The sequence below is a fragment of the Rhineura floridana genome, chromosome 3 (assembly GCF_030035675.1).
Source record: "Rhineura floridana isolate rRhiFlo1 chromosome 3, rRhiFlo1.hap2, whole genome shotgun sequence".
NCBI classification, from domain to species: Eukaryota; Metazoa; Chordata; class Lepidosauria; order Squamata; family Rhineuridae; genus Rhineura; species Rhineura floridana.
Genome location: NC_084482.1, coordinates 213156825 through 213301003, shown reverse-complemented (window position 1 = coordinate 213301003; position 144179 = coordinate 213156825). Strand labels below are relative to the sequence as shown.

The 144179-nt window shown below is 44.2% G+C and overlaps 3 long non-coding RNA genes across 3 annotated transcripts; 1 reads left to right on the top strand and 2 right to left on the bottom strand.

The window, feature by feature from the left end:
- Positions 1 to 28711: 28711 nt before the first annotated feature.
- On the bottom strand, positions 28712 to 51912 carry LOC133382438 (uncharacterized). The gene is made up of 2 exons (XR_009761963.1): positions 51743 to 51912; positions 28712 to 29577 (listed from the first exon to the last, which is right to left on the bottom strand). It is a non-coding gene; the product is annotated as an uncharacterized LOC133382438 (long non-coding RNA).
- Positions 51913 to 71349: 19437 nt separating this feature from the next.
- LOC133382437 (uncharacterized) lies at positions 71350 to 94525 on the top strand. The gene is made up of 2 exons (XR_009761962.1): positions 71350 to 71528; positions 93660 to 94525. It is a non-coding gene; the product is annotated as an uncharacterized LOC133382437 (long non-coding RNA).
- A 12130-nt stretch (positions 94526 to 106655) lies between these two features.
- Positions 106656 to 110590, bottom strand: LOC133382436 (uncharacterized). Its single transcript, XR_009761961.1, has 2 exons — positions 110500 to 110590; positions 106656 to 107606 (listed from the first exon to the last, which is right to left on the bottom strand). It is a non-coding gene; the product is annotated as an uncharacterized LOC133382436 (long non-coding RNA).
- Between the last annotated feature and the right edge of the window lie 33589 nt (positions 110591 to 144179).

The following is a 144179-nucleotide window of genomic DNA, read 5'->3' as shown; positions in this document are numbered from 1 at the left end:
CTCCAGGGGCGGACCATCTTAATGGGTCCCCCACCCTTGCAGAGGGGAAAAGCCGCTGTAAGTCTAAACTTCAACAAGCGGTGATCTGTCCATGACAAAGGACAGGACAAAGGATGTAAGACTCCCTACATTCAGATCACCATCTCCATGTCCAGTTGCAAAAATCAGGTCTAGAGTATGCCCTGCCACGTGTGTTGGGCCAGTAGCATATTGGGACAGCCCCATGGTTGTCATGGAAGCCATGAAGTCCTGAGCCACCCCAGATAAGGCGGCCTCGGTGTGGATGTTGACATCCCCCAGCACCAACAGTCTGGGTGATCTCAACAATACAGCCGAGACCACCTCCGTCAGCTCAGTTAGGGAGTCTGTTGGGCAGCGGGGTGGGCGGTACACCAACAGAATCCCCAATCTGTCCCCTTGATCCAACACAAGGTGCAAACACTCCAGACCAGTAGTTGTATGGACATGGTGCTTGGAGAGAGAGATGGAACTCCTATAGACCACAGCAACCCCCCCTCCCCGCCCCTCAGGTCTACCCTGATGCTGAACCAAGTACCCCGGTGGGCACAGCTGGGAGAGACGAATTCCTCCCTGCTCACCCACCCAGGTCTCAGTTATACATGCCAGATCGGCTGCCTCATCCACAATTAAATCGTGGATGAGAGAGATCTTATTATATACCGATCTGGCATATAAGAGCAGCATCTGGAGATCGGAGAGCTGGTTGATAGGGCAACCAACAGACCTGCGGGTGTGTGGAGGACCGGAACACGGCACAGCCGTTAACTGCCTGGACCAAGTTCCCCTCACCTGGCAAGTCCTCCACACAACGTCATATCTCCCTCTACCCGTCACTACATTAATTGGGGCCCCCTCAAATCTTCCCAGTCGGCTTTGGTTCCTCTCTCCCAGGCACATGATACACACTCCCACAGCACACGCTCACACCATACACACCATACACCCCCCACGCCCGCATACAAAAACACTACAAGGTCACTCTTTCATTAGCAGGACCTCGTCGCTGGTGAAATATGTCGAGCCAACTTCCTTAAAAACAGGCAGTGTCAACACCAGCTGCTTCTTGCTCTGTTGACAATGGCCTAGTCGTTGTCCTCTTCCACCAAGTAGGTCGAGAAAGACACAAACAGAATACGGCAGGCGTTGCAAGTCCAGCTGTAGCTCCTGCCCGCAGATCTCAAACATTAAAGCAGCTCGACAAGCACCAACCAGATCGTCTAGGCGCCGAGTCTTGCCAGTCTACGCAAAAACAATGTTGGAAAGTCCAGTGCTAGAGAATAGAGACCCCGTTTCGTTCATCGGTTCACCGATGTGGGCGGCAAACAACTGCCCGAGGTGGAAAGCAGAAAAACAGGAAGCGGGAGTCCTTCTCCCCGTCTGTCAGCTCCCCAAAGGCGGCGCCCAAAACAACAAGGCGCACGAAACGCCCCTGCTTGGCGCCGCTTGGGGCCATGGGGAGGAACAACACCCACACAGTCCAAACTGGGCAAAGAAAAATGCCTCTCCACTGCCTCCAGAACTGTGCCCAAAACCCTCAGAGCCGCGACACCCACCAACAGGGCGGGGGAAACGGGCCGCCGAGCAAAAACCCCCCAGACGGAAAAGTCACGTCGCAAACCAGGCAACAAGGCCCGTGCACCGTCTGACCCAGTCAGACCCAGGTGACACAGGAGGGGCCACCCAAGTCGCCCCACCTGCGACCGAAAGTCACCACAAACGCCGAGGTGTGCTTCTTCGGCAGACATTTATCCGCTGCTTTTGCTAGTTTTACGGAGGTTTTCGCAGAGCTCCCAGCTTAGCGTCTTACTCATTCGCCATCTTGCTTACTTGCTTGACAAAGGAATATAGTTTCCTAAGGTGGGAGGTGGTAACGATTGCAAACCACTTGAAAAAAGAAGAAAACAATGGGAGCTGTTCTTGAGTGCAGGGGTATAGTTGCACAGAGTCTCGGGGATGTGTCTTATACCCCAGCAGGGCCCCTATTTCTCCAGCATCCTATGAGCCAGTCAGCATGAAAGGGGGAGTGAGAACTGATTGGAGCCAAGAAGAGTGGAAGGAGGCGAGTCGGCCACTGAGAATACTCTCTTCAGTAGCTAACACTCTCTCATGCTGATTGGCTCCTAGTTCTAGCCTGTATTTCCTTCCACAAGCCTTTGATTACTGATCAGTGGCATAGCAGGTAAGTTAGGTTGTCTTGTGGCTGTTTGCATCTCCAGCAGTGGAATGTCCCCGTGCTTAAGGCATGCTGGTGTTCAGTAGGCCCAGAGGGTTATGTTCTGTTGGATTAGCCTCACCCTAACATCATGTGTGGCTAGTTTAATACTGCATATAGCTTTTTCTTATTATCCAGGTGTTAGGTGAGCTTCCAATTCTTTGCTCCAATTATGTCTAATTCCATATAAATATGTTTGCATTTTGAGGAATTAGTACCAAATTCCAACAAATACTTAAACAGAACGCCAACACATATTGATCCATTGAAGAGCAGTTTACACTATGCTAGAGAGAATCTCTTTCTAGAAATGGTTATGCCTCAATCCAGTTTCAACAATGACCCTGAGGGGTACCTTGAAATTTAAAGCCTGATTAAATAATTATAAACATTGATTTGGAATTTTAACTTTGAATGTACAAAGTAAGGGCCACATAAGAAGGAAGGAAGCATAAATGGAGAATCTTCCATCTGGGTCATCCGAAAATTGCATCTGCCTTGAGCACACACACACATGGCCAATGTGAGTCTCAACCTGATTGCTCTAAATGACTAAAAGAAACTAAAACTGAATTAAACCACCACAGATAATTGTCATGCAGATAGAGAACATTTATTGTAGGGAGGAAAGGAGTGCATGAAAGCATTTCTAAGGTGAGCAGCTTCAAAAAAGGCAACAAGCCATTTTGTGCAGGAGAGTTTAATGACAGGTAAATTAAAATGACACTAGATAAAGACCTTCTCTGGAAACTGGAAGCATCATCACTTTTGCAGGTCCGAAGAATATTCAGAGATCCATCAAGGGATGACAAGGGGACATGCTCTGCATTCTCTTATCATATCAGTGTTGCAGCAGGTCATTATTTCTTCTGATTGCAATTTGTTTGTTATCATGATGTTATCGTGAGTCTTTCTTTGCTGTAGGTGTATGTCTGTCCTGTTGAGATACACTTCCTTCTTTAGTCTCTCTTTCAAATCCATTCTGCCTCATTCTAATCTGATTTCTTATTCAGGTCCTAATCTGATCAGTTAAATCTGAAGCTCTGGAATGGGAAACATAAAGAATGGCTGCAGCTTTTGTTTCTTTTCACATAAGCGGATAAAACTTGCAGGCATATGAGCAGAGTGGAGTGAGCATGACAACTTTAAAGATGTTCTGTTTTCATGTATTTTAAAGTCTGTTTTTATGATGTTTTAAAGTGTTTTTAGTGCTTTTGCTTGCCACCTTGGGCTCCTACTTGGAGGACGGGTGGGATATAAGTCTACTAATGAATAAAAAATAAATAAATAAATAAAATTTCAAGTATATTACCAGAGTGAATTAATGATGTGAAATTTCAACTAGGATCAAGGGTTTTCCTGGAAGGAATATTTATTCATGTATTTATTTTTTTGAAAAAAAGAGGAAAAGTTTCTATCAATTCCTTCAGGAGTGGATGAAAAGTGCAGGCATGGCCATCCCTACTGAGGTCGTGAAGTCTGCCAAATTTCAGAAATATTGGGGCTTTTCTCATAAGGATAGACTTAAATATTTGGAAAGGGTAAGCAGAAGAAGAAATTACTTTTCCTCCCTTAGTTTGTTTTTAGGCAGTCAGACTAAGAACTGGGGCCATGCGGGAGGTGCCCCAGGGTAAGAAATATATCAAAGTGCAGACAAATAGGTCCAGGGGTTAAGGTGCGGTGCAATTTCACCTTTGTGATAAAGAAACTAGGAATGTCACAGATTGTTCTGTCACATGCTCTTTGCCAAAAGTATCCTCTTGGAAGTAAAACGAGAGCACACTGTGAAATTTACTTGTATGTAATGAAAATCAATAATTGGGAAAGAGTTATGCCATCCCAGTAGGCTAATGCCCCCTCTTAAAACCAGCTGTCATATCCAAAGCTAGGAAGCAAATGCCACCCCTGTCCCTTCAACCAGGGTGAATTTCCCTCCCATGATTAGAGGAGGAAGTCTGCAGAAGTTTCTTCCATCAGGAGGAGCAGGTGAGAACCTCTTTGGACCAGCAGGGAGAATCATACCTGGGCTATTGTTTGAGTTACTGTGCCACCCCACTCACTTCTCCTCTAAGAAGTTCAGAGCCCTGGCCACCCACCCTTGGGCAGCGAGGGTGTTGCAATTTCCTTTTTTAAAAGTAGGAATTGTTGGGGGTGTTCCCCTTGGCCATTGCTGCCTCTCTCTTTTTTTTAGCCTTATGTGATTGTCTCACAGTGGCCAGACTTAGGAGGATAGAAACATGTTTTCTACTGGGCCAGACCCATTGGTGCATCCATACTGAGCACCATCAGCTCTCCAGGAATTCATGCAGGGGTCTGTCCCAGCTCAACCCGGAGATGCCAGGGGTTGAACGTGACACCTTCTGCATGCAGAACAGCTGAGCTACGGCCCATTCCTCATATCTCTCTCCAGATCTCCTCATCGGTCTCAGCTTTGAGGAAGGTCGGGATATAAATCCAATAAATAGATAAAAATGGGGGTCGTGTCAGTGATGTTCTCTTCAGTCAAAGGTATTGGTACAAGGGGAACGCCTCCCTCCCCATGGACAGGGAGCAGGGAGTGTATCCAAGAGTTACTCATATTATAGATGGAAGCAATTCCTGTTGGGTTTAAGCAAGCTTGTATGGCTCCCCCTTTGATAGGGAGATGTTCCCTCTAACCAGTATTGGGGATATCTATATGTTTGCTTACCATGATGTAACTTCCTCAAAGGATGAGGTTATTTACTTCTTCCTCCTCCTTTGTTAGGGGATATTGATCCTTTTTGCATATTCTCCATTAACCTTTAGCAGAGCAGACATTCCTTCCAGGAGCATCCTCACCAATGACTGAAAATGGACTGAGACTACAGATTATTTTCTATGTAAGCTAGAGCCTATGTTGTCTTAAACATATGAAGGTTGTGAGTAAATACTCTTTATTCTTTTTACCAAAGAAGATTGTCTCTGTGACTTTGATTAACTAGCATGCATGGGCCGAAGGTGTGGGACTGGTTTATTTTCATTCCACTGTTGCATACATACTTTGCTAAGAAATAGGACTACATATTGTTCCTCTTTCATTTAAACCAAACAGGTTCTGTGGCCCAAAGTAAACTGAGAATTAAACCTTTCTTCTTCTGCCTGGCATTTTAGCATGTGTTTTTAAATTGTTTTTAAAAATGTGTTTTTAAATTTGCATATTTGTTTTTAATGTTTTTAATTGTAAACTGCCCGGAGTGCTTCAGCTATGGGGCGGTATACAAATGTAATAAATAAATAAATAAATAAATAATAAACGAGATTTTGGGTATTTTTTTTGTATTTTTAGCATGTCTGTTTCCCCCTTTGCTCTGTATCACACGCTAGTTTGATGGTGCTTCCAAGATGGCCATGAGATAAGACGTGCAGAAACGAAGCTCTGTAATTATAGTTGTAAATTTGTTTTAGAAGATTTATAGCACTTAGAATTTTGTTATTTTAAACTCCTCTTAGTTTTAGCGATAGAAGTTTTAGTATATAAACTCTGATTTATGAATTAAACTGTGATTTACGAGGTCCAGGCTGCAGACGGAAATTAAAAAACACTGACCATAAATTAAAGAACTTCCTCCCAACAAAAGCTTTAAGTTTGCTGATATATGCAATTTGGACGTTGAGACAGATTGTAAAGTGAAAGAGAGAGAGAAAGAGTGAAGAGTCAAAATAAGACGCTGTAATCAACTAAAACAAAATGGTTTTAACAAGACAATCTTACAAGGACCGAGGTATTACTCCTATAATAATCACAGACTTACCGAGAGATGTAAAAAATCCAGGAAAGAATAAAAAACAACCAAAAATAACGCAGTATTACAAACAGACAGAAAATGGAAAAGTAACCTATCTGCCCACGGAGGAATCAAAAGGTAATGATTTAAAGGAGACTAGAACACTGGAGAATAAAATAGGAAAAGCTCTCTCACCTCTAATGAGAGATGATATACTACCAAGAGACAGCATAGCCTTTGAGCTCCTAAAGGAGGGTGAACTAAAAAACTTTCTATCTTGTCCAGATGATAATGATTTAAGTTTGGATTTGAATCCAAACATTAGTACAAGTAGCTCTATGCCATCATTAGAAACATCCTATGAGAAAGATGTAACACCTTTAAAAGACATGACTCGGCAATCTTGGAATATAAATCAAGGGCCTGAGCACTGCAAGAACTCGCCTCTGATCGCCTCAACCATCAAGGAGTACGAGAATATGGAACATAAGAATCTCTACCAGAATATAGAGCGAATGCTAACATCACCATGGAATGATACGAATCCCATAGAGATATTATCCACTCCGGATAGACAGACAACTGAGGGAACATGGACATCAGCAGTTACAGCCTCCTTAGCACATATTTCCAAATATGTGGAAGAATCTGTTCCATTACTCACAATACTAACAGAAATTATAACAAAGTTAATGAACACTATAACTAAAACGGAAACAAAGCCAAAAAAACAAACAAATGCCGCTTAAACAATATTGACTGATCCACTTCTAATGAAAAAAGGTAAAACAAAGAGGTCTCGGAAGATATCAAATAATAAAAGAAATAGAAACAACAAAAACTTCAAAGACACCCAACACTCTTCATTAAATTTCAAAAGATTATTTACCCTCTTAGATACTCCACAACAACAACAGATTAAGAAAAAAAAGAGAAGAAAAAGGAAACATAAAAAAGATAAAAACAAAATTGACCAAGAACAAAATTCACTTACAAAGAGTGATTCCTCTGCCCTCTTGAATGGGGAGAGTTTGGAGGAGGATACCGGCGAGAGGGGAGAAGAGCAGAGTGATGAGGATGCAGTGGTGGAACCCATCGAGGACGAGGTCCGTCTGGAGCTTGGTGTTCTACTTGAAGAGGACCTGTACCTGGTGGAGCAGGAATGGAAATTAACTTTGAATGACCATAAATTGGTATTCATAAACTATCCGAAACCAGGAGGTATGCTGACTCCCCATAAACGAAGACTCCATTGTTGGAATATAATAGAAGCTACTAAACCGGGACTAATGAACATAGATAGAATCTTATCAGTCCAATACTTATATTACAACTATAAAAAGGCAAGAGCGATAGTTACCTTCAAGGATCGAGAGGACGTAAAGTTGATATATCATAAAAGATCAATTTTCAGCTATCAAAATATTCAAGTATCGAGACTATTTGAAAATACTGCTCCCCCGAGGAATCTTTATAATTCTCAATTTTTTAGACAAACAGATAGTTACCAAATAATCAAGAATGAACCACAGGTTCCTACAGAAACAGCAAGAAAGGAGTCTTCGGAGAAGACTATAGATGGTCTGCAGGATGCTCCTGATGAAACCGCAACTTTAGATAACTACAGTTCTTCGTCCATTCTACCAGAAGAACGAATGCTTATAACTATATGTAATAGACAAAGCACATCGGAACGTCTGAACATTATTACTAGGCTGAAAATGTTATTAACATCCATTGAAAGAGAAATGGTAGTGACACCAATTAATACTAGCGATGAAGAATTAGGAACAGTGGTGCTAAATCAGAGAATCGTGGCTGACGTTTTAGAAAATAGTTGCGAAGTGAAACCTATTGATCAGTTAAAGATGAATCCTATTGGAATATTGCCCTTAGATACCGGTACTGAAGTGGACCAATATGATAAAAATGATGAGACCCAATGTTTATCCCCATGACAGAGGAAGAACGTTCCCTTAGATAAGCTTAAAATAATATCATGGAATATCGCTGGATGGCTAAATAAGGTAAATGATATAGACCTGAGGCAGTTTTTGATATCCCATGATATTATTCTATTGCAAGAAACTTGGTTACTGGATAAATTATATATGGCCGGATATACTACATTTGAGTTAGAAGCCACCCCCAGCTCCATGGGAGGTTGACCTAAGGGAGGGATAGCCGTATTAGTCTCAACATCGTTAGAAGTTAAAGTAAAACCATTAACCCCCCTTAAAGATCTAGCAATTGCTATTATAATGGAGTTTTCTGATTTTTCATTAATTTTAATTAATGTTTATTTACCTCCGGGTCGTCCTAGGGAAATTATTGTTAATTATTTCAATCTACTAGATAAATATATTGCTGATTTGACGTTACATTATCTATCAGTCCCGATCTTATTAATGGGAGACTTCAATGCGAGATTGGGCTCCTCAGATGAGGCACTATACTCTAAATATTTGCACCAATATTTAGTTCCTGACGATACATTGAATCTCCCTGTGAGAACTTCAAAAGATTCTGGAATAAATTATGCGGGGTTGCTTCTAATGAAATTAACAACTAAGCTGAATTTGATTCTGATGAACGGTCGTTCTCCCAGAGACATGGAGGGAGAGCTTACGTATGTTTCATACTCAGGCACCTCTCTCATAGATCTAAGCTTTATTTCAAGTGAATTATTTTTTTCAATACTAAAATTTATGGTTGTTAGACGTTTGGAAAGTGATCACTTCCCAATTGTATTAGAAATAAACTCCAGAACGAAATCTATCCATTTAACTAAAAGTGCCTTTTCAGATGATAACATCGATATCTACCCGAAAAGAGTGAAATGGATCCCTAGAATAGCAGATCAGATTACCAAGATGCTTAACTCGTCGGAGATATTAATGCTTAAACAAGAGTTAATAACTAGGTCAGAGACGAATGATCCTTTGAATCAATTCGGTAAAATAATGTTGACGTTAACGAGGAATTTGACTAAACACCCAAGAAGTAGTCCGAAATGTAAATTTGCTAAAGTAAAATCCTGGTTCGATCAAGACTGTATACAATTTAAAAAACAACTTTGTGAAATCTATAAAGCATACACTATGTCAGGTCACTCTGAAGATTTACATACATATGTAATAGTTAACAGAAAATATAAACAGCTAATTAAGAAGAAAAAAACGAATAGAAAAGTCAGAAATATGGCAACGTTTATATAATGCTGCCAAATTAAAAAACCCAAATATCTTCTGGAAACTTATTACAGCTTATTGGCCGAGATCACACTCCCATTCTGATTGTAACATCCCGGCAAGGACATGGGAAGAATATTTCACAAAATTATACAGCAGTTCAAAAGAGGAGGGGATATATGAATATGCAATAATGAATGAGCTCCCAAAATGGATCTTAGTATCCGAGGATGAAATACTAGAATTGATTGAGAATCTAAAATCAAATAAAGCTCCTGGCCCAGACAATATCCCCCCTGAGGTATTTAAGAATAATGCTAAATGGTGGGCTCCAGTATTAGCATCACTGTTTTCATATATTGATTCTACAATGATTATACCAGAAGATTGGGGGATGGCGACAGTTGTGCCCATCTTTCAGAAAGGGTTACGAATGGATCCAGAAAATTATCGCCCAATCAGTCTCTTAAATGTAATAAGCAAGCTATATGCGGCACAGCTATTTAACAAACTGACCGCCTGGGTAGAACAAATGGATATATTGATCCCGGAACAAGCAGGTTTTAGACCAAAGAGATCAGTAATGGATCACATATTAGTCTTGCAGCATATTATAGATAAATATGCGCAAAGAAAAGGAGGTTTTTTCTGTGTAGCGTTTATAGACCTAAAGGCAGCATTTGATTCAATATCAAGATCAAGATTGTGGGCGAAATTATACCAGCTGGGAATGGACAGACGTTTGCTAACATTGATACAAGGCCTATATAAAAACACTAAACTAAAAGTAAGATGTAATGTACAAGGCCATTTAACTAACTCAATTACAACTTTAAAAGGTGTAAGACAAGGATGCATTCTATCGCCCATTCTTTTTAATTTATACATCAACAATGTTATCAAAATGCTAGATAAGGACGCTATCCATTCCCCAATGTTAGCCAATGCCCCAAGAAATGCCCTGTTATATGCAGATGATCTAGCTCTTTTGTCAAGGACTCCGATTGGGCTAAAGAAATTGTTAAAAGGTACAGCTCAATATTGCGAGATGGAAGGGTTAGATATAAATTACCAAAAAACCAAGATAATGGTTTTCAGCAAAAAAAAGGGTAAAGCATCAATGGATATTAAATGGAAAGCTAATTGATCAAGTGAACTCATTCAAATATTTGGGATTCACCTTCCAAACTTCAGGTTGCCATAATTACCATATTAAATCAGTTATATTAAATGCAAGGAAAACAGCTAAAACACTGACAACGTTTTACCACACTAATGGAGGCCAATTGATTATACCTGCTATTAAGGTTTTTAGAGCTAAAATAATCTCTCAGTTTACTTATGGCACACAGGTGATGACAAGAGACAAATTCCCAGAGTTAGAGGCAGTATAGACCTCCTTTATACGATCTATTATGGCTATACCACCATGTGTTCCGAATAGTGTAATAAGGTTAGAAATAGGGACACGGTCTATAGAATCAATCATCTGGACACTGAGGATTAACTACTGGTTAAAATTAACCTTAGAACCTCAAGGATTAGCCTCCCATATATTAATAGATAATTTTAAATCTATTTGGAACAACACTATCCTCAATAAACTTCAGTATCTTGGATTTTCTATGCAATCTATAGTACAGATGGGAAGTGAGACCGCTAGAGTAAACATTAAACAACGTATCAGAGATGTTGACTACCAAATCCATTTAGAACAAGCAAGGAAATATAGGCACAATGACAGGTTTTTTATACCAATGTCATATTTGAGCAATCTTAATATATCTAAATATAGGAAAGCATTTACCTGGGTTAGAATGAACGTTCTGCCATCGGCAGTGTTGGAGGGACGATACAATAAGACCCCGTATGCAGAACGTCTATGCCCCTGTGGAAAAAGAGAAATTGAAACGAATGTTCATGTTATACTACACTGCTCTCTGTATGATCATTTAAGATCGCTTTTAATTACACCTCTTTTAGATCACCAAATATTAAACTCAGAATATTCACGAATAAATTATCTCCTATCGGATTATAAGAAAGAAACTACACTTGAGGTAGCAAAATTTATTGCAGCAGCAATATCAATAAGAAGTATATATATTCAGAGATTATAATCGTTGTAATTTCATTTAAATAGAAATAGTTAAGATATTTTAATGTATGAAATTTTAAAGTTGTGAAATTTTATTATAAGTGCTATACATGGAATTGTAAATTAATTTGTTTAAAGTATGTTATGGATCTTTGGGTCGTTAATAAAATTACTACTACTACACTAGTTTTAAAAGAGACTTTCTTACTGCTCTGTCTTCTCTGGGTTGTTTTTTGCAAACCAAGGGCCTGTTCACATGGGAGCTTAACTTCAAAGTAAACACATACTTTTTGCCATCGCGATAGACTAGCTAGATTCACACTCCCCAGCTTCCAATATATTTTTTTTACTTCATTCCTCTTGAAAGGTTAGTATTGCTGTTTCTTTTCTCTGATTGCACACTAATCCTGGAGACCATGGGGGGGCGCAATTGGCAAGGAAAACGTTTCAAGTTTCATGCCCTCCCGACGTGTGTGCACCTTCTGTTTTAACTCAGGCCATTTTGGGGGCGAGAATTGAAATCAGTTTAAAGCCTCAGCACTTCGGCATGCAAGCCACTGGAGCATCGCTGCTGTATGCAGCCGAGAAGTGGATGTGGGCTGGAAGGCTTGAGGGGCAATTTAACGACCTTTGGTGCAACCCGAAATGGGGAATTTGGGGCTGCAAATCCAAAGCAGCCTCAGCCCAGCCTCTAACCTGCAATGTCAACAGAGTGAACTACATTGCAGGGCTATTGTAAGCCACTATTTCCCTCGGCCACACATACATCTAATCAGTCTAAGGGAATGGGCACTGGTATTAGTAGGGATTTAAAAAAAAACTTTGGATGCCTATACATGCGTTCAGCGGCATCACTAGGGTTGGTGTCACCCGGTGCGGTAACTCATGGTGTCACCCCCATGGACCTCCTCCTGTACCAGACCATGCAGAATCCTTAGTAATGTTTTTTGTACTAACGTTACTCGTAAATCGTAATTCCCATATATCACTGAATGTAATGGCAATAGTAGTGACATAAACAACTAGCAAAATTAAAATTACACCTTTAAATTACAATAACATACGCACAGCCCAAATTCTTGCTCTTATCACTAATGGGAGTTAATTATCTTGCATATGCCCATAGTAAATTTTCAGATTCTTTCAGACCCTCAGCAAGTTTCAAGTGGTCTATGTAGAAGGAAAGTTTGGGAACCCCTGGTCTAAGACATCTGCTTATGTCCCTATGCTGCTCTCACCCCTCATTTAGGTGCCTGGGATGCATGCATGTGGACATACCTCCTTACAATTATGGAAAGTGATTCTTAATAAGTCTCCAGACACAAAGTTACATCAGTATTTATCAGTTGTTTAGTAGAAAATTCAGAAGTGCAGAGTCCCTTCATGATAGTTGCAGCCACATACACCCTTTTTTGCTTCTGGATTAAGAATGAGATCTTTGTTAATGTATTCTCTCACAACAACAAACATCTCTAGCAGCCAATCAGCATGTAAGTGGAGAGCGTTAGCAACTGAGAAGAGTCTTCTCAGTGGCTGACTCACCTCCTTTCACTCTGATTGGCTCCAATCAGCAGGAAAGGCAAGGAAGCCTATTAGAAGACTCTTCTCAGTGACTAACACACTTTTCATGCTGACTGTAGGATGCTTGGAGACATAGGGACCCTGCTCCCAAAAAAGCAGAGGGACTAAGATCCCCTGGGCGACTACCCTCCTGGTGCTTATGGACATGACCATAATATATTTTGTAACGTGCAAGTTCCATATTATTTATTAAATGTGTTTAGGATTACACTGATGGCATTCCCAAATATGTACTTTCACACAGACTTTGGTTTTCCATAACACAATGTTTGTCCAAGCCTCCACACTTGGGGGGGCACTACTTGCACACCCCTTCCATAAGCACATCAAAGGTGGATACACACCTGAACCAAGACCCAGACAAAAGGGCACTCAAAACAAAAAGATAATTACAGTGGCTGAGTAGATCTTGTACAGTGGTTATACTGACTGGGCAGCCACTGTCCTTCATATTTTACAAAATACTTTTCCCTATACAAAGATTAAATTTCTGTGTATGAAAAAGTAATATATGAAGTGGTCTCAATAGTGAGAAAAGTAAACAAGTGAACGGTGATCCAAATGTTTTTCATTCTCATGTTATGAAGCTAGCTGCCAGATGATGTATCACCTTCCCTACGCATGCAGCGTAGACTGAAAAAACAGCACCCAAGCCACCATTCAATACATGCACGTGTTCTTTCCAACATGAATCTACAGGTCTCAAAAAGTAATGTGTGACAAAGTCCTCAAACACCTTATAACATGCATCAAACATGGTCTCTTGTTCTACCAGCATGCCTTCACACCATCACTTTGCCAAAACTTAAGGATAGGTAAATTGCTTTTAGGAAGGTTCACAATTATGATTTCCTATTGATTTAATCTAAAAATATTTAAAATCCATAAAAACAGCCAGGGGAAGATATTGGAGAAATATAAAATAAATACAAATAAAAAAGGGGGGAGGTGAAGAGACCTTAAATGTGCTACTCACCATCTCTCAGCCTATCCTCCCCTCAGGATGAAAACAATGGAGAACCATTCATGCAATAAGACACAACGCTTCCACAAAAACCACATTCCGATACCCGTTCCAGTTTTCGTGGATGTTTTGTGTCTTATTGCATGAATCCCATGGAGTCATGTGGGACTGGTGAATTTGGGAGGTCTGGCTGATTGGGAAGTCGCCGTTCCGGGATGTTTTACGTAAAAGCGTATTCTAACCCGGAACGGGTATCGGAATGTGGTTTTTGTGGGAGTTTTGTGTCTTATTGCATGCATCCCATGTAGTCATGTGGGACTGGTGAATTTGGGAGGTCTGGCTCGCTGGGAAGTTGCCGTTCGGGGCTGTTTTATCTAAAAGCGTATTATAACCCGGAATGGGTATCGGAACGTGGTTTTTGTGGGAGTTTTGTGTCTTATTGCATGAATCCCATGTAGTCATGTGGGACTGCTGAATTTCGGAGGTCTGGCTCACTGGGAAATCACCGTTCCAGGCTGTTTCATTCCATTCCGGAGGGCATTTTGGTTGTTAAAGGGTTAATAAAAAGTCTATCGCAATGGTTTTTGTTCCTAAATGTTGTTCTCAAGTGTCTCTAACACATTCCATTGTTTTTGGCATCAATTTCTTTTATAAAGGGCCCCTTCTGGCCTGTTGCGTTCCGGCTTTTACACCGTCCTGTATATAGTTACCCAATGTATGAGATTTTCAGATAAACGGGGGAGGGGACCACCATTTTCTGGCCTTGCAATAAGGTTTTCTAGACACTGCCACAGGTCAACCAAGCACTTCACTGATTGGCTGCAATCCTGAATGGGCGGGGTTAAAGCTACGAAGTGCTATACAGTAGTTTAAAAAAAGATTTAATGGGGGGCTGACGTTTTTATGTATATCTCGAGAACCGGACCACCTAGAAACTTAATTTTTTAAAAAAATTAAAGCTGAGAATCACCCCCCTCTGGTGGTGTCACCTGGTGCAGTCTGCACCCCCGCACCCCCCTAGTGATGCCACTGCCTTGTGGGCTTCTAGTAGCATTAATAAAGCCTTTAATATTGTTAATTGCTTCCCGATCTGAGAAGAGGCTTGGGGGGCAGTGGCTAGTGCAAAACAAACGGCTGTTAATAATGCTGCTGAGAACTTGTTGCCTGTGCTGTAGCTAAAGATGGATGAGGTGTGTGTGAGTGAGACTGAGTGAGTGAGAGACACGGTGTGTGTGAAAGAGACAGTGTGTGAGTCTGTGTGTGAGAGAGAGAGACTGTAAGACGGACACAATGTGTGTGTATGTGTGTGTGTGTGTGAGTGTGTTAGAGAGAGCACAGACAGACTGTGTGAGAGACTGAGTGAGAGTATGTGTAAGAGAGAGACAGTGTGTGTGTGTGTGTGTGTGGCTGAGAAAGAGAAAAGAGAGAGAGAGAGAGCAGAAAGACTGTGTGTGAGAGAGACAGTGTGTGAGAGAGGGGAGGGATTTCTAGGTTCTTCAGAGTCCAAATCTGGGAGGGGGGGGAGGATACAGTAGGTTAAGCTAAGGAAATGTGGCGGCGGAACGAGAGGCGAGGTGAGGCGAGGTGAGGGGGTGGCAGGAGGTGCGGTGGTGGTGGCGGGAAAACAAGAGGTGAGGCAAGGCAAGGTGAGGCGGGGTGAGGTGGCAGGAGGTGTGCGGTGGCAGAATGAGAGGCAAGGTGAGGCAAGGTGAGGCAGGTTCGGGGGTGGCAGGGGGGGAGGATACAGTAGGTTAAGCTAAGGAAATGTGGTGGCAGAACGAGAGGCGAGGTGAGGCGTGGTGAGGGGGTGGCAGGAGGTGTGGTGGCGGTGGCGGGAAAACAAGAGGTGAGGCAAGGCAAGGTGAGGCGGGGTGAGGTGGCAGGAGGTGTGCGGTGGCAGAATGAGAGGCAAGGTGAGGCAAGGTGAGGCAGGGTGGGGGGCAGCAGGAGGGGCGGCAGTGGAACGAGAGGTGAGGTGAGGTGAGGTGAGGAATGGGGGGCAGCAGGAGGTGCAGCAGTGGCAGGGTTGGCAGGGAAACAAGAGGTGAGGTGAGGCGGGGTGAGGTGGCAGGAGGTGTGTGGCAGCAGAATGAGAGGTGAGGTGAGGCAGGGTGGGGGGTGGCAGAAGGTGTGGCAGTGGCAGTGGTGGCCAGGAAACAAGAGGTGAGGCGAGGCAAGGTGGGGTGAGGCGGCAGGAGGTATGTGGCGGTGGAGGCGGAACGAGAGGCAAGGTGAGGCAGGTTGGTGGTGGGGCAGCAGGAGGTGCAGTGGTGGTGGAACAAGAGGCAGTGGAATGAGAGGAGGGGTTGGGGCAGCGGGGGCCAGCAGAACACACTGTGGGAATGGCAGGGGGCACAAGCAGTGGGGGAGCAGCAGGGCACACGAGGAGGACAGCAGGATGCGCGAGAGAGCACACACGCACACCAATCATCGTCACTCACCTCCACAGCTCTTCGCCATTCTGCTGTGCTTTCTCCGTTGTCCTTGCCCTGGCTTTTTCCTTCAGCGTCCATTTTTTCTCTCTCAGATGCTCACGCTCCACGATCCCCTGCCTATTCATCTCTTCCCTCGTGCCTCCTAACACAGATCACGAGGGAAGAGAGAGTCTGCACAGAATTCCTGTGTGAAGCACATGTCTTGTGTCCACCAGTCACAGCCAGGAGCTGAAGACTTCCTCTTGTTCCCACCCCCAAGTAATGTCCAACCTAACGTGGAAACGTTAAAGTCGCAGCTAAAAAGTAGGGAAATTACTAGTTGTTCTATTACTTGCCAAATATAATAGAATTACCCACTCGTTACTTAAAATAGTAATGAATTACAAGTAACTCATTATTTCTATCGAGTTACTTCCAGACTCTGCTTCTGGGTAGATCTGCCATGTCTCATCTAGTCAGCAGAAGGAAAAAGTTGCAGAATAATCGACACCATTTCTTTGTACTGTGTTTTCAGCAAGGCCAAATCTACCCCGCAATGAGAGGAGCAACAGCAACGGTGCCTTGGAGCATGAACAAAGTGCGCCACTTGCTTCACGGCAGGGAGGATGTGGTCACGTCTCCTGGGGCACTATTTGCCAGCCCTCTGCAGGGCAAATCAAGAAGATTTTTATTTATTTATTTTTATTATTTGATTTATATCCCGCCTTTCCTCCCAGCAGGAGCCCAGAGAAACTCACCATAGAGGAAGGTTCCCTTAGGATGCATAGGCCTAGGGTTAAACTACTTCTATTTTGGAAAAAAAATCTTTATGATGACCTGGTAAACTGTCCAAAATAGTGTGCAAGCTTTTGAGTCCACCAGAGCTCTTCATCAGGCTGGATATTAAGCAAAGAGGGGGTTGAGAGAAAAGCTGGCTTGGTATTAAGGCAATGGTGGTCAAACGTTCCTTTTTGTTGCATAGTCTCAGAGGGGGTGTTGCCATGGGGCTTGTCATGAAGAGCAGCTGAGCTTCAAGACTGACCCCCACACACATGTACACGCTACTGCACTGCAAATGGCTTCCTGTTTCCCTCTCCAACTCTCCACCCTTCTAGGCTCTGACATTGGCCTGAGCATGTGCAGAGTGGAAGTCTAGAGTTTGCTTCTTACTAGTGAGGCATGGTTTATACTGACTAAAGGACACCCCCCTGCGAGAAGGGTCCCCTAAATCCCCCGTTCCTTTTTTGTGGGGAGAGGAGAAGCAGTTTGTAATGTCGGCAAGGCCCACAGGCTGCCAACCTGCAGCTCCACGTCTCTCTCTCTCTGTTTGCTTGAAGAAGACTTCCCCAAAACAAAGTCCAGATGCTTTTTGCCTGCAGAGATTTTGGCCCAGGGCCCACGGCTGAGTTTGAAACCCAAGCCAAGCATGAGACAGGCAGAAGCGGCCACTTTCCCCCTGAGACTTGGAGAAAGAGAAGCCAAAAGGGCCACTCCCTCCACAGCTATGGGGAGGCCTTTTTGCCCAGGGGCCGCTATATGCCCTTTGGGAACCTCATGGGCAAAGGAGGGAGTTTATGATGTGGGACCACCTGGATTACCTCTGCCTGCTCCAGCTCCTTGGGCGACCACCACCCCAGCCCAGTGCTGAGTTCTTCTTTCCATGCCAATGCCTGCCCTCCCCCAGGCACAGGCAAGGAGGGGCCTTTCCACAGGAGAGACGCTGACTCTTTCCAGAGATGGATTCCCGCCAAGCCCCTCAGCACCTGAGGCTACGGTTGCCATATTCCAGTTCCACAAATCCTGGCAGGCTAATGTGCATATTATGCAAATTATTTGCTAATTATGCAAATTAAGCATATTAATGGTTGCATTGGTCAGTTTTTTTTGTTTTTGTGCCTAATAACTACCACCAAAAACTGAGAGGTGAGGAATCTTTTTTTAAAAAAAAAACACCTTACATTTTCAGTCTTAAATGCCTAGACTCTAGTTTCCAACAGTATGGAATATATATTTATTAAGAGGATTTCTATCCTGCCCTTCCACAGTTAAAAACAGACCTCATGGCAGGTTACAAACATAATAAGAACAATAAAAACACACAATCAATATAAAAACATAATAAAGCACAAAACAGAAACAAACATAAAACAAGTCAATGCAGCAGTATAAAAATCCAGCGTAAAACAAGAAGCCAGCAAAGCATCAATTAAAAACAATAGTGTGACCGAGAGATTGTCCGTACCGATAACCAGGAAATGTGAAATGAATACACTGCTACAACTTGTAACACAGATGGAAATAAAGATTTGAATATTATCAGTTCAATCAATCATCTTACCTAAAGAGAGTAGTGTGAGCATGTAAGAAGTGTCTTTAGTACATTGTTTCTCACATATCAGATCAGGAAGAGGGGAAATGCAGCCTTCTATGATAAAAGCTGGAACCTGTTGCAGACTTGACTGCTGGAACCCCTTTTTTAAAAAATAAAATAAAAAATGCAGTGAATTTTAGAGACCTGGCAAGTTATCCTAGCATTAGACAGGGCAGCTGTTCTATTCCTATTGGTCTTAAGGGGGAGGGGGAGCCATACCTGTTGATTTTGTTGGAAGTGGGGCAAGAGCAACTCCTGTTTTGTTCTTTTGTTTGTGCTCCAGAAGGAAGATAGAGCTAGGGTCCTCCAGAAGGAAAATAGGCTTGTTTACCTTTACCTGTGATGCTCTGACTGACTTCCTTCTGTCGCTAGACTGTGACGCCTTTAGGGAAGCTTACCTGCCCCTCCTCCTTCCGCCCTTTCCATTCCACTCTTCTCTGGCTGTCTGGGAGAGATGAGACATCCCTTTGTCTCTCTCTCTCCAAGCATGAGGCTAACCCCCGCACCTGGGCATTGCGCCTCCAACTTAGCTAGTTAGTTAGAACTAGGGATGCCTTTTCTATCTACTATGTATTTCTATAAATAAAGTAGCTTTTCTTATTTTACTAAGTCTCCAGTCTCAGTGTTGCTGATGCAGGGTAAAAGGCTGCTTTCTTAGGCAAACGCACACACACGCTGGCACACTCGCATTTCAACATCTGCTGTTCCTCTCTGCTGCTGTGGTGCTGCTTTTAAACGAAATTAAGCCACACAACTACACACAGCGCAACAAGGGTTATGGGCCCAGCAAACTAAGTTGAATGCAAGTAGCAGCTGAAGCGAAAAGTGCTTGTGTGTAATTTAGAAGGGAGACTTTGAGTTAGAAAGAAAAGCGGAACAGAGATAGAAAAGATGGCTGAAGTAACGTGTTCCAAGGCTTGAAAAGGATAACTTCGAACTATGGGATTTAAGGTTCAAAGCGCTCCTGGAAGGAGAAGGGCTGGAAGGAATCCTGACTGAGAGAAAACCCTCGGCTGAGGATGCAAACGCAAGGGCTGCATGGACACGTAAGCACGCAAAAGTAAAAGCTCTTCTTATTTCTGCTCTATCAGACCAAGCTTTGAATGCCTGTACAGGCTGCAGAAGTGTTAAAGAATTTTATGAGAAGCTGCAGGGAGTCTGTACCAAGAAAACAAAGAGCCATATTTTATATGTGTACAAAGAGTTGTTTTCTCTGAAAGAAACTAATGAAAGAGGAAGCCTGAGTAAATACATAGAAAAGTTTTCAGAACTTTTAGCAAGATTGGAAAGATGTGGCAGAGTACTTGATGAAGAATTAAAGAAAGGATTGCTTTTAAGCCCTCTTAATCAGGATCATAAATTAATTTGCTGTGTACTAGAGAGTTCTGAACAAAGCCTGAATCAGATCATGTCGTATTTAAAGGATCAGGACTTGAGGGAAAAGAAGGAAATGCAGGCTGTCTCTGAGCAAGCAAACCTTGCTAGAAGCAGACATGAAAGGGACAAAAGAATTCATCTCTGCCCCAATCCACAAAAGAGTCAAGACAGACAGGATCTGTGCTTCAAGTGTGGCTCTCCAAATCATTTCCAAAGGGATTGCAATAGAGGGCAGACGAGAGCAAAGGCTGACTTTAAACACAGGCCAGCCGAAGTGAGAGATGCCTCCAGGCAAACTTTTAAACAAAGGCAGAGAAAGGCAGAAGAATGTAGCTTCTATGTGCCTCCTGAAGGAAGGGATGATCCTAAAGGCAGATTTTTAATTGACTCAGGATCGACCTCACATGTAATAAATGATAGAAGTCTGTTTATAAGTTTCGATAGTCACAAGCAAAAGATATTGACAGCGTCTGGAGAGGAAATTTTCTCTGAAGGAAGAGGAAATGTCCAGTTATTGTGTAAAGTGCCAGATGGACAGAAATTGGTGGAATTTAAAAGCTGTTTATATCTTCCAAACTTTAGAGACAATCTAATCAGTGTTACCAGGATATTACAATTTGGAGGAGAATTTCATATTAGTGGAGAATTTTGTCATGTTCTAAGTAAAGAAGTAATAGGTTGCACTGCAAAGGTGGAAAATGGACTTTCAGTTCTTGATTGCTTGGAACCTATGCATGCAAATGTGGTCAAGGAAACCAGTGATTCTCAATGGGTTCATCCTTGGCATAGAAGGATGGGTCATGCCAGCTTCACAAGAGTTGCTGCTCTTGAAAAAGAGAATTTGGCAAGAGGCATTAAAATGAGACAGTGCAATTGTACACAGACTTGCGAGTCCTGTATTAAAACTAAAAGTGTGAAGCCAAAATTTCCAAAGAAAAGTGAGAGGAAAACCAAAAGGCCTCTAGAGTTAATTCACACAGATCTTTGTGGGCCAATGAAAGTGCCCTCCCAAGGTGGAAATTTATACATGCTGACCTTTATAGATGACTACTCCAGGTACACTACCATGTATCTGATAAGGGAGAAAAGTCAAGTACTTCAAAAACTGAAGGACTATATTAGGATTGTGTCCCACAAATTTGGCAGAAAGCCACAGATCATAAGATCTGACAATGGAGGGGAGTATGTGTCTAGAGCTATGCAAGACTTTCTCTGCGAGGAAGGCATAGAGCACCAGACTACAGTCGCGTACAACCCAGAGCAGAACGGGGTCTCGGAGAGAATGAACAGGACCCTTGAACAAATGATTCGTTCCCTGTTGGATGATGCACAGTTACCAAAGGAGTACTGGGGAGAAGCTGCAGTTACTGCCATTTACCTGCAGAACCGACTTCCTGCATCTGCAACCAACAAAAAACCATTTGAGCTGTGGCATGACAGGATACCAAGTATGTCACACCTTGTGTATTTGGGTGCAAGGCCTTTGTGCACATCCCAAAGGAAAAGAGATCCAAACTTGACAACACTGCCAGGGAAGTGATTTTTATTGGATATTCTCCAGTGAAAAAGGGATACAGAGTAATAGATCCCCAAACTGGCAAAGTTGAAGTATGCAGAGCTGTCCACTTTGATGAAGGAAAGTGCGCACACCGACCAGAAGGGGCGTCACACCAAACGGATGACAGCGAAAAGGAAGAAGAAGCTGAGTTATTCTTCCACCACAGAAGGTATAACAATATACCTGCAGAGGAAGGTGAGGAGTCTGAGCCAGAAGGGGCAACTGAGCCACAACAGGCAACAGAGCCAGAAGGGGCAGCCACAGCACCAGCACCCAGACACTCTGAGCGCACCAACAGAGGTGCACCACCTGAGAGACTCGCTTACCTTGTGAGAGATGAACTTCCAGAACCAGAGACTTGGAAAGAGATTGATGCCTTACCCAAAGGTGAAGCTGAGAGGTGGAGGCAGCCAGCCAAGGAAGAGCTGGAATCTCTACACCAAAGTAAAACTTTGACACCAACCAAGCTTCCTCAAGGAAGGAAAGCTGCAGGCTACAAGAGGAAATTCAAGAAGAAGCCAAATGCTAAAGAAAAGCCTGCATATGAGTACTGTTACCAAGCCAGATGTGGTGGTAGCTGTGGGATACCTGTGCTGAAGAACCAGCTCGCCAACCAAAAGGGACTGGGAAGCAAGCAAGGATGCAACAGACTCTTGGAGTCAGAAGGGGTGAGTTCACGCACCAAGTACATAGACATGAAGCACTCACCTACCGCAAAGGACTACTCAAGATGGAGTATTGTCCAACAGAAGACATGACTGCAGACGCTCTCACGAAGGCGTTGGGCAAAGTCAGACATTGCAAGCTGCGAGACAAGATGAATCTCATGGGCTGAACCAAACACTCGTTGAGAAGGGGTGTTGGAAGTGGGGCAAGAGCAACTCCTGTTTTGTTCTTTTGTTTGTGCTCCAGAAGGAAGATAGAGTTAGGGTCCTCCAGAAGGAAGATAGGCTTGTTTACCTTTACCTGTGATGCTCTGACTGACTTCCTTCTGTCGCTAGACTGTGACGCCTTTAGGGAAGCTTACCTGCCCCTCCACCTTCCGCCCTTTCCATTCCACTCTTCTCTGGCTGTCCGTGAGAGAGGAGACATCCCTTTGTCTCTGCTCTCTCCAAGCATGAAGCTAACCCCCGCACCTGGGCATTGCGCCTCCAACTTAGATAGTTAGTTAGAACTAGGGATTCCTTTTCTATCTACTATGTATTTCTATAAATAAAGTAGCTTTTCTTATTTTACTAAGTCTCCAGTCTCAGTGATGCTGATGCAGGGTAAAAGGCTGTTTTCTTAGGCAAACGCACGCACACGCTGGCACACTCGCATTTCAACATCTGCTGTTCCTCTCTGCTGCTGTGGTGCTGCTTTTAAATGAAATTAAGCAACACAACTACACACAGCGCAACAGATTTTAAGAGGTGAAAAGTTTACACCTCCCACTGTGTTGAATATGTAGATATTTATATATATATTCTGTGCGTGTGTATGTACTCGAACGCACAGACACACCCATCCATCCCTGGGGAGGAAATGAAGTAGGGTGACCTTTTTGATCTGCCAGTCATTTTGAAGAAGGATATAGATATATATAAATACTTGTTAACCTTTTCTGAATTGCTGAACGCTCTGCTGGGCAGCAGGGTGAATGAGGCTGGACTCGAACGCAACTTAAGCCCCAAATAACAGGGTGTGGGGCAGGGCTGAAAAATGCAAATACTGAACTCTGAGCCTTTTCCACAGAGGTGTTTGCTTTTATATCTTGCATTTGTTCAAAGGAGTGAGCGTTTGGTGGATTCAAACCCCTTTATTCCACCATCCTCCATGATGGCAGGCAGGCACTCCCACTGCATTCCCCACTTAGGACACATACCCTGAGACACAGAGGCAATTGAGACGAAGGCTGCTTCTCCTTGCTGATTCAGCCAGAAAGTCCCTGGAGAAGGGGTGGAGCTGCATGTGTTGATCAAATGAGCATGTGCAATTTTCCAAACTGTTAGATTCTGCATATGCAGCAGTCAGGCAGACTAAAATTCTTGATTTTCGCAGGACAGCTTTAGTGCCACTCATTGGCTAAGCACAATGGAAGACAGAATAGTCTGATTTCTCACAAAATGGGCAGAAAACTGCCTCCATATTTTGCCTTCTGTCTCTAGATCCATGAGGGCTAGAGACTTGCTTTCTGAAAAAAAAAAGAAAGCTGGGAATCTGGGCCATCTAATGGGTTAAGTGGACACAGGGTAGCGTGGCTGGAATCCAGGTAAAACCCAGATAACCAGGCAATATGGCAACCCTACCTGAGGCGACTGCCACACTCTCCCCAAGGACAGGGCCGGCCTGGGCTCCTCTGACTCTGTGGCTTCCTCAGGGATTGAAGAGCCATAGTTGCAGGGCAAACTTGGAGGGTGCCTCTCTGGAGGCCCCTCAGAGGAGGAGATGATGTTGAGAGCAGGGAAGGGGCCTTGTCTTGAAGGCAGGGCCACATCCTGCTGTTAGAACCACTGCAAGGAATCAGTCTCTTTAGGATACGAAAATCCAGCCTGACACTTTTTTAAATGATCAAGGGGATGGAGCGACTCCCTTACAAGGAAAGGTTGCAGCATTTGGGGCTTTTGGAGTTTGGAGAAAAGGCGGGTCAGAGGAGACATGATAGAAGTGTATAAAATGATGCATGGCATTGAGAAAGTGGATAGAGAAAAGTTCTTCTCCCTCTCTCATAATACTAGAACTCGTGGACATTCAAAGAAGCTGAATGTTGGAAGATTCAGGACAGACAAAAGGAAGTACTTCTTTACTCAGTGCATAGTTAAACTATGGAATTTGCTCCCACAAGATGCAGTAATGGCCACCAGCTTGGATGGCTTTAAAAGAAGATTAGACAAATTCATGGAGGACAGGGCTATCAATGGCTACTAGCCATGATGGCTGTGCTCTGCCACCCTAGTCAGAGGCAGCATGCTTCTGAAAACCAGTTGCCGGAAGCCTCAGGAGGGGAGAGTGTTCTTGCACTCGGGTCCTGCTTGCGGGCTTTCCCCAGGCACCTGGTTGGCCACTGTGAGAACAGGATGCTGGACTAGATGGGCCACTGGCCTGATCCAGCAGGCTCTTCTTATGTTCTTATGTTCTTAAAGAATGGGTGCAGCTTTTGTTTCTTTTCACATAAGCGGATAAAACTTGCAGGCATATGACCAGAGTGGAGTGAGCATGACAACTTTAAAGATGTTCTGCTTTCATGTATTTTAAAGTCTGTTTTTATGATGTTTTAAAGTGTTTTTAGTGCTTTTGTTTGCCACCTTGGGCTCCTACTTGGAGGACGGGTGGGACATAAATCTAATAATGAATAAAAAATAAATAAATAAATAAAATTTCAAGTATATTACCAGAGTGAATTAATGATGACAAATTTCAACTAGGATCAAGGGTTTTCTTGGAAGGAATATTTATTCGTGTACTTATTTTTTTGAAAAAAAGAGGAAAAGTTTCTATCAATTCCTTCAGGAGTGGGTGAAAAGTGCAGGCATGGCCATCCCTACTGAGGTCGTGAAGTCTGCCAAATTTCAGAAATATCGGGGCTTTTCTCATAAGGATAGACTTAAATATTTGGAAAGGGAAACCAGAAGAAGAAATTACTTTTCCTCCCTTAGTTTGTTTCTGGGCAGTCAGACTGAGAACTGGGGCCATGCGGGAGGTGCCCCAGGGTAAGAAATATATCAAAGTGCAGACAAATAGGTCCAGGGGTTAAGATGCGGTGCAATTTCACCTTTGTGATAAAGAAACTAGGAATGTCACAGATTGTTCTGTCACATGCTCTTTGCCAAAAGTATCCTCTTGGAAGTAAAACGAGAGCACACTGTGAAATTTACTTGTATGTAATGAAAAACAATAATTGGGAAAGAGTTATGCCATCCCAGTAGGCTAATGCCCCCTCTTAAAACCGGCTGTCATATCCAAAGCTAGGAAGCAAATGCCACCCCTGTCCCTTCAACCAGGGTGAATTTCCCTCCCATGATTAGAGGAGGAAGTCTGCAGAAGTTTCTTCCATCAGGAGGAGCCGGTGAGAAACTCTTTGGACCAGCAGGGAGAATCATACCTGGGCTATTGTTTGGGTTACTGTGCCACCCCACTCACTTCTCCTCTAAGAAGTTCAGAGTCCTGGCCACCCACCCTTGGGCAGCGAGGGTGTTGCAATTTTCTTTTTTAAAAGTAGGAATTGTTGGGGTTGTTCCCCTTGGCCATTGCTGCCTCTCTCTTTTTTTAGCCTTATGTGATTGTCTCATAGTGGCCAGACTTAGGAGGATAGAAACATGTTTTCTACTGGGCCAGACCCATTGGTGCAGCCATACTGAGCACCATCAGCTCTCCAGGAATTCATGCAGGGGTCTCTCCCAGCTCAACCTGGAGATGCCAGGGGTTGAACGTGACACCTTCTGCATGCAGAACAGCTGAGCTACGGACCATTCCTCATATCTCTCTCCAGATCTCCTCATCGCTCCCAGCTTCATGTAGATGTGAAATAGCATCTGAGACAAGATAGTGCCCTGGGGCACCCCAGAAGCTTTTGGGGGGCAAGGGGACCAAGAAAAACTCAGCCAATACTACCTTCTGGGATGCTCATCTCTTGTGCATCAAGCCCAACCTAACTACATATGGGGGGAACAGTAAGAACATGTTTATTGGAAAGAGTTGCTTTTTTAAAAAAAAAATCCCAGCCACATAAGTTTGTGCATATACGTATGCAACAAAGACAACAACACTCCCAGACTCACCAAGGATAGGTCTTCTGACAGTCAAAAGGCAAGCGGAAAGGAGGGGAAGGAGAAGGGCTGTAGCAGCAGATGCACTGTAAGCTGTGCTCATGAGGAAGTCCCAGGTCAAATTCTAACAAACAGTCATCTCATCTTGCTCTTAAAGCCCATCCTCAACAAACTCCTATATGAGGGGAAAGGTCAGAATACCATTGTTCCCCCCACATTAATTAGAAATCATCATGAAAATAATACATTTAAGACGTTCAAACTGTTTACACAAAAAAGAAAGCAAACATTGTGCATTACACCTTGTTTACTGGATAGAGTTTTTTTTTAAAAAAATGGAACAGCTCTCTGTCACCACCATAGTATATACGCGTACATAACAAAAACAGCAAGATCCTCCGTGGCGCAGAGTAGTAAGCGGCGGTAATGCAGTCGAACCTCTGCTCATGGCCGGAGGTCGATTCCAACGGAAGGAGGAAGTCGAATCTCCAGTAAAAGGGGTCGAGGTCCACTCAGCCTTCCATCCATCATTGGTCAGTAAAATGAGTACCCGTCATATGCTGGGGGGTAAAGAAAGGCCGGGGATGGAACTGGCAATCCCACCACATGTATACAGTCTGCCTTGTAAACGTCGCAAGATGTCACCCTAAGAGTCGGAAACGACTCGCACTATAATTGTGGGGACACCTTGACCTTTAACAAAAACAGCAACACTCAAACAGCGTCACTGAACATGACAGATCTGACTTCCAGGTGGGAGGTGAGGAGGAAGGAGAGGGGCTGGAGCGAGAGGGGCATTGTGCCACCCCGGCTGGATGAAGGGTTTGTGTTGCCCTATATGAAACCTTCCTGTGGAGTCCATTTGCACATGAGTGCTGACCCTCAGCCATGCACATGTGAATGTGTATTCCGCCACACAGACACAACATTTCTACTTTCTGAAATTGACCCAAACAGCATTAGCTGAAGGAGTCCTGGAAGTTCAAACCTCTACATATTTGTCTTCTTTGGTGATTATCATCAAATATTTTGTGAGTTCCATGAATCTTATTTGAGGTGGCCTAGGAAACACATCTTTCTTTATACAAAGTTCTGGCTGCCATTGTGTGCAGAGACCTGGTTGTGGGGTTAAGGGGCTGGCCCTGGCAAGGAAGGGGAAGAATCCATGGCTGGTGGTGCCTTGACCTGCAGAAGTGCTGGTGCAGCACCTTCCCAGATCTCCTCCTTGGATCCCCTTCTTTGTGAAATTCACCCACTCCACCCACCCTTGGGGTCCAGCTCCTGCTGAGACTTTATGGGGTCTCCGGTTAACAGGGACAGAAAGGATTTTTTCCTCTCCCATGGGGAGGGTTGTTCTTCCTTTCCCTCAGTGAACAGCTAGAACTATCACACATTGCTTATAATTTTTCACAACTTTTGGAAGGGGCGGAAATGGCATTGGACAGGAGAATTAACATCACCTTGGAGGGAAGTTCATAGTATGGGCTTCTCTTGGTGACCCGATCTGAAGCCAACTAACCTCAGTTGATAGCGTGGCTCCAGATGCCTGGAAAGCACCAGACTGGATCCATTTTACTCTTGCCAACTGCCCGGGTTTCCTCAATAGTCATTCTGAGGCAGTTGTCAATCAACAGGCAGGTGGTTTGAGGAGACTTCGACCCTATCTCCACGGCCATGCCAACACCAATTAGTTGTGGTATTTATTAAGGTTGCATCCTGTTTCCACCCACAACTGTCTTTGGTTCCGCTATTTCCCAAACCTGCCCCCCAGAGGGCAGCACAAGGCGGATACCCCACAAACACTTTGGCAACCACAATGCGCCTTGGGACACATGACGTTCCATTTGATGAATCTTATATTCTTTGTGTGGGATCCCTAGGTGCAGAATGTTCCAGATGAAACTGAAAGTGTTTTTAATGTTTTGTGTGTGTTTTAAAAGTTGTGTATTTGTTCTTATTGTTTTTAATTGCTGTAAACTGCCCAGAGAGCCTTAGCTATGGGACTGTATATGAATGCAAGCAAGCAAGCAAGCAATAATGGAACACAATGTCAAAGCACATTCATCCATTGAGGATCAGCTTAGAGAATGCTAGAGGGAATCTCTTGCTAGAAATGGTGATGCCTCAATCCAATTTCAGCAACAATCCTGAGAGGTACCTTGACATTGAGGGGAAATAGTTGGACTAAGCTCAGCTCTGGTCGTAATATCTGAGGAAGGAGAGTTCAACCCAGATGTTTAATCCTTTTGAAAAGGGTGCTGGAATTGAACTTTGAGACCTTACTCAAACAGGGACCAATCACTGAGACTTTACCCTTTTAGTGTTGATAGCTCTATCTTTCCTAAAATCACTTCTATCTTGAGCAATCCTCACCCAACCGGAATCTAAACCTGATTGCCCCGAAGGAGTAAAACATAAGAGGACCACAACAGATCGTTTTGATGCAGATAGATGAGGTTTATTGTAGGGGAAAGAGGAGTGCAGGGAAGCCTTTCCATGTTGAGCAGCTTCAGAAAGGTGAACAATACATTTTGTGCAGAAGAGTGAAATGACAGATGAATGAGGAGTAAAATGAGACAAGGCATAAGTACACAGAGAATGACAGCTTCTCAGGAAAATGGAAGCATCATAAATCTTGCAGACCTGAGGAATATTCAGAGATACATCAAAGAATGAGCAGTGAATTTGGGATCCCTTGAATTTTGGTCAGAATGCCTTCAGGTTGGCTTGAAAGAAAGGAAGCAAAAAACTCCATATCGAAGAGAGTTGGAGGGAAACCTGAGAGGTGCTTTGAGCAGGCAGGTGTAGGTATGAGTGACAGATGTGATGATCCAGTCTGCTCTTGTTTATCTGGATGGAGAGGCTCAACATTTCTGGCACCAAAACCCATACAATCATCACCTGTGAATCTATTTTGTGCAATTCGGGTACCGTTCTGTTCCATTCCTGTGATGATCATGTTCCCATTCAATGAAGGGGTGATCTTGTTCCGGGATTGTAAAGAAATGAGCATGGTTGCATCAGTGGTGGCAAATGAATTTCAGACCAAAGTTGAGGAAAGCTAAAACCTGAGGACCCTCCATATCTCTGCTCCGGTTTGTTGCTCAGGAGAAATGGGGATGTGCCAACTTCCAAAATTGTTATGGGGACTCGACCAGACAGGAGAGGATTCAGGTATGGTCCAGTGGGATAGCGATAATCCTCATGAATTGTAAATTTTAAGGGCACATATATTCTCCCTGATGGGATCACTTCCATCACTCTGATGTTGATAGATGACTTTCCAGTCGAGAAAAAATCTGGGGGAAAAGGGAGTGGAATCATTTAAGCTTGTGAATGTTGACGTGCACTTTAATACTTGTTTGATTTTCATCATTATTATTCAATTTATAACCTGATCTTCCTCCGAGAAGGAGCCCAGGGCAGTAACAAAAACACGAAAAGCACCCTAAAACATATGAAAACAAAACATCTTAAAAAACACATTGAAACAGCTTTAAAAACTAATCAAATCCAATCTTATTTTAAGAAGATACCCAGCTTTAAAAATATTTTGAAAAGCAATTCCAAGACAGACTCAGACTAGGAAGGCATCTATGTAAAAGGCTTGTTGAAAGTGGAAGGTCTTCAGTAGGTGCCGAAAATATAACAGAGACTGCGTCTGTCTAATATTTAAGGGAAGGGAATCCCAAAGGGTCGGTGCCACCACACTAAATGTCTGCTTCCTATGTTATGCTGAACAGACAGCAGCAAGGGCAAGGCAAGATTGCACTGGAGGAGGGAGCTCTTTGGCATTCACTGGATGGGGGTGCGGTGTGGTGGAGAGCAAGGAGGTATATTGGTAAAGCGTTGGAGCCTCTCTTTTCCTTCCTGTGCAAGGGTGTGGTGTGAAGTATCACAGGAGTGGAAACTGGTGACATTTCAGATTGAGACCCACAGGGGTTCTCCTGGATGGAAAATGTAATACTTTTCAAGTCTGTACAACAGTATTCAAAGGGAGTAAGTAGGGGTGGTGAAGGTTGAGGTTGGCAAAGGTCACCAAAAGACGTCACCTTTCACACACCTCCAATGTTGACGGGTGGAGTCTGCTCTCCAGCATGGACTTGTGAGAAGACATCCTCGTCATGCTGGCAGAGATCGCTCCCCCAACTGACCTGTGTAAGGGAAAGTGGGTGGGGGGGGTAGAAACACAGTACCTCCCATTTTAAATGTGGGGGCATCTGAGTCCAGCTGGAGATGCGCTGTTAAAGGTTCAGTCCAACTCGGACATGTGAAAGCCTCACTTGAATCACCCCATTCCTCTTGCAGAGCATGCAGTGCACAGAACTGATGCCCACCTGTCATCATGAATTTCTTGCCCCTGGATTAGGTCATAAACTAAGGATAAAACAAATCCATCACACTGTTCCTGCAACAATCATATTCTTACATTTTCGTTTTCATGTCCTATGGCAAGGGGAGGGGGTGCAGCACATACCTGCCTCACAACACACATGCTCCAATGGTGATTTCTACTGCTCCTCTTTCCATTCATCTAGGGCATGCCTGCTAACTCACTTCTCTTCCTCTGATTTTCTTGCTTCCCTCCACCTAGCCTTTGGCCAGTTCCCTCCCCTCCAGCGCCTGCTCTGGAAACCCCCATTCTCTGGAATCCGAGTCAGAAATGACTTTTTGCAGAACCATTGGCTGTGTGTTCATCACCTGTGGCTAATAATGTGAATCCCATCAGGTGTTCATTGTAGCTGCAAGAACACGGTGACTAAGTTTCCCTACATTAAATTCAATGGGGCTTACTGCATGGTTGAATGGGTTTCAGATTGCATCTTGAGGCAGTGTAAAAAGCCTCCTGCTTAATATTGGAAGGTGAGGGAGATATCAAATGGCTAAATTGTGTCAGCAAATGCTAATCCCTAAAGGGCAGGAAGGCAGGGGTCTCAAAGCATGTCTTGCTTTTACAGAGAGATTAGGGCTGCCTCTCCGTGATGGGTTCCTTTCAAAATGCCTCCTGTATTTTTGGTTGACTCCGTGATGGAAATATGTATATATATATAAATATATATATGCAGTGATCCTCAGTGGTCTGAGCTGCGTGTGTGCCAGTATGTGTTTTTATGTAAATAGCAGGCTTTTACCCTGCATTTCGACCACTGAGATATGACTTAGCACATTGAAAAAGCTACGTTATAGAAATGCATAGTAGATAGGAAAAGTATACCTAGTTCTAACTAACTAACTAAATTGGAGGTGCAATGCCCAGACTTGGGTATTGCCCTCATGGCTCAGGAGAGAGAGCAAAGTCAAAGTTGTCTCCTCTCTCCTCGAACAGAAGAAGAAGAAGAAGACAAAGGAAGGAGGGGCAGGTCAGCTTCCCTGAGTATATCAGTTTAGAATGGAAGGAAGTTCGGTAGAGAAGAGCACAGGTAAAGGTAGGCAAACCTAGTCAGCTGCAGGACCCTAACTCTCTCTCCCTTCTAGAATACAAACAAAAGAACCCAAACAGGAGTTGCTCTTGCCCCACATCCAGCAACTCCTTTATTTTGTAGAGCAGAAACAGCCTCCTAATACACCACTCTTTTACCATCAAAGATTTTCCTTTGCTTGTTGTTTGGAAGATGCAAACTGGAGCGCTCTGTGCCCACATAAAGGAAGCTTCCATATCGCTTGCAGATATTCCTAGATTGACAGTGAAATCCTACCTATGCCTACTCAGAAGCAAACCTCATTGAGCTGAATGGAGCTTGCTCTAGGTAGGGATGCCCATTGCTAACAACGGATTTGATGCCACTGGATCAGGTCACACACCCAGGTAGAATGAAACATATCACACTGTTCCAGTGATCATCATGTTCTTCCATTTTTACGGTGAGCCACACCAAGTCTGTCAGTCGAATCTCAAAATACCCTAGTTTTCTCATTTGCCTCTTCCCAAATTCAATTTCCCAATCTAATATTCCAAACAAATATGATGTAGAGGCACAGAGTGCCTTCACATCCTTTTCTCAGAAAGGATTTATGAAAGACAATTTACCAACAGCAGGAAAAGGTGAGCCCCAAAAATCATGGGACGCCAAAAGACACTGGTGGAAATAACTGAAATGGTGAGAGCATTTATACTATTTCCCGACTTCCATATATTGCATCAGCACTGTTCTTAGAAAACATTTGGATCATTAAGGTATTAAAATCTTAAGAGCACACTGGAAATCCAGCCCAAGACAAGATTGGGACAGGATACAGCATCAACCTGTCTGCTGTAATTAACAACCTAATTGATAGTATTTTAATAGGAAAATGTGACATTCTTTTCTTTGATTATATCCCATTGCTGGTGTACCATTTCAAGATGCTGAATGACACTCCAAAACACTTTAGCTATATAGTTTCATTAAAAATAAATGTGCCTGTAGGAAGTCCTTAAAATGCCAACTCAGGATGTCGATATCAGGACGTTGCCAGGAGGCTGTTGCTATCCTTAACCGAGAGGGAGAGTGGCACTGTGCCATCACTGAACTTCCACCACATCTGAATCTCTCAGTTAGCAGCAGTGGCTCCATGTAGGAAGCCAAGTGAGCAATGGCACGTCACTCTGTCCCACCAAGTGCTACTGGAGTTAAGTCTTCCCCATCCAATGGAGACCTCCCACAAATCTTTGCAGAGATGGAGGTGTACTCCTGGAAATTTAGTAGTACTGTGTCGTACAGAGAGATGCAAAAATCTGTCAGTTATGTTTCCCTCCATTTCTCATTTTTCCAGTCTTAAATTCACTTCTCCAGGTTTCAACAGTAACAAAAATTCCCAAACATTTTCCTGTGAATTTCTCCAGTTGACACTAATGTACACAATTTTGCAAGAGATTCCCTTCGCACAATGCATATTTGCATGTTATTTTCTTGCATGTATTCATTTTGATGACAGTTTCCCTTCACATAATTGGTATTCGTAAAACACTGGTTGGTTAGACTGCATAGAAAAGAACACAGAGAAGTGGGGATTTTGAAATATGGCCGTGTTTCAGTTCTCATATCATTTTGGGAAATGTGAATTTGATAAATTCAGCATTAAAGGTGAATTGAGTTGAGTTTCTCAGCCATTCCTAGTCAGAGCTTGGAAAAGTTGCTGGCCGGGGCTGATGGGAGTTGTAGTTCAAAAAAGTAACTTTTCCAAGCTCTGTCCCTAGTCCTGTTCACTTTCCCTTCCCTTTGTCTCTGCTCGAAACATTTTGGATCACAAGGACTCTAAAAACTAAGGAAGAGAAGGCTTCCAATTTCCCCCCTTTTCCCCCTTACGCTAATTGGCAAGTTACAGGAACCCTGTGCCATCATGCATCTAGCATGACTTCTTCAATAATCTCCTGTATGTCCCCACCTTCCTTCCAATACCGGAGGGAACTGGTGAATACCAACAGGTGAGATTGATATATCCAAAATCCATCATTGTAAGAGAAATGGACAAATAAAACCATCATCATCATCAACAACAACAACAAAACAACCTAGATCAGATTGAAAATCAAGGTACCATTGAAGATCTTGTTCTAACGGCATCTGCTAAAAATCTTGCAGATATTTCCGGCACCTTCTGGTCTTGGTCTGCACAAGTAAAACCACATCAAAGTTAGTTGAAGGCCCTGGGAAGGATAATGTTACGGCACGTGCTCTTGGGAGCCTGAGTGTGTGAACGTGCCACCCACATGGCCCATGAAACACACCTCCTTGAGAGGAGGGGGATCTTTTGCTAGGGATAAAAACAAGCAGGTTGCCCTGAAAAGTGACTGAATGGTGCATATATAACCCCCAAATGCAGGTCCACACCAGAGTAAAGCAAAGCTTTCTTTTATTGAGAAAAAGAGAAGGATAGCATTACAAAGTTACTTTTGTGAGTGGCAGCATTAATCATTAATATCCTAACCCATTCATAACTTTAAACTAAACAGATCAAAGAACCCTATTACTATAAAGAGTGACAGGTAGGAGAGATCAGGGCCGGCTCCAGGCATGCGGGGGCCCTTGTGCATCAGCTTGTCGTGAGCACCGGTGGGTGGGTGGGTGTGCGCACGCACACACACCCTGTGCCCCCTACCTGTCTAGTCTTTACCATTGCCCTTAATGAAGATGGCGGCCCTGGTTTCCCTACGGGGAATGAAGCCTCCACCACCATCTTTGTTGACGGCACACATGCGTGCTATGCGCACAGATCTCTCCCATCGATTAAGAAGGCGGCAGCGGCTTCAGTACCTTAGGGAAGCTGTGGCCACCATCTTCATTAAGGGCAATGCTAAAAAGCCGGCTGACAGGTAAGGGGGGGCATAGGGGGGCGTGGATCGCGGAAGGGGAGCAGAGAGCCCCTCAAGGACTGCTCAGGGGCTCCTGTAGATCCAGGGCCCTCGGGCCAGTGCCCAACCTGGCCGCTCTTTAGAACCCGCCCTGGGAGAGAAGACCTATCCTAGACCCGGAATGGGCAGATGAATGCAGCTGGAGAGAGGTATAAGACCTCTGAACCAAAACCATGAAAAAATCTCTTATTCTCAAGGTTTGCACCGAGACCCTGACTCTCTCCTCGGATCTCTCCCTGCAGTCCTGCCTTGAGAGTGTTGTTTTAGAGTGTGGCTATACGTGTCGGAGCGCAGACCACCATTGCCCCCCCTTCTCCTCTCCTTCTCAGCTTCTTTTCCTAGATTCAAGCCTCCGTCTTAAAAATACTTTTTCTCTCTTCCCCTCCTGCCATGGAGGGGTCTGAGCATCTGGTGAGTTTGTGGTGTGTGTGTGTGTGTGTATGTCTCTTGCTGACCCTGAAAAACTTAGGCTACTTTCTTTGGACAATAGGACTATTCTACTGTGCTGGAGGGAACTCTGCCAAGGAGAACATTTATCCAGTCGCTCTTAGTTAATTTTTGTTTCTTAACGCTCCCTTGTTGTTCTTTGCACAACACCTCTGGAACACATAACCACCCATACCATTCTGTGTGTGTGAGAGAGAGAGAGAGAGAGAGAGAGTGGGGGTGGGAGTTATAGTTCCCGACCTTGAACCTCCTGGGTTCCACTTGAACCAAAATGGAGTTAGGCTATCAAAAGTAACAATAACAACAGTGGAGTAATCAGCTCACTTCTCAAATCTCTAAGGAAAGGACAGAATACCATTACATGGGCTACTGTTCCAACACTACCAACTCTACATGGGCATACACCATTTTACAGTGGAATTCTTCTACAACGCCCTTTTAATATGACTGATGATAATCTGTTCAATCTTGCTCTAGGAAAAGCTCTTTTACATTTAATTGATTCATTAATTTTGTAAATACGGTCCCAGTGAATTCAGATGACTAAGCGGAAAACTGTTACACTATGGGCAGAAATTTCTTATAGCAGCCAAATTGCTTTGTTGTTCAATGTCATAGAGGTGCTCTTTTATGAGAACTCTTGCTTTGTTAGCCCCTAAGATTGCTGCGGTGTTAAACCATAAGAGCAAAGCCTTAAGGAGATGCCAAGTATGTCTGCACTCTGCAGAGACATGGACCCGGACAAGGCTGAGTTGGCAAACACCACACCCTCCACGTGAAACTTTGCAGTCATCCAGCAGTTGTTATGGCTCTGAAGCAGCAAGGACAACATGAATGATGCTCAAAAGTCATTGACGAGAACGCCGAGACTCCCAAAATGAAATAGAAGACAAAAGGTACTTATCTCTTAGATCAAAATGAAAGGGAATGTTCTTGGAACCCAATCTATGGGACTCCCAGCGACCTGGGCTGTGATTGCAGAGATGCTAATTAGTATGAACTAAGCTGGATGCATGCAAAGTTTGCTCTTTGGGAGGGTGGATCAAGCTGCCGAAGGTCTGAAAGAAAACATATCAAAATCTCTGCCCCAGAAGATCTTCTTAACACTGTTATTCACCAACTCTTGTCTCCAGAATCTCTGAGAGACGACCATGTCTGCACTTTTCACCCTCTCCTGGAGGAACTGCTAGAAACTTTTCCTCTTTTTTTAAAAAAATAAATAAATACATGAATAAATATTCCTTCCATGAAAACCATGGATCTAGTTGAAATTTGTCGTGCTTAATCCACTCTGGTCAGAAAGTGGCAAACAGAAGCTCTAAAAACAGTTTAGAATATCATACAAACAGAAGTAAAACACTGATATGTTACCAAAATGCAGAGAATGTCCCCTTGTCATCCCTTCATAGAGCTCTGAATATTCTTCAGGCCTGCAAAAGTGATGATGCTTCCAGTTTCCAGGCAAGGACTGACTTGCTTGCATATCTTTGCAAAAATTTATAATGGTGGAAGACCATTCACATGAGCTACCCTTGACCCTGGGATGCAACCCTAACCACAAGTGAGAATCATGTCATGGCTTGTTAATCCACTCATCCAGTAGTGTAGTGGCAAATTCGGAACGGCCGGGTCCCTGCATGATAGTCACAGCCACACCCCTCCCTCTGCCCCTTTTTTGCTGCTGGGTTGAGAATGAGATCCTTGTTCATGCCTTCTCCCACATCAACAAACGCTGTAGGAGCTAATCAGCATGAAAGGAGAGAGTGTTAGCTACTGAAGAAAGTCTTCAGAGAATTGGTGACATTCAAGTGGTGGACATCTTAGAAGGGCTGGTGTGAGACTGAATCAACTTACTTGGGTGTGAGTTCATTTGTAACAGCTAAAGAAATTGGTTAGGAAGGTTAATGCTGACATCTAATCAGACTCCCATGTGAAAATTTGTTTTTAATTGTGCATTGACACACCAGAATAGAAGGGAATTAGGGTGTGAAATCTGGAATAGGACACCGATGCACAATTCAACTTTCTATAAAAATAAATGGGAAAGTACAGAAATTATTTTTGGAGGGGAAGCATCTTAAAATTATTTATTTGAGGGTTTTTTTCAGAAAAACACCACAATATAACAATATTGGAAAGGTGTTGCTTGAAATAATTGAAAGGAGACACAAGAATGACCATGGGAACATAGGATTTATAGTCTCATATATGACCACGGGAATATATTATTAAGAACATGGATTCTGATGTACAGAAAAAATATGGACTACCTATGTAATGAGAAATTTCTATCAGAAATCAGGATTAAGCTAGGACTGGGGAGGGCTGCTATGAGAGAACTAGAAAAGGTCCTGATATGCAAAGATGTATCACTGAACAAGTCAGGATTATTTAGACCATGTCATTCCCAATTTTTATGTATGGATGTGAGAGTTGGACTGTGAAAAAAGCAGATAAGAAAAAATTCAACCCATTTGAAATGTGGTGTTGGAGGAGAGCTTTGTGCATATTATGGACTGCAAAAAAGATAAAGAATTGGGTGTTAGAACAAATTAAACCTGTGCTATCACTAGAAGCTAAAATGATGCAACTGAGGTTATCATACTTTGGACACATAATGAGAAGACGTGATTCACTAGGAAAGACAGTAATGGTGGGAAAAACAGAAGGGAGTAGAAAGAGGAAGGCCAAACAAGAGATGGATGGATTCCATGAAGGGATCATAGTATAACATCCTGCCTTGAGTTTCTGAAAGAGCAATCTCAGCACCATCACTGCACATAAATAGTTATACTCACCCAATATTAACACAAACTCAGTATTTTGCATACAAACATTCTGTATGCATTTGTCAATGGTTCTTGTCACCAAATGTGGAAAATTCCAGTTCATCTTCAATGGTCTCAAATGCAGAACAGCTGAAATTATCCTCTAGTTTCAATAACCTGCATATTTGAAAGTCACCACCATCCTATTCCAAAGGGTTCATCAAACCTGTTCATTATTTCTCAAGAAATTATTATTGTTAAATTTTCTACCTCTGCCTTCCAGAGAGAGCCGAGGAAAGCAAACAATAGACAGAACACACACAAAAAACACTGAAAACATCTCAAAAACAATATATAATAAAATCATATTAAAATATATTTTAAAAAAGAAGTAACTATCTATAAAAACAATTTTAAAAGCATTTCCAACACAGACACAGACTGGGATAAGGTCTCTACTTAAAAGGCTTGTTGAAAGAGGAAGATCTTCAGTAGGCACTGAAAAGACAACAGAGATGGAGTCTGTATAATATTTAAGGGGAGGGAATTCCAAAGCGTCGGTGCCACTACACTCAAGGTCCACTTCCTATATTGTGCAGAGTGGACCTTTGGATAACTTGGTGTCTGCAGGAGGCCCTCACCTGCAGAGCGCAGTGATCAACAGGATATGTAAGGGGTAAGATGACCTTTCAAGTAACCTTGTCCCAAGTTGTGTAGGGCTCCGTACACCGAAACCAGCACCTTGCTTTTAATTTCTTCATGTATCCTGGCAACTACAGCATCAAAACCATTGAACCCTTGACCCATGAATCTTTGAACTGGGTTTGAAATATTTTCAATTTCATTTGCACATGACCTTCCTGTCCTCTAAGAGTCAGCAGAATAATATGCATGTCTCTTCAAAAGTGATTCCCACAGAGTTCAGTGGGAACGACACACATCTATATATACGAAGCCACCTCTCAGCAATCCTGGGTTTCTTCCTTGTCACTGCAAACGCTGTATCACCTGTATGTCCCTCAGGGAGACAGCTACCTTCAAAAGCAATAGGACAAGCAGAACATGTTACATCAAGCCCAAGGTCACCCTGAGCTAGGAGCCAAATCCTAAAAGAACCTATATCTTAGGAGACAGATCCTAGGAGAAGGAAGCCTATAGAAAGCTAGTTTTCAACACCACCCTAGCAGGAAAGCTTCAGGGGACACTGTAAACAAGGCTAAATTCCAGTCGGAGAGAAGGGGGAAAAGGAAACTCCACCGACACATACAGGGAGAGAGTCAGCTCAGTCCTTGCTAAAAAGGGCAGCTTCAGCCTTCCTGAAACACAACCACAAGCTCTGTTTCCCTAGGTTAAATAAAGGTCAGGCTGTTCTAGGTGGGAAAACAACAAACAAAAAAGACTTGCCTGGAAGGTGCAGCCCCTTGCTTAGATTAAAAGCAACCAAAAGCTTAAACAGCCCTGCCCCTTGCTCAGGAAGGAAGCCTGCCTTCCTGCCTTCAAAGGAAGGAAGTCTGAGATAATCCTAAAGAGGTAAGCCCCAGCTGATAGTTGAGCCATCAGCCTCAAGTAACACATCATTGGCTGGCAGCAGTAGCTGGGAGGAACCAGCCACACATATAAAGTCAGAGCACCCTAGCGAGGGAGCCTGCTCCACGAGCTAGAGGGAGCCCCAGCTGATGAAGCATCAAGGCCCCAGCTGACAAAGCGTCAAGGCGAGTTAAGCAGCAGAGCGAAAAGAGGGTAAGTAGCTCCCATTTATTCCATTATTTAATTGAAGTAAAACAGCTCAGAGCAATAAGTAATAAGGGCAGCCCAAGGTCACCCTGAGCTAGGAGCCAAATCCTGAAAGAACCTATATCTTAGGAGACAGATCCTAGGAGAAGGAAGCCTATAGAAAGCTAGTTTTCAACACCACCCTAGCAGGAAAGCTTCAGGAGACACTGTAAACAAGGCTAAATTCCAGTCGGAGAGAAGGGGGAAAAGGAAACTCCACCGACACATACAGGGAGAGAGTCAGCTCAGTCCTTGCTAAAGCATCAAGGCCCCAGCTGACAAAGCGTCAAGGCGAGTTAAGCAGCAGAGCGAGTTCGGCAGCAGGGCGAGGAGGCCAGGGCCCCCCACTGTGCCCGTCTGTTCCCTGACCTCAACTAAACCGCAGTCTCCAACCCATTGACGTAATAAACCTTAAACAAAACTATGCAGGTAAGAAGCCAACAGGGGTGTGGGGGCTTTCCAGTGTTTTGCACCGCCTGCAGCATGTACGACTATCTGCCTGTTGGACAGAAGTCGTGGGTGTGCTCTCGGTGCAATGAGCTCCTGGCTCTCCGGGAACGACTTCATTTCCTTGAGGCCAAGGTGGCGGACCTGGAAAAGCTGAGAGAGGCAGAGAGGTGTGTGGAGGAGGCCTTCAGGGACGTTATAGCTGTGTCCCACTCCAACGATGATAGCTCTCCTGCTATCATGGACAACGATGGTCTCGGGGAAGGAGAGCATCCAGCTGAGGAAGAGGGAAACGATCCCTTAGAAGGGACCCATTCCTTGGGGGATGAGCAGCTATCCTCTTGTGCCGAGGATATATCTCCAGGGGGTGGAGGGATCCTTGTAGTGGGTGATTCGACCATTAGGAACATAGACAGTGGGGTGTGTGATGGGCGTGTAGACCGCAAGGTGTTTTGCCTGCCTGGTGCGAAGGTTGTGGATATCGCCCGTCGTTTAGATAGTTTGGTACACAGTGCTGGGAAGGAGTCAGTGGTCGTGGTGCACGTTGGCACCAACGACATGGGGAAATGCAGCCGTGAGGTCCTGGAAGCAAAATTTAGGTTGCTAGGTAGGATGCTGAAAGCCAGGACCTCCAAGGTGGCTTTCTCTGAAATGCTACCAGTTCCACGCACAGGACCAGCCAGACAGGCCCAGCTTCGCAGTCTCAATGCGTGGATGAGACGATGGTGTCGGGTGGAAGGGTTCGGATTTGTTAGGCACTGGGGAACATTTTGGGACAAGCCGGGCCTGTACAAAAGGGACGGGCTCCACTTGAACCAGAATGGAACCAAACTGCTGGCACTTAAAATTAAAAGGTAGCAGAGCAGCTTTTAAACTAACTGAGGGGGGAAACCCGACAGGAGCTGAGAAAGGTCCGGTTTGGAATAAACCTCCCCCCTGGGATAAAGACCAAAGAAATGATGAAATTTTAAAAGGGGTAGGCCTAGAAGTAGGCATTGTGAGAGCAGGGGCACAAGATATAAATTCAGAAGAGCAAAATTACCACAGGCCTAACCACAAGTGCCAAAGACACTTGAAGAGAGACACTGCTTACAAGTGCCTGTACGCTAATGCTAGGAGCCTCCGAACCAAGATGGGAGAACTGGAGTGCTTGGTCTTAGAGAAGAGCATTGATATAGTGAGCATAACCGAGACCTGGTGGAATGGAGAAAACCAGTGGGATACGGTTATCCCTGGATATAAACTATATCGGAAGGACAGGGAAGGACGTATTGGTGGCGGAGTCGCTCTATACGTGAAAGAAGGCATTGAATCCAGCAAGCTCGAAACCCCAAAAGAGGCAGACTCCTCCACAGAATCGTTGTGGGTGGTGATACCGTGCCCCAGGAGGGACTTAATACTGGGAACGATCTATCGTCCCCCTGATCAAAATGCTCAGGGAGACCTTGAGATGAGATATGAAATTGAGGAAGCATCCAAACTAGGAAATGTGGTAGTAATGGGTGACTTCAACTACCCGGACATAGACTGGCTGCATATGTGTTCCAGTCATGACAAAGAAGCAAAGTTTCTAGATATTCTAAATGACTATTCCCTAGATCAGTTGGTCATGGAACCGACCAGAGGGACGGCAACCCTGGACTTAATCCTCAGTGGGACCGGGACCTGGTGCGAGATGTAAGTGTTGTTGAACCGATTGGGAGCAGTGACCACAGTGCTATTAAATTAAACATACATGTAACTGGCCAATTGCCAAGAAAATCCAACACGGTCACATTTGACTTCAAAAGAGGAAACTTCACAAAAATGAGGGGATTGGTAAAAAGAAAGCTGAAAAACAAAGTCCAGAGGGTCACATCACTCGAAAATGCTTGGAAGTTGTTTAAAAACACTATATTAGAAGCTCAACTGGAGTGCACACCACAGATCAGAAAAGGTACCGCCAGGGCCAAGGAGATGCCAGCATGGTTAACGAGCAAAGTCAAGGAAGCTCTTAGAGGCAAAAAGTCTTCCTTCAGAAAATGGAAGTCTAGTCCGAATGAAGAAAATAAAAAAGAACATAAACTCTGGCAAAAGAAATGCAAGAAGACAATAAGGGATGCTAAAAAAGATTTTGAGGAGCACATTGCTAAGAACATAAAAACCAACAACAAAAAATTCTATAAATACATTCAAAGCAGGAGACCATCTAGGGAGACAATTGGACCCTTGGATGATAAGGGAGTCAAAGGTGTACTAAAGAACGATAAGGAGATTGCAGAGAAGCTAAATGAATTCTTTGCATCTGTCTTCACAGTGGAAGATATAGGGCAGATCCCTGAACCTGAACTAACATTTGCAGGAAGGGATTCTGAGGAACTGAGACAAATAGTGGTAACGAGAGAGGAAGTTCTAGGCTTAATGGACAATATAAAAACTGACAAATCACCGGGCCCAGATGGCATCCACCCGAGAGTTCTCAAAGAACTCAAAGGTGAAATTGCTGATCTGCTAACTAAAATATGTAACTTGTCCCTTGGGTCCTCCTCCGTGCCTGAGGACTGGAAAGTGGCAAATGTAACGCCAATCTTCAAAAAGGGATCCAGAGGGGATCCCGGAAATTACAGGCCAGTTAGCTTAACTTCTGTCCCTGGAAAACTGGTAGAAAGTATAATTCAAGCTAGATTAACTAAGCACATAGAAGAACAAGCCTTGCTGAAGCAGAGCCAGCATGGCTTCTGCAAGGGAAAGTCCTGTCTCAGTAACCTATTAGAATTCTTTGAGAGTGTCAACAAGCATACAGATAGAGGTGATCCAGTGGACATAGTGTACTTAGACTTTCAAAAAGCATTTGACAAGGTACCTCACCAAAGGCTTCTGAGGAAGCTTAGCAGTCATGGAATAAGAGGAGAGGTCCTCTTGTGGATAAGGAATTGGTTAAGAAGCAGAAAGCAGAGAGTAGGAATCAACGGACAATTCTCCCAATGGAGGGCTGTAGAAAGTGGAGTCCCTCAAGGATCGGTATTGGGACCTGTACTTTTCAACTTGTTCATTAATGACCTAGAATTAGGAGTGAGCAGTGAAGTGGCCAAGTTTGCTGACGACACTAAATTGTTCAGGGTTGTTAAAACAAAAAGGGATTGCGAAGAGCTCCAAAAAGACCTCTCCAAACTGAGTGAATGGGCGGAAAAATGGCAAATGCAATTCAATATAAACAAGTGTAAAATTATGCATATTGGAGCAAAAAATCTGAATTTCACATATACGCTCATGGGGTCTGAACTGGCGGTGACCGACCAGGAGAGAGACCTCGGGGTTGTAGTGGACAGCACGATGAAAATGTCGACCCAGTGTGCGGCAGCTGTGAAAAAGGCAAATTCCATGCTAGCGATAATTAGGAAAGGTATTGAAAATAAAACAGCCGATATCATAATGCCGTTGTATAAATCTATGGTGCGGCCGCATTTGGAATACTGTGTACAGTTCTGGTCGCCTCATCTCAAAAAGGATATTATAGAGTTGGAAAAGGTTCAGAAGAGGGCAACCAGAATGATCAAGGGGATGGAGCGACTCCCTTACGAGGAAAGGTTGCAGCATTTGGGGCTTTTTAGTTTAGAGAAAAGGCGGGTCAGAGGAGACATGATAGAAGTGTATAAAATTATGCATGGCATTGAGAAAGTGGATAGAGAAAAGTTCTTCTCCCTCTCTCATAATACTAGAACTCGTGGACATTCAAAGAAGCTGAATGTTGGAAGATTCAGGACAGACAAAAGGAAGTACTTCTTTACTCAGCGCATAGTTAAACTATGGAATTTGCTCCCACAAGATGCAGTAATGGCCACCAGCTTGGATGGCTTTAAAAGAAGATTAGACAAATTCATGGAGGACAGGGCTATCAATGGCTACTAGCCATGATGGCTGTGCTCTGCCACCCTAGTCAGAGGCAACATGCTTCTGAAAACCAGTTGCCGGAAGCCTCAGGAGGGGAGAATGTTCTTGCACTCAGCTCCTGCTTGCGGGCTTTCCCCAGGCACCTGGTTGGCCACTGTGAGAACAGGGTGCTGGACTAGATGGGCCACTGGCCTGATCCAGCAGGCTCTTCTTATGTTCTTATGTTAAACAGAACGTCACCTGCAGGTCCTGGAATATCCCTGAGTCATCGAATGCAAAAGACCAAGACGTCTTTCCATGAGGATTTTTTCTTAAAAAAATGGAAAATTGCTGCAGAACTGTTGTGAACTAAATGTAAGATTAGAAAAATGAGAAACTCAGAGGACCATCATTGACAGAATCTTCAATCCCTATATATGAAAAATCTCAGAATGTTTCCAGAAAATACTTTCTCAGGTTTTTCCTCCCCTCAGCTCAAGTTTGAACATCTTAGCTAGCTGAGCATTCCATACCCTGGAACACCATTCCTCTGAATTCTATCATCACATATATGCTGATCATAGTATAAGATCCTGCCTTGGTTTCTGAAAGAGCAATCACAGCACCATCACTGCACATCAAATGTTATACTCTTGTGTTGGGTTAGCGGGACAGACTGGGGATTCTGTTGGTGTACCGCCCACCCCGCTGCCCAACAGTCTCCCTAGCTGAGCTGACGGAGGTGGTCCCGGGTGTACTGTTGAGATCCCCCAGACTGTTGGTAGGCAAGTCTAGCCACCTGGAGGACCCTAACTCTCTCTTCCTTCTGGAATACAAACAAAAGAACCCAAACAGGATTTGCTCTTGCCCCACTTCCAGCAACTCCTTTTTTGTTTGTAGAGCAGAAACAACCTCCTAATACAACACTCTTTTACCTTTGCTTGTTGTTTGGAAGATGCAATCTGGACCGCCTTGTGCCTGCATGAGGGAAGCTTGCATATCCCTTGCAGATATTCCTAGACTGGCAGTGAAATCCTACCTATGCCTACTCAGAAGCAAACCTCATTGAGTTGAATGGAGCTTGATCTAAGTAGGGATGCCCATTGCTAATAATGGACTTGATGCCACTGGATCAGGTCACATGCACAGGTTGAATCAAATGAATCACACTGTTCCAGTGATCAGCATGTTCTTCCGTTTTCTCGGTGGGTCACACCTAATATGTGAGTCGAATCTCAAAATACCCTAGTTTTCTCATTTGCCTCTTCCCAAATTCAGTTTCAAATACCAAAATCCCAAGCAAATATGCTCCAGAGGCACAGAGTACCTTCCCACCCTCTTCTCACAAAGCATTTATGTAAAGACAACTTACCAACAGCAGGAAAAGATGAACCCCAAAAACTGCAGCAAGCCAAAAGACACTGGTGGAAATAGCTGAAATGGTGAGAGCATTTATACTGTTTCCCGACTTCCATATATTGCGTTAGCACTGCTCTGAGAAAACATCCGGATCATTATAATTTTAAGAGCACATTGTAAATCCAGCCCATGACAAGATTGGGACAGGATACAGCATCAACCTGTCTGCTGTAATTAACAACCTAAATTATAGTATTTTAATTGGAAAAAGTGACATTCTTTCCCTTGAAGTTATGCCATTGTTGGTGTACCATTTCAAGATGCTGAATGACACTCTGAAGCACTTTAGATATATAGTTTCATGAAAAGTAAATGTTCATCTAGAAAGACCTTAAAATGCCAACTGTGGATGTCGATATCAGGACGTTGCCAGGAGGCTGTTGCTATCCTTAACCGAGAGGGAGAGTGGCACTGTGCCATCACTGAACTTCCACCACGTCTGAATCTCTCAGTTAGCAGCAGTGGCTCCATGTAGGAAGCCAAGTGAGCAATGGCACGTCACTCTGTCCCACCAAGTGCTACTGGATTTAAGTCTTCCCCATCCAATGGAGACCTCCCACAAATCTTGTGCAGAGATGGAGGTGTACTCCTAGACATTTAGTAGTACTGAATGATATGAAGGAGGGAAATCCCTCTAAATGCTTTACAAAGAATATAAAATATAAACTGAAATCAGAGCTTGGAAGTAACTCGTTATATTTAACGAGTTACTTATAATTCGTTACAATTTTAAGTAACGAGTGGGTAATTCCATTACATTTGGCAAGTAACGGAACGACTAGTAATTTCCCTACTTTTCAGCTGCAACTCTAACGTTTCCACGTTAGGTTGCACGTTACTTGGGGGCGGGAACAAGGGGAAGTCAGCTCCTGGCTGTGATTGGTGAACACAAGACATGTGCCTCGCACTGATTGGACCTCTGCGCAGACTCTCTCTTCCCTCGTGATCTGTGTTAGGATGCACGAGGGAAGAGGTGAATAGGCTGAGAGGACAAAATGGACGCCGGAGGAAAAAGCCAGGGCAAGGACAATGGAGGAGAAGGCAGCAGCAGAATGACGAAGAGCTGTGGAGGTGAGTGACAATGATTTGTGTGTGTGTGTGTGTGTGTGCCCCCCCCCGCAGCACCTTCTGCCTACTCAGAGCAGAGTAGGAACTTCGGCCTAGAGCTTGGAAAAGTTACTTTTTTGAACTACAACTCCCATCAGCCCTGGGCAACGTGGCCACTGGATTAGGCTGATGGGAGCTGTAGTTCAAAAAAGTAACTTTTCCAAGCTCTACGCTTCCTTCCCCCCTTTTTGAACTCTCCCCCTTGTTCCCATGCATACATGTGTGCTGTATTTATCCAGACAGAGCACTCCTGCCTTTTAAAATGCCGGCTAGCTTTTTATTGTATATTTATTTGAACTCCATCTTTCATTTTATTTGTATTTTTGTCCTGTTTAATCACAAGACTGAATTGTATGTGGGACAAAAACTGTCTCAGTAATAATAATAATAATAATAATAATAATAATAAAACATCATTAGGCGTATAAGAAATGGCTTAAGGCTGATTTTTTTGTTCTTGGCAGAGATGAGGTGAGAAGTAGGGTCCTTGCAGCTCCTCCTCTCAGTCCCCCAGCTCTCAAACTCATGTTCTGTGAGAAAGAGAGAGATTCCCAGTCCCAGAGAGAGACAACTCCTGTAAACCCCATTGTCATTTGAATTTGGCTAATGAATGCTTTATTCTTTCATCAGAACTTTAGCAGTAGTACTAAAATATTAATAAAAAAGAAAAGGGAAAGAAAAAATACTTTACATACATCATTCAGCTGTATTTGCTAATTATAGATATAGATATAAAAGATAAACGGCATTTTGTCAAAAGTATTTTTGTCTACATTTTATACCTCATCCTTGGTTTTCCAAGCTTGGCATGGAATGCTTCTCATACAGAATTAATTTGAAATGCTGCATATTTATTATCATAATCATCATATTCAAAATAAAAAATATATGTACCACCTTCAAGTTGATTCCAACTTATGGTGACCCTATGAATAGGGTTTTCATGAGGCTGAGAGGCAGTGACTGGCCCAAGGTCACCCAGTGAGCTTCATGGCTATGTGGGGATTTGAACCCTAGTCTCATTTTGTTCTCACAACAACCCTGTGAGATAGTAGGTTAGACTGGTCCAGGCAGGGTTATTCAGTGAGCAAAACTGATGCAAATAGGATCTCTTTTAATTGTGCTATCAACCTGCTTACTTCCACTCTGACTGGGGGATCTTGCAGCATGAGGAAGAGATGGGGGCACATCACAGCTGAAGTTCACCCATATAGGAGCATTATCTCTTGTTTATTACAGAGACGCCTGTTGCAGGTTTTGCTGCTGAGAGCAGCAGTCAGTTAGTGCGGCTACTTGAGTCACAGCTTGTTGATCCTGAGGAGGCAAAACTAGAAAGTGAGGTTCAGAAAGGAGGCCCTGTGCATGAGGAGGAGGAGGGCATGAAGCAGTGCCAGTTGCCCACAGCCACATCTGCAGAACAGCAAGTACCATGGTTTGGCTTTGAGAAAGCTTGTACATTTGTGAGCCAGAGTGGGGAAAATGTTGTGGTACGATGCAATTACTGCCTTCCAAGGATCAAAAATCTGAGATCAGCTGTTTCCTCCTCATCCAATGTGAAGAAACATTTTGAGGTAAGCCTTTGTCATGCTGGTCCTCAAAGAGTGTCCATTGTCTATTTATGTTTAAATTGTGAAGTTCCTCTTCCATTTTTTCTTGGATTCATGCTTTGTTCTTCTTCCTCAGAGGGCACACCCTGAGAAGCTGAGAGCAATTGAAGAAGCAATAAAGGCAAGGAGACGTGGCCTTCCTGAACCAATGCATGACACCCCTCCTCCCAAAATGCTGAAGCAGCAGCAGACAACCCTTGAGAGGTGGGGATCTGGCAGGGAGCCTGTCACCCAGAGCAATCTCGACAGGAGAATCATTGATTTCATTGTAGAGGAGACATTACCACTTCAGACTGTGGACAAACCATCACTCATTAATCTGGTTTGCATTGGACTCCCCAAAGATCTCACCATCATATGTGCCAAGACTCTGAGAGACAGAATTGAGAAGAGAGCATGCCACATGAGAGAAACTCTTGCAAACCGAATGGGTGCTGTGGCATATATAGCAACCACTGCAGATTGTTGGACCAATGGCAAGAAGAGTTACTTTGGGGTAACAGCCCACTGGATCAACCCAACTACCCTGAAACGTGAGGTCGGGGCCTTGGCTTGTAAGCGTCTGAAGGGGCGCCATACATACGATGTCCTTTCAAAAGCACTGCATGATGTACATGTGCAGTACAGGATCCACAACAAAGTTATGTGCACTACTACAGACAATGGCTCCAACTTTGTGAAAGCGTTCAGAGTTTTCATGGCCAAAGAACCAGTGGAAGCTGCAGGCACCAGTGACGATGATGGTGATAACCAGGAGGAGGAGGAGGCTGAGGTGGAGTTTGTGCCTATCTGTGAGATCCTGGACACAGGACCTGAGGCAGAGGAAGAAGCTGCAGACTCAGGAGAGGATTTTGTTTTACCACCACACCAGAGATGTGCTAGCCACACCCTCAACCTTGTGGCAACACAAGACATAGAGGCCATGCTTTCTGACTCCTCCAAAAGTAGTCTTCTTGGTCCTTTCAAGAAACAGTTTCGTTCCTTGATGGGAAAGTGCAGCAAGTTGTGGTCCAAGCAGAACCAGTCAGCCCAGATTGCTGAGTATATCCATGCGCAATGTGGTGTGTATCTGAAGGTACCGAATAAGACCAGGTGGAATTCCACCTTTGATGTGTTGAAGCAACTACATGAGCTCCTGTCAACTGTGCCACTAAAAATGCATGCCATAATGGACCGCTGCTCCTTGTCCAGGATCACAGCTGCTGAGATTGAAGTGGTACAGGAATACACGGAGATTATGGAGCCACTAGCCCAGTCCCTAGATATCCTGCAACGGGAGAACGGCATGTTCATGGGGTATTTGCTACCAACGCTCTGCAATCTGGACCACAAGTTAGAAGGACTGGAAAACAAACCTGAGAGGTACACATACTGTTTTCAGCTGCTGAGAGGTGTGCGCGAAGCCCTAAGAAAGCGGTTTGCAGCTATCTGGGAGGACAAGAGGCTTCTTCTGGCAGCCTGCCTACACCCTCGCTTCAAACTAGATTGGCTGGAATCGTGTCAGGCCACCACCCATACCAACAAGTAAAAACATTAGGGAAGCCCTTTGGGTGGATTACTCCAAGGGAAATGTTGTCTCAAGGGAGGCATCAGAGGGCTTAAGGTGGCAGGCAGGGGCTGGTCCTTTTCTTCCTGGGGCTCCTCATCACAACCTTGGGTTGCTGCAGGTAATCCTTAAGGGTCTGCTGTGCTGCCCCATGAGTGTGGTGACTTGGTCACCTTCCTACCTTCCATGTCATCATCCACAGGCTCAGGCTGGACCCTGAACCAGGGGACATGACAAGCATCAGGAAATGAAGAGCAGATGATGGTTTCCTAACATATATGTGTTAACATATCCTCTCTCTTTCTTAGATACACAATGGAAGCCTTGCTGAAAGCTGAAATAAAGATGGGTGTACTTAATGAGGACAGTGATCAGTCTTCAGATAAAGACCAGGAAGGAGATGACTTAGAAGATGATTTCTTTAACTTTCTGCAAGAAGTCAGCAGTGCACACTGCTGAGGAGGAACTGGTGAGGTACCTGAGGTCTCCCAGCAGGGAAGTGTCATCACTCCATGGCTTTCCACGTGTGCTGCGGTGTTTTTTGCAGCACAATACAGGCATGCCTTCAAGCGCCGCAGTAGAACGCCTGTTCAGTACTGGTGGCAACGTAATGACTGTAAAAAGACATTCCTTGTCTGACATGCTCTTTGAGCATCTTGTTCTTTTGAGACATAACAGAAACATATTATAAAAGCATTTCAAGTGTAAAATTTGATTTCAAGAGTTGGGGTATCTCCATTGCTTGGGGGGATGTGAGATTCTGTTATGCCATTATGTTAATCTTATGGATAATTTTTTTAATTCTACTACCCCCTGTGTGTGTGTTTATTTTTAATATTGTTTTAGGCTTCTTAGATGTGCAGCAGCCAAGGCCAGCACCTTGTAGGAGTTTTTTTAAAAAAGTAACTGAAATGTAATTGTAGTGATTACTTTTGAGAAAAAGTAAAGTAATCAGTTACTTTCAGAGCAATTGTAATTGTAACGGCAATTACTACTTTTTGGGGCCAAGTAATTGTAACTGTAATTTATTACTTTTTAGAAGTAATCTTCCAAGCTCTGACTGAAATTCTCAATCAAAGTCAACATTTTTGAATGTATAGTGTGCTAGAGTTTCACATTATTAAAACAAGACAGTGCCTTAGCCCTCCCCCGCACTCTCCTACCACCTTTTGCCCTCATGCCCCACTTTTTTTGAGGGGAAGGGATGTTTACAACATTTTCATTTCTGACGCTCAGTCGTTTGGCATGTTTTCCAGTGTTAGTGTTCCTTTGCTCAGATAAGTGTTCAGTTTTGGTCCTCTGAAAATGGTTCTGTTAGGGGAAAGTGCGCAAATAAATAAATATATGAGTCAAAATTACATATGAGTTCCTGCTGGGAGGAAGGGCGGAATATCAACCAAATAATAAATAAATAAATAAATAAATAAATTAAAATGTGCTCATTAGGAGAAATTTGCACTAATATACAGGAGAATTTCCATGAGGACTATTTTTTTTAAAAAATAGAAAATTGCTGCAAAAATGTTGAGAACTAAATGTAAGGTTGGAAAAATGAGAAACTCAGAGGACCAAAACTGACAGCATTTTCAATCCCTCTATATGAAAAATCTCAGAATGTTTCCAGAAAACGGCTTCTCAGAATGATTGCCTCAGCTCAAGTTTGAACATCTTTGTGCACTGGCTGAGCATCCATACCCTAGAACATCACTCCTCTGAATTCCACCACCACCTACATGCAGATCATGGTATAAGGGCCTGCCTTAGGTTTCTGAAAGAGCAACCACACCACCACCACTGCACATACAATGTTATACTCGCCCTATGTTAACAGAAACTCTGTATTTTGCATGCGGACAATCAGTTTGCATTCGTCCATGACTTTTGTCAGCGAATGGGGAGAATTCCAGTTCATCTAAATGGTCTCAAGTCACCTGGTCCCAAGCTGTGTAGGGCTTTGCACACCAACACCAACACCTTGTTTGTTATTCCTTCATGTATCCTGGCAACTACAACATCAAAACCATTGAATCCTTGACCTGTGAATCTTTCAAATATTTTCAATTTCATTTGCAGATGACTTTCCTGTCCTCTAAGAATCAGCAGAATAATAGGCATCTCTCTACAAAAGAGATTCCCACGGTGGGAATGTGTATATATACATACACTTACCTAGAGTAGGAAGAGCAGATATTCCGGAGACAAGAGTTGGTGAATGACACTGTTAAGAAGACCTTCTGTGGCAGTGACTTTTATATGTTTTCTTTCAGACCTTCGACAGCTTGATCCACCCTCCGAAAGTGCAAACTTTGCACGCATCCAGCTTAGATCATACTAATTAGCGTCTCTGGAACCACAGCCCAGGCCGCTGGGAGTCCCATAGATTGGGCTCCAAGAACATTCCCTTTGATTTTGATCTAAGAGATAAGTACCTTTTGTGTTCTATTTCATTTTGGGCGGCGTTCTCGTCAATTACTTTTGAGCATCATTCATGTTTTCCTTGCTGCTTCAGAGCCATAACAACTGCTGGATGACCGCAAAGTTTCACGTGGAGGGTGTGGCGTTTGCCAACTCAGCCCTTTCCTGGTCCATGTTTCTGCAGAGTGCAGATATACTTGGCGTCTCCTTAAGGCACTCCTCGTATGGTTTATCACCACAGCAATCTAAGGGGCTAACAAAGCAAGAGTTCTAATTAAACTGCGCCTCTATGACATTGAACAACAAAGCAATTTGGCTGCTATAAGAAAATTCTGCCCATAGTGTAACAGTTTTCTGCTCAGTCATCTGAATTCACTGGCACCCTATTTACAAAATCTAATAATTCTTAAATATAGAAGAGCTTTTCCTAGAGCAAGATTGAATATACTACCGTCAGCCATAGTAAAAGGGCATTTTAAAAGAATTCCAGTGCAAAATTGTGTATGCCTATGTGGAGATGGTAGTGTTGAAACAGGAGCCCATGCAATGCTATTCTGCTCTTCCTAGAAAGTTTTGAGAAGTGAGCTGATTACTCCATTGTTGTCATCTTTCCCAGGGCCTTCAACTAACTTGTATGTGTCTTTTTGTGTTGCAGACCAAGAGGAGAGGTGTCAGAAGTGCCTGCAAAATGTTTAGCAGATGCCATTAGAATGACATCTACAGTGGTACCTTGAGTTTTAATCTGATATAGGTTTTTTGGTTTTTTAGTTGATGGTTCATTCATTCATTCATTCATTCTTTATTCGACCAATAGGTCAGCTTAAAACATAGTAAAATAAAACATACATGTAGCAATATGCTATATGGCATTTTAGTTAATACACAGTTTTAAATTTGAACATTAATGATTAAAAAGGTATAAAACATTAAAAGACTTTGATTTGTTAATTGGTTTCTATAAAATCAAAGTTAAACCTTAAGTAACTGTATTAATAACCATTTATTAATTTGTTTATTAATCATTAAATAACATAACATAACATCCAAGGATTAACTATAACCTATTATGTGGAGCTCTATTATTTATTAAGGAATCACCATATTTAACACTAAATATCAACCAATATATCAGATTATGATTTTTCGTTTTCAGTGAGAAAGGTTTTTATGATATCAGATCGTAAGTTTTGTACGGCTACACTAAATTTTGCTACTTGGTTCGTTATTTTAGAGGACGTATCCCCAAGGAGATATTCCATCTGATCAGATTCAGATTTATTTATTTTTTTTTTTCAATAATTTTTATTCAAATTTTCATAAAACATACAAGACGAAATCATAAAACATTCAAAGACAAAAAACAAAATCAAAAATAGTTAAACAAAAATAAAAATAAAAAATAAAAATAAAAATAAAAATAAAAAATAAAGAGTAAAATATTGACTTCCCATTTGTCAAAGATCAGATCAGTTATAAGTCTATAATATATAACAATCCTGTCTCTTAAGTCATATTATAAAATCACTTTCCTCCAATAGTTATCTTACTTAATCATCAAATCTCATAAACATTACTTTATTCTTTCCACAAAAAGTCAAAGAGAGGTTTCAATTCTTTAAGATATATATCTATCAATTTTTTTTTCCAGATAAGCATATCAATTAATCCATCTCATTACTAATTATGATAATCTTATTGTCATAACCATAGTCAAAATAAACATTTCAATTAATCCATCACATCAGAATCTGTTAGGTTCAGTAATTTCAGTAGCCATTGTTCTATTATCCCTATTAATTCCATTTTCCATCTTCCATCTTCAGTAGTCTTGTTAAGTCCAGTAATTTCAATATCCAATCTTCCATTATCAGTATTCCATAATAATCTTGCTGTCAAAGCCATAGTCATATAGTAAGAGTCTGATGGGAATTACCTCTATCCCAAATATTTTCTTGCCATCCATTCTGAATAGGTTGCTGAAATACTGCTGTAAAATCATATCTCTGTTCTTTTTTTCAAAATACACTGGGTCATCTCTTGAAAGTTTTTCCATTGTTACATGGCTGCAGTTAATTCCATAAATTTTCTCTATATTGGGCTCCATCACATCATTCCAGTCCAGAAGATTATCCATGCCATTGATAACTTTATCTCTAGAATCTTCATTAATTTCTTCAGAGATAACATTGAGTTCCAAACAATAGATTTTATTTCTAAAGTCCATAGAATAACATAACATCCAAGGATTAACTATAACCTATTATGTGGAGCTCTATTATTTATTAAGGAATCACCATATTTAACACTAAATATCAACCAATATATCAGATTATGATTTTTCGTTTTCAGTGAGAAAGGTTTTTATGATATCAGATCGTAAGTTTTGTACGGCTACACTAAATTTTGCTACTTGGTTCGTTATTTTAGAGGACGTATCCCCAAGGAGATATTCCATCTGATCAGATTCAGATTTATAAGGAATGATCGCTAACAAAGGAGTAATAATTTCTTGTCTTAAAATCTTGTAGAGAGGGCAGTGGAGAAATATGTGTACATTGTTCTCCACTGCATCTTCGCCGCAAAGACATACACGTTCTTTATAAGGTATTGTAAGTAGTCGACCATCCATAACTTCTGAAGGCAATACATCTAATCGTATCTTAGAAAAGGCGTTTCAATATTTAGCACAATTGAGCTGTTTGATCTCTCCCTCCCCTTCCAATATTAAGCAGACGGCTTTGTACACTGCCTCAAGATGCAATCTGAAACCCATTCAACCCTGGAGTAAGCTCCATTGAATTTAATATAGGGACATTTAGACACCGTGTTCTTGCAGCTACAATGAACACCAGATGAGATTCACATTATTAGCCACAGCTGATGAACACACAGCCAATGGTTCTGCAAAAAGTCATTTCTGAATCGGCTTCCGGAGAATGCGGATTTCCAGAGCAGGCGCTGGAGGGGAGGGAACTGGCCAAAGGGTAGGTGGAGGGAAGCAAGAAAATCAGAGGAAGAGAAGTGAGTTCGTAGGCATGCCCAAGGTGAATGGAAAGAGGAGCAGTAGAAATCACCATTGGAGCATGTGTGTTGTGAGGCAGGTATGTACTGTACCCTCTCCCCTTGCCATAATATACAGGAGAATTTCCATGAGGACTTTTCTTTTTAAGAAATGAAAAATTGCTGCAAAAATGTTGAGAACTAAATGTAAGGTTGGAAAAATGAGAAACTCAGAGGACCAAAACTTAACACTTATCTGAGCAAAGGAACCCTAACACTGCACAACATGCCAAACGACTGAGCATCAGAAATGAAAATGTTGTAAACATCCCTTCCCCTCAAAAAAAAGTAGGGCATGAGGGCACAAGGTGGTAGGAGAGTGCGGGGGAGGGCTAAGGCACTGTCGGATCCTAGTGCACATCAGGATTCATCAGCCTGTATGATTCCACTATTTTCCCCTCTACAGATTTATACCTGTCTCACTACTATGTCCACCTGTGGAATGCCATCTATGTATACCCCACCAAACGTGGTGAGGATCAACCCAATTCCCTTTAATATTACCGTCCACGGACCAATATGGGCATCCAGAAGATATGAAGGCCCTCTGAGAAACAACCCTGCCCAGAGATATGGAGCAGTCTCTGCTTTTGGCCTTTTTCATCCTTTATCTAACGGTCAGTCGTCATCACTGATGCAACCAAACTCCTTTATTTACCATCTCCTCTGGTGACAAGTGCTGTGCTGCGTGCAGGATGAGCCGGTCCCTCTTTGACAAGCATATGTCATTCACTTTTGCTATCCCTCAAATTCTGTTGAAAGTGCATTCAGGTTGCCTTGACAGAAAAAGCAAAAAGGTCAAGGGTGTAGCAACTGGGGGGGGGGGGAATGAGGTCATATCCCCCAATGATAATTCTACCCCCCAGTGAAATTTTCCTTCAGTCCCCAAATTTCTAGCATTGCAGTAACTTAAAAGTTCAGCTGAGCTTTTGGAAATACAGTTTAGCCATCCAAAGAGAGGGTCAGGGCAACGTTACCAAGTGAATGTGACCGCATCAAATACAAGAGTTAAGGGTTTGAGTGAAGTGAACAGAAGTTTTGGTGGATGGGAGAGGGAGCTGGCAAACCTAAGAGTTTGCAATTGGAGGAAGGGAAGGCAGGAAGGACAGTATTGCTGTGCACTGTAGAGCGTGTCCCCCTCTTCTGTAGTGCTCAGGTGAGTGAGCTGTTTGTCCCAGGAAGCCTAATGAGATCTTACTAACTTAGCCCAGGCAATGGGGAGCTGGCATATTGTGTGTGTGTGCAAGCACAAATGTCTGGGAGGCATTTCTTCCTTAGTTTGTTAAAGCAGTTAAAAATATCCCCTTTCCATCCTTTCAGGCTGGTTCTATTTCAAAGTGGTTTTGAAACGTATAATATGGCTAGAGCCTTAGTTCCTACAGTTTTTGACCTGCTACCAACTATGCAAATAATCATCATAAACAATTAATCTTATCTAACATCTCATGCGAACTTATGTACTACCGAAATAGGGTGTGTGAGGTTTAGGGTGTGTGGCATTGCCATCAGAGGCAGCGTTAGCAGGCTGGCTCAGGGCTTTTCTGCCAAACAGAAATTGCCACCACACCAAAAGAAGACTCGTGACAAAGATGGAACAATGTTATATTTATTAAAATATAACAACTGTTTAAACTTCAACCAATTCAACCAATTCACCAAATAGAAACTTCTTTGGGCAGGTGAGGATAAAATTGGTAAGTTGATTTGCTTTTTTGTAAACTTCACAAGTCGTAGTGCTTAAATCAGGGGTGTATTTTTCTCATTGTCTATGAACAGCTTTTCCCCAAAAAAGCTTTTTCCTCTTTTATAGTGACCGATGGGCCAACCCTTCTGCCCGCCCCCGTTTTTTGTCTCTGCTCACCCAATGAAAATGGTCTTGCTACACTCCTGGAAAAGGTGCAGGTCTAAGAAAGATGGAAGGGAAACTATAAGGAGCCTTGAGCAGGTAGGTCTTGGCATGACTGTCAGAGGTGCTGAGAAATCATTGATCCGGTCAGTTCTGGCTTGTCTGGATAGAGAGGCATTTCTGATCTTTGGGTCCATACATTAATCAGCCATTAATCCATTTTATGCATTTTAAGTACAATCCCCCCCTTTCCTGTGAGGATTGTGCTGCCATTCAAAAGAGAGACCAGATCACCCTGCTCTTATTACAGGAGCAGTCGACAAAGGAGACGGGTGCTGAACCATGCCTGATCTAGTCCACTTCTAGTTCTAATTTGAATCCATGTTGTGACTTTTTCTGCGGTTGTCCGCATGGTTGCCACGCAACATTGGAAACAGGTACAAACAACTTATGGAAGAGTGTTCCCAACCAATGTGCAACTTGGCTTTACTGGGGAAAAATATACATAGCAAACATGTCTGAGGCATGATCTTAATAGAAAAAAACACACATTTCACATCAAATGCTTCATCATCACATAGGAATACTGTTGTACAGACTCGCAAAGTGTTACATTTTTCCCTCCAGGAGTATCGGTGCAGGTCTCACACTGAAATTTCACCAGATTCCACTCCTGTGATACTTCGCACCCTTGCACAGGAAGGAAAAGAGAGGCTCCAGTGCTTTACCAGTCTACCTCCTTGCTCCCCACCACACCACACCCCCATCCAGTGAATGCCAAAGAGCTCCTTCATCCTTTATAATCTTGCCTTGCCCCTTGCTGCTGTCTGTTCCGCACAACATAGGGAGCTGACTTTTAGTGTGGTGGCACCGACCCTCCCCTTAAATGTTAGACAGATGCCATGTCTGTTATCTTTTTGGTGCCTACTGAAGACCTTCCTCTTTCAACAAGCCTCTTACGTAGACACGGTATCCTAGGCTGCTTTCACACATGGGGCTGATTGCGTTAGTTTAACGGATTTAAAAGGTAGCGCTTCTGTCCCAATTTCTAAAATCCCTTTCACACTGCACTACCCGTTGCGTTAAGGAACAGCAGCTTTTTCAGCTGATATACCGGCATTTTGCGCAACTGTCTTTCACACATCTTATTTTTGTCCCTCATCTATGCACACTGTTCCTCACTGTGTAGGAGGTCTAAGATCTCGTCCTGTCACCATGAAAGCCCTCTCCCTTTAGGAACTGACTTTTTACATTGTTTTAGTTGTATCAAGACAGGGGTATGTGTGGGAAATGTTGCTGGTATCAGCACCGATGCCGGAATACCGGTACAACATTCAGCAGGCAAAAAAAACAAAACCCACTCAACTAAAGGGCAGGGATGCACTGCATGCTGGGATGCCTGTTACATGAGCGGCTGCAGCTACGGATAAACTCCTGCAATCTACCAAGTTCCCAGCCTTGCTAAGAGATTATTTCTCGTATCTGCTTTTTTAGTACTTTTTAAAGCTGTTTCATTTTAATGTATTCTTAAAGAGATGTTGTTTTAATATGTTTTAAAGTTTTTTTGCTTGTTATGAAGATGTCTTAGGGTGCTTTTAGTGTTTTGCTTGCAGCCCTGGGCTCTATCTGGGAGGAAGGGCAGGATGTAAATTTAACAAATAAACAATTAACAAGTAAACTAGTATTCAAGTGCACAGAAACATTAATCAGCCTAAATGATTCCACTCTGTTTTCCCCACAGATTCCTTCTGGACTGGAAGGTCATCTATCAACATTGGAGTGAGGGAAATGCTCTAGTCGTGGCCATTGTGAACACCCTTTCATTTTTATATTCCTCATCTCTACCCACCACCCCCACATCCTCCCCTGTCTGTTGCAGTCCCTGTATCAATTTTGGATGTTGGGAGATCCCTATTCCTCCTGAGTAACAATCCTGCCCAGAGATATGGAGGGTTCTCAGGCCATAGTGTTCCTCATCCTTCATCTGAAATTCATTTGCCACCCATGGTGCAACCAAACTCCTTTTTTTGTAATCCTGGAATAAGCTCACATCTCCTCTGGTGACAGGTCCTGCGCTGCGTGCAGGATAAGCTGGCCCCTTCATTGAATGGGGGCATGATCATCACAGGAATGGAACAAAATGGCACTCAGATTGCACAAAATGGTTTAACAGCAGATGATTGTATGGGTTTTGGTGTCAGACATGTTGAGCCTCTCCATCCAGAGAAACAAGAGCACACTGGATCCATGATTGCTCATCACCTCTGACACTCATACCTACACCTGCCTGCTCAAAGCTTCAGTTAGGTTTCCCTCCAATTCTCTTAGATATGGAGTTTTTTCTTCCTTTCTTTCAAGGCAACCTGAAGGCACTTTGAACAACATTCAAGGGATCCCAAATTCACTGCTCATTCTTTGATGCATCTCTGAATATTCCTCAGGACTGCAAGATTTATGATGCTTCCATTTTCCTGAGAAGCTGTCATTCTCTGTGTACTTATGCCTTGTCTCATTTTACTCCTCATTCATCTGTCATTTCACTCTTCTGCACAAAATGTATTGTTCACCTTTCTGAAGCTGCTCAACATGGAAAGGCTTCCCTGCACTCCTCTTTCCCCTACAATAAACCTCATCTATCTGCATCCAAATGATCTGTTGTGGTCCTCTTATGTTTTACTCCTTTGGGGCAATCAGGTTTAGATTCCGGTTGGGTGAGGATTGCTCAAGATAGAAGTGATTTTAGGAAAGATACAGTTTTTGGAGTTCAGCACTAAAAAGGTAAAGTCTTAGTGATTGGTCACTGTTTGAATAAGGTCTCAAAGTTCAATTCCAGCATCCTTTTCAAAAGGATTAAAAATCTGGGTTGAACTCTCCTTCCTCAGTTATTATGACCTGAGCTGCGCTTAGCCCAATTATTTCCCTTCAGTGTCAAGGTACCTGTCAGGATTGTTGCTGAAATTGAATTGAGCCATCACGATTTCTAGAAAGAGATTCCCTCTAATATTCTGTAAGCTAGTCCTCAATGGATGAATGTGCTTTGACATTCTGTTCTAGAATACAATCCAATTTCGTCTGGAACATTCTGCACCTAGGGATCCCACACAAAGAATATAAGATTCATCAAATGGAACATCATGTGTCCCAAGGCTGACTTGTGGTTGCCAACATATTTGTGGGGTATATGCCTTGTGCTGCCCTCTGGGGGGCAGGTTTGGAAAACAGCAGACCCAAAGACAGGTGTGGGTTGAAACAGGATGCAACCTTATGAAATACCACAACTAATTTGTGCCGGCATGGCACTGGACATAGGGTCGAAGTCTCCTTCAACCACCTGTCTGTTGATTGACAACTGCCTCAGAATGACTATTGAGGGAACCTGGGCAGTTGGCAAGAGTAAAATGGATCCAGTCTGGTGCTTTCCAGTCATCTGGAGCCACGCTATCAACTGAGGTTAGTTGGCTTCAGATCGGGTCACCAAGAGAAGCCCATACTATGAACTGCCCTCCAAGGTGATGTTAATTCTCCTGTCCAATGCCATTTCCACTCCTTCCAAAAGTTGTGAAAAATTATAAGTAATGTGTAATAGTTCTAGCTGTTCACTGAGGGAAAGGAGGAACAACCCTCCCCATGCGAGAGGAAAAAATCCTTTCTGACCCTGCTAACTGGAGACCCTAGAAAGCCTCAGCAGGAGCTGGACCCCAAGGGTGGGTGGATTGGGCGAATTTCATAAAGGAGGGGATACAAGGAGGGGATCTGGGGAGGTGCTGTACCAGCACTTCTGCAGGTCAATATGGAGCAAGGTGGAGGCAATACAAGTGTGGCCTATCCCCTTAACCAAAAAACAAGTTAGGGCATTTCTAGGTGTGGCTGGGTTTTATAGAAAGTTTGTGAAAGATTTTGGGGAAATCGCAACCCCCTTGCATGAATTGACAAAGAAAAAGTGTTCTGAGCGTGTGGTATGGACGGATGAATGTCAGAAGGCTTTTGATCTGCTGAAGCAAGCCTTGTGCCAAGGACCCATATTAATAGCACCAGACTATGAGCAACCATTCATCATGGCTACAGATGCGTCAGACCTCGCGCTGGGAGTCGTCTTGCTGCAGGAGAGAGAAGGCACCAGACATCCAGTGGCGTATCTGAGTCGCAAGCTGACGCCAAGGGAGAAGAATTATTCGTCGGTCCAAAAGGAGTGCCTAGCGGTCGTGTGGGGACTGAACAAGTTGCGCCCATACGTGTGGGGACGAAGATTCACAGTAACAATGGATCATCGGGCCTTGTTATGGTTACAGACTATGAAAAACCATAACACTATGCTGCAGAGGTGGTCTTGGGCCCTACAAGACTACCAAGTGGACTTCCAGTTCATAAAAGGCAAGGACAATGTACTGGCCGATGGACTTTCCAGGCAAGTGGCCGGGACTGCAGTGACGTGACCCAGACGAAGGAACAAAAAAGACATTTTCCCCATAGACTTGTTATATTGGTAACGCAACGTATAAATCCTGGAACAGGAATAATACTCTGCCGTTGTTTTAAGGGGGGGGGAATGTGATGTTCCTCTATATTAGTGTATATATGGTAAGTGCTGTTTGAATAGGAGATACATGGTAGTAGAATGAAAGAGGAGGGGGGAGTGAATGGGCAGTAGAATGCTGGATGATTGGCTGAATGTTTTAAAATGGCTGAGAGTATAAATGGAAGGATGTCAGGTAAATCTGGGTGGAAGTTGGGTGGACGTTTGTGGACAGTGGATGTGAGGTGGAAGTTAGTGGATTGCTGGAGAGAGTGGACGTTGGTGGGTTTATGAGAGGAGAGTGTGGAGTTCGGATTAATACTAAGACCAGTACCTCAGGAATAGATGTAACCATATGCTTAAGTGCCTTTTAAAGTAATCTTTGTTATCTTTGTTATTTAATAAATACTTTTGGTTTACCAAAGGCCTGATCCTTGGCTGGGGTTTCACAGACCAGAAGGGAGGGTAAGGTAAATACCAAGGCTGAAGGGTAACAAATGGTGGCAGCGGGGAAGGGAAGAATAACACCACAAGTATTCAGAGCAAACCAGAAATAGATGTATCTGCATTGATACAAAGGGAGTGGGACAGCTTGAGCACGCAGTCACAGAGGTAACCTGATTGAGAGAGACTCAGGCAGAGTCTCTGGGGATATGGGTTATAGAACGTGACTGGTGGTGCTGCCTAGCAGGGGGATTTGGTGAGGTCTCTGCTAGAGCGGAGAGAGAAACCATAAAAAAGGACGGTCTGGACTGGTGGAGTCCCTGGTGGTGCCTAGTGACAGGCAGTAACCACGAGCAGGTAGGAACCTGACAGGGAGTGCCAGGAAAGGACGCCTCACAGAAGTCTGCAGACATTTCTTCCATCAGGAGGAGCAGGTGAGAACCTCTTTGGACCAGCAGGGAGAATCATACCTGGGCTATTGTTTGAGTTACTGTGCCACCCCACTCACTTTTTCTTTAAGAAGTTCAGAGTCCTGGCCACCCACTCTTGGGCAGCGAGGGTGTTGCAATTTTCTTTTTTAAAAGTAGGAATTGTTGGGGGTGTTCCCTGTGATGTTCCTATATTACTGTATATATGGTAAGTGTTGGTTGTTTAGAAAATACATGGTAAGTAGTGAAAGAGGAGGGGGAGTGAATGGGCAGTAGAATGCGAGATGATTGGCTGAATGTTTAAAATGGCTGAATGTATAAAAGGAAGAGTGTGAGTGGAATTGGGGGGGGAGAAGAGAACTGAGTGGGTTGCTTGGTGGGGTTTGAGAGAGTTGTTTTGCCAGGAGAGAGTGAAGAAGGAGGGAGGTGGAGTTCGGATTAGTATTGAGTAAAACCATATGCTTATGTGCCTTAAGAAGAAATCTTGTTAATCTTGTTAGCTTTGTTATCTTTAATAAATACTTAATTTGGTTTACCAAAAGCCTGATCCTTGGCTGGGGTTTCACAGACCAGAAGGGAGGGTAAGGTAATGACCAAGGCTGAAGGGGAACTGTAACAAATGGTGGCAGCGATGAAGAGAATAACAATACCAGTATTCAGAGTCTCTGGGAATACTAGTATTAGGACGTGACTGGTGGTTGCCTAGCAGGGGGATCTGTTGAGATCTGTGCTAGAGCGGGGAGAGAAAAAATAAAAAAGGACAGTCCGGACTGGTGGAGTCCCTGGTGGTGCCTAGTGACAGGCAGTAGCCACGCGCAGGTAGGAACCTGACAGGGAGAGCCAGGGAAGGACGCCACACGTGGTGGCAGAGGTGGGATACGAACACAGGAGAATACGTCACAGGTGTTGGCTGTAGCAGTGAGATACGAATACTGGAGAATCCCTAACAGTGGTGTGGCAAACAGAAATAAAAAAACAAGATTACTTGTGAGAGTGACTGGCAAAGAGTGTGTGGCAAAGAGTGAGTGACCATGGCTGAATACATAAAAATGAAAAGAGAGGAGCTGGTGGAGAAGTGCATAACATTCAATTTACCTCACAAGGGTAAAGGGGTAGATGAATTGAGGGTAGGACTTATAGGATTTGCAACTGCCCAGCAAAAACAACCTGTCAGGGAAGCGACCTCACAAGGATACTCAAGCAATCCCGCTTATATAGAGTATTTGAGAGAAAAGTTGAGATGGGAACATGAGTTGGAAACTGAGAGATTGAGGAGGGAGGCTGAGGAAAAAGACAAGCAGAGGGAGTTGGAAGCTGAGAGATTGAGGATGGAGGCTGAGGAAAAAGACAAGCAGAGGGAGTTGGAAGCTGAGAGATTGAGGATGGAAGCTGAGGAAAAAGACAAGCAGAGGGAGTTGGAAATTGAGAGATTGAGGATGGAAACTGAGAGAATGAGAGTGAATGCGGAATTACAGGCAGAAAAATTAAAATTGGATAGAGAGAAATTTCACTCTGAGGAGACAAGGAAAGACAGAAATGGAGCAAAAATAAAAATTACTCCAAAGGACTTTGCTGTGTATGAGCCTGGTCAAGATCCTCAAATTTATCTCACAACCTTTGAAAAGGCAGCTCAGTTGTGGGGGCTACCTGAAGATAAATACATGCAGTATTTATCAAATTTGATTAAAGGGGAATTGGCAGAGGTATATCAGTACTTCCCCTCAGACAGGCCAGTAACATATGCTGAATTCAAAGAAGCAGTGTTTAAAAGATTCAGACTGGGGCCTGATTATTTTAGAAAGCTTTTCAGAAACTGCCAGATACAGACAGGGAGGTCTTTCGTGGAGCTGGGGGCAAAACTGATGGACATATTTGGGAAATGGCTGACAAGTGCAAAAGCTCAGTCTGTGGAGGAGGTGAAAAACCTCATGATATTGGATCAGTTGTACCATCAATTGCCACCCGAAATAAGGCTCCTGGTCAAAGACCGTTCCCCTACATCGGTGCAGGAGGCCGCAGAGATGGCGGATCACTTCGCCTCCAACAGAACTGGCTGGGTTGGGAAAACATCAAGAGAGTTTAAACCCAGACCATATAATGGTGGCAGAAGGGATGTGGTACCACAGCGAGTGAGTCCTCCAGTAAAATCTGAAGGGCACAGGACACCCCAGAGTGGATCTGTGTACCCTAAAAGTGAGGAGAAATTATGCTACAAATGTGGTAGACCGGGGCACCTACGTTTTCAATGTGAGGTTGCCAACCCCATTAGTAATCCTGCTCAGAGAAGGGCAGTGAAAATAGAGCCCAAGGCTTTAGAAACAGCGAAAAAGGTTCAGTTCTGCCAGATAAACTGGACAGGAGTAACAGACCTTGATTCAAGTCTGAGAGAGGAAGTGAGTGTACAAGGGGCAAATTATTGGGCATTGCTTGATACTGGTGCCGCTCAGACATTACTGAGGCCAGATTTAATAAAATCTGAGGTAATATTACCTCAGGAAACAGTGACTATCCAAGGAGTGAGGGGTCAACCAGAAAGTTTGCCTGTGGCCCTGGTGGAAATGACTTGGAGAGGCCGAGAGGGCCGATATAAAGTAGGCATTAATGCCCAGCAACAAAAACCAGTAATACTGTGAAGAGATGTAATGGGCGCCCAAGGAAAGATCTATGTAGTGACCAGACAGCAAATTGGCAGAGAAAAAGAAGCCATATTAAGGGGGGCTGAAACAAACAGGGTGGAATCTGTTAACCAGCCTCAGGTCACCATAGCAACCACTAGCAGGCCTGCTGAAGGAGACAAACTGTATCAAGTGGTCTCTGATAAGAAAGAAGCAGAGCAATTCAGGGAAAAGCTGCATAAAGATATCAGTTTGAATCAAATAAAGGAACAAGCTCTGACCCAACAGATTCCTTTCACTGACAAACTGAGGAATCAAGTTGTGTGTGAGAATGGGATTTTATATAGACTGTGGATGCCTGCTGAGAGAAAGGATGAATGTGAACCAGTGAAACAAATGATGGAAGTGGTGAAAGAGAATCTCAGTCAAGCTCAGCAGAAGCAAAGTTACTGGTATGACAGAACAGCCAGGGAACATGTGTATGATGTGGGAGATATGGTTATGGCGTTCATACCCAGGAAACATGACAAATTACAGGCTAACTGGGAAGGACCATATACCATCAGAGAAAGGCCTGACACAGTGATGTATGTAATCACCACAGACCAATTAAACAAAAGCAAAGTGGTTCATGTAAATATGTTGAAGCCTTACCATACCAGTGATGTACAGGTGTTGCAAGTTACCTTATTCCCTGAGGGAAGTGGGCCTGAACTTCCAGATTTGGTACAGGAAAGGAAGGACAAAGGAGGGGTAGATCAAGTGGAATGGTCAGAGGAGGTGAAGGAGGAAGTAAAAGAAGAGATTCTGAGAGTTTTGAAAACCTATAGGAATCTTTTTAGCAACAAACCTGGCCGAACCAGTATAGTTATACATTCCATTGATACTGGAGATCATGCCCCAATCAGATCTGTTCCGTACCGTGTGAATGGGAAAGTTTTGAATGAGATCAAAAAGGAGGTGGAAGATATGCTGGGATTAGGAGTGATCAGGGAATCCATCAGTCCCTGGGCCTCAAGTATTGTCCTGGTTCCGAAAAAAGATAGAACGACAAGGTTTTGCATTGATTATCGGCTAATCAATAAAATTACTGTCCCAGATGCGTATCCTATGCCTAGGGTAGACGCAATGTTAGAGTTATTGGGGGCAGCAACCATTATCTCTACACTAGATCTCTGTAAAGGATTTTGGCAAATGGAACTAGATGAGCAATCCAGAGCCAAAACTGCCTTCAGTACACCAGATGGGTTATATGAGTTTGTGACCTTACCCATGGGACTAAGGAACTCACCAAGTTCATTTCAGAGGCTAATCAATACTGTGTTGCGAGGCATGTCAGATTTTGCAGTGGCCTATATTGATGACGTGGCCATTTTTAGCAAGTCGGTGCCTGAGCATGTCCAACACCTGACAACAGTATTGGAGGCCTTAAGAAAAGCAGGCCTCAGAATAAAAGCTAAGAAATGCCAGTTTGGACTAAAGGAAGTAATCTATTTAGGACATAAGGTGGGGAGTGGGAAAATCACCCCCTTATGGAGCAAGGTGGAGGCAATACAAACGTGGCCGATCCCCTTAACCAAAAAACAAGGAAGGGCATTTCTGGGTGTGGCTGGATTTTATAGGAAGTTTGTGAGAAATTTTGGGGAAATAGCAACCCCCTTGCATGAATTAACAAAGAAGAAGTGTTCTGAGCGTGTGGTATGGATGGATGAATGTCAGAAGGCTTTTGATCTACTGAAGCAAGCCTTGTGCCAAGGACCCATATTAATAGCACCAGACTATGAGAAACCATTCATCGTGGCTACAGATGCGTCGGACCTGGCGCTGGGAGTCGTCTTGCTACAGGAGAGAGAAGGCACCAGACATCCAGTGGCGTACCTGAGTCGCAAGCTGACGCCGAGGGAGAAAAACTATTCGTCGGTCCAGAAGGAGTGCCTAGCGGTCGTGTGGGGACTGAACAAGTTGCGCCCATACGTGTGGGGACGAAGATTCACAGTGACTACGGATCATCGGGCCTTGTTATGGTTGCAGACTATGAAAAACCATAACACTATGCTGCAGAGGTGGTCCTGGGCCCTACAGGACTATCAAGTGGACTTCCAGTTCATAAAAGGCAAGGACAATGTACTGGCTGATGGACTTTCCAGGCAAATGGCTGGGACTGCAGTGACATGACCAGACGGAGGAACAAAGAAAGACATTTTCCCCATAGTGACTTGTATTTGTTAACGCGACGTATAAATCCTGGAACAGGAATAATACTCTGCCGTTGTTTAAGGGGGGGGAAATGTGATGTTCCTATATTACTGTATATATGGTAAGTATTGGTTGTTTAGAAAATACATGGTAAGTAGTGAAAGAGGAGGGGGAGTGAATGGGCAGTAGAATGCAAGATGATTTGCTGAATGTTTAAAATGGCTGAATGTATAAAAGGAAGAGTGTGAGGAGGGGAAGGAGAAGGGCTGTAGCAGCAGATGCTGTGCTCATGAGAAAGTCCAAGTTCCGTTTGTAACAAACCATCATCTCATCTTGCGCTTAAAGCCCATTCTCAAAAACTCCAATATGAGGGGAAACGTCAGAACACCATGGTTTCCCCCCATTAATTTGAAATCATGATGAAAATGATACATTTAAGATGTTTGAACTGTTTTTATAAAAAAGAACAAAAAAACATTATGCATTGCACTCTGTTTATTGGATAGATTTTTAAAAAAATAAAAAATTGAGCAGCTCTGTCACACACACCATAACACATTCTTTGCTCTGTTGAACCATCTTTGATGTTTTGTGGGGGATTCCTAGTTGCAGGATGTTCCAGATGAAATTGGATTCTATACTAGAACAGAATGTCAAACCACATTGATCCGTTGAGTGCCACCTTACAGAATACTAGCAGGAATCTCTTTCTAGAAATGGTGATGCCTTGATCCAATTTCAACAACAGTCCTGAGAGATACCTTGACAATGAGGGGAAATAATTCGACAAAACTCAGTTCAGGTCTTAATATCTGAGGAGGGAGAGTTCAACCCAGATGTTTAATTCTTTTGAAGAGGATGCTGGAATTGGACTTTGGGACCTTACACTATGATCAGACACGATGACTTTACCCTTTTAGTGTTGAACTCTCAACACTCTCTTTCCTAAAATCACTTCTATCTCGAGCAATTCTCACCCAACCTTTCTTCTAGAAAGAGATTCCTGCTAGTATTCTGTAAGGTGGCACTCAACGGATCAATGTGGTTTGACATTCTGTTCTAGTATAGAATACTAGGCTAGGCTGCTGTACAGTCTTAAGCCCCAAAGCCTAGGCACACCCGTCAAATGAATGAATAAGACCACCACCTACAGGCTGAGCACTACAGAAGAGGGGGACACGCTCTACAGTGCACAGCAATACTGTCCTTCCTGCCTTCCCTTCCTCCAATTGCAAACTCTTAGGTTTGCCAGCTCCCTCTCCCATCCACCAAGACTTCTGTTCACTTCACTCAAACCCTTAACTCTTGTATTTGATGCGGTCACATTCACTTGGTAACGTTGCCCTGACCCTCTCTTTGGATGGCTAAACTGTATTTCCAAAAGCTCAGCTGAACTTTTAAGTTACTGCAATGCTAGAAATTTGGGGACTGAAGGAAAATTTCACTGGGGGGTAGAATTATCATTGGGGGGAAATGACCTCATTCCCCCCCCCAGTTGCTACACCCTTGACCTTTTTGCTTATTCTGTCAAGGCAACCTGAATGCACTTTCAACAGAATTTGAGGGATAGCAAAGAGTGAATGACATATGCTTGTCAAAGAGGGACCGGCTCATCCTGCACGCAGCACAGCACTTGTCACCAGAGGAGATGAGAGCTAGTTCTGGAACTGTAAATAAAGGAGTTTGGTTGCATCAGTGATGACGACTGACCGTTAGATAAAGGATGAAAAAGGCCAAAAGCAGAGACTGCTCCATATCTCTGGGCAGGGTTGTTTCTCAGAGGGCCTTCATATCTTCTGGATGCCCATATTGGTCCGTGGACGGTAATATTAAAGGGAATTGGGTTGATCCTCACCACGTTTGGTGGGGTATACATAGATGGCATTCCACAGGTGGACATAGTAGTGAGACAGGTATAAATCTGTAGAGGGGAAAATAGTGGAATCATACAGGCTGATGAATCCTGATGTGCACTAGGATCCGACAGTGCCTTAGCCCTCCCCCGCACTCTCCTACCACCTTGTGCCCTCATGCCCTACTTTTTTTTGAGGGGAAGGGATGTTTACAACATTTTCATTTCTGATGCTCAGTCGTTTGGCATGTTGTGCAGTGTTAGGGTTCCTTTGCTCAGATAAGTGTTAAGTTTTGGTCCTCTGAGTTTCTCATTTTTCCAACCTTACATTTAGTTCTCAACATTTTTGCAGCAATTTTCCATTTCTTAAAAAGAAAAGTCCTCATGGAAATTCTCCTGTATATTATGGCAAGGGGAGAGGGTGCAGTACATACCTGCCTCACAACACACATGCTCCAATGGTGATTTCTACTGCTCCTCTTTCCATTCACCTTGGGCATGCCTACGAACTCACTTCTCTTCCTCTGATTTTCTTGCTTCCCTCCACCTACCCTTTGGCCAGTTCCCTCCCCTCCAGCGCCTGCTCTGGAAATCCGCATTCTCCGGAAGCCGATTCAGAAATGACTTTTTGCAGAACCGTTGGCTGTGTGTTCATCAGCTGTGGCTAATAATGTGAATCTCATCTGGTGTTCATTGTAGCTGCAAGAACACGGTGTCTAAATGTCCCTATATTAAATTCAATGGAGCTTACTCCAGGGTTGAATGGGTTTCAGATTGCATCTTGAGGCAGTGTACAAAGCCGTCTGCTTAATATTGGAAGGGGAGGGAGAGATCAAACAGCTCAATTGTGCTAAATATTGAAAAGCCTTTTCTAAGATACGATTAGATGTATTGCCTTCAGAAGTTATGGATGGTCGACTACTTAAAATACCTTATAAAGAACGTGTATGTCTTTGCGGCGAAGATGCAGTGGAGAACAATGTACACATATTTCTCCACTGCCCTCTCTACAAGATTTTAAGACAAGAAATTATTACTCCTTTGTTAGCGATCATTCCTTATAAATCTGAATCTGATCAGATGGAATATCTCCTTGGGGATACGTCCTCTAAAATAACGAACCAAGTAGCAAAATTTAGTGTAGCCGTACAAAACTTACGATCTGATATCATAAAAACCTTTCTCACTGAAAACAAAAAATCATAATCTGATATATTGGTTGATATTTAGTGTTAAATATGGTGATTCCTTAATAAATAATAGAGCTCCACATAATAGGTTATAGTTAATCCTTGGATGTTATGTTATGTTATTTAATGATTAATAAACAAATTAATAAATGGTTATTAATACAGTTACTTAAGGTTTAACTTTGATTTTATAGAAACCAATTAACAAATCAAAGTCTTTTAATGTTTTATACCTTTTTATTCATTAATGTTCAAATTTAAAACTGTGTATTAACTAAAATGCCATATAGCATATTGCTACATGTATGTTTTATTTTACTATGTTTTAAGCTGACCTATTGGTCGAATAAAGAATGAATGAATGAATGAATGAACCATCAACTAAAAAACCAAAAAACCTATATCAGATTAAAACTCAAGGTACCACTGTAGATGTCATTCTAATGGCATCTGCTAAACATTTTGCAGGCACTTCTGACACCTCTCCTCTTGGTCTGCAACACAAAAAGACACATACAAGTTAGTTGAAGGCCCTGGGAAAGATGACAACAATGGAGTAATCAGCTCACTTCTCAAAACTTTCTAGGAAGAGCAGAATAGCATTGCATGGGCTCCTGTTTCAACACTACCATCTCCACATAGGCATACACAATTTTGCACTGGAATTCTTTTAAAATGCCCTTTTACTATGGCTGACGGTAGTATATTCAATCTTGCTCTAGGAAAAGCTCTTCTATATTTAAGAATTATTAGATTTTGTAAATAGGGTGCCAGTGAATTCAGATGACTGAGCAGAAAACTGTTACACTATGGGCAGAATTTTCTTATAGCAGCCAAATTGCTTTGTTGTTCAATGTCATAGAGGCGCAGTTTAATTAGAACTCTTGCTTTGTTAGCTTTGTTAGATTGCTGTGGTGATAAACCATACGAGGAGTGCCTTAAGGAGACGCCAAGTATATCTGCACTCTGCAGAAACATGGACCAGGAAAGGGCTGAGTTGGCAAACGCCACACCCTCCACGTGAAACTTTGCGGTCATCCAGCAGTTGTTATGGCTCTGAAGCAGCAAGGACAACATGAATGATGCTCAAAAGTAATTGACGAGAACGCCGCCCAAAATGAAATAGAACACAAAAGGTACTTATCTCTTAGATCAAAATCAAAGGGAATGTTCTTGGAGCCCAATCTATGGGACTCCCAGCGGCCTGGGCTGTGGTTCCAGAGACGCTAATTAGTATGATCTAAGCTGGATGCGTGCAAAGTTTGCACTTTCGGAGGGTGGATCAAGCTGTCGAAGGTCTGAAAGAAAACATATAAAAGTCACTGCCACAGAAGGTCTTCTTAACAGTGTCATTCACCAACTCTTGTCTCCGGAATATCTGCTCTTCCTACTCTAGGTAAGTGTATGTATATATACACATTCCCACCGTGGGAATCTCTTTTGTAGAGAGATGCCTATTATTCTGCTGATTCTTAGAGGACAGGAAGGTCATCTGCAAATGAAATTGAAAATATTTGAAAGATTCACAGGTCAAGGATTCAATGGTTTTGATGTTGTAGTTGCCAGGATACATGAAGGAATAACAAACAAGGTGCTGGTGTTGGTGTGCAAAGCCCTACACAGCTTGGGACCAGGTGACTTGAGACCATTTAGATGAACTGGAATTCTCCCCATTCGCTGACAAAAATCATGGACGAATGCAAACTGATGGTCCGCATGCAAAATACAGAGTTTCTGTTAACATAGGGCGAGTATAACATTGTATGTGCAGTGGTGGTGGTGTGGTTGCTCTTTCAGAAACCTAAGGCAGGACCTTAGACCATGATCTGCATGTAAGGTGGTGGTGGAATTCAGAGGAGTGATGTTCTAGGGTATGGATGCTCAGCCAGCTCACGAAGATGTTCAAACTTGAGCTGAGGCAATAATTCTGAGAAGCCGTTTTCTGGAAACATTCTGAGATTTTTCATATAGAGGGATTGAAAATGCTGTCAGTTTTGGTCCTCTGAGTTTCTCATTTTTCCAACCTTACATTTAGTTCTCAACATTTTTGCAGCAATTTTCTATTTCTTAAAAAAAAAAGTCCTCATGGAAATTCTCCTGTATATTAGTGCAAATTTCTCCTAATGAGCACATTTTAATTTATTTATTTATTTATTTATTTATTATTTGGTTGATATTCCGCCCTTCCTCCCAGCAGGAACTCATATGTAATTTTGACTCATATATTTATTTATTTGCGCACTTTCCCCTAACAGAACCATTTTCAGAGGACCAAAACTTAACACTTATCTGAGCAAAGGAACACTAACACTGGAAAACATGCCAAACGACTGAGCGTCAGAAATGAAAATGTTGTAAACATCCCTTCCCCTCAAAAAAAGTGGGGCATGAGGGCAAAAGGTGGTAGGAGAGTGCGGGGGAGGGCTAAGGCACTGTCTTGTTTTAATAATGTGAAACTCTAGCACACTATACATTCAAAAATGTTGACTTTGATTGAGAATTTCAGTCAGAGCTTGGAAGATTACTTCTAAAAAGTAGTAATTGCCGTTACAATTACAATTGCTCTGAAAGTAACTGATTACTTTACTTTTTCTCAAAAGTAATCACTACAATTACATTTCAGTTACTTTTTTAAAAAAACTCCTACAAGGTGCTGGCCTTGGCTGCTGCACATCTAAGAAGCCTAAAACAATATTAAAAATAAACACACACACAGGGGGTAGTAGAATTAAAAAAATTATCCATAAGATTAACATAATGGCATAACAGAATCTCACATCCCCCCAAGCAATGGAGATACCCCAACTCTTGAAATCAAATTTTACACTTGAAATGCTTTTATAATATGTTTCTGTTATGTCTCAAAAGAACAAGATGCTCAAAGAGCATGTCAGACAAGGAATGTCTTTTTACAGTCATTACGTTGCCACCAGTACTGAACAGGCGTACTACTGCGGCGCTTGAAGGCATGCCTGTATTGTGCTGCAAAAAACACCGCAGCACACGTGGAAAGCCATGGAGTGATGACACTTCCCTGCTGGGAGACCTCAGGTACCTCACCAGTTCCTCCTCAGCAGTGTGCACTGCTGACTTCTTGCAGAAAGTTAAAGAAATCATCTTCTAAGTCATCTCCTTCCTGGTCTTTATCTGAAGACTGATCACTGTCCTCATTAAGTACACCCATCTTTATTTCAGCTTTCAGCAAGGCTTCCATTGTGTATCTAAGAAAGAGAGAGGATATGTTAACACATATATGTTAGGAAACCATCATCTGCTCTTCATTTCCTGATGCTTGTCATGTCCCCTGGTTCAGGGTCCAGCCTGAGCCTGTGGATGATGACATGGAAGGTAGGAAGGTGACCAAGTCACCATACTCATGGGGCAGCACAGCAGACCCTTAAGGATTACCTGCAGCAACCCAAGGTTGTGATGAGGAGCCCCAGGAAGAAAAGGACCAGCCCCTGCCTGCCACCTTAAGCCCTCTGATGCCTCCCTTGAGACAACATTTCCCTTGGAGTAATCCACCCAAAGGGCTTCCCTAATGTTTTTACTTGTTGGTATGGGTGGTGGCCTGACACGATTCCAGCCAATCTAGTTTGAAGCGAGGGTGTAGGCAGGCTGCCAGAAGAAGCCTCGTCCTCCCAGATAGCTGCAAACCGCTTTCTTAGGGCTTCGCGCACACCTCTCAGCAGCTGAAAACAGTATGTGTACCTCTCAGGTTTGTTTTCCAGTCCTTCTAACTTGTGGTCCAGATTGCAGAGCGTTGGTAGCAAATACCCCATGAACATGCCGTTCTCCCGTTGCAGGATATCTAGGGACTGGGCTAGTGGCTCCATAATCTCTGTGTATTCCTGTACCACTTCAATCTCAGCAGCTGTGATCCTGGACAAGGAGCAGCGGTCCATTATGGCATGCATTTTTAGTGGCACAGTTGACAGGAGCTCATGTAGTTGCTTCAACACATCAAAGGTGGAATTCCACCTGGTCTTATTCGGTACCTTCAGATACACACCACATTGCGCATGGATATACTCAGCAATCTGGGCTGACTGGTTCTGCTTGGACCACAACTTGCTGCACTTTCCCATCAAGGAACGAAACTGTTTCTTGAAAGGACCAAGAAGACTACTTTTGGAGGAGTCAGAAAGCATGGCCTCTATGTCTTGTGTTGCCACAAGGTTGAGGGTGTGGCTAGCACATCTCTGGTGTGGTGGTAAAACAAAATCCTCTCCTGAGTCTGCAGCTTCTTCCTCTGCCTCAGGTCCTGTGTCCAGGATCTCACAGATAGGCACAAACTCCACCTCAGCCTCCTCCTCCTCCTGGTTATCACCATCATCGTCACTGGTGCCTGCAGCTTCCACTGGTTCTTTGGCCATGAAAACTCTGAACGCTTTCACAAAGTTGGAGCCATTGTCTGTAGTAGTGCACATAACTTTGTTGTGGATCCTGTACTGCACATGTACATCATGCAGTGCTTTTGAAAGGACATCGTATGTATGGCGCCCCTTCAGACGCTTACAAGCCAAGGCCCCGACCTCACGTTTCAGGGTAGTTGGGTTGATCCAGTGGGCTGTTACCCCAAAGTAACTCTTCTTGCCATTGGTCCAACAATCTGCAGTGGTTGCTATATATGCCACAGCACCCATTCGGTTTGCAAGAGTTTCTCTCATGTGGCATGCTCTCTTCTCAATTCTGTCTCTCAGAGTCTTGGCACATATGATGGTGAGATCTTTGGGGAGTCCAATGCAAACCAGATTAATGAGTGATGGTTTGTCCACAGTCTGAAGTGGTAATGTCTCCTCTACAATGGAATCAATGATTCTCCTGTCGAGATTGCTCTGGGTGACAGGCTCCCTGCCAGATCCCCACCTCTCAAGGGTTGTCTGCTGCTGCTTCAGCATTTTGGGAGGAGGGGTGTCATGCATTGGTTCAGGAAGGCCACGTCTCCTTGCCTTTATTGCTTCTTCAATTGCTCTCAGCTTCTCAGGGTGTGCCCTCTGAGGAAGAAGAACAAAGCATGAATCCAAGAAAAAATGGAAGAGGAACTTCACAATTTAAACATAAATAGACAATGGACACTCTTTGAGGACCAGCATGACAAAGGCTTACCTCAAAATGTTTCTTCACATTGGATGAGGAGGAAACAGCTGATCTCAGATTTTTGATCCTTGGAAGGCAGTAATTGCATCGTACCACAACATTTTTCCCACTCTGGCTCACAAATGTACAAGCTTTCTCAAAGCCAAACCATGGTACTTGCTGTTCTGCAGATGTGGCTGTGGGCAACTGGCACTGCTTCATGCCCTCCTCCTCCTCATGCACAGGGCCTCCTTTCTGAACCTCACTTTCTAGTTTTGCCTCCTCAGGATCAACAAGCTGTGACTCAAGTAGCCGCACTAACTGACTGCTGCTCTCAGCAGCAAAACCTGCAACAGGCGTCTCTGTAATAAACAAGAGATAATGCTCCTATATGGGTGAACTTCAGCTGTGATGTGCCCCCATCTCTTCCTCATGCTGCAAGATCCCCCAGTCAGAGTGGAAGTAAGCAGGTTGATAGCACAATTAAAAGAGATCCTATTTGCATCAGTTTTGCTCACTGAATAACCCTGCCTGGACCAGTCTAACCTACTATCTCACAGGGTTGTTGTGAGAACAAAATGAGACTAGGGTTCAAATCCCCACATAGCCATGAAGCTCACTGGGTGACCTTGGGCCAGTCACTGCCTCTCAGCCTCATGAAAACCCTATTCATAGGGTCACCATAAGTTGGAATCAACTTGAAGGTGGTACATATATTTTTTATTTTGAATATGATGATTATGATAATAAATATGCAGCATTTCAAATTAATTCTGTATGAGAAGCATTCCATGCCAAGCTTGGAAAACCAAGGATGAGGTATAAAATGTAGACAAAAATACTTTTGACAAAATGCCGTTTATCTTTTATATCTATATCTATAATTAGCAAATACAGCTGAATGATGTATGTAAAGTATTTTTTCTTTCCCTTTTCTTTTTTATTAATATTTTAGTACTACTGCTAAAGTTCTGATGAAAGAATAAAGCATTCATTAGCCAAATTCAAATGACAATGGGGTTTACAGGAGTTGTCTCTCTCTGGGACTGGGAATCTCTCTCTTTCTCACAGAACATGAGTTTGAGAGCTGGGGGACTGAGAGGAGGAGCTGCAAGGACCCTACTTCTCACCTCATCTCTGCCAAGAACAAAAAAATCAGCCTTAAGCCATTTCTTATACGCCTAATGATGTTTTATTATTATTATTATTATTATTATTACTGAGACAGTTTTTGTCCCACATACAATTCAGTCTTGTGATTAAACAGGACAAAAATACAAATAAAATGAAAGATGGAGTTCAAATAAATATACAATAAAAAGCTAGCCGGCATTTTAAAAGGCAGGAGTGCTCTGTCTGGATAAATACAGCACACATGTATGCATGGGAACAAGGGGGAGAGTTCAAAAAGGGGGGAAGGAAGCGTAGAGCTTGGAAAAGTTACTTTTTTGAACTACAGCTCCCATCAGCCTAATCCAGTGGCCACGTTGCCCAGGGCTGATGGGAGTTGTAGTTCAAAAAAGTAACTTTTCCAAGCTCTAGGCCGAAGTTCCTACTCTGCTCTGAGTAGGCAGAAGGTGCTGCGGGGGGGGGGGCACACACACACACACACACACACAAATCATTGTCACTCACCTCCACAGCTCTTCGTCATTCTGCTGCTGCCTTCTCCTCCATTGTCCTTGCCCTGGCTTTTTCCTCCGGCGTCCATTTTGTCCTCTCAGCCTATTCACCTCTTCCCTCGTGCATCCTAACACAGATCACGAGGGAAGAGAGAGTCTGCGCAGAGGTCCAATCAGTGCGAGGCACATGTCTTGTGTTCACCAATCACAGCCAGGAGCTGACTTCCCCTTGTTCCCGCCCCCAAGTAACGTGCAACCTAACGTGGAAACGTTAGAGTTGCAGCTGAAAAGTAGGGAAATTACTAGTCGTTCCGTTACTTGCCAAATGTAATGGAATTACCCACTCGTTACTTAAAATTGTAACGAATTATAAGTAACTCGTTAAATATAACGAGTTACTTCCAAGCTCTGATTTCAGTTTATATTTTATATTCTTTGTAAAGCATTTAGAGGGATTTCCCTCCTTCATATCATTCAGTACTACTAAATGTCTAGGAGTACACCTCCATCTCTGCACAAGATTTGTGGGAGGTCTCCATTGGATGGGGAAGACTTAAATCCAGTAGCACTTGGTGGGACAGAGTGACGTGCCATTGCTCACTTGGCTTCCTACATGGAGCCACTGCTGCTAACTGAGAGATTCAGACGTGGTGGAAGTTCAGTGATGGCACAGTGCCACTCTCCCTCTCGGTTAAGGATAGCAACAGCCTCCTGGCAACGTCCTGATATCGACATCCACAGTTGGCATTTTAAGGTCTTTCTAGATGAACATTTACTTTTCATGAAACTATATATCTAAAGTGCTTCAGAGTGTCATTCAGCATCTTGAAATGGTACACCAACAATGGCATAACTTCAAGGGAAAGAATGTCACTTTTTCCAATTAAAATACTATAATTTAGGTTGTTAATTACAGCAGACAGGTTGATGCTGTATCCTGTCCCAATCTTGTCATGGGCTGGATTTACAATGTGCTCTTAAAATTATAATGATCCGGATGTTTTCTCAGAGCAGTGCTAACGCAATATATGGAAGTCGGGAAACAGTATAAATGCTCTCACCATTTCAGCTATTTCCACCAGTGTCTTTTGGCTTGCTGCAGTTTTTGGGGCTCATCTTTTCCTGCTGTTGGTAAGTTGTCTTTACATAAATGCTTTGTGAGAAGAGGGTGGGAAGGTACTCTGTGCCTCTGGAGCATATTTGCTTGGGATTTTGGTATTTGAAACTGAATTTGGGAAGAGGCAAATGAGAAAACTAGGGTATTTTGAGATTCGACTCACATATTAGGTGTGACCCACCGAGAAAACGGAAGAACATGCTGATCACTGGAACAGTGTGATGCACTTGATTCAACCTGGGTGTGCGACCTGATCCAGTGGCATCAAGTCCATTATTAGCAATGGGCATCCCTACTTAGATCAAGCTCCATTCAACTCAATGAGGTTTGCTTCTGAGTAGGCATAGGTAGGATTTCACTGCCAGTCTAGGAATATCTGCAAGGGATATGCAAGCTTCCCTCATGCAGGCACAAGGCGGTCCAGATTGCATCTTCCAAACAACAAGCAAAGGTAAAAGAGTGTTGTATTAGGAGGTTGTTTCTGCTCTACAAAAAAAAAGGAGTTGCTGGAAGTGGGGCAAGAGCAAATCCTGTTTGGGTTCTTTTGTTTGTATTCCAGAAGGAAGAGAGAGTTAGGGTCCTCCAGGTGGCTAGACTTGCCTACCAACAGTCTGGGGGATCTCAACAGTACACCCGGGACCACCTCCGTCAGCTCAGCTAGGGAGACTGTTGGGCAGCGGGGTGGGCGGTACACCAACAGAATCCCCAGTCTGTCCCGCTAACCCAACACAAGAGTATAACATTTGATGTGCAGTGATGGTGCTGTGATTGCTCTTTCAGAAACCAAGGCAGGATCTTATACTATGATCAGCATATATGTGATGATAGAATTCAGAGGAATGGTGTTCCAGGGTATGGAGTGCTCAGCTAGCTAAGATGTTCAAACTTGAGCTGAGGGGAGGAAAAACCTGAGAAAGTATTTTCTGGAAACATTCTGAGATTTGTCATATATAGGGATTGAAGATTCTGTCAATGATGGTCCTCTGAGTTTCTCATTTTTCTAATCTTACATTTAGTTCACAACAGTTCTGCAGCAATTTTCCATTTTTTTAAGAAAAAATCCTCATGGAAAGACGTCTTGGTCTTTTGCATTCGATGACTCAGGGATATTCCAGGACCTGCAGGTGACGTTCTGTTTAACATAAGAACATAAGAAGAGCCTGCTGGATCAGGCCAGTGGCCCATCTAGTCCAGCACCCTGTTCTCACAGTGGCCAACCAGGTGCCTGGGGAAAGCCCGCAAGCAGGAGCTGAGTGCAAGAACATTCTCCCCTCCTGAGGCTTCCGGCAACTGGTTTTCAGAAGCATGCTGCCTCTGACTAGGGTGGCAGAGCACAGCCATCATGGCTAGTAGCCATTGATAGCCCTGTCCTCCATGAATTTGTCTAATCTTCTTTTAAAGCCATCCAAGCTGGTGGCCATTACTGCATCTTGTGGGAGCAAATTCCATAGTTTAACTATGCGCTGAGTAAAGAAGTACTTCCTTTTGTCTGTCCTGAATCTTCCAACATTCAGCTTCTTTGAATGTCCACGAGTTCTAGTATTATGAGAGAGGGAGAAGAACTTTTCTCTATCCACTTTCTCAATGCCATGCATAATTTTATACACTTCTATCATGTCTCCTCTGACCCGCCTTTTCTCTAAACTAAAAAGCCCCAAATGCTGCAACCTTTCCTCGTAAGGGAGTCGCTCCATCCCCTTGATCATTCTGGTTGCCCTCTTCTGAACCTTTTCCAACTCTATAATATCCTTTTTGAGATGAGGCGACCAGAACTGTACACAGTATTCCAAATGCGGCCGCACCATAGATTTATACAACGGCATTATGATATCGGCTGTTTTATTTTCAATACCTTTCCTAATTATCGCTAGCATGGAATTTGCCTTTTTCACAGCTGCCGCACACTGGGTCGACATTTTCATCGTGCTGTCCACTACAACCCCGAGGTCTCTCTCCTGGTCGGTCACCGCCAGTTCAGATCCCATGAGCGTATATGTGAAATTCAGATTTTTTGCTCCAATATGCATAATTTTACACTTGTTTATATTGAATTGCATTTGCCATTTTTCTGCCCATTCACTCAGTTTGGAGAGGTCTTTTTGGAGCTCTTCGCAATCCCTTTTTGTTTTAACAACCCTGAACAATTTAGTGTCGTCAGCAAACTTGGCCACTTCACTGCTCACTCCTAATTCTAGGTCATTAATGAACAAGTTGAAAAGTACAGGTCCCAATACCGATCCTTGAGGGACTCCACTTTCTACAGCCCTCCATTGGGAGAATTGTCCGTTGATTCCTACTCTCTGCTTTCTGCTTCTTAACCAATTCCTTATCCACAAGAGGACCTCTCCTCTTATTCCATGACTGCTAAGCTTCCTCAGAAGCCTTTGGTGAGGTACCTTGTCAAATGCTTTTTGAAAGTCTAAGTACACTATGTCCACTGGATCACCTCTATCTGTATGCTTGTTGACACTCTCAAAGAATTCTAATAGGTTACTGAGACAGGACTTTCCCTTGCAGAAGCCATGCTGGCTCTGCTTCAGCAAGGCTTGTTCTTCTATGTGCTTAGTTAATCTAGCTTGAATTATACTTTCTACCAGTTTTCCAGGGACAGAAGTTAAGCTAACTGGCCTGTAATTTCCGGGATCCCCTCTGGATCCCTTTTTGAAGATTGGCGTTACATTTGCCACTTTCCAGTCCTCAGGCACGGAGGAGGACCCAAGGGACAAGTTACATATTTTAGTTAGCAGATCAGCAATTTCACCTTTGAGTTCTTTGAGAACTCTCGGGTGGATGCCATCTGGGCCCGGTGATTTGTCAGTTTTTATATTGTCCATTAAGCCTAGAACTTCCTCTCTCGTTACCACTATTTGTCTCAGTTCCTCAGAATCCCTTCCTGCAAATGTTAGTTCAGGTTCAGGGATCTGCCCTATATCTTCCACTGTGAAGACAGATGCAAAGAATTCATTTAGCTTCTCTGCAATCTCCTTATCGTTCTTTAGTACACCTTTGACTCCCTTATCATCCAAGGGTCCAATTGTCTCCCTAGATGGTCTCCTGCTTTGAATGTATTTATAGAATTTTTTGTTGTTGGTTTTTATGTTCTTAGCAATGTGCTCCTCAAAATCTTTTTTAGCATCCCTTATTGTCTTCTTGCATTTCTTTTGCCAGAGTTTATGTTCTTTTTTATTTTCTTCATTCGGACAAGACTTCCATTTTCTGAAGGAAGACTTTTTGCCTCTAAGAGCTTCCTTGACTTTGCTCGTTAACCATGCTGGCATCTCCTTGGCCCTGGCGGTACCTTTTCTGATCTGTGGTGTGCACTCCAGTTGAGCTTCTAATATAGTGTTTTTAAACAACTTCCAAGCATTTTCGAGTGATGTGACCCTCTGGACTTTGTTTTTCAGCTTTCTTTTTACCAATCCCCTCATTTTTGTGAAGTTTCCTCTTTTGAAGTCAAATGTGACCGTGTTGGATTTTCTTGGCAATTGGCCAGTTACATGTATGTTTAATTTAATAGCACTGTGGTCACTGCTCCCAATCGGTTCAACAACACTTACATCTCGCACCAGGTCCCGGTCCCACTGAGGATTAAGTCCAGGGTTGCCGTCCCTCTGGTCGGTTCCATGACCAACTGATCTAGGGAATAGTCATTTAGAATATCTAGAAACTTTGCTTCTTTGTCATGACTGGAACACATATGCAGCCAGTCTATGTCCGGGTAGTTGAAGTCACCCATTACTACCACATTTCCTAGTTTGGATGCTTCCTCAATTTCATATCTCATCTCAAGGTCTCCCTGAGCATTTTGATCAGGGGGACGATAGATCGTTCCCAGTATTAAGTCCCTCCTGGGGCACGGTATCACCACCCACAACGATTCTGTGGAGGAGTCTGCCTCTTTTGGGGTTTCGAGCTTGCTGGATTCAATGCCTTCTTTCACGTATAGAGCGACTCCGCCACCAATACGTCCTTCCCTGTCCTTCCGATATAGTTTATATCCAGGGATAACCGTATCCCACTGGTTTTCTCCATTCCACCAGGTCTCGGTTATGCTCACTATATCAATGCTCTTCTCTAAGACCAAGCACTCCAGTTCTCCCATCTTGGTTCGGAGGCTCCTAGCATTAGCGTACAGGCACTTGTAAGCAGTGTCTCTCTTCAAGTGTCTTTGGCACTTGTGGTTAGGCCTGTGGTAATTTTGCTCTTCTGAATTTATATCCTGTGCCCCTGCTCTCACAATGCCTACTTCTAGGCCTACCCCTTTTAAAATTTCATCATTTCTTTGGTCTTTATCCCAGGGGGGAGGTTTATTCCAAACCGGACCTTTCTCAGCTCCTGTCGGGTTTCCCCCCTCAGTTAGTTTAAAAGCTGCTCTGCTACCTTTTAATTTTAAGTGCCAGCAGTTTGGTTCCATTCTGGTTCAAGTGGAGCCCGTCCCTTTTGTACAGGCCCGGCTTGTCCCAAAATGTTCCCCAGTGCCTAACAAATCCGAACCCTTCCACCCGACACCATCGTCTCATCCACGCATTGAGACTGCGAAGCTGGGCCTGTCTGGCTGGTCCTGTGCGTGGAACTGGTAGCATTTCAGAGAAAGCCATCTTGGAGGTCCTGGCTTTCAGCATCCTACCTAGCAACCTAAATTTTGCTTCCAGGACCTCACGGCTGCATTTCCCCATGTCGTTGGTGCCAACGTGCACCACGACCACTGACTCCTTCCCAGCACTGTGTACCAAACTATCTAAACGACGGGCGATATCCGCAACCTTCGCACCAGGCAGGCAAAACACCTTGCGGTCTACACGCCCATCACACACCCCACTGTCTATGTTCCTAATGGTCGAATCACCCACTACAAGGATCCCTCCACCCCCTGGAGATATATCCTCGGCACAAGAGGATAGCTGCTCATCCCCCAAGGAATGGGTCCATTCTAAGGGATCGTTTCCCTCTTCCTCAGCTGGATGCTCTCCTTCCCCGAGACCATCGTTGTCCATGATAGCAGGAGAGCTATCATCGTTGGAGTGGGACACAGCTATAACGTCCCTGAAGGCCTCCTCCACACACCTCTCTGCCTCTCTCAGCTTTTCCAGGTCCGCCACCTTGGCCTCAAGGAAATGAAGTCGTTCCCGGAGAGCCAGGAGCTCATTGCACCGAGAGCACACCCACGACTTCTGTCCAACAGGCAGATAGTCGTACATGCTGCAGGCGGTGCAAAACACTGGAAAGCCCCCACACCCCTGTTGGCTTCTTACCTGCATAGTTTTGTTTAAGGTTTATTACGTCAATGGGTTGGAGACTGCGGTTTAGTTGAGGTCAGGGAACAGACGGGCACAGTGGGGGGCCCTGGTCTCCTCGCCCTGCTGCCGAGCTCGCTCTGCTGCTTAACTCGCCTTGACGCTTTGTCAGCTGGGGCCTTGATGCTTTAGCAAGGACTGAGCTGACTCTCTCCCTGTATGTGTCGGTGGAGTTTCCTTTTCCCCCTTCTCTCCGACTGGAATTTAGCCTTGTTTACAGTGTCTCCTGAAGCTTTCCTGCTAGGGTGGTGTTGAAAACTAGCTTTCTATAGGCTTCCTTCTCCTAGGATCTGTCTCCTAAGATATAGGTTCTTTCAGGATTTGGCTCCTAGCTCAGGGTGACCTTGGGCTGCCCTTATTACTTATTGCTCTGAGCTGTTTTACTTCAATTAAATAATGGAATAAATGGGAGCTACTTACCCTCTTTTCGCTCTGCTGCTTAACTCGCCTTGATGCTTTGTCAGCTGGGGCCTTGATGCTTCATCAGCTGGGGCTCCCTCTAGCTCGTGGAGCAGGCTCCCTCGCTAGGGTGCTCTGACTTTATATGTGTGGCTGGTTCCTCCCAGCTACTGCTGCCAGCCAATGATGTGTTACTTGAGGCTGATGGCTCAACTATCAGCTGGGGCTTACCTCTTTAGGATTATCTCAGACTTCCTTCCTTTGAAGGCAGGAAGGCAGGCTTCCTTCCTGAGCAAGGGGCAGGGCTGTTTAAGCTTTTGGTTGCTTTTAATCTAAGCAAGGGGCTGCACCTTCCAGGCAAGTCTTTTTTGTTTGTTGTTTTCCCACCTAGAACAGCCTGACCTTTATTTAACCTAGGGAAACAGAGCTTGTGGTTGTGTTTCAGGAAGGCTGAAGCTGCCCTTTTTAGCAAGGACTGAGCTGACTCTCTCCCTGTATGTGTCGGTGGAGTTTCCTTTTCCCCCTTCTCTCCGACTGGAATTTAGCCTTGTTTACAGTGTCCCCTGAAGCTTTCCTGCTAGGGTGGTGTTGAAAACTAGCTTTCTATAGGCTTCCTTCTCCTAGGATCTGTCTCCTAAGATATAGGTTCTTTTAGGATTTGGCTCCTAGCTCAGGGTGACCTTGGGCTTGATGTAACATGTTCTGCTTGTCCTATTGCTTTTGAAGGTAGCTGTCTCCCTGAGGGACATACAGGTGATACAGCGTTTGCAGTGACAAGGAAGAAACCCAGGATTGCTGAGAGGTGGCTTCGTATATATAGATGTGTGTCGTTCCCACTGAACTCTGTGGGAATCACTTTTGAAGAGACATGCATATTATTCTGCTGACTCTTAGAGGACAGGAAGGTCATGTGCAAATGAAATTGAAAATATTTCAAACCCAGTTCAAAGATTCATGGGTCAAGGGTTCAATGGTTTTGATGCTGTAGTTGCCAGGATACATGAAGAAATTAAAAGCAAGGTGCTGGTTTCGGTGTACGGAGCCCTACACAACTTGGGACAAGGTTACTTGAAAGGTCATCTTACCCCTTACATATCCTGTTGATCACTGCGCTCTGCAGGTGAGGGCCTCCTGCAGACACCAAGTTATCCAAAGGTCCACTCTGCACAATATAGGAAGTGGACCTTGAGTGTAGTGGCACCGACGCTTTGGAATTCCCTCCCCTTAAATATTATACAGACTCCATCTCTGTTGTCTTTTCAGTGCCTACTGAAGATCTTCCTCTTTCAACAAGCCTTTTAAGTAGAGACCTTATCCCAGTCTGTGTCTGTGTTGGAAATGCTTTTAAAATTGTTTTTATAGATAGTTACTTCTTTTTTAAAATATATTTTAATATGATTTTATTATATATTGTTTTTGAGATGTTTTCAGTGTTTTTTGTGTGTGTTCTGTCTATTGTTTGCTTTCCTCGGCTCTCTCTGGAAGGCAGAGGTAGAAAATTTAACAATAATAATTTCTTGAGAAATAATGAACAGGTTTGATGAACCCTTTGGAATAGGATGGTGGTGACTTTCAAATATGCAGGTTATTGAAACTAGAGGATAATTTCAGCTGTTCTGCATTTGAGACCATTGAAGATGAACTGGAATTTTCCACATTTGGTGACAAGAACCATTGACAAATGCATACAGAATGTTTGTATGCAAAATACTGAGTTTGTGTTAATATTGGGTGAGTATAACTATTTATGTGCAGTGATGGTGCTGAGATTGCTCTTTCAGAAACTCAAGGCAGGATGTTATACTATGATCCCTTCATGGAATCCATCCATCTCTTGTTTGGCCTTCCTCTTTCTACTCCCTTCTGTTTTTCCCACCATTACTGTCTTTCCTAGTGAATCACGTCTTCTCATTATGTGTCCAAAGTATGATAACCTCAGTTGCATCATTTTAGCTTCTAGTGATAGCACAGGTTTAATTTGTTCTAACACCCAATTCTTTATCTTTTTTGCAGTCCATAATATGCACAAAGCTCTCCTCCAACACCACATTTCAAATGGGTTGAATTTTTTCTTATCTGCTTTTTTCACAGTCCAACTCTCACATCCATACATAAAAATTGGGAATGACATGGTCTAAATAATCCTGACTTGTTCAGTGATACATCTTTGCATATCAGGACCTTTTCTAGTTCTCTCATAGCAGCCCTCCCCAGTCCTAGCTTAATCCTGATTTCTGATAGAAATTTCTCATTACATAGGTAGTCCATATTTTTTCTGTACATCAGAATCCATGTTCTTAATAATATATTCCCGTGGTCATATATGAGACTATAAATCCTATGTTCCCATGGTCATTCTTGTGTCTCCTTTCAATTATTTCAAGCAACACCTTTCCAATATTGTTATATTGTGGTGTTTTTCTGAAAAAAACCCTCAAATAAATAATTTTAAGATGCTTCCCCTCCAAAAATAATTTCTGTACTTTCCCATTTATTTTTATAGAAAGTTGAATTGTGCATCGGTGTCCTATTCCAGATTTCACACCCTAATTCCCTTCTATTCTGGTGTGTCAATGCACAATTAAAAACAAATTTTCACATGGGAGTCTGATTAGATGTCAGCATTAACCTTCCTAACCAATTTCTTTAGCTGTTACAAATGAACTCACACCCAAGTAAGTTGATTCAGTCTCACACCAGCCCTTCTAAGATGTCCACCACTTGAATGTCACCAATTCTCTGAAGACTTTCTTCAGTAGCTAACACTCTCTCCTTTCATGCTGATTAGCTCCTACAGCGTTTGTTGATGTGGGAGAAGGCATGAACAAGGATCTCATTCTCAACCCAGCAGCAAAAAAGGGGCAGAGGGAGGGGTGTGGCTGTGACTATCATGCAGGGACCCGGCCGTTCCGAATTTGCCACTACACTACTGGATGAGTGGATTAACAAGCCATGACATGATTCTCACTTGTGGTTAGGGTTGCATCCCAGGGTCAAGGGTAGCTCATGTGAATGGTCTTCCACCATTATAAATTTTTGCAAAGATATGCAAGCAAGTCAGTCCTTGCCTGGAAACTGGAAGCATCATCACTTTTGCAGGCCTGAAGAATATTCAGAGCTCTATGAAGGGATGACAAGGGGACATTCTCTGCATTTTGGTAACATATCAGTGTTTTACTTCTGTTTGTATGATATTCTAAACTGTTTTTAGAGCTTCTGTTTGCCACTTTCTGACCAGAGTGGATTAAGCACGACAAATTTCAACTAGATCCATGGTTTTCATGGAAGGAATATTTATTCATGTATTTATTTATTTTTTTTAAAAAAGAGGAAAAGTTTCTAGCAGTTCCTCCAGGAGAGGGTGAAAAGTGCAGACATGGTCGTCTCTCAGAGATTCTGGAGACAAGAGTTGGTGAATAACAGTGTTAAGAAGATCTTCTGGGGCAGAGATTTTGATATGTTTTCTTTCAGACCTTCGGCAGCTTGATCCACCCTCCCAAAGAGCAAACTTTGCATGCATCCAGCTTAGTTCATACTAATTAGCATCTCTGCAATCACAGCCCAGGTCGCTGGGAGTCCCATAGATTGGGTTCCAAGAACATTCCCTTTCATTTTGATCTAAGAGATAAGTACCTTTTGTCTTCTATTTCATTTTGGGAGTCTCGGCGTTCTCGTCAATGACTTTTGAGCATCATTCATGTTGTCCTTGCTGCTTCAGAGCCATAACAACTGCTGGATGACTGCAAAGTTTCACGTGGAGGGTGTGGTGTTTGCCAACTCAGCCTTGTCCGGGTCCATGTCTCTGCAGAGTGCAGACATACTTGGCATCTCCTTAAGGCTTTGCTCTTATGGTTTAACACCGCAGCAATCTTAGGGGCTAACAAAGCAAGAGTTCTCATAAAAGAGCACCTCTATGACATTGAACAACAAAGCAATTTGGCTGCTATAAGAAATTTCTGCCCATAGTGTAACAGTTTTCCGCTTAGTCATCTGAATTCACTGGGACCGTATTTACAAAATTAATGAATGAATTAAATGTAAAAGAGCTTTTCCTAGAGCAAGATTGAACAGATTATCATCAGTCATATTAAAAGGGCGTTGTAGAAGAATTCCACTGTAAAATGGTGTATGCCCATGTAGAGTTGGTAGTGTTGGAACAGTAGCCCATGTAATGGTATTCTGTCCTTTCCTTAGAGATTTGAGAAGTGAGCTGATTACTCCACTGTTATTGTTACTTTTGATAGCCTAACTCCATTTTGGTTCAAGTGGAACCCAGGAGGTTCAAGGTCGGGAACTATAACTCCCACCCCCACTCTCTCTCTCTCTCTCTCTCTCTCACACACACAGAATGGTATGGGTGGTTATGTGTTCCAGAGGTGTTGTGCAAAGAACAACAAGGGAGCGTTAAGAAACAAAAATTAACTAAGAGCGACTGGATAAATGTTCTCCTTGGCAGAGTTCCCTCCAGCACAGTAGAATAGTCCTATTGTCCAAAGAAAGTAGCCTAAGTTTTTCAGGGTCAGCAAGAGACATACACACACACACACACACCACAAACTCACCAGATGCTCAGACCCCTCCATGGCAGGAGGGGAAGAGAGAAAAAGTATTTTTAAGACGGAGGCTTGAATCTAGGAAAAGAAGCTGAGAAGGAGAGGAGAAGGGGGGGCAATGGTGGTCTGCGCTCCGACACGTATAGCCACACTCTAAAACAACACTCTCAAGGCAGGACTGCAGGGAGAGATCCGAGGAGAGAGTCAGGGTCTCGGTGCAAACCTTGAGAATAAGAGATTTTTTCATGGTTTTGGTTCAGAGGTCTTATACCTCTCTCCAGCTGCATTCATCTGCCCATTCCGGGTCTAGGATAGGTCTTCTCTCCCAGGGCGGGTTCTAAAGAGCGGCCAGGTTGGGCACTGGCCCGAGGGCCCTGGATCTACAGGAGCCCCTGAGCAGTCCTTGAGGGGCTCTCTGCTCCCCTTCCGTGATCCATGCTCCCCCATGCCCCCCCATGCCCCCCCTTACCTGTCAGCCGGCTTTTTAGCATTGCCCTTAATGAAGATGGTGGCCACAGCTTCCCTAAGGTACTGAAGCCGCTGCCGCCTTCTTAATCGATGGGAGAGATCTGTGCGCATAGCACGCATGTGTGCCGTCAACAAAGATGGTGGTGGAGGCTTCATTCCCCGTAGGGAAACCAGGGCCGCCATCTTCATTAAGGGCAATGGTAAAGACTAGACAGGTAGGGGGCACAGGGTGTGTGTGCGTGCGCACACCCACCCACCCACCGGTGCTCACGACAAGCTGATGCACAAGGGCCCCCGCATGCCTGGAGCCGGCCCTGATCTCTCCTACCTGTCACTCTTTATAGTAATAGGGTTCTTTGATCTGTTTAGTTTAAAGTTATGAATGGGTTAGGATATTAATGATTAATGCTGCCACTCACAAAAGTAACTTTGTAATGCTATCCTTCTCTTTTTCTCAATAAAAGAAAGCTTTGCTTTACTCTGGTGTGGACCTGCATTTGGGGGTTATATATGCACCATTCAGTCACTTTTCAGGGCAACCTGCTTGTTTTTATCCCTAGCAAAAGATCCCCCTCCTCTCAAGGAGGTGTGTTTCATGGGCCATGTGGGTGGCACGTTCACACACTCAGGCTCCCAAGAGCACGTGCCGTAACATTATCCTTCCCAGGGCCTTCAACTAACTTTGATGTGGTTTTACTTGTGCAGACCAAGACCAGAAGGTGCCGGAAATATCTGCAAGATTTTTAGCAGATGCCGTTAGAACAAGATCTTCAATGGTACCTTGATTTTCAATCTGATCTAGGTTGTTTTGTTGTTGTTGTTGTTGATGATGATGGTTTTATTTGTCCATTTCTCTTACAATGATGGATTTTGGATATATCAATCTCACCTGTTGGTATTCACCAGTTCCCTCCGGTATTGGAAGGAAGGTGGGGACATACAGGAGATTATTGAAGAAGTCATGCTAGATGCATGATGGCACAGGGTTCCTGTAACTTGCCAATTAGCGTAAGGGGGAAAAGGGGGGAAATTGGAAGCCTTCTCTTCCTTAGTTTTTAGAGTCCTTGTGATCCAAAATGTTTCGAGCAGAGACAAAGGGAAGGGAAAGTGAACAGGACTAGGGACAGAGCTTGGAAAAGTTACTTTTTTGAACTACAACTCCCATCAGCCCCGGCCAGCAACTTTTCCAAGCTCTGACTAGGAATGGCTGAGAAACTCAACTCAATTCACCTTTAATGCTGAATTTATCAAATTCACATTTTCCAAAATGATATGAGAACTGAAACACGGCCATATTTCAAAATCCCCACTTCTCTGTGTTCTTTTCTATGCAGTCTAACCAACCAGTGTTTTACGAATACCAATTATGTGAAGGGAAACTGTCATCAAAATGAATACATGCAAGAAAATAACATGCAAATATGCATTGTGCGAAGGGAATCTCTTGCAAAATTGTGTACATTAGTGTCAACTGGAGAAATTCACAGGAAAATGTTTGGGAATTTTTGTTACTGTTGAAACCTGGAGAAGTGAATTTAAGACTGGAAAAATGAGAAATGGAGGGAAACATAACTGACAGATTTTTGCATCTCTCTGTACGACACAGTACTACTAAATTTCCAGGAGTACACCTCCATCTCTGCAAAGATTTGTGGGAGGTCTCCATTGGATGGGGAAGACTTAACTCCAGTAGCACTTGGTGGGACAGAGTGACGTGCCATTGCTCACTTGGCTTCCTACATGGAGCCACTGCTGCTAACTGAGAGATTCAGATGTGGTGGAAGTTCAGTGATGGCACAGTGCCACTCTCCCTCTCGGTTAAGGATAGCAACAGCCTCCTGGCAACGTCCTGATATCGACATCCTGAGTTGGCATTTTAAGGACTTCCTACAGGCACATTTATTTTTAATGAAACTATATAGCTAAAGTGTTTTGGAGTGTCATTCAGCATCTTGAAATGGTACACCAGCAATGGGATATAATCAAAGAAAAGAATGTCACATTTTCCTATTAAAATACTATCAATTAGGTTGTTAATTACAGCAGACAGGTTGATGCTGTATCCTGTCCCAATCTTGTCTTGGGCTGGATTTCCAGTGTGCTCTTAAGATTTTAATACCTTAATGATCCAAATGTTTTCTAAGAACAGTGCTGATGCAATATATGGAAGTCGGGAAATAGTATAAATGCTCTCACCATTTCAGTTATTTCCACCAGTGTCTTTTGGCGTCCCATGATTTTTGGGGCTCACCTTTTCCTGCTGTTGGTAAATTGTCTTTCATAAATCCTTTCTGAGAAAAGGATGTGAAGGCACTCTGTGCCTCTACATCATATTTGTTTGGAATATTAGATTGGGAAATTGAATTTGGGAAGAGGCAAATGAGAAAACTAGGGTATTTTGAGATTCGACTGACAGACTTGGTGTGGCTCACCGTAAAAATGGAAGAACATGATGATCACTGGAACAGTGTGATATGTTTCATTCTACCTGGGTGTGTGACCTGATCCAGTGGCATCAAATCCGTTGTTAGCAATGGGCATCCCTACCTAGAGCAAGCTCCATTCAGCTCAATGAGGTTTGCTTCTGAGTAGGCATAGGTAGGATTTCACTGTCAATCTAGGAATATCTGCAAGCGATATGGAAGCTTCCTTTATGTGGGCACAGAGCGCTCCAGTTTGCATCTTCCAAACAACAAGCAAAGGAAAATCTTTGATGGTAAAAGAGTGGTGTATTAGGAGGCTGTTTCTGCTCTACAAAATAAAGGAGTTGCTGGATGTGGGGCAAGAGCAACTCCTGTTTGGGTTCTTTTGTTTGTATTCTAGAAGGGAGAGAGAGTTAGGGTCCTGCAGCTGACTAGGTTTGCCTACCTTTACCTGTGCTCTTCTCTACCGAACTTCCTTCCATTCTAAACTGATATACTCAGGGAAGCTGACCTGCCCCTCCTTCCTTTGTCTTCTTCTTCTTCTTCTGTTCGAGGAGAGAGGAGACAACTTTGACTTTGCTCTCTCTCCTGAGCCATGAGGGCAATACCCAAGTCTGGGCATTGCACCTCCAATTTAGTTAGTTAGTTAGAACTAGGTATACTTTTCCTATCTACTATGCATTTCTATAACGTAGCTTTTTCAATGTGCTAAGTCATATCTCAGTGGTCGAAATGCAGGGTAAAAGCCTGCTATTTACATAAAAACACATACTGGCACACACGCAGCTCAGACCACTGAGGATCACTGCATATATATATTTATATATATATACATATTTCCATCACGGAGTCAACCAAAAATACAGGAGGCATTTTGAAAGGAACCCATCACGGAGAGGCAGCCCTAATCTCTCTGTAAAAGCAAGACATGCTTTGAGACCCCTGCCTTCCTGCCCTTTAGGGATTAGCATTTGCTGACACAATTTAGCCATTTGATATCTCCCTCACCTTCCAATATTAAGCAGGAGGCTTTTTACACTGCCTCAAGATGCAATCTGAAACCCATTCAACCATGCAGTAAGCCCCATTGAATTTAATGTAGGGAAACTTAGTCACCGTGTTCTTGCAGCTACAATGAACACCTGATGGGATTCACATTATTAGCCACAGGTGATGAACACACAGCCAATGGTTCTGCAAAAAGTCATTTCTGACTCGGATTCCAGAGAATGGGGGTTTCCAGAGCAGGCGCTGGAGGGGAGGGAACTGGCCAAAGGGTAGGTGGAGGGAAGCAAGAAAATCAGAGGAAGAGAAGTGAGTTTGCAGGCATGCCCTAGATGAATGGAAAGAGGAGCAGTAGAAATCACCATTGGAGCATGTGTGTTGTGAGGCAGGTATGTGCTGCACCCCCTCCCCTTGCCATAGGACATGAAAATGAAAATGTAAGCATATGATTGTTGCAGGAACAGTGTGATGGATTTGTTTTATCCTTAGTTTATGACCTAATCCAGGGGCAAGAAATTCATGATGACAGGTGGGCATCAGTTCTGTGCACTGCATGCTCTGCAAGAGGAATGGGGTGATTCAAGTGAGGCTTTCACATGTCCGAGTTGGACTGAACCTTTAACAGCGCATCTCCAGCTGGACTCAGATGCCCCCACATTTAAAATGGGAGGTACTGTGTTTCTACCCCCCCCACCCACTTTCCCTTACACAGGTCAGTTGGGGGAGCGATCTCTGCCAGCATGACGAGGATGTCTTCTCACAAGTCCATGCTGGAGAGCAGACTCCACCCGTCAACATTGGAGGTGTGTGAAAGGTGACGTCTTTTGGTGACCTTTGCCAACCGCAACCTTCACCACCCCTACTTACTCCCTTTGAATACTGTTGTACAGACTTGAAAAGTATTACATTTTCCATCCAGGAGAACCCCTGTGGGTCTCAATCTGAAATGTCACCAGTTTCCACTCCTGTGATACTTCACACCACACCCTTGCACAGGAAGGAAAAGAGAGGCTCCAACGCTTTACCAATATACCTCCTTGCTCTCCACCACACCGCACCCCCATCCAGTGAATGCCAAAGAGCTCCCTCCTCCAGTGCAATCTTGCCTTGCCCTTGCTGCTGTCTGTTCAGCATAACATAGGAAGCAGACATTTAGTGTGGTGGCACCGACCCTTTGGGATTCCCTTCCCTTAAATATTAGACAGACGCAGTCTCTGTTATATTTTCGGCACCTACTGAAGACCTTCCACTTTCAACAAGCCTTTTACATAGATGCCTTCCTAGTCTGAGTCTGTCTTGGAATTGCTTTTCAAAATATTTTTAAAGCTGGGTATCTTCTTAAAATAAGATTGGATTTGATTAGTTTTTAAAGCTGTTTCAATGTGTTTTTTAAGATGTTTTGTTTTCATATGTTTTAGGGTGCTTTTCGTGTTTTTGTTACTGCCCTGGTCTCCTTCTCGGAGGAAGATCAGGTTATAAATTGAATAATAATGATGAAAATCAAACAAGTATTAAAGTGCACGTCAACATTCACAAGCTTAAATGATTCCACTCCCTTTTCCCCCAGATTTTTTCTCGACTGGAAAGTCATCTATCAACATCAGAGTGATGGAAGTGATCCCATCAGGGAGAATATATGTGCCCTTAAAATTTACAATTCATGAGGATTATCGCTATCCCACTGGACCATACCTGAATCCTCTCCTGTCTGGTCGAGTCCCCATAACAATTTTGGAAGTTGGCACATCCCCATTTCTCCTGAGCAACAAACCGGAGCAGAGATATGGAGGGTCCTCAGGTTTTAGCTTTCCTCAACTTTGGTCTGAAATTCATTTGCCACCACTGATGCAACCATGCTCATTTCTTTACAATCCCGGAACAAGATCACCCCTTCATTGAATGGGAACATGATCATCACAGGAATGGAACAGAACGGTACCCGAATTGCACAAAATAGATTCACAGGTGATGATTGTATGGGTTTTGGTGCCAGAAATGTTGAGCCTCTCCATCCAGATAAACAAGAGCAGACTGGATCATCACATCTGTCACTCATACCTACACCTGCCTGCTCAAAGCACCTCTCAGGTTTCCCTCCAACTCTCTTAGATATGGAGTTTTTTGCTTCCTTTCTTTCAAGCCAACCTGAAGGCATTCTGACCAAAATTCAAGGGATCCCAAATTCACTGCTCATTCTTTGATGTATCTCTGAATATTCCTCAGGTCTGCAAGATTTATGATGCTTCCATTTTCCTGAGAAGCTGTCATTCTCTGTGTACTTATGCCTTGTCTCATTTTACTCCTCATTCATCTGTCATTTCACTCTTCTGCACAAAATGTATTGTTCACCTTTCTGAAGCTGCTCAACATGGAAAGGCTTCCCTGCACTCCTCTTTCCCCTACAATAAACCTCATCTATCTGCATCAAAACGATCTGTTGTGGTCCTCTTATGTTTTACTCCTTTGGGGCAATCAGGTTTAGATTCCGGTTGGGTGAGGATTGCTCAAGATAGAAGTGATTTTAGGAAAGATAGAGCTATCAACACTAAAAGGGTAAAGTCTCAGTGATTGGTCCCTGTTTTTGAGTAAGGTCTCAAAGTTCAATTCCAGCACCCTTTTCAAAAGGATTAAACATCTGGGTTGAACTCTCCTTCCTCAGATATTACGACCAGAGCTGAGCTTAGTCCAACTATTTCCCCTCAATGTCAAGGTACCTCTCAGGATTGTTGCTGAAATTGGATTGAGGCATCACCATTTCTAGCAAGAGATTCCCTCTAGCATTCTCTAAGCTGATCCTCAATGGATGAATGTGCTTTGACATTGTGTTCCATTATTGCTTGCTTGCTTGCTTGCATTCATATACAGTCCCATAGCTAAGGCTCTCTGGGCAGTTTACAGCAATTAAAAACAATAAGAACAAATACACAACTTTTAAAACACACACAAAACATTAAAAACACTTTCAGTTTCATCTGGAACATTCTGCACCTAGGGATCCCACACAAAGAATATAAGATTCATCAAATGGAACGTCATGTGTCCCAAGGCGCATTGTGGTTGCCAAAGTGTTTGTGGGGTATCCGCCTTGTGCTGCCCTCTGGGGGGCAGGTTTGGGAAATAGCGGAACCAAAGACAGTTGTGGGTGGAAACAGGATGCAACCTTAATAAATACCACAACTAATTGGTGTTGGCATGGCCGTGGAGATAGGGTCGAAGTCTCCTCAAACCACCTGCCTGTTGATTGACAACTGCCTCAGAATGACTATTGAGGAAACCCGGGCAGTTGGCAAGAGTAAAATGGATCCAGTCTGGTGCTTTCCAGGCATCTGGAGCCACGCTATCAACTGAGGTTAGTTGGCTTCAGATCGGGTCACCAAGAGAAGCCCATACTATGAACTTCCCTCCAAGGTGATGTTAATTCTCCTGCCCAATGCCATTTCCGCCCCTTCCAAAAGTTGTGAAAAATTATAAGCAATGTGTGATAGTTCTAGCTGTTCACTGAGGGAAAGGAAGAACAACCCTCCCCATGGGAGAGGAAAAAATCCTTTCTGACCCTGTTAACCGGAGACCCCATAAAGTCTCAGCAGGAGCTGGACCCCAAGGGTGGGTGGATTGGGTGAATTTCACAAAGAAGGGGATCCAAGGAGGAGATCTGGGAAGGTGCTGCACCAGCACTTCTGCAGGTCAAGGCACCACCAGCCATGGATTCTTCCCCTTCCTTGCCAGGGCCAGCCCCTTAACCCCACAACCAGGTCTCTGCACACAATGGCAGCCAGAACTTTGTATAAAGAAAGATGTGTTTCCTAGGCCACCTCAAATAAGATTCATGGAACTCACAAAATATTTGATGATAATCACCAAAGAAGACAAATATGTAGAGGTTTGAACTTCCAGGAGTCCTTCAGCTAATGCTGTTTGGGTCAATTTCAGAAAGTAGAAATGTTGTGTCTGTGTGGCGGAATACACATTCACATGTGCATGGCTGAGGGTCAGCACTCATGTGCAAATGGACTCCACAGGAAGGTTTCATATAGGGCAACACAAACCCTTCATCCAGCCGGGGTGGCACAATGCCCCTCTCGCTCCAGCCCCTCTCCTTCCTCCTCACCTCCCACCTGGAAGTCAGATCTGTCATGTTCAGTGACGCTGTTTGAGTGTTGCTGTTTTTGTTAAAGGTCAAGGTGTCCCCACAATTATAGTGCGAGTCGTTTCCGACTCTTAGGGTGACATCTTGCGACGTTTACAAGGCAGACTGTATACATGTGGTGGGATTGCCAGTTCCATCCCCGGCCTTTCTTTACCCCCCAGCATATGACGGGTACTCATTTTACTGACCAATGATGGATGGAAGGCTGAGTGGACCTCGACCCCTTTTACTGGAGATTCGACTTCCTCCTTCCGTTGGAATCGACCTCCGGCCATGAGCAGAGGTTCGACTGCATTACCGCCGCTTACTACTCTGCGCCACGGAGGATCTTGCTGTTTTTGTTATGTACGCGTATATACTATGGTGGTGACAGAGAGCTGTTCCATTTTTTTTAAAAAAAACTCTATCCAATAAACAAGGTGTAATGCACAATGTTTGCTTTCTTTTTTGTGTAAACAGTTTGAACGTCTTAAATGTATTATTTTCATGATGATTCCTAATTAATGTGGGGGGAACAATGGTATTCTGACCTTTCCCCTCATATAGGAGTTTGTTGAGGATGGGCTTTAAGAGCAAGATGAGATGACTGTTTGTTAGAATTTGACCTGGGACTTCCTCATGAGCACAGCTTACAGTGCATCTGCTGCTACAGCCCTTCTCCTTCCCCTCCTTTCCGCTTGCCTTTTGACTGTCAGAAGACCTATCCTTGGTGAGTCTGGGAGTGTTGTTGTCTTTGTTGCATACGTATATGCACAAACTTATGTGGCTGGGATTTTTTTTAAAAAAACCAACTCTTTCCAATAAACATGTTCTTACTGTTCCCCCCATATGTAGTTAGGTTGGGCTTGATGCACAAGAGATGAGCATCCCAGAAGGTAGTATTGGCTGAGTTTTTCTTGGTCCCCTTGCCCCCCAAAAGCTTCTGGGGTGCCCCAGGGCACTATCTTGTCTCAGATGCTATTTCACATCTACATGAAGCTGGGAGCGATGAGGAGATCTGGAGAGAGATATGAGGAATGGTCCGTAGCTCAGCTGTTCTGCATGCAGAAGGTGTCACGTTCAACCCCTGGCATCTCCAGGTTGAGCTGGGACAGACCCCTGCATGAATTCCTCGAGAGCTGATGGTGCTCAGTATGGATGCACCAATGGGTCTGGCCCAGTAGAAAACATGTTTCTATCCTCCTAAGTCTGGCCACTGTGAGACAATCACATAAGGCTAAAAAAAGAGAGAGGCAGCAATGGCCAAGGGGAACACCCCCAACAATTCCTACTTTTAAAAAAGGAAATTGCAGCGCCCTCGCTGCCCAAGGGTGGGTGGCCAGGGCTCTGAACTTCTTAGAGGAGAAGTGAGTGGGGTGGCACCTTAACCCAAACAATAGCCCAGGTATGATTCTCCCTGCTGGTCCAAAGAGGTTCTCACCTGCTCCTCCTGATGGAAGAAACTTCTGCAGACTTCCTCCTCTAATCATGGGAGGGAAATTCACCCTGGTTGAAGGGACAGGGGTGGCATTTGCTTCCTAGCTTTGGATATGACAGTCGGTTTTAAGAGGGGGCATTAGCCTACTGGGATGGCATAACTCTTTCCCAATTATTGATTTTCATTGCATACAAGTAAATTTCACAGTGTGATCTCATTTTACTTCCAAGAGGATACTTTTGGCAAAGAGCATGTGACAGAACAATCTGTGACATTCCTAGTTTCTTTATCACAAAGGTGAAATTGCACCGCATCTTAACCCCTGGACCTATTTGTCTGAACTTTGATATATTTCTTACCCTGGGGCACCTCCCACATGGCCCCAGTTCTCAGTCTGATTGCCCAGAAACAAACTAAGGGAGGAAAAGTAATTTCTTCTTCTGGTTTCCCTTTCCAAATATTTAAGTCTATCCTTATGAGAAAAGTACGAATATTTCTGAAATTTGGCAGACTTCACAACCTCAGTAGGGATGGCCATGCCTGCACTTTTCATCCACTCCTGGAGGAATTGATAGAAACTTTTCCTCTTCTTTCAAAAAAATAAATACACGAATAAATATTCCTTCCAGGAAAACCCTTGATCCTAGTTGAAATTTCTCATCATTAATTCACTCTGGTAATATACCTGAAAATTTATTTATTTATTTATTGTTTATTTTTTATTAGATTTATATCCCACCTGTCCTCCAAGCAGGAGCCCAAAGAGGCAAACAAAAGCACTAAAAACACTTTAAAACATCATAAAAACAGACTTTCACTCTCCTGCACAAAATGGCTTGTTGACTTTTTTGAAGCTGCTCACCTTAGAAATGCTTTCATGCATTCCTTTCCTCCCTACAATAAATGTTCTCTATCTGCATGACAATTATCTGTTGTGGTTTAATTCAGTTATAGTTTCTTTTAGTCATTGTGGGCAATCAGGGTGAAGCTCACGTTAGCCGGGGGTATGTGTGCTCAAGGCAGATGCAATTTTCAGATGACCCAGATGGAAGAATTATCCATTTATGCTTCCTTCCTTCTTATGTGACCCTTACATTCAACATTCCAGATTAAAATTCCAAATCAATGTTTATAATTATTTACTCAGGCTTTCAATTTCAAGGTCCCCCTCAGGGTTTTTTGTTGAAAACTGGATTGAGGCATAACCGTTTCTAGAAAGAGAATGTTCTCTATCTGCATGACAATTATCTGTTGTGGTTTAATTCAGTTATAGTTTCTTTTAGTCATTTTTTTGGTGTTCTTTTTGTTAAATGGTTTTGTTTATCTTTGCTGTCCTCCATTCCTTTCAAAAGGAAGGGTGGGATACACATTCAATAAACAATGTGTGTTCATTGTGCACTGAATGTGTTTCAAATGCGTGGTGTGAATCTGTCTGAACATATGGATGGTTCCCCATCCTGGTCTAAGAGATGGGAGGGTAGGTAAATTTTATTGTTTGTAGCCAGTGGCCATCACAATATAGTGCAACCAATCAAATAGGAAAAGGCAAATAAAACCATATAAACGATAAAAGACTCCTCTTACAAGAGATCACACACAATGCCTAAAATGCATTAAAAGAAAAACAAGCCAAGGGGCTTATAGTTAAAATAGACTAGTCAGGGGCGGGCTCCGGACGCATACCCACAGTTGCTAAATGACCAGCTCTCAACTTCCCTGCCTCCAAGGCAAATTTTGCCGCTTGAAGTGTTACCCATGGATCGGAGGGAGCAAGAAGAGCACATGTTTGCTGCAAAGGTGGTCTGTATCTCCAGGAGTGTAAAATGGCGGCAAGGAATTTTCTTCTAGGCTCGGTATACAGCGCACATCGTAGTAAATAGTGTGCGATGTCCTCCACTTCAGGAAATTCACAAATACAGAGTCTTTGATGAATAGGGCATTTTGCGTATCACCCCTCCAAAAAAGCAGAGGGCATAGTCTGAAAGCGTAAGGCCATAAAGGCCTTTCTTAAAGCAGTGGAGGTCAGATAGACGAAATATTGTTCAAACCCAAAAGATGTTTTAACTAAGGGATACCACCGGGAAAAGGCTGACTGAGTGGAAGCAAACACGTCCTTCCTTCTCAACAGGGTCACACTCCCCTGTCTCTCTCCTGACAGAGGTCATCACATGGGGTGACCAAGGCTGTTTCCATGCCAAAACCAGGCCTGAAACCCGACTGAAATGGATCCAGATAATTGGTCTCATCCAAGAGTGTCTGGAGCTGGCCTGCCACCACTCATTCAAGGACATTGCCCAGGAATGGAACATTTGCTACTGGCCTATAGTTATTAAGGTTGTCTGGGTCCAGGGAGGGTTTCTTCAGGAGTGGTCTCACTACCGCCTCTTTCAGGCAGCCAGGGACCACCCCCTCTCGCAGAGAGGCATTAATCACTTCCTTGGCCCAGCCAGCTGTTCCATCCCTGCTAGCTTTTATTAGCCAAGAAGGGCAAGGATCCAGCACAGAAGTGGTTGCACAAACCTGTCCAAGCACCTTGTCAACATCCTCAAGCTGTACCAACTGAAACTCATCGAAGAAATCAGGACAAGGCTGTGCTCTGGATATTCCACTTGATTCACCTGCTAGAACACTGGAGGCTAAGTCCTGGTGGATGCTAAAGATTTTATCCTGGAAGTGCCCAGCAAACTCATTACAGCAGGCCGCAGAAGGTTCTACCATGTCCTTGGGGCCAGTGTGTAATAGCCCCTGGACAATTCTGAAGAGCTGCACTGTGTGGCAGATTGATGATTTTAAAGTGGCAGCAAAAAATTTTTTTCTGCGCACACTGCCCTTAAATACAGCTTACCATAGGCACTTACCAGTGTGTAATTGCATCCACCAGGAGTTTGTCTCCATCTGCACTCAAGCTGTCTCCTATATTGTTTCATCGATCTCAGCTCTAGGGTATACCATGGAGCTGTACGAGCTCTGCACAGGAGAGGGTGCTCAGGAGTAATCATGTCAACCGCCCGGGTCATTTCTGTACTCCACAGTTGAAACAGGGTTTCAACAGGAGTGCCAGCCCTATCAGCTGGAAAACTCCCCAGAGCCCTTTGGAAACCATCTGGATCCATTAGTCTCTGTGGGCGGACAAACTTAATAGGTCCCCCACCCTTGCAGAGGGGACAAACCGCTGTAAGTCTGAACTCCAACAAGCAGTGATCTGTCATAAGAACATAACAACATAAGAAGAGCCTGCTGGATCAGGCCAGCGGCCCATCTAGTCCAGCATCCTGTTCTCACAGTGGCCTACCAGGTGCCTGGGGGAAGCCCGCAAGCAGGACCCGAGTGCAAGAACACTCTCCCCTCCTGAGGCTTCCGGCAACTGGTTTTCAGAAGCATGCTGCCTCTGACTAGGGTGGCAGAGCACAGCCATCATGGCTAGTAGCCATTGATAGCCCTGTCCTCCATGAATTTGTCTAATCTTCTTTTAAAGCCATCCAAGCTGGTGGCCATTACTGCATCTTGTAGGAGCAAATTCCATAGTTTAACTATGCGCTGAGTAAAGAAGTACTTCCTTTTGTCTGTCCTGAATCTTCCAACATTCAGCTTCTTTGAATGTCCACGAGTTCCAGTATTATGAGAGAGGGAGAAGAACTTTTCTCTATCCACTTTCTCAATGCCATGCATAATTTTATACACTTCTATCATGTCTCCTCTGACCCGCCTTTTCTCTAAACTAAAAAGCCCCAAATGCTGCAACCTTTCCTCGTAAGGGAGTCGCTCCATCCCCTTGATCATTCTGGTTGCCCTCTTCTGAACCTTTTCCAACTCTATAATATCCTTTTTGAGATGAGGCGACCAGAACTGTACACTGTATTCCAAATGCGGCCGCACCATAGATTTATACAACGGCATTATGATATCGGCTGTTTTATTTTCAATACCTTTCCTAATTATTGCTAGCATGGAATTTGCCTTTTTCACAGCTGCCGCACACTGGGTCGACATTTTCATCGTGCTGTCCACTACAACCCCGAGGTCTCTCTCCTGGTCGGTCACCGCCTGTTCAGACCCCATGAGCGTATATGTGAAATTAAGATTGTTTGCTCCAATATGCATAATTTTACACTTGTTTATATTGAATTGCATTTGCCATTTTTCCGCCCATTCACTCAGTTTGGAGAAATCGTTTTGGAGCTCTTCGCAATCCCTTTTTGTTTTAACAACCCTGAACAATTTAGTGTCGTCAGCAAACTTGGCCACTTCACTGCTCACTCCTAATTCTAGGTCATTAATGAACAAGTTGAAAAGTACAGGTCCCAATACCGATCCTTGAGGGACTCCACTTTCTACAGCCCTCCATTGGGAGAACTGTCCGTTTATTCCTACTCTCTGCTTTCTGCTTCTTAACCAATTCCTTATCCACAAGAGGACCTCTCCTCTTATTCCATGACTGCTAAGCTTCCTCAGAAGCCTTTGGTGAGGTACCTTGTCAAACGCTTTTTGAAAGTCTAAGTACACTATGTCCACTGGATCACCTCTATCTATATGCTTGTTGACACTCTCAAAGAATTCTAATAGGTTACTGAGACAGGACTTTCCCTTGCAGAAGCCATGCTGGCTCTGCTTCAGCAAGGCTTGTTCTTCTATGTGCTTAGTTAATCTAGCTTTAATCATACTTTCTACCAGTTTTCCAGGGACAGAAGTTAAGCTAACTGGCCTGTAATTTCCGGGATCCCCTCTGGATCCCTTTTTGAAGATTGGCGTTACATTGGCCACTTTCCAGTCAACAGGCACGGAGGAGGACCCGAGGGACAAGTTACATATTTTAGTTAGCAGATCAGCAATTTCAGAGGGACTGATGCAAGGCCCCCCACATTCAGATCACCATCTCCATGTCCAGTTGCAAAAACCAAGTCTAGAGTATGTCCTGCTACATGTGTTGGGCCAATGGCATATCGGGACAGTCCCATGGTTGTCATGGAGACTATGAAATCCTGAGCCGCCCCAGATAAGGTGGCCTCAGCATGGATGTTGACATCCCCCAGAACCAACAGTCTGGGGGATCTCAACAATACACCTGGGACCACCTCCGTCAGCTCTGCTAGGGAGACTGTTGGGCAGTGGGGTGGGCGGTACAACAACAGAATCCCCAGTCTGTCCCGCTGACCCAACACAAGAGTATAACATTTTATGTGCAGTGATGGTGCTGTGCTTGCTCTTTTACAAACCAAGGCAGGATCTTATACTATGATCAGCACATATGCACAGCTTGGAAAAGTTACTTTTTTGAACTACAACTCCCATCAACCCAATCCAGTGGCCATACTGGCTGGGGCTGATGGGAGCTGTAGTTCAAAAAAGTAACTTTTCCAAGCTCTGCATAGATGTGATGTTAGAATTCAGAGGAATGATGTTCCAGGGTATGGACTGCTCAGCTAGCTGACTAAGATGTTCAAACTTGAGCTGAGGGGGGGAAAAACCTGAGAAAGTATTTTCTGGAAACATTCTGAGATTTTTCATATATAGGGATTGAAGACTCTGTCAATTATGGTCCTCTGAGTTTCTCATTTTTCTAATCTTACATTTAGTTCACAACAGTTCTGCAGCAATTTTCCATTTTTTTAAGAAAAAATCCTCATGGAAAGACGTCTTGGTCTTTTGCATTCGATGACTCAGGGATATTGCAGGACCTGCAGGTGACGTTCTGTTTGATGTAACATGTTCTGCTTGTCCTATTGTTGTCTCACAAATGGGTTCGTTGCCCGGTGCGCAGTACAGCCAAAAGACCACACCCAGGTTGAAGGGTCCAACAAGCTTTATTTCATTCTGGCCAGAAGAGGTGCAAGGCTTTAATTTGCAAAACAAGCACACCCCTTATGGGGGGTTGCTACACTTTTATACAATACAAGCAAAAATTCATGACACATTCTAGTTGGCCCCCTAATGCCATCCTGCCACCTTTCCATTGGTTCATCTTCTAACTTATGCATGCCCATCATTTCTTATGCACCCAGCACATTAATTTCTCCACCCATATCTGCATTCCAAGCTAGCCTTCACACAACAGCTTCCCAGCACGTATTCTTGCTGATAAGCTTCAGCAGCGCATGTCACTTCTCTAGGCCTTGTGACATTGAGTTTCACTTCTGTGCGTTTTTCTTAAAAACGCTGGCTCTTGAGTCATCAGGGATGGCTCCACTTCCTCCTCTGACCTTGCCAGATGTTCACCTTGAGGTATCAACCCAGAGGGCCCCTCAAGGGAATCCTCTGCATTGGATTCAGGGGGCCCTGCCTGCTCCTCAAAGTCCTTCACATGTGGGACGTCTTGTTCATCCTTGGAGGACCTAGAGTCTGGCACCAAATCCTGCACTGAGCAGGACAGGGCTGGCTGCAGACATTTTGCTGCCTTAGAGAGAGGAAGGACAAGGCAACCATTCCCCCAGTTGGATTCGTGCATTGAGCAGGGGGTTGGACTTGATGACCTTATAAGCCCCTTCCAACTCTACTATTCTATGATTGGCAACTGAAACTTATTTCAGCACTGGTCACTGAACAGAACTCCCTACCATACTTGAGGAGAGTAGGAAATCTGGGGGGGGGAGGAGGAGTCCAGTCCATATGCATTGATGCCGCGATAATGGACTGGATGGGAGCTAACAGACTGAAGCTTAATCCAGACAAGACCGAGACGCTGTTAGTGAGTGCCTTCTCTGCCCAGATGGTGGATGTTCACCCTGTTCTGGATGGGGTTACACTCCCCTTGAAAGAACAGGTTCGTAGCTTGGGAGTTCTTTTTGACCATTCCCTGTCTCTTGAGGCTCAGGTAGCCTCAGTGGCACGGAATGCTTTCTGCCATCTCCGATTGGTAGCCCAGCTATGTCCCTATCTGGACAGTGACGACCTCGCCTCAGTCGTTCATGCTCTGGTAACTTCTAGATTGGACTACTGCAATGCGCTCTACGTTGGGCTGTGCTTGAAGATAGTTCGGAAACTACAGTTAGTCCAGAATGCAGCGGCCAGATTGTTGACGCGGACCAGAAGGTCCGCTCATATAACACCTGTTTTGGCCCGTCTGCACTGGCTTCCTATTTGTTTCCGGGCTAAATTCAAAGTGCTGGTTTTGACCTATAAAGCCTTACATGGCATGGGACCGCAATACCTGGTGGAACGCCTCTCCCAATATGAAACTACCTGTACACTGCGCTCAACATCTAAGGCCTTCCTCCGAGTACCATCCCATCAAGAAGCTCGGAGGATGGTGACTAGAAATAGGGCCTTTTCGGTTGTGGCTCCCGAACGGTGGAATGGTCTCCCTGATGAGGTGCGCCTGGCGCTGACGCTGCTATCTTTTCGGCGCCAGGTGAAAACCTTTTTATACATATATATATATATATATATATATATGTCACCATCTTTTTAACAGCGTGCTTGGTTTCTGTTTCTCCCTCTCTCTTCCACCCTCCCCTACACTCAAGCAGACATGTCTGCAGCAAATAGCGCTTCCAGGGCACCCAAAGCACCATTTACTATGGGAAGTACCTGGCAAGGAGCACCATTCTAGCCATGTGTAAGAGAGCAGTAGCTGCAGTCCAGTAGATAAGGAGCCACATTCTGACTATATCAACCCCCGTACCCAAAAAAAGACTTGTTAAAAGGAGCTTATTTCCTGGAGGATTCATTAACTGAGCATTACTGTATCAGGAAATACATATTCATCCCTCTGCTCCAGAGCCAGCCTTACCATTAAGAAGAGAGGATGGCAACTGGGACCATGCTTTTGATTTTCCTGTACTGCACCAGTGAATCTGTCATAATCCAGGCTGGCAAAACAGGAAGCACCAGCTCCTTCCATGTTAAGCTAGGACTGGGAGAAAGGGTTTGACCTCATTTGACCCCACAGATGTCATCACAGAACCAGATCAGATTTTATTTAGGACACCAAGGCATCATTGTGCATCTGTGCCATGATCCCTGATAGCCTGGGATTACCTCACAAGCAACATGTGTGTGTTTATAATAGTGAGTCAGAGGACCGTGTGCCCCCCATTACTTATTTATTTTAACAATTTACATACTGCTTAATTACGGTCTTCTCTAAGGGGTGTACAGGAGACACAATGCCATGAATCTAAAAATGAGTTGAAACTATAAAATCACAATTAATTCTAAACACTTCTGGGTTTTCTTTAAGGGTCTTCAGTAAATGTTGGCAGCTCAACAGGGAGAGGGAGCCTGTCTGACCTCAGCTGGAAGGGAGTTCCATAAAACTGAGCCTACGGTACTGAACTCAGCTCCTGGTGGACTTTAGCTGTGCATCCAAGCCATGGGAGACCACTAATAGCGATTCCCCCAAAGACCCCAGTGATCAGGCAAGTATATAATGAAGCAGACAGTCCCTGAGATATCCTGGACCCAAATCATTAAGGGCTTTGTAAATGAATGAAAGAATCTTGAACCTGGCCTGGTAGATCATGAGCAACCCATGCAAGCTTTTGAGTGCTGGAGTGAATGTGCTGGCAATAATCTGTCCTCATCAACTGTCTGGAATGCAGGATTTTTCACCAACCAGAGCCTTTGGAACTGTCCCCATGAATAGGGGGCATGCTCCTTGCCCGCCTGCTCAAGTGTACGGAGAGAAGAACTGTGCTCAAAGCTTTAGATTGCTGTAGCAAGATGCTACATGCTAAACCCAAAAAAGGCAAGGCGGGCATCCCTGAGCGCATTTTGGAAGAAGCCTTCAAGGTGTCTGTACCAGACCTGGTTGGTGACACTCGTATTGATAGTCTTGAATAAAAATGTTTGCTGAAATGTGTTGAATTGCTCGTCTTTTTTGTGATGTAGGGATCTATCCCTTTTCTTTCCATGTTATTCTTACCTCCGGTACCAAAGTTTCTGTTAAAGAAGTAATGCCCAGGAATGCACGCACTTCTTTAACTGAGATTTTACTGTATACACATAAGAATAAAAAGGCTGCCCCCAACCTCTCCCCCCCCACAAAATATAGAACGCAACAATGATGATACAGCATTAAGCTTTATTATGAAAAAGAGAGGTGAACAGAGGAGCACTAAGGAAATGGTATGAGATGGTGATGCACATTATACACATAAGATGGCAGGTGACAGTCTACATAGAAAAGTGGACAGTGTGCGTGCATGGTTCCACACCCACTGAAGGAGGTATTCAACAGTGGCCTTGCCAACGCTATTGAGATGATGGTGGCATTAAAAAAAAATACTGAAAGAAAGAGGAGCAGGTCAAGGAGAAACAGAGTAAGAAAATAATCAGCCTTGATCCTTCAGGAGCACTGTGCACCCCAACTCTCACCCGTCTTAAAGCAGGAAAAGAGTGGCGATCAGCATGTCTGACATTCCATCCCAGGACAGGTGTTCACCGTCCTAGATTGGCATCTCGTCGTCATTTTCATGTAAATCCTATCTGTGCAAGGCAAGTGTCAGCATTTAACAGGGTCCACAGTAGGAAGGCAGGTATCTTCTGAAGTATCTTTTGCAGCCACTGTAGCCACCGTAGTTGCAATACCCTCCACCATACCCTCCACCATATCCTACTCCGCCGTACCCTCCGTATGGAGATCCACTAGAAGACCCACCAGAGGAGTCCAGAGCCGGGTAGCTACCTGATGGGACCTGGCTCACAGAAACAGGCTCTGCAGATAGAGACAGGCATGGTGCTGGGATAGACACGGTACAGGGTGGGGGCTGGATCACCACCTCTGACCCTGGAAGCTGACTGGAGCAAGCTGCAGGACCATAACTGAAGCCTGCATCAATGATGCCGAGCCTGCCGCCGGCGCCAGAGAGAGAGCCGACCCCATAGGCTGGGGCCAATCCACACGATCCTACAGATCCTCCTCCACCATAGCAGGAGCCAAAACCGGAGCCTGAGCCATAAGGCACGCTGCTGGCAGTTCTGCAGTAAGTCATCTTGACAGGGTGGGATGAGATCTGGGGGAAAGAAAGTGCCAGGAAGGGTAAGCAAATAAGCAGTGCATACCACGAAGAAGAAAAGGCAGAGTTCTTGCAAATTTAAAATTGGCCAGGTGGGAGAGGAAGGCTTTGAGAGGTCTATAGCTCAGGGGTAGAGCGTATGCTTTGCAAACAGAAGGCTTCAGTCTCAGTTCTAAACATCTCCAGCTAAAAGGCTCTCAGGCAACCTGACTAGGAAAGACCCTCTAGAGATGCTTCCTGTCAGTTTTGTGGTAGACGGACCAAGAGTTCCATCTAGGGATGGAAAGATCTGTCAATTCTGGTTCTCTTATTTTATCATTTTCCCCATCTTAAATTCAGTTCTTCATGTTTCTGCAGCAATTTGCATGAAAATTCTCCAGGGTTTTCATGCAAATTTCTCCTAATAAGCAAGTTTTCGTCAGCAGCGTTGAATCGTGTGCACATCTTTGCATGCCATTAAACATTCCTCCCACATGGGGGGAGCACTTTTCACTGCTTTTATCGATCTTAAATCAGCATTCGATCTTATACCTCGGGAGAGACTTTGGGAAAAACTACAGGCCACGAATATCGATAGACGCCTGCTGTGCATGCATGCATGCATGCCATTTCTCATCCTATCATTGATTTTTGCATGCTATTTTTGCTCCTATATTTATTTTTTTATGCACACTTTCCCCTATGCATTTTTTTGTAAACATTGGTTGGTTGAAAATTTGGAAGCATGCGGATTCCAAAGGATGGCTGTGTTTCGCTTCTCATATTGTTTCAGAAAGAGTAAAATTGATTGCTTCAGCTTGAAATGAGGACTGAATTGGCAGCAGCACTCCAGGGTTTCAGGCACAGGTCTCTCCCATCCTCGCTGGAGATGCCATTGGCGATGAAACCTGGGGCCTTCTGCATGCAGGAAGGTAATGGGAAAGACCTCTGCCTGCCAGAGTCAGCAGTACTGAACTAGCTGGTCCTACACAGTAGAAGGCGGCTCCCTAAAATGGGACATTCGGAAAACTTAAATCTGATTAATATATGAAGGCAGATATTTTCATTTCATTTCATTTTTTAATTTGTATACCACCTTTCTGCATCACTGCACTCACGGTAGTTTACAACCATAGAAATGACAAAAATATACAGAAGTAATCATCCTATAATGCTACAGGATACAAAATAATACAAAATAAACTTAAACAACAAATGTTACAAAAATACATAGTATTATGTATACAAGTGTCTCATGAATAGAAATTACTAATAAATAGAACCCATATCAATTCTTTCTACTTTTAACATACGCACCCTTTCAGGCTCCTGGCTCTCACGCAGGACTCCATCCATCCATCCTGGCTCTTGGCCAGGACCCAAACACCATTCACCCCCCCAGAATCTTGCAACAAAGAAGGGACCTGGGAACTGCTTGCATCATCATCAAAAACTGCTTACATCATCATAAAAACAACTTAAAGTGTGTTTTTATGAATAGACACTAAGATAAATGGCAGTTCATAGAAAAAAACAAAGAAACATACCAAATATACAATAAAATATACCATAAAACATAGAACATCATACAAACAATACAAAATAATAAATATTACAAGGTGGGAGAAGTTGTAGCCCCCCTGGAGTTGTTGGACTACAATTCCCATCAGCCCCAACCAGCATTGCCAATGGTCAGAAAAGACAGGATTTAGACAAATAATATTTGAACCAGTGGTTCTGAGTTATAGCTCTGCCTCTTCACAGTTCTCAGTGACTTTCCATTGTGAGGCCTCTATGAGATTCCATGTTCAGCCTACCTTCAAATACGAGTCACTGCAGAACAAGAACAAGAAAGGTCTTCGCTTTCAGCCCCTGGCTGTGGGCATCTAAGCTAGCCCAGCCAAAAACAGGATGCTGGACTTTTCTCTGACCCAGAAAGGTGGTCCTTACTAGGGTTGCAAGGTTCAAGGCCTGAGACTGATCCTGTATCTTTAGGAGAAGAGAAAGTCAGCCAAGTGCAGGTGTCCTTGCAACGCTGTAATGGGAAAAAACCACAAGGTGGAATTCTCCCTCCTCCCTGCACAACTTTTCAAGATGCAAAAGACCTCTTGGAGGCTGGTCCTGGCAACCAAGAGGTCTTCTGTATTTTTAAAAGTTGTGCAGGGGGAAGGGAGAATTCCACCTTGTGGTTTTTTCCCATTACAGCGTTGCAAGGACACCTGCACTTGGCTGACTTTCTCTTCTCCTAAAGATACAGGATCAGTCTCAGGCCTTGAACCTTGCAACCCTAGTCCTTACATAGAAGAGGATTTGACACATTTGTGATGAAAGTCATGATAGCTCAACAAAACATCCAGGTTCAGATCTGGGGGAGAGCCATAGGACAGGGGCAGAACATCTGGTTTGGATGCAGAAGGTCCCAGGTCCAATCCCTGGCATTTCCAGGGAGGAAGGGCTGGGAGAGATCCATGTCTGAACTTCTGGAAAGCCTCTGCCAGTCCAATTAGACAATCCCAAACTAGATGGACTAATGGTCTGATCCAAGCATTAGGCAGCTTCCTATGTTCTTAGATGTGCCACAAAATACCAGTTTCTTGGGGGGGGGGAGTGGGATAGGGCTACTGCCTTCATGCCCTGCTTGAGGGCTTCATGGAGGCTTCCAGTTGGCCCCTGTGGGAAGCAGCATGCTAGATTAGATAGCCCCATGGTCTGATCCAGCAGTGGTCATCTGGTGTTCTAAGCTAGGCTGCATTAGCTCAGGGGAGGGGAAAACACGTCTCATGGGGAAAAAGAGTTAAAAGGGGAAATGAATGGTAAAGTCTTAAGCGGGGAGAGAAAGAGAGTAACATCACCAACACAGAGAATACAATTTCAGAGCATTTGCAGGGAGATGGCATCAAATCTGGCTCACCTGGTTGTCTGTGGAGAAGTGCTTCAGAAGCAGAAGGAAGGAGAAAGAGCTGTTGTTGAAAATGCACCGGGTTGCAACCCTTTTATACAGTTTTCTCTGGTGTTCCATGCATCTTACCTTAATTACATCTTTAAGGGTGAGGGAAAACATGCTGATGCATCATGTATCAAATGGTTCTCAATTCTGTTTGCCTTCCTTTCAATTTTTTTTTTTTTTGCACCCATTAGACTATCTCTCCTGCCCAGGAATGTTCCACCCTGCAGTTTGAAGATTTTATTTATTTTATTTATTTAATTTAATTTATATACCGCCCTAAGCCAAAAAGGCTCTCTGGGCGGTGTACATAAAAGATAAAACAAACAATATATATATATATACACAGTAATGGGTCATTCTTGCATTAGGAGAAAAAAAAACACATTAAGAACTTTGATTGCCATGCCAAGGAATGTGTCTAATCCTTCCCCTCCAGCCTGAGAAGATTGCTGGTGTTTCAATGTCACTCAGGCAATGTTGAACAAGCAAGTGAAGGGTTACCGTCGAATGCTGCCTACAGTAAATGTCAAGGAGAATATTGGAAAGCCTGCTTGGGCAAATGCAAAGCAAACCTGTCTATAGGCATGTCAAAGGAAGCTAAAAATAGGTATTTTTTAAAGGCATTAGCATCATTTCCCGTTTCTAAGTGGCACATCTGATAAGAAATGGGAGAATGTGGAAATTGATATCAATGAGCCAGTGTGTTGTAGTGGTTAAGGTACTGGACTACGACCTGGAAGACCAGGGTTCGAATCCCGACACAGCCACAAAGCTCACTGGGTGACCTTGGGCCAGTCACTGCCTCTCCACCTCAGAGGAAGGCGATGGGAAACCCCCTCTGAATGCCGCTTACCATGAAAACCCTGTTCATAGGGTCGCCATAAGTCGGGATGGACTTGAAGGCAGTCCATTTCCTTCTAAGCATAGTTACACCTGAGGAGGGAAAGAGAGAAGGGGAAAGAATTTAGATTAGGGATGGTCTTCACAGCTAATTTTATCCTATTTAGGGCTACATCCATCCCATGCATTAAAAGCAGTATTGTACTGCTTTAAACAGTCATGGCTTCTCCCAAAGAATCCTGGGGAGGGTTGTTTGTGAAGGGTGCTGAGAAAAGTCCCCTAGACCCCTCCCAGGACTACAATTCCCAGATTACCCTGGGAAAAGGGATGGCATGTTAAACCACTCAGGGAATTGTAGCTCTGTGACAGTGGCTGGGACTGATGGGAATCACAGTATCATAGCGTTGGAAGGGGCCTATAAGGCCATCGAGTCCAACCCCTGCTCAATGCAGGAATCCAACTTAAAGCCTAACCCCTCACTCGACTAGAGATGAAAAGATCTGTCAATTCCAGTTCTCTCAGTTTCTCACTTTTCTAATGTTAAATTCAGTTCTCCACATTTCTGCAGCAATCTGCTTAAAAAAAAAAAAATCCTGACAATTCACCATTTTAGTGCAGATTTCTCCAAAGACACACATTTTTGTAGGCAGTTTTGAGAAAGGTACACACTTTTGCAAGCCATTTCTCGTCACATCATGCCTTTTTGCATGTTATTTTCACTCATATATTCATTTGTATGCACACATTCCCCTAATATATGCATTTTTGTAAATGTTGTTTAGTTGGCGAACTGTATCCCAAAATTCGAATAAATGTGAATTTCAAAGGATGGCTGTGTTTCGGTTCTCATATTGTTTCAGAAAGTGTGAATTTGATAAATTTTGCTTGAAATGCAAACTGAATCAAAATTCTCACCCATCCCTACTCTCAGCCCCCCAAACTTCTGGTTCGAGAAGCATTAAACTTGCCAACAACTAGATATCACAGCAGAGAGGTTGACAAATAAAACAACTTATTTACAAAAATAAAACAAGGATCAACTTATTAGGGCTGCCAAACAATTAAAGAGTCTCAGATGCCGACGCCGTTAATCATAAAGGGATTTAAATTTCACAGCAATCATGCAAATGGATATGAGCGGGTTTGAGAGGTGTTGCCATTTGTCAAGATGAGGGTGTATGACTTCAGGGGGAAGAAACTGCATTAATGACATCCTTTTTTATTTTTTTGGCCTGTATAACAGCAATAAAGATGTTTATAAGACTCATTGCAAAAAGCCCTGACTGACACTCACTCTCTTGGGTGTAGCTTTGCCTTGCAGGAGCAGTCAAATGGAGGCGCATTAAAAGCAGAGAGATGTGGTGTCAGCAAAGAGCGATGATGCACAGATACCCCCACCCCACCCCACCCCACCCCACCCCACCCCACCCCCAAGAAGCAGTGCTAGCTTAAATGAATAAAGACCAATTGAGAGCTTCATTTCAGCTAATATTGTTGCTCTCACCCTCAGAACTTCACCTGCGGAGCATGCACCACATTCCCTTTGGATTTTGTTTTTTTGCAATATCCAACAGTCATCTGGAGTCACTACTGGGGATTCTGGAGAAATTTGCTGGGCCAACCAACTTACAGCTGCTCACTAAAATGCTTTAAAACAGAGCAACATCTATATGCCTGGAAAGGCTTGCGCAAACAGAAAAGTTTTAAGTAGGCACCAAAAGGAATGCAGCAAAGGTGTCCGCCTGAGGCCAGTAGGCAGGGAGTTCCAAAAAGTAGGTGACGCCGCACTAAAAGAGCAATTTCTTATAAGTGCAGAATGAGTATTATGCAGCACCTGTTAACAGCTCCTGTTCTGCAGAGCAAAGTGCTTGGGCAGCCACATTTAGGGTAAGACGGTCTTGCAAATAAAGACCATCTTATCCCTTATATACCCAGTCGATCACTGTGCTCTGCAGGTGAGGGCCTCCTGCAGATACCCTCCAATCAGGAGGTCCATCCCAATCAGGAGGTCCATCCCACACAACATAGGAAGTGGAAGTGGAAGTGGAAGTGGGTGGGTGGGTGGGTGGATGGATGGATGGATGGATGGATGAGATGCGTCTCTCCTTATGTTCTTAAAAGGCATCACCAGAAAGTAGATATCGAAGGGACTGAACCTAAGATCGCAGCTAATTCAGCACTGGGATCTGATTTATGTGAGTTTGGGACTATGGTGGTCCCAGCACCAAGTGCCCTGTTGCATATCTCCCCAATAAGTACATAAGAAAAGTCTCCTGCATCAGGCCAAAGGAACCTTCTAATCCAGCATCTTGTTCTCACAGTGGCCAACCAGATTCCTCCAGGAAACCCACAAGCAGGGCCTGAAGGCAAGACTCCTCCCTCACTGGTACCCATAAGAAGAATACTGATCTTACAGTGGTCAGCTAGATGTCTCTGGAAAGCCCACAAGCAGGATTTGACTGCAACAGCAGCTCTCCCAACGTGTGATACACAGCAACCAGTACTCAGAGACACACTGCCTCCAGCAGTGGAGGTAGAGCATGCCTCATAGCCATTGATAGACTACTATCTCCCTAGGCTACCTCTGCTAAATAACTCTCCACCCAGCAACATCCGGATTCCATAAAATTAATACAATGCATTTGGGGTTTTGATTGTGTGTGTATATGTTTTGGCCATTGTGGTAAGAAGGCAGTGGAAAGTTTCCAAGATAATTGCGTTGTTTTGTTTGGGGATTATTATTTTTTAATCCTGGTTGTTCATAAACACTCATCAGTGCCAATTACGCATAAAGCAATGAGCTGTGATTACTTTAATTGTTACGCAAACCAGGTTGGAAGCCTAAGTGATGGGTGGTTAAAACATTTGTGGCTCATTCAGGACACCTGCTCCCATCTGGCCTCTGAAGAAGCTCATTGTTTCTTTTTTGTTAGCCTAAAATAAAAATCTTTGCATTTCAAAATGCAGGGTTAGAGACAGACCTATCAGCTAGAAGGAAAGGCAAGACTCACATCTAAATAATGTCTGTTGTTGTTGCAGTAAATGAAATTAAGTAACACAAGTCTGTTGATTTCAATGGATCTATTCTAAGTATTCATTTGAAATGTGGTGCTGGAGGAGAGCTTTGTGCATACCATGGACTGCGAAAAAGACAAATAATTGGGTGTTAGAACAAATTAAACCAGAACCGTCACTAGAAGCTAAAATGATGAAATGGAGGTTATCATACTTTGGACCCATAATGAGAAGACGTGATTCACTAGAAAAGATGATAATGCTGGGGAAAACAGCAGGGAGTAGAAAAGGAGGAAGGCCAAACAAGAGATGGATTGATTCCATAAAGGAAGCCACCGACCTGCACTTACAAGATCTGAACAGGGTGGTTCATGACAGATGCTCTTGGAGGTTGCTGATTCACAGGGTCGCCATAAGTCGTAATCGACTTGAAGGCACATAACAACAACAACAACATTCTGAGTATACCTAATGTTGGGTATCTATTAATAATCCTAATGGGTTGTATCTAGGGATAGAGGACAAATTTGATTCAGTCTGCATTTAAAGCCAAATCTATTAAATTCACACTTTTTGAAAAAAACTATGAGAACCGAAACACAGCCATCCTTTGAAATCCTCACTTATCCGAATTTTGCAATTCAGTTCTCCAACCAAGCAATGTTCACAAAAATCCATATATTAGGGGGAAGTGTGCATAGAAATGATTATATCAGTGTAAATAACATACAAAAATGCATTTTATTAGAAGAAATTGCTTGCAAAAATGTGTGCATTAGTCAAAGCTGCATACAAAAACTGTGTTTACAACAATGAATATTGTTCTTCCACCTTGGGTCGCTGGATATTGTTGGACTACAACTCCCATCAATCCCAGACAATTTAGCCAATGCACAATGATGATGGGAGTTATAGTCCAACAACATGTGGGGACCCAAGGTTGAAGAACAAGGTATTAGGAGATGTGCATCAAAATGAAGATATTCATGAAAATAACATACAAAAATTCATTCTGTTAAGAGAAATGGCTTGCAAAAATGTGTTTATTAGGAAAATGTTTTGAAATACATTTGTGCTAGGCTACTAGAACAATGAATTGATATGTGTTCCTTTGCTGTTATTTTGTGAGTGTCTTTGGGAACATTTATGTGAAAAAGCATACTACTACTACTAACAACAACAACAACAGCAACAGCAACAACAACAATTTACCATCAATTACACCGCTACATAAATTGTTCAATTAAGCTAAGGTCGTTACAGAATTGATAAATGAATCACATGAATTAATCAGCTACTGGATTAAATCTGTGTGCATTTTCATATGTGTGCATATACGTACATACATAGATAGATATGATTTTTAGACAATTCATGAACATCTAAACACCTTTTCAGCAATAGGCCACAGGTTGTGAAGTACAACTCCCATCAGTTCTAGAGAGGGTTGCTTGGCATCTACTCCTTTTGGTACCAGGTGAGGTCTTCCTTATTTCACACCTCCTAGCATCATTTTAATGCCATCTAAACCTTTTTAATATTTGTATTTTATACTCTTGATTTTCATGGTGGCCAAGGTGTGGTTTTAGCTGCCGGAGGATGTTTCTGCCACTCTGTTGTGAGTAGGGATGGGTGTGGATGGAATTATGCTATTATGAACCTGGATGGAATGATGCCATTTCTGTTCCAGCTCTGATATCCTTGTTATTCTTCTGATTTCCTGAATTGTTGTGCTATATCAGAGTTATGTTTACGGACGAGCATTCCTACCAGGCAAAGAAGGGAGGAACAGTGGCAGATGAACTACCATATCCAGCAACCAGTTGGGCTCATGCTGCCAGCAGAAAGGTGTGTGTGTGTGTGCGTGTGTGTGTGTGTGTGTGCTCAGGCACACGGGTGGAGAGGATATCAGTCTTTCTTCCCCCTTCTTTTAACAGACTCTTTAAAAAATACCAATGCCAGCCTTAGGCTCAGTATAATTCCCCCTTGCTGGGGGGGGGGAGGCATGTTGGAGGCATTGTAGGGCTTTTGATCCAGTGGAGCCCAAACCTCCCCAACCTGTCCCCCCATATTCCTCCAGAGTGCCCCCTTCCCCTTTCGCCTTCCTTGGAGCACTAACAGCAGAGAAACAGAGAAACTGACTTATCCGCTTCTGTAGGGAGGCCTTCGACGCCCCTGTCTGAAGGAGGATGACTCTCTTTGCCCACTGAGAGGGAAATCAACACAATCCTATGGACCCTACGCCTCACTCCTCTGGTCAGACTTCAACCTATGGCAGTTCCTTCTCTGTCCAGTGGATGGTGGTCAGGTGCTTTAATATATATATAATTAAACCTTTTTTTAAAAAAAAAAGTCATCTGATTAATTATGAGCTTTCTAATTTATTTACCTAACCAATTCATTACCTGCGTATTGCACCTCTATCTGTACAGCTCTTGGCGATGTTTGAACTGGGATATGTCTGTCAAGCTATCCTCGTTAAACTAAAATAAGGCCAAGCTCTTCATTGCTCCCATGATTCTGAGAGAACCACGAAAAAGGATGCTGGGAGGGCCATTAAAGATAATAATGAAAAAATCCGTCAAATGAGAGGCCACTCCAGGGTGTAACTATATGCCTATTAAAAAAGGATTGCAAGAGATTTTTGTAAAAGTCTGTGGGAAAGAGTGGCATGAAGACTTCCTCATGGAGGCAAAACAGCAGCTGGGATTTCATTAAGAGCTCATCCCATAGCCCCAAAGGAGCCCGAGTCACCGTATAAAACCACCTACTGTTGAATACTATGGCTACAGCATGTTCCTCTGGTGCCAGTTCACATCCATAGATTTCTTATGTTCCATGAGAACCTTCTCCATATCTGATGGGTGGTTAGGATTGCAGGTGAAGTTTGCAATTTGTGTCTTGGGAGACCATAATGTTCCACTCAGATATGAGCCCGTGATCCTTAAGAGTATAAGGAGAGCCCTATGGCTGGATCAGACCAAAGACCCATCTAGTCCAGCATCCTGTTCTCACGGTGGCCAGGCAGATGCCCCAATGGGAAGCCTGCAATCAGGACCTGAGCACAAGAGTAACTCTCCCCAGTTGTGATTCCCAGCAACTTGCATTCTGAGTAGGTGTGTAAGAAAGCAGTGGCTTCCATTCTGACTTGCATTCATCACAATCCACATTATTTCCATTCCGCTGCGGTTTGGTTTCCACCAAATGCTACATTAATCATCCCTCTACTTAACATAAGTCACAAAAGTTATGTGACTTACCTATTTATGTAACTTACTTAAGTTACATCCATCCAAGTGAGAAGGAAATGCCAGTAAGATGTTTTTAAAAAGTAATTAATTGATGTGTCATTTGTGGACTTAAAAAACAGCAATGACGTGAACAAATAATCATATTCACTTGACTGATTTCCATTCCTGACCAATCCATTCCATTTCTGACTGCAGAGGAACACACAAGCGGCAGCAGTTTCTGATTCCTTTTCCATTTTTGTTGGAATTTTCCAACATCCCTAATTCAGAGGTATATGGCTTCTGACAGTGGAAATAGAACATAGCCATTGTGGCTAATGGCCATTCATAACCTTGTCCTACATGAGCTTGCATTATTCTCTTTAAAAGCCATTCAAGTTGGTGGTCATCACAACATCTTTCTGTGGGCTGTTGATGGGAGCTAATATCAATGGCTACCAGCCACAGTGACTCTGTTCTTTGCCCTTCTTCTCTCCTGCAGCACCCTGACGCACACACCCTTCAAACACCACCCTGTAACATATCCAGAGGGTTGGGTCAACCAGATATAATGGGGCATGCCATATAGGGTTGCAATGGGAGGCAGGACTTGCTTGAAATGGGGCAAAATAATCTTGCACCAGCTATTGGAATGCAATTTTGGATACAGCTTCAAGTGCAGAGCTTGCCATTCCACACGCTTCAGCTGAGGCATAAGAACATAAGAACATAAGAAGAGCCTGCTGGATCAGGCCAGTGGCCCATCTAGTCCAGCATCCTGTTCTCACAGTGGCCAACCAGGTGCCTGGGGAAAGTTATAAAAAAAATAAAAAAGTTGGAAAGTTTGAAGTTGTAACCTATTACAAGGCAACTATTGTTTTGGTAGATCTTTCTCAGAAGATCAACCAGAACATAGGAAATAGCCTGGCTCCTGGATCAGGCCAGGGGTCCATCTTGTCCAGCAGCATCCTGGTCTCACAGTGGCCAACCAGATGTTTCTGAGAAGCCCATAAGGAGGCAATGAACACAACAGCAACACTCCTCACTTGTGATCTCTAGCAACTAGTATATAGAGGTATCCTGTTCATGCTGTCCTTGTGGGCTTCTCAGAGGCATCTGGTTGGCCACTGTGAGAACAGGATGCTGGGCAAGATAGGCCACTGGCCCGATCCAGCAGCCAGACTACCCTTATGTTCTGGTTGTCCTCTGAGAAAGATCTGCCAAAACAATAATTGCCTTATCATAGGTCACCACTTCAACAGTGGAGGTAGATCATGGTCACCATGGAGGACAGGCCAATGAAAATGGAAGAGAGTAGATCTCCCCAAGCATCCTTGGCAGTGAGAATTAACAATGTTCCAACAACACAAATCTATTTTCATCTGATGAAGCAAAGGAGGGGATCCTCAGGTCTGGGGCCCAAATATGTCCACCTGGGCATTATCTATATGGACCTCTGGGACTCCCCCCCAGGCCACACCCCATATGCAGCCATACAACCTTTCCCCAGGCCACACACCTCACAGACCGTGCTTTGTACCCTCCTTGAATGCTTTGGATAGGCTGGGATGTGGTCCTTTCCCTCTGATCCTGCCTCTGGCTTGCCTGGGTGGAGGATAGAAAGCGGGATGTAAAACTTATATGTATTGCTTCACACATTTTGGCTTCTGGCTCCACCCACCACTAGCATGTCCCCCACCAGTAAGGTTGCCCAGAAGGTAATGTGGCCCTCTGGTTGACAAAGGTCCCCCCCCTATTAAATATTGGAGGTCAGGGGAGATAACTGCTGCAACAAGAACTCCAGAAGACCAATATTCAAAGGCAAAGGCGAAGCTTTAATGGGTAATAAGACCCAATGTAATTAGGTGAACTGAAAATTTCCAACAGGGCGAATTGCATGTTGAGAAATGAAGGGAATGAGTTGTGGGGCGGGGACACAGGGTTACTGACCCCCCCAAAAAAGAAACAGAAAATATGAAAGACGGTGCAACTCATCTCACAAGATTGCAGAAAAACTCAAACGTATGGTGTAAACTTGGAAATGATAAGCACAGACTTAAAGAAATGTGGGCTTATGTGGGATGACATTTCAGAAGATGGGAAGCCCTCTCCAGCTATCATAGACTTCAGGAGTGTAGAGAGTTGCGCACTCTTTCTGACATTATTGCCTGGAAGCTAAGAGATGGGCCTGTGCTTTCATTTGTGGTTTTCCCAGAATCCTCAGCCATTTAGCATGGTCCACAGCTACTGCAGCTGCACCTTCGGAAATAACGAGGATAAGAACAGGGGTAAGAAGACCCATAATGGTGTCTTTTCCCATATCCATACCCACATCCATAACTAGATCTAGATCCCTTGTAAGTGGAATATCCTCCACATCCAGTAGCACATGGAACATTTTGTCCCACAGTGACCGGCTCGCAGCTGGCAGAGAGGACAGGGCCTGGTATGGTCACCACAAAGGGTGGAGGCTGGATCACCACTTCTGAAGGCAGGAGTTGCGAGACACAGGATGGGTTGATCCTGCAGAGGGCAGAGTTGCAGATGCTGTTTTCACAAAGGGCCATCTTGGACGAATGGAGAGGAACCTGAAATAACACACAAAGGGCCCAGTTTAATTTTTAATTGAAGCACAAATGAAATATGATATATATTAGCAATCAAAGGTGATTTCTGAAATGTTTCCCAGTGCTAAGCTGTGCAACAGTTCATTTCAAAGCTTCTGTAGATGCCTAGATGCTTATCCCGGGCTGACCCATGTTTGACACTGGTTCAAACATATCACCCCTACACCATTGATTCAACATGATGGGAATACCCAATGATATTGAAACATCAAACAATCAGTCACTATTGAGGCTAAACTAGTGTGTGCCTCATTTTAATATAAGATAAAGTTTTGAGCGGGGAGTCCTGTGGCACAGCAGTATCTAATTTGCATGCAGAAGGTTCCAGGTTCAATCCATAGCATCTTCAGGTAAGGATGGGAGAGAACCTTACACGGCTTAGGACCACAATACCTGATGGAACGCCTCTCCCGACACTAACCCACCTGTACGCTACACTCAACATCCAAGGCCCTCTTCCAGGTGCCTACTCTGAGGGAAGCTTGGAGGCTGGCAACAAGGGAGAGGGCCTTCTTAGTGGCGGCCCCCAAATTATAAAATGATCTGTCTGACAAGGTGTGCCTGGCACCAACACCATTATCTTTCCGGCACCAGATCAAGACTTTCTTCTTCTCCCAGGCATTTTAGCATGTGTTTTAAATTCTTTTTCTTTTTTTAAAAAATTGTGTTTTTGTTTTTGGTGTCTAAAAACATGTATATTTGCTTTTAATGTTTTTAATTGCTGTAAACTGCCCAGAGAGCTTCGGGTATGGGGCGGTATGTAAATGTAATAAATAAATAAATAAATAAAACTAGGTGTGAACACCTGGAGAGATGCTGCCAGTCAGTGTGGACAATACCGAGCTGGACCCAGAGTCAGATTCCACACAGAGCTATGCTCCTGTGTTTTGGAGTATGCTGCAATCTTATGTGTGCTCAGATTTAAGCTCCATTTACTTCAATGGCACTTACTCCCAGGTAAGTATGAACGGGCAAGAATAGGGAACCTGTGACCCTCCAGCTCCCAATATCAGCTTACATTGTCTGCTTTTAGCTGCATTTTTTTTTAAAAAATGGACAAATGTACAACTCTTGTCATGTTAAATTCAAGAGAGAGCCTATAGGTAGCCCCCAAGCAGGACCCAAGCACAATAGCTCCCCAACACCTGGGATTCAAAGGCATCCTGCCTTCGCTAGTGGGGAGAGAACATAGCCATCATGGCTAGCAGTAACAGATAACCTTCTCCTCCACAAATTTGTCTAATCCTCTCTTAAAACTACCCAAGTTGGCCGTAACAGTCCTCACGGTAAAGCCCTCAAGGGACCTGGGTTTCACAGAAGACAGTTTGAAGACCCAGCTGAATCCAAATGGGCTTACCTGGCTTTCCAAGGAGAGGGCTGTCAGAAGTCTGGATGAAGCTGTGGAGATATCTTCCCATCGAGGATGCTTTTATACTATTGCTGTGGCACATGATGTAGTTGTGATGTACCCCCATTAAATATCAGTTTCACGTCTTCAAATTGCTTTAAAACTGCTGCTTACCACAGTATTTAGGGTTATGTTGGTCTAACAGCCTTGTTCCGGTCCTTCCCACACCCGCAAGGTCGTTGGTAGTCCTATCAGCCAACTCTCAGATCTCCAATTGCTGTTATTAAATGCCAGATCAGTATATAGTAAAACCTCCCTCGTCCATGATTTGATTGTGGATGAGGCAGCCGATCTGGCATGTATAACCGAGACCTGGGTGGGTGAGCAGGGAGGAGTTGGTCTCTCTCAGCTCTGCCCACCAGGGTACTTGGTTCAGCATCATGGTAGATCTGAGGGTTGGGTAGGTGGGGTTGCTGTCGTCTATAAGAGTTCCATCTCACTCACCAAGCACCATGTTCATTCAGTTACTGGCCTGGAGTGTTTGCACCTTGTGTTGGGCCAGAGGGACAGGCTGGGAATCCTTTTGGTGTACCGCCCACATTGCTGCCCAATGGCTTCCCTAACTGAGCTGGCGGAAGTGGTCTCGGATATATTGTTGAGGTCCCCCAGACTAATAGTACTGGGGGATTTCAACATTCATGCCGAGACCACTTTGTCTGGCGCGGCTCAGGACTTCATGGCTTCCATGACAGCCATGGGGCTGTCTCAATATGTTAGTGGTCCAACACATGTATCGGGGCACACTCTAGACCTTGTTTTTGCTACTGAGCATGGGGAAAGTGATCTGGATGTGGGGAGTTTTACAACACTCCCTTTGTCATGGACAGACCACTGCTTGCTGAAGTTTAGACTTTCAGTAACCTCTTCCCTCTGCAAGGGTGGGGGACCTATTAAAATGGTCCGCCCCCGGAGACTAATGGATCCTGAAGGTTTTCAAAGGGCTCTGGGGGATTTTCCGGCTGATAGGACTGGCGCTCCTGCTGAAGCCCTGGTCGCTCTGTGGAATACGGAGATGACCCGGGCTGTAAACACGATCGCTCCTGCACGCCCTCTCCTGTGTAGAGCTTATACAGCTCCATGGTATACTCCGGAGCTGAGAGCGATGAAGCAAGATAGGAGGCGGCTTGAGCGGAAATGGAGACGAACTCCCGACGGATACAATTATGCGCTGGTTAGTGCTTCGACTAAGCTCTATGTAGGAGCAGTGAAGGCAGCTAAAAAACATCATTTTGCTGCCACTATTAAATCATCTCTTTGCCGCCCAGCGGAGCTCTTTCGAGTTGTCCGGGGGCTTCTCCATTCAAACCCTCCGGACACGGTGGAATCATTGGAGGCCTGCTGTAATCAGTTTGCCGATCACTTCCAGAATAAGATCTCATGTATCCGCCGGGACCTAGACTCTCAAGTTATAGCAGTAAATCCTAGTGAGATGTCGGGAGCACAGTCTTGTCCTGTTTTGTTGGATGAGCTTCAGTTGGTTCAACTCGAGGATGTGGACAAGGTGCTTGGACAGGTACGTGCAACCACTTCGGTACTGGATCCTTGCCCCTCCTGGCTGATAAAAACTAGCAGGAATGGAACAGGTAGCTGGGCCAAGGAAGTGATAAATGCCTCTTTACGAGAGGGAGTGGTCCCGGGCTGTCTGAAAGAGGCAGTGGTGAGACCACTCCTGAAAAAGCCTTCCTTGGACCCAGACAATTTTAACAGCTACAGGCCAGTGGCAAATGTTCCATTCCTGGGCAAGGTCTTGGAACGGGTGGTTGCTGGCCAGCTCCAGGCGCTATTGGATGAAACGGATTATCTAGATCCATTTCAATCGGGTTTTAGGCCCGGTTTTGGCACCAAGACAGCCTTGGTCGCCCTGTACGATGACCTATGTCAGGAAAGAGACAGAGGGAGTGTAACCCTGTTGATTCTCCTTGATCTCTCAGTGGCTTTTGATACCATCGACCATGGTATCCTTCTGGAGAGGCTCGCGGAGTTGGGAGTTGGAGGTACTGCTTGGCAGTGGTTCCGCTCCTACTTGGCGGGTCGTCTCCAGAAGGTAGTGCTTGGGGAACATTGCTCGACACCGCGGGCTCTCCAATATGGGGTCCCGCAGGGGTCAGTTTTGTCCCCCCTGCTTTTTAATATCTACATGAAGCCGTTGGGAGAGGTCATCAGGAGTTTTGGAGTGCGTTGTCATCAGTATGCTGATGACACGCAGCTCTACTTCTCCTTTTCATCTTCTTCAGGTGAGGCTGTCGATTTGCTGAACCGTTGCCTGGCCGCGACAATGGACTGGATGAGAGTTAACAAACTGAAGCTCAATCCAGACAAAACTGAGATGCTGTTGGTGGACGGGTTCTCTGATTGGATGGTGGATATATACCCTGTCCTGGACAGGGTTACACTCCCCCTAAAGGAGCGGGTTCGTAGTCTGGGAGTCTTTTTAGACTCTTCCCTCTCACTTGAGGCTCAAGTAGCCTCGGCGGTTAGGAATGCATTTTACCAACTTCGGTTGGTAGCCCAGCTACGTCCCTATTTGAGTAAAGAGGACCTTACATCAGTGGTACATGCTCTGGTAACCTCACGTTTGGATTACTGTAATGTGCTTTACGTAGGGCTACCTTTGAAGACGGTTCGGAAGCTACAACTAGTGCAAAATGCGGCGGCCAGATTGCTGACAAGGACCAAGCGGTCCGAGCATATAACACCTGTTCTGGCCAGCTTGCACTGGTTGCCAATATGTTTCCGGGCTAGATTCAAAGTGTTGGTATTAACCTATAAAGCCTTATACGGTGCGGGACCACGATACCTTGCGGAACGCCTCTTCCGATATGAACCGGCCCGTGCACTACGTTCTGCTACGAAGGCCCTCCTCCGGGTTCCAACTCACAGGGAGGCCCGGAGGGTGATGACAAGATCTAGGGCCTTCTCAGTGGTGGCCCCCGAACTATGGAACAGACTCCCCGAGGAAGTACGCCTGGCGCCGACTCTGCTCTCCTTCCGGCGCCAGGTCAAAACCTTCCTATTCTCTGAAGCATTTTAAGTTACACTGATTTACTTTTAAAAATGTTTATTGTATTGGATTGTTGATTGTATTTTAGTATTATTTTGTTATTCATTGTATTTTTATGCTATTTTATGTTCACCGCCCAGAGAGCTATTGCTAGTCGGGCGGTATATAAATTTAATAAATAATAATAATAATAATAAATAATAATAACACCATTATGACAAGAAAATGACATACGCCAGGAGGCATTGTTAAAAACTCTGAAGTCACAGGCAAAACTTGAGGAGTATCAAACAATTTGTTTTAATTGGTGTTGCATTAAACAAAAGAAGAAGAGGTAGGGTAGGCCTCATTCCATTCCCTGAAGATTTTGTCACTTGGGAGTCTCCATCCTAAATCTTCCCAAGTTTTTTGCATCCTGCTGTGGTATTGTGATAGAATCCTGAACAGTGTTGTAAGTGGGCTGTTCCCTCCCCAGTCTCCAGATGCACAGCTCTGGTGCCAAACATTTTGGTTCAACATCATTGACATGCATATCTCTTTGTCATGGTTGACTCAAGATTTTGGGGGCTGTCACAAATAAATGCTCCAGCAGACATGGAAAAGGTATCTAATGGAATTGCGAAGGGCGTAAGAAGAGATCCGGTGGGTCAGGCCAATGGACTATCTCGTTCTAGCATCTTTGTTTATCACAGTGGCCACCTAGATGTCTTTGGAAAGTCTGCAAAGAGGACATGAATCCAACAGCACTCTCCAACCTCTCTCTGCAGAAAGCAGGGCAGGAAAAAGACAGTTCTTCCTCACATAGTGCATAGATAAACTATGGAATTGGCTCCCACAAGAGTCAGTGATGGCCACCAATTCAGGTGGCTTTGAAAGAAGATTGGACAAATTAATGGTGGATAAGGCTACCAATGGCTACTAACCCTGATGGCTGTGTTCTACCTCCACTACCCTGAAGGCAGTATGCTTCTAAATGTCAGTTGCTACAACCCAAGAGGGGAGAGTGCTCTTGTGCTTGTGGACTTCCCGTAGGCATCTGGGTGACTATTATGAGTACAGGGTACTGGACTAGATGGGCTCTTGACCTGAACCAGCAGAACTCTTCTTATTGGTGCATTGGTACTTGCATCTTGAGTTTAGCATATGCAATAATATAAGGCCTCCAAATGTCCAAATAGGTATCCATGCGAATTTGACATCTATATGAAATATGTTCCAACATAGCCAGGGCAGTGAGGTCCTCAGACCATTGCATAATAGACAGTGGGCGTTTATTCTTCCAGGTTAGAAGCATACAGTAAGTCTCTTAGCAACTATAAGGGCTCGCAAAATCCAATCTTGTTGCCCTGTTGTTAATCCCCATACTAAATGAATGTAATCTAAAGGTGTTATGAACATCTGCAAATATCAAGGATTTTGCCCGTACAAAATTAATATGGATAACAACTTCAGAAATAATATATCACTGAAGAAGCCCACAAAAGTGTTGGGCAATCTTAATGACAGGTGTAGTTGCTTGTTTGTTGAGTAATAATAATTGCACATCCTTTTTGCATATGCTGATCATGGCCTTGTACCAATCTCTTTGATATCATTTGTCCTAAGAGTGAGGCACACAATTAACACGCACGGAGCTGTAGTTATCTCTTGCTTTACATGCTATTTAACTAAAGGATGACAAGGTTACACGCTGTTGTTCAAACAATCATAGGCAACAGGAGAACTAATAGGAGGTGTTAACATTTCATAAAGGTTGAGGTTACTGATGCAGGAGCTCAAAGCAACATGATCTATACATTGCAGTTACCTCCAAAGAAGTTGTTAGGGCTGCCAGATCTCAGGTTTGACCTTGTCTTAAGCCTTTGGTCTTGGTTTCTCTAAGAGAAGGAGTGGAATCTCAGGGTGAGGGGTCTGCTAATCAAGAGGGGGGTTGTTCTCTTTTTGGTTTGGAAACTCTATTCCCATGCCCATCTCTCTTCAGTGATAGAGCACCTGCCTTGTATGCAAAAGGTCCTGGCATCTCCTGATCCTAGGTTCTGCTTCCACCCCATCAGTCTTCTTTCCCTAATCTCCTGGACACCACTCTGTGAATGAGAACATAAGAAGAGCCTGCTGGATCAAGCCAGTGGCCCATCTCATCTGACATCCTGTTCTCACAGTGGTCAATCAGATGCTTTGGTATGAATCCCCCAAGTAGGACCTGAGCACAATCACACTTTCCTCACTTGGGATTCCCAGCAACTAGCATTCAGAAGCATACTGCCTCTGGCAGTGGAGGCAGAACATAGCCATCCTTCATGAATTTGCTAACCCTCTTTTAAACCCACCCAAGTTGGTGGCCATCCCTGCATCCTGTGGGAGCTAGTTCCACAGTTGAACAATGCCTGGAGAACCTACTGAGCTCCTTTATACTAAGTCATATCATGGGTTCCTCTTGTCCAGGATTGCTTATATTGACTGGGAACGTTTCTCCAAGGTCTCTGGCGTTGGAGTTTTCCCTGTCACTTACAACCTGATCCCTTTGACTAGAGAGGTCGGGGACTGATCCTGACTGGACATCATACGTTCTACCACTGAGCAGTGTTACAACTCTGAATGTAAGAAACTGCTTTGAACCAGGTGCTGGGAAACCATTTTCATCAGCTTGAAGGCCACTTGCTCTCATGGACAAAATTTGGGGGGGGGGGGGTTATGCCAGTGGTGGGTGGGTCCAGAGGCAAAAATAATTGGGAAGGGAAATGGAAGTGACTCTTATCTGTGCATAATAGGCTACATTCCAGCCAGACAACATTCAGTGGTCCAAGCTGGACCAAAAGCAAGAGGCATTATCACACTCGAACATACAGCTTTATATCATCATTCCATCTAGACACTAAAAAGGAAGGCATGTGGCTCAGTGGTAGAGTGTCTGCTTTGCATGCAGAAGGTTCCAGGTTGAGTCCCCACCAACTTGGATGGCTTCAAAAAAGAAACAAACTTGTGGAGGAGAAGGCTATCAGTGGCTACTAGCCATGATGGCTATGCTCTGCCTCTGTAGTCCTGAGCGCAAGAGCGCACAAACTCAACACATAGTTCAGGGAGGTGGAAACTGTGGCCCTCCAGATGTTGTTCACCCACACCACCCCTGACCATTGGGCACATTGGCTGGGGTTGATGGGAGTTGGAGTCCAGCAATATTTGGAGGACACCTAGTTGGAGATGTTTGGCTTAAGCAGATTACAACCATTCAGATGTGTGGAGTTGTGAGGATGGGGGAGGGGAGATTCCCTCCCTAATTTGCTGACTTCCACCTGTTTTCTTATCCTTTGCTGACCCCTAATGGTCATTCTGAAGTACAGCATGCCAGGAAAATGTGAATTTGCCTCACCCAGCACTGAAGATGAGCAGGTAAGGCTCTCTGCAGTTGCTCCGCCAGGTGTCAGGCAGATATTTCAGTAGAAGGGTTGGAGGAGCACATCATTCAGATCACAGCAAAGAACATTAACAGGCGTTGTGTGTCTGTGTGTGTGATTAAACAAATCAGGGTAAATTCTTGTTCAAAACATCTCAAAAGCAAGTATCACGTTTTGCTATTGGAGGTCTACCTTCATGGTTATATCTCTTAAATCAAAGGTGTGGCACACATGACCTTCCTGATAGTGCTGGACTCCAACTTTCACCATCATTCTTGACCACTGGCCATGCCCCATCCCTGCCAGTCAACTTGAAGACATACATGTCAAGGACTTTTTGCATCATTGCTAGACTAGTATGTAGCATTCATGGGGGGCCTGTGACCTTCCAGATGTGGTTGGACTCCAAATCCCAGCAGCCCCAGCCAGCATGGCCAATTATCAGGGATGGTCAGAGCTGTGGCTCAGCAACACCAGGAGGGCCATAAGTCCCCCATCTCTGTTGTAGAGACATGTCCCAACCAATCAGGGATTCTGTATTAAATGTAAATGGGGAGCCTGTGACCAGGGTTGTTTCCAGATTTGTGGGGGCCCTCAGGCACAGTGGGCTCCTCATCTCTACCACCAGTGCTGGGCCTGGTCACTTCCTCTTGCCACCCATTTTCATTGCCTGCTGGCACAACTATCACTACCTCCTCCGCAGAGCTCACCTATCTCTTCAGCAGCTGGAGGCTCCAGGTGCTCTGACACAAGCCCTTCTGCTGCCGCCGCCACCACCACCAGCGCAAGAAGCATGTTGGACCCCACCCTTCAGAAGCAGTCATTTCCCACTCTATGGACATTTCCTGCACTGAGGGGGTGGAGCCCAACATCCTTCTGGTGATGATGGCTTGCAGTGGAGCACCCAGAGCCTACAGCTACTAAAGGGATCGGCAAACGCTGAGGAGGTGGTGGTGGCAGCAGCAATGGCAATGGAGGTGGCAGTGGCAGTAGCGGAGCTGGTGGACTACAACCCAGAGCAGAATGGCCAGTGGTCAGGGGCGATGAGACTTCCCATTAACCACAGCAGGTATAGCCAATCGCCAGGGATGATAGGAGTTATAAGCCAGAGGGTACCACATTGATTGCCCCTGGTGTAAACGTACATGGGTGTGAACTAGTTTGCCATTTATTTCTTGTTAACGATCTCATAGAATCACAGAGTTGTAGAGTTAGAATGGAACGGACCTTCAAGGGGATCTTGTAGTTCTCTGCCCGATATACTTGTATTGTTCAACTACAGTGTCCTTGACAGATGGCTGCCCAACTTCTGCTGAAATACCTCAAGCCAAGGAAATTCCCCCACCTCCTGAGTCACTCTGTCCTGCTGACAGACAGCATTAACCTTTAGGAAGCTTCTCCCAATTAAAGGTCTGCTTCCTTGCAGTTTACACACATTTGGTTCTAGTCCTCCTCTCTGGGGTAACATATGGTTGCGCGCCTCCCCCAATCTCCGAGCTGTGAGATTTCAGGGGTCCCTGCTCTCCTCCAGGGGTTTGGTTTCCTTTGGGAAGAAGGTCAGCGGAGACTGCAATGTCTTTATGAAATATGGCTTGTTTATTTACACACATTCCAACCTGAGCTCAAGGATGGAGGGGTTCAATGCTTCAGCAGTCCAATATCCAGCTTTCTCATCTGGGTTTCAGGAGGCACCCCAAAGGCCATGGTGCAGAGAGCCACTCTCTCTCTCTGCCTTCCAGTTTCCAGCAATTCTCTGGACACACCAAAAACTCCAAGCACAACTGCTGCTAGCTGCCAGGAGTGGGGGGAGGCTCTCCTGCAGAGTTTAAATGACAAAAGGGGTTTTCCTGGCCCATGCACCGTTGCTGGGCAACTGATTGGCCCATTATCTTACCTGGCCAACCTATTTGGTTAACAAAAGACTCATTTGACCAGCAGAGAGTTCCTCATTCCAAGGCACAGGATTCCAAATCAGAGACTGGAAAGGGGACCCACAGGAATCATCCATCCCAACCCTCATGCTCATAACAATATAATAAATCTGCCCCACATTCTGTATGGTCACCCTTATTATCATCTCATTCCTAAACCATTATGGCTCTTTTCTGCTCACACAGTCTCCAGTTCCTCACTTTGACATCGGTGCAACCAGGACAATGGAGAAAACCTCAGGAAGGCCCAAGACATGTACCTGTATTTTCTTAAAGCTCAGGGAAGCCACATATGTACATCGGTGGAACAAATCATGTTGTTCAAAACTGTCCTCCACAGTTAACTGGGGATGAGGACAGAAGGAAGATTATCTCTAAGGACTTTCTTCTTTGTTTCCATTCTGGATGACCCTGAACCCTGCCCTTCAATTTGAAAAAGTAAGATCTATGGTGTGTCCATGTGTGTGTGTTTGGACTGGATTACATGCTTCTTTCATTGCAATCTCTTTCTTTTTCTCAATTAAAAGTTTACTCTGCATCATAAATATTTTTGGTACGGTTGCTTGATTCATTTCTTTTTTAAAAACCAAATAAATAGTAGCATGGTCCTACTTATATGGCTCAGGTCCAGACTATTTGACAGATCGTATCTCCCTACATGAACCTGTCCGGGATTTGAGATCTTCAGGTGAGGCCCTTCTTGTGTTCCCCACACCTTCGCAAGCACATATGATGCGGACACGAGATAGGGCCTTTTCGGTGGCCGCCCCTAGGCTGTGGAACTCCCTTCCGAGTGAGGTGTGATCAGCTCCCTCCTTGCCGTCTTTCTGGCGACAAGTAAAGACTGTTTTATTTCAACGGGCATTTGGGATAGAGAACGACCAGGATTAAGTGTCATAGGTTTGGTGATTACATTATATGATTTTATTATTTTAAATTGTCCGCTGTTTTTAACCTATATTTTATGGTTTTAATTTTTCTCATAGTTTAATTCTTTTTTAATAATATACTCTGTATGTTTTAATGGTGTTGTTTTTAGTTGTAAGCCGCTCTGAGTCCTACTGGAAAAAGGGCGGGGTAGAAATAAAGTTTATTATTATTATTATTATTATTATTATTATTATTATTATTATTATTATTATTATACCTAACATAGGAATGTGGAACCTATGGCCCTCCAAATATTGTTGGACTCCAGCTCCCATCAGCCTCAGCCAGCATGATAGGGATGATAGGAATTCTACTCCAGCAAAATCTAGGTTCCCACCCATATCCTAGACATGTATCCCAAACAATCAGGGATCACATATTAAATGCACTTTCAGAGGTGTAAAGCAAGGAGCCCACCACTCTCCAGGTGTTTGTTAACCTCCAAATCCCATCAGCTCCGAACAACATGACCAGTGGTTAGGGATGATGCAAGTTGTATTCTAGCAACACATGGAAGATCACAGGCTCCATGTCCCTGACCAAAGAGTTACCCATGGGCACAGCGCAAGGTTCACATCCAGAAATGGCATACACACACAGCACAGCTAGGCAAACTTTCAGGATTCCCCATTATTTGTACCTTTAGATTCTCATACACGATTACAGTGTCATTTTAAAAACATTCCAAACAACAAAAAACAAGCTACTAGACCTGATTATTGTGGACGGGGTGGTTGCTCCTCCTGGTCAACAAGGTGGCATCCTGCCAGAACAAGCCCAGTCTCTCTCCCCAAGCCAATGCTGATCATCATCACTCATGCGGTGTTGCTTGCTGCCTGAGTCTGTACTGGTGAGGAAGAATGGAAGCCTGATCAAGCAGAGCTTTTGTGATGTTTATAAAGGGATCCCTTTGTGGTCAATACATTTTAGAAGTTCAGTAATAATCCTGATGTAACCAATAAACATCAGACAATAAAGTTCCTGCAATATTGCAAGGGACTAGTATGCCACCACCCTACTTCTGGGAAGACTCGGGAAGGTTCGAGAAGAAAGGGTAATTGGTCAGGTGGTGCACCTTGACCAATTGGAATAAGGGTTGGAGCAGCTATATATAGCCTGCTCCTCCCTAAGAACGCGCCTTTTTTGCCTTGCGGCACGCGTTGAAAAGGTTTCCTACTGTCTCTTGTGCCTCGTACCGTTTGTTCGTCGTCGTTGGATCAATTTATTGTCAGGTTTCCTGTTTTCTTTTTGTTTTGTTTGGATTTGCACATTCCCAGTAATCGTTGGGGAGTGTGAGTCCCGTACGGGCGAGGGTTCCCCCCCATTTTTGTTTTCTCCGCGTTTGGCTGGAGGGTGGGGTGTTGGGTTATTTTATTTTAGTTTGCCCTGCTGCATAGGGCTGCGCAATTTGCTGTGCTTTGCGAGCACCGGCTCTTCGCGTTCTATCGCAGACACCCCCCTCCCCCACCCCCGTTATTTGTCCACGGCCTCCTGAGCCAGGTCGGGTGGCTGGAGTTCAGAACAAGCCTGGGTAGGTTATTCCCACGCAACACCTGTGCGGCGGGCGCTGGGTGGCTGTTTCTCGGCTTGCCGCTCCGCCTCCTTTGTTCCCTCCCGTCTCCTGGGCTCGGAAGGGGTCGTTGAGTTTCGGGCGCGGCATTGAACCGTGGCCCTGGTGTGTGTGAATTTCGGTGCCTCTGGGGTCTTATTGGGTGCACAGGTTGCCGCCGACTCCAGTTTCATTTCCTCCTTTTCCCCGCGGATCAGCAAGGAGGCGCCGCGGGAGGTTTTCTTCCCAGCTGATCTGTTGCTGTTGAGGGACTAAGCCGTCGTCTGCCTGCTATACCATTTGAATTTCCCGCCTCTCTGTAGTGCAGCTGGGAGTGTTTAGCTCTGGGTTGTTTATTTGTTATTAAGTTAGCCCATCTGCCCTATTTGGTATACTGAATATATAAAAATATAAATTTGGCTACTAATTGATTGGTGTAACCTAGTGAATATATATCGAAATAGATATATAATTAAATTAAGTTAAAAATAAAATAAAATAATTAATAAATAAAATAAGAATAGGAAGTAAATTAATAATAATAATTAAAAAAAAATTTAAGTTCAATATAACTCCTGGTTCTCTTCTCTTTTAATTAATTTATTTAGGGAGGCCACATAGATCATTTATTATTATTATTATTTATTATTATTTAATTTAATTTATATACTGCCTTAAGCCCAGGGGCTCTCTAGGCGATGTACAAACAATAAAAACAGTAATACAATAAAATCAGACCAAACAAACGTGAGCAAAAATAATCAAAACAGCACAGTATACATCAATAAATATTAAAATACACATTTAAAATGCCTGGGAGTATAAAAAGGTTTTCACCTGGCGCCGAAAAGATAGCAGCGTCGGTGCCAGGCGCACCTCATCAGGGAGACCATTCCTCCGTTCGGGAGCCACAACTGAAAAGGCCCTATTTCTGGTCACCACCCTCCGAGCTTCTTGATGGGATGGTACTCGGAGGAAGGCCTTAGATGTTGAGCGCAGTGTACGGGTAGTTTCATATTGGGAGAGGCGTTCCACCAGGTATTGCGGTCCCATGCCATGTAAGGCTTTATAGGTCAAAACCAGCACTTTGAATCTAGCCCGGAAACAAATAGGAAGTCAGTGCAGACGGGCCAGAACAGGTGTGATATGAGCGGATCTTCTGGTCTGCGTCAACAATCTGGCCGCTGCATTCTGGACTAACTGTAGTTTCCGAACTGTCTTCAAGGGCAGCCCAACGTAGAGCGCATTGCAGTAGTTAATTTAGTTAATTGAGTGATATTGTTTCTGTATAAATAAATATAATTACCTTAGAGATATATACCTTTTGAATTGCTTCGCATTCCTCAGTTTATTTCATTGTGCATTAAATTGATTGGGCCATTTGGGTGGTGTCTGTGATTTCTTTTCGCTTCGCAAGGTTGTTGTTGATTTAGTTTTCAGTAATTTGGTTAAGGCGTTTTGTCTGCATTGCATATCGCTAATAATTTTGTTGTTCTTGTTGTTAATATTGTTAAGTGGCGCTTGACTTCATCATGCCACCGAAGAAGGCTCAACAAAAGAGAGGGGTTCGAGTGGTGAAACAGGCGACTAAGCGCCCCCCTTCGCGACAGGAGTGCCTGTCCTCGGATGACGAGGAGGATATGGGGATGATTCGTGCTTTGGTGGCAAGGGTAGAGACCCTTGAGGGAGAGCGCAGGCATCCTTCGGAGCCAGGGGCGGGGCCTAGCACCTCACCCCCAGGTAAGAAGTTGGCTAGCTTGGTGGCTAAAGCAACTAAATCTGGCATTCTTTCTGATTTGGTTGCCAGAATTGGTGTTCTTGAAGCCGCAGCGCCCGGTGATGATTCCACTGTTCCGGCTGTACCAGTCTGCACATCGGTGGCACCATTGGCATCCGCTTCTTCTGAATTCCCCATCTCCACTGGCGCTGGTCTTCCCCAAGAACAATTGCATCTGCTACAACGTGGCATTCCAGCTCCATCTACGGTTCCTTCTGGGGTAGCCACATCAGCGGTGGTGGCGTCTCCAGCTGCCTATGCAGGTGAGTGGTGTGCACTATCACATTCTTCTGCCACACAGATCCAGCAGACACAACAGTTTTCTGCACCTCCTCAAACGCTAGGTGGAGCACAGCAATCATTGGTTTATATGGGTGGTGTTTTGGTTCCACAGCAGCCTGCACTCCCTTGGCCCGCTGCGGCAGTAACGCCCTGGCAGCCTTCCGTAGCTTCAGCTAGTACATCTGCCCTTACGCTTCCTCTTCCTTCTGGCGTATATCCGCAGGGGGATTCTTCCCTACCCTTGGGTGATCACTTACTATCTTCCACTAAGGAAAAGATTTGGCGTGGTGAATATATCGATATATTCACACTCCTTTTTAGGGAATCCGAAATAAAGTTCCACTTGCCAGAGAGCCCGTCCAGCTCGCCGAGGATCAGGGGAACAACAACGACCTAAACGTGGATCTGGTAACAGCGGCAGTACGTCGCAAGGCCAGTAGCCCTATTAGGTTGCTTCCCCTAGCGAGATTATTGAGTGATTATCCCAATAGACAGGCTGCTAGATGTCTTTGGTATGGTTTTTCTGAGGGTTTTCATATTCCTTTCAATGGCCCGAGGGTGCCCACTTCCTCTGCCAACCAGCCTTCAGTTTTGGCTTTGGCTCCTATAGTTCTTCATAAAATCAATAAAGAAGTAGCTGCTGATAGGGTTTCTGGCCCTTGAGAGAGGATCTAAAAATGTGGCTTCCTTTCTTGGCTAATTACAATGGCCTCTCCTTCTGGCGTGAGGACTTATTACTGGAAGCTGAGCTGCAAGTACATTCTGATGCTGCTGGTGGCATTGGTTTGGGGGTAATGTTTAGATCTCAGTGGTGCGCTGAGAGATGGCCTTCGGAGTGGCTAGCTTCGGGGCTTACTTCAAATATGACCTTTTTGGAATTCTTCCCTATTGTGGTGGCAGTCTATATTTGGCCTCTTGTATTCCAAAATCGCACTGTGCGTTTCTGGTGTGATAATTTGTCCACAGTATGTGTGGTCAATACCCAGTCTTCCAGATCGCCTCAGGTGATGCGCCTGTTGCGGGCCTTTGTATTGCAATGCTTGCGTTTTAATATATTATTTGTAGCTCGCCACGTTCCGGGATTACAGAATTGTGTTGCTGATGCTCTCTCCCGCTTACAGATGGCACGTTTCCGGGAACTGGCACCAGGAGCAGCTCAGGATTCAATCCCGGTCCCTTTCTTCCTGTGGAGCCTTGGGAATTAGAAGTGGGGGCCACCATAGCCTCTGCCCTTGCTCCCAGCACTCAGAGAGCGTATCAGCGTGCTCTTGGAACATTCCAGGCTTTTCGTGCCAGTAGTGCTTTGCCTTCTGTATGGCCTATTCCTGTCTCACATTTGCTGCAGTATATGTTATCTTTAAAAGGGCAAAATAATTATGTTTCTACCATCGCCGGACACCTCTCTGTGCTGGCCTTCATTTCTAAGGCAAGAGGATTGCAGGATCATTCTGTAGATTTTAGGGTCAGGAAGGTCCTTCAGGGTTGGTCGCGTTCCGCCCACAGGCCCGCTGACCGAAGGAGGCCAATCATGCCCGATGTTCTCCTTCAGATCCTGCTGTTATTTAGGTCTATGTGCTCATCACAGTATGAGTCGCACCTGTTCGCCGCAGTAACTCTGACGATGTTCTGTGGTGCCTTTCGCCCTAGTGAAGTATTGGCTTCCTCGAAGCGTGATGTGTCCTATAGAGCCTTTTGCTTTGGCGATTGCATGTTAGGTGCTGACATAGTTAGGCTTTCCCTTCGAGTCTCTAAGACTGATCAGAGGGGCCGTGGCAGTATTATTTCATTGAATGTTTGCCAGGTCCCTGAATTGTGCCCAGTTGCTGCAGTGCGTCAATTTTTGTCTATCAGGCCAGCGGGCCAGCGTTACCTCTTTATACATGCGGATGGTTCTGCCCTGACTCAATTTCAATTTTGGGCCGTTGTTCGGCGGGCCTTGTTGGCCAGTGGTCGCGATGATGGAGTCTATGGGCTGCATTCTTTTCGGATTGGGGCGGCTACGGCCGCTGCCCTCGTGGGCATGAGCGTTGAGGATATCCAGGCGATAGGAAGGTGGCGTTCTTCCGCTTTTAAGTCTTATATCAGGTATTGATTCTAATGTGTTGTTCTTTCTTTTCTTAGGTGTGCTGAGCCTTCCAGTGCCTGCGAGGGTCGTCCTGTGTGGCCACTCGATTTTATTTTGGGCCCATCAGAGGGCCTTCTCTACTCTGGCCGGGACGCAGCTGCAGCTTTCCGCTAGAGCGACGGTTGGCTGGGAGACTCAGAGGGGCATGCTTTGGGATGCTCTAATGCCTCTGGTGTGTCGCCTTATGTCATCATCTAATCGGCCCCATGTGCTGGTGGTTCATTTGGGCGAAAATGACTTGGTGCAGCGGCCTGGTATGGATCTGCTGCTCAAGATCTCGCGGGATTTCACTGGACTCATCCAGTCATATCTGGACCTCGTGTTAGTGTGGTCCGACATGCTGGTGAGACGAGTGTGGAGGGGTGCACCCTAACAGGATAGATAGATCCAGAAAGTGGGTGAATAGGAAGGTTAGGAATCTGGTTTTGTCATTAGGTGGGGCTTACATCCCACATGAGAGGATCTGTTTTCATTCTCCACATTTGTTTCGGGATGATGGTGTCCAACTCTCGGAGAGGGGGTGTGATTTACTATCGGAAGATTATAGGTTGGGTTTGGGGGCTCTGTTTTCTTTGGGTTGAGGGGACCAAGCTTCAGCTGATCCCCTCTTGTGGCATTGGATTAGGGCAGGTGAGGTAATTGGGGTTAAAAATTGAGGTGCATGAGGCATTTTGGTAAAGGGCACCCCATGGTGAAACATCAAGGCGTAATGTCTGGTGTGGATCTGGGGAGTGTCCACGTGGGAACGGCTTGCGCATCATGGTGAACGCCTGTACAGCGGGGCCAGGATGCAGAGGTTGGAACCACATACCTGACTCCAGTTGCAAGGAGGGCGAAATTTTTCCCACATCCTTGGCTAGGGAGTTGCAGTACGAGGTGACTGACTTGCCTCCTGGTTTGGAGGGTCCATACCCTCACAGATAGGTTGAGCCTCACCTGCCCGAAGTAGTTGATATTCATTATTGGCTGATTTGAATTTGATTGATTATGTGTTATATTTTAATAAACATAACATTTCTCCATATATGTGTCACGAGTCTTCTTTGGTGTGTTGGCAAAATATCTAATTGATTAACCGTGGGCCATTAACCCAATTCAATACAAAATACACACACCTGCTCCTTATGTGAGAGCCAGTGTGGTTAGAGTGTCGAACTAGGACGTGCAAGACCAAGGTTCAGATCCCCACTTAGCCATGAAACTTGCTCGGTGACCTTGGGCCAGTCACCAGCTCTCAGCCTAACCTACCTCACAGGGTTGTTATGAGGATAAAATAAAATGAGAAGAGGGAGGAAAACCATGTACGTCCCCACCTTGAGCTCTTTGGAGGAAAGGTGGGATACAAATGCAATAAAGAAGAAAGAAAGAAATCATCAGGAAGTATACAACCGCAGGATTGAACCTAAGATCGCTAAAGAAAAACACACACATAGCAACTGAGCTAATTCAGTAGTGGAATCTGATGTGCATGTCTCTGTGTGTGTGTCCTTTCACAAAGTAACCTGCTGCATATCTCCCCTAATTATTATTATTATTATTATTATTATTATTACACTTGCATACTGCCCCATAGCCGAAGCTCTCTGGGCAGTTTACAACATAAAAATCAATATATATTCACATTTGGTACAGTTGCTAGTAAAAAAGAAAACAATAATTCACATTTTAAATAAACATAACTGAACAATCAGTCTCTAAACAATATACATAACGTGAAAACAAAGTAAATCAAATGCAAAACAAAACAAAAAAGAATGTAACAATTATAAAATCTAAGAATCTAAGAAGAGGCCTGCTGGATCAGGCTAAAGGTCCATCTAGTCTGGCATCCTGTCCCCACAGTGGCCAACCAGATGCCCCAGTGGGGAGCCCACAAGGAGGACATGAGTGGAACAGCAACTCTCCCTGCTTGTGATTCCCAGCAATCAGTAATTCAGAGGCACTCTATCAGTGCACCTCGATCCGTGTCCGATGTGGGACACATGATGGTCTTACTAAATCTATTCCTGTCAATGTAGGGGTGCGCCAAGGTTGCGTCCTGGCCCCCACCCTTTTTAATCTTTTTCTCAACGACCTGAGCAGTTACTGCCTTGCAGATAATTTCCATTCCCCGAAATTGGCACAGGTGAGATGCCCCATACTGCTTTATGCAGATGACACGGTCCTATTATCTTATTTGAAAGTTGGCCTTAAAAGTCTCTTACTTGTTTTTACATTATATTGTAAAAAAAAACTACTTACCATCAATTATGCTAAATCAAAAATCATGATATTCTCACGTAGGTTTTCAAAAGAGCCATGGAGTATAGAAGGTCAGAAGATTGAGCAGGTCAGGCAATATAGATATCTTGGAATTATATTCTCTTCTTCACTTTCCTGGTCTGCTCATATACAGGCTGCACTCTCATCTGCCAATAACATTTCTAAAGCTCCCACCCGCTTCTATTACACCAGGGGTGGCCAATACATTCCGGCTGCCCTTCAAATATTTAAAGTAAAAATCCTCCCGCAGCTTTTATACGGCATCCCTATATGGATATCGAGTTTCAGCGCTAAAGTTGAGGCAGTACTTTTGTGCTTTTTGCGCTCCATATTTGTAAATCCCACGTGGGTGGGAACTTTGATTTTTTTTAAAAAAACTCTTTCCAATGAACACGGAGTCCTTACCTTTCCCTTCGTAAAAGTGGAGTTTTTTTAGGTTGGGCTTGATACACAGACAAGAGACAACCATCCGGGAAGGTAGCATTGGCTGAGTGTTTCTTGGGCCCTGGCCCTCACAAGCTTACGTGGTGCCCCAGGGCATTATCTTGTCTCAAATGCTATTTCACGTCTACAGGAAGCTGAGAGTGATCATGAGGAGATCTGGAGGGAGATAGGAGGAATGGGCTCAGTGGTAGAGCATCTGTTCTGCATGCAGAAGGCATCATGATACCCCTGGTATCTCCAGATTGGGGTGGGAGAGACCCCAGACTGAAACCCTGCAGAGCCGCTGCTGCTCAGTGTAGATGCACCTATAGGTCTGGCTCAGTAGAAGACATCTTTCTGTCTTCCTTCATTTTTATGCACCCTTTCCCCTAATAGATCCATTTTTGTAAATGTTGCTTGGTAACACACACACACACACAGAGTTTCCAACCCACCTCTGAAAACCCTATTTCTAGGGTCACCATAAGTCGTTAAAAGATCTGTAAAGGCTGAGATTCAGGTTGGGAGGGATTGCTGCAGATGTTTGCTCATTTGGATGATCCCTTAGAAAGAAATCGCATGTAGTCCCCTTCCTTCCAATCTAGCACTGATGTTCTGCATTCAATGACAATTAAATATCCAAGAAGGATCCAGATTTGGTTCTTTGTAAGACAGCCCACCTCATCCCAAATCTTTTCATGATCTTTCTGATTTAGCTCAGATTCATCTGAGATTGCTTTGCTTCTCCTATATATTCACTAACAGGCAAAAAAGAACCCATACCTTATTGCAGTTTAAGAATGTACCTATAGCCATCAGGTACATCTATCAAACTTTAAAAAGCAGGGGAATTTGGCAGCTGGGAGGAGAGCCTGGCTGGGAGTCCAGAGTCTGTGAGATCAAATCCCCGCTCGTGTCTCCTGGGTGTCAACGGCCAGCTAAAGATCATCCCACACGGAGTGGCTCAGCGGTTACATGTCCTACCACCTGTGCAGCTGTGAGCAAGCTGCATAGTCCCAAGGAGCCCAGTTGGCCCCCAGCTGGCAGTTGCGAACAAGGAAGGGGCTGGCTTGTGCAGCTGTGGCAAGCTGAGCAGGCCCTAGCCAGCTGGGAAGGACTAGCCTCAGAGGGAGGCAATGGGAAACCCCCTCTGAATACCGCTTGCCATGAAAACCCTATTCATAGGGTAGCCATAAGTCGGGATTGACTTGAAGACAGTCCGTTTCCATTTTCAGTGAATGCACCAGGGGAGCAGGGGAGCTGACCTCTCTGAGAAATTGTACTGCCCTACAAATTTGTAAAAATGCAAACACAATTTGTGTTGGTCTTTCACAGTCCAATGCTCTTCCTGTGTAGCTTGGAAGAATTTGGTAAAAATAATTTAGCCCTGGTTGTGCTGTTTCCCCTTTCTGCTGTTGTCATGACAAAGCTCTATGAACAGTTTATGAAAACCTTTGGATTTTCATCTATTTTGTCTCAGTGAATAAAGTTCTTTTTCGGAAAAAGACAAGTGGGGTTTTTTTAACCTCTCTCTATACACACTGGATATAATGAATGAAAAACAAAGGAACGACTGTTTAATAATATAATAGTTAAAAAAAGAGATCCGTGTTATTAACGAATTCATTCTTTCACATTTAGCTACATCGTTTTTTAGGACATCATCATGTTTACTTAGCTGAACAATGCTCCCCCCCACTAAAAAAAAGGCTGCACACAGGGCCCTCACAGACCATAAACTTGCCACTGACGCTAACCAACACACCACATGGAGAGTTTTCCCAGCCTGAGGTTCTTTTCCCAGCAAAATTTGAATGTGGAAAAGCCCCCTGACTGAAACCTTTCCCATACCTCCAGAATATATGTTGCACTTGGTTCATTCTTTTTCATTCTGGTGAGATGAGCCAAGCAACAGATGATGAGTGGGTTTTTTTTATCCATTGGCATCTACACAACTAATTGCTTAATTAAGTTATTAGCATGAGGACACACCTTCTTTTTACTCATCGAGCACCCTGGTGGAAAGTCATTATTATTATTATTATTATTAATTAAATTTATATACCGCCCCATAGCCGAAGCTCTCTGGGTGGTTCACAACAGATAAAAACATCTGATATACAATTAAAACCACATATTAAACAATTTAACATAAATTAATGATAGCAAAGATTAAAAACATAATTAAACACATACAGATGCATATTAAACACTAAAATGTTAAGATGCTAGAAATGCCTGGGAGAAGAGGAAGGTTTTTACCTGGTGCCGAAAGAATAACAATGTTGGTGCCAGGCGAACCTCATCAGGAAGACCATTCCATAGTTCGGGGGCCACCACTGAGAAGGCCCTTTTTCTTGTTGTCACCTTCCGGGCTTCTCTCTGAGTAGGCACCCGGAGGAGGGCCTTCGATGTTGAGCGCAGTGTACGGGTAGGCTTGTATCGGGAGAGGCGTTCCATCAAGTATTGTAGCCCTATGCCATGCAAGGCTTTATAGGTTAAAACCAGCACCTTGATTCGAGCAACCAGTGCAAGCAGGCCAGAATCGATGTTATATGTTCGGACCGCCTGGTCCCAGTGATCAGTCTGGCCACCGCAGTTTGCACGAACTGCAGTTTCCGAACCGTCTTCAAGGGCAGCCCCACGTAGAGTGCATTGCAGTAGTCTAATTTAGAGGTTACTAGAGCATGGACAACTGAAGCAAGGTTTTCCCTGTCCAGATAGTGGCGTAGCTGGGCCACCAGCCAAAGCTGGTAGAAAGCACTCCGTGCCACCGAGGCTACCTGAGCCTCCGGTGATAGGGATGGTTCTTAAAGAACTCCCAGACTACGAACCTGCTCCTTCAGAGGGAGTGCAACCCCATCCAGGATAGGTTGAACATCCACCATCTGGTCAGGGGAGCCACCTACTAACAGCATCTCAGTCTTGTCTGGATTGAGCTTCAATTTATTCGCTCTCATCCAGTCCATTATCGCAGCCAGGCATCGGTTCAGCACCTTGACAGCCTCACCTGATGAAGATGAAAAGGAGAAGTAGAGCTGCGTGTCATCAGCATACTGGTGACAACGCACTCCAAAACTCCTGATGACAGCACCCAACGGCTTCATATAGATATTAAAGAGCATGGGGGACAGAACTGACCCCTGCAGAACTCCATATTGGAGAGCCCAGGGTGCCGAGCAATGCTCCCCAAGCACTACCTTCTGGAGACGACCCGCCAGGTAGGAGCGGAACCACTGCCAGGCAGTACCTCCAACTCCCAAATCCGCAAGTCTCTTCAGAAGAATACCATGGTCGATGGTATCAAAAGCCACTGAGAGATCAAGGAGAATCAACAGAGTTACACTGCCCCTGTCTTTCTCCCGACAAAGGTCATCATACAGTGCGACCAAGGCCGTCTCCGTGCCAAAACCGGGCCTGAAACCCGATTGAAATGGATCCAGATAAACGGTCTCATCCAAGAGTGCCTGGAGCTGGTCCGCAACCACTCTTTCTAGGACCTTGCCCAGGAATGGGACATTTGCTACCGGCCTATAATTATTAAGATTTCCTGGGTCCAGGGAAGATTTCTTCAAAAGTGGTCTCACTACCACCGCCTTCAGGCCATCAGGGACCTCTCCCTCACGCAATGAGGCATTAATCACTTCCCTGGCCCAGCCGGCTGTTCCATCCCTGCTCGCTTTTATTAGCCAAGAGGGGCAAGGATCCAGAACAGAAGAACAGAACAGAACGCACCTGTCCAAACACCTTGTCAACATCCTCAAGCTGTACCAATTGAAACTCATCCAAGAAATCATGAACAGGCTGTGCTCCAGATACCTCATTTGAATCAACTGCTATAACACTGGAGTCCAAGTCCTGACGGATGCAAGAGATCTTATCCTGGAACTGCCTAGCAAATGCATTACAGCGTGCTTCAGATGGTTCCACCGTGTCCTTAGGGCCAGAATGTAATAGCCCTCTGACAACTTGAAAAAGCTCCGCCGGACGGCAGATAGAAGATGTAATAGTGGCGACAAAATATTGTTTTTTTGCTGCCCGTACTGCTCCCAAATACAATTTGGTATAGGCACTTACCAGTGCATGATTGCATCCATCAGGAGTTCGTCTCCATCTGCACTCAAGCCGTCTCCTATTCTGTTTCATTGCTCTCAGCTCTGAAGTATACCATGGAGCTGTATGAGCTCTACATAGGAGAGGGCGCGCAGGAGTGATCATGTCAACTGCCCGGGTCATTTCAGCATTCCATAGTTCGACCAGGGTTTCGACAGGAGTGCCAGCCCTATCAGCCGGAAAACTCCCCAGAGCCTTTTGAAAACCATCCGGCTTCATTAGTCTCCAGGGGCGGACCATCTTAATGGGTCCCCCACCCTTGCAGAGGGGAAAAGCCGCTGTAAGTCTAAACTTCAACAAGCGGTGATCTGTCCATGACAAAGGACAGGACAAAGGATGTAAGACTCCCTACATTCAGATCACCATCTCCATGTCCAGTTGCAAAAATCAGGTCTAGAGTATGCCCTGCCACGTGTGTTGGGCCAGTAGCATATTGGGACAGCCCCATGGTTGTCATGGAAGCCATGAAGTCCTGAGCCACCCCAGATAAGGCGGCCTCGGTGTGGATGTTGACATCCCCCAGCACCAACAGTCTGGGTGATCTCAACAATACAGCCGAGACCACCTCCGTCAGCTCAGTTAGGGAGTCTGTTGGGCAGCGGGGTGGGCGGTACACCAACAGAATCCCCAATCTGTCCCCTTGATCCAACACAAGGTGCAAACACTCCAGACCAGTAGTTGTATGGACATGGTGCTTGGAGAGAGAGATGGAACTCCTATAGACCACAGCAACCCCCCC